The sequence below is a fragment of the Heterodontus francisci genome, chromosome 15 (assembly GCF_036365525.1).
Source record: "Heterodontus francisci isolate sHetFra1 chromosome 15, sHetFra1.hap1, whole genome shotgun sequence".
NCBI classification, from domain to species: domain Eukaryota; kingdom Metazoa; phylum Chordata; class Chondrichthyes; order Heterodontiformes; family Heterodontidae; genus Heterodontus; species Heterodontus francisci.
In genome coordinates, this window is record NC_090385.1 from 19,107,453 (window position 1) to 19,251,631 (window position 144,179).

Below are 144,179 nucleotides of genomic sequence, written 5' to 3' on the forward strand. Positions count from 1 at the left end.
AGACAGAGAAGTCGAGGAAGGGAAGGGAAGTGTCAGAGATGGACCATGTAAAGGTGAGAGAAGGGTGGAAATTGGAAGCAAAGTTGATAAAGTTTTCCAGTTCGGGGCGGGAGCCCCGAATTGTCACTGACCCGAAAGTTAACTCTCCTCTCTCCACAGATGCTGCCAGACCTGCTGAGTATTTCCAGCATTTCTTGTTTTTATTTCAGATTTCCAGCATCCGCAGTATTTTGCTTTTAACTTATTTAAAATTATGCACGTGAATTTGTGAAACTTACTGCACGAACTCATTTTCTCTGAAATCTATGCAAACAGGTCATTATTAAAATTAAATCTTATTTAAACTTTTTTTTCGCCAAGACTGGTGAGAACAGGGGCAGATTAAATCGGTATGTACATGGCGCTTAAATGTCAGCCGACACTTTTAAAATGTCAGCTGATACTGGAAAAACGCAGCAACTGAAGCAAATGGTGAGGCTTTTCAGGAAAATATAAACGGGGCGCATTCCCAAGCACTCAGCATTTAAACTGTAGGACAAACTTTTACGGAAGAGCAATATCACACAAGGACTACACACACTGCACAAACATAAATAACACGGGATCGATAAAGTAAAACTGAATATGAATAACAAAATATTAACAGAAGTATGACGGGGAAAAATACGTCCAAAATAAGATGTCTCGAGACACTGGAAAGTTTTTCTGAGACTTGTCAGTGACTTTTTGATTGAGAAAGCTATTTTCTTTTAGACTTCATTCCCCTTCTCAGAAAACAGTTATTGGATTGGGCTTCTCAGCCGTGAATGCAATAATGAAAAAAAAAAGGTGAACCCTTTCTGTTTATTGGGATATGTATTTGTGAGAAACGTAGCCCACTTAATAATAATTTACACCAAGTCAAACTCTGAAGAAGTAAGTTTATTTAACGTTCTTGCAAGATCGGGTGTCCTACAAGCAGGCACACCGATCAACATATTCAGTTCATGTTTATACAATACAAATCCATTTTTCCACGCCTTTAGTTTACATTATTGGTTATAACATATTATGACACTAACCTATCCTATAGTTGCTACAGTCTCCTCCTCTGTTTACTTCTCCCCCTACTCTAACTTTCTAGCCCCTAACTCTTGTTGTTGTTTTACCTTATTTGGCTCTCCATTGTGTGTTTTAACTTGCAGCTGTCAGCCTTCATCTTAGTGGGGCAGTTTCTTATTCACTACATCCTTTGTTCTAACTCTTGCTGTTTCTCTTTTCTCTGCCTAAGCACAATTTTTAACTGCTGTACTGTCTCAAGGTCTTTACTTACATACCCTTATTAGTTCTCTTTTTCAGTGATTTCATTATGTTGTGTAGAAATGACTTCTCGGTAATTTTCCACAAGCTGTAGAAACAACATTTCAGTATTTCTTATTCTCACAATTCCCCCTTTTCTTTTACTTAATCCTTGTTGTTTTCTACATACTGAGGAGGGGTCTCATATGTCCTCTCAAATCCTCTGAGCATTATTTCAGCCGCCTTCTCAATGTCTGTACTCCCGTTGATACTATCCATTCTGTCATTTGGTTTCGGGCCTTGAATTCATCAGGTACCCTTCTTGGGACCCCTATGGAATCCAAGTACACCTGGTCGTCAAAAGAGTTTGCTATCGCTTCCCTTTTACCCCTTTCCCTCGTTATTATCTTTTGTTTCTCAAATGCCAAGGTGAATGGTATTGCCAATTGAACAATTGCGCACGTCCCCTTCCACTGGGAGGGTAGGGTCTATCTCAGGATTTTCCCTCCGCAATACCACCATAAATCCGCTCTGGGGACATTCAATGATGATTAGTTCCCTCCCCTGACTCTTCCAGTTACGTCCTCAGTATCTATGCATGACTTCAACTCTCCCATATTTCTGGTTAGCTCCGCACCGTGTCGACTTACGCATGATGTGTGATTCACACCGGTGGCTAAAAATGAAGGGGGAGTCCTTGAATCTTTTTTCTCTAGGGGAGGGAACATTAATGACAAGGATATGCAAGTTTGAATACCCCAAGCCGTCTTATCCTGATATAGGGCTAACATGCATTCCATGCCCTTTCGGTCACGCTCCCACCCCAGCGGGAAAGGTACTACTTGAGCTATCAGTCTACCAGATGCACAAGCATAGCAATTGTTTTTGTTCAAACTTTTTACAGTATATTTTATCCATTCTACCCAGGCATTTGTGTCCCCGTAACCGGTTTCTATCTCAATTGTCTTTCTCAGGTCCTTTACCTCTATTATTTTTACTATGTTAGGACCGTTATGAGAGGTCCTTTTTAGTTTGTTAGATGGTTTACCAGTCTTATCTATTGTTACCTGAAAACAACATTTTAATTCACCTTTCTTTTTCCCTTCTCTAACTGTTACTCCAAACACCTTGTTGTCTAATTGGAAGTGGGTAGTTTTGATTTGTCGTTCTTCTGTTATTGAGCCATTCGGATGGCGTTGGGTGGATATTCCACCAGGCGTTTCTGTCCACTCGGTTCCTTTTATCGTCAAATAGGGTTGCATTCCTTATCTGGACAATCTGGGCCTGGTTTTATGGGGCTCTGGTGAATGGATATAATCGGTGGGAGTGGGTCTCCTGTTAGTAGTCCATCCCCATAATAATGGAGGGACTCCACATAATAATTTCTTTGGTTATGTATGCCCCCACATGGGATTAGGAAACATAAGTCTACTTCTACCACCTGAGGGTCCTGGCTCTTGGGGATTTCAATTCGTGTACTGTTGTCCCCGTCAGTTCCGTCCCACATTGTTATTTTTCCCATTACTGGGATGACTAATACTGCATACAAAAACATCCAACCCATTTTATTTCCTGGCTACATTTGAAGAGAAAGAGGGAAGGCACACAATATTACAGACAGTATTTCCGCGCTCGCGCCGCTATATAAAAAAAAGTTCGTTACTCAAAGTCTTTTTAGCTTTATTTTCAATGGTTCTTCTGTTAATTCAGTTGTCCAAGTTCCTTCCTCGGCCGGGGGGGATTGTACCGGCCCCTTGATTCTTGTGTAGTGTGTCCAACCTCTTTCTGCCGTTCTTATGGCTGTTTCAGAGGTCAGGAGAGTCTGGTATGGTCCTTCTCAGTTCGGTTGTAGTTTAGTCTCTTTCCACGATTTCACCAGAACCCAATCTCCTGGTTGGATCGTGTGTACTGCAAATTCGAGAGGTGGGGTCTGTGCTAACAGGCCTTGCTTCCTGAGGAATGACAATGAGGAAGACAACACCAGTATATAGTTCTTTAGAAACAAATCTTTAGTTTCTAAGGTTGGCATCTCGCCCCTGGTTCCCATATAGGGTAATCCGAATAGCATTTCATAGGGGGACAGTCCCACATCTTTTCCAGGGGCTGTCCGAATTCTGAGTATCGCTATAGGTAAACATTTTGTCCAGGGTAACCTTGTTTCAAGTACCAGTGCCATGCCTTTCTGCTCACTTCCGCATTCCCCCCTTTTATCATTCTATGATAACCTTCTCTCTACTGACCAACTTATATATGATTATATATATTCACTAGGATTATGTGGATCTATTTACTCAAATAACATTTAAACAGTATAATATAAAAGCAAATATAAAAAACTCAGCAACTGCTGAATCAGAAGGGTAGGCTGAGCCACCCTCTAACAAGGGGGTGTGTATTAGCCTGGTCGGTATGTTTTTCATTCTAACTTTTCCCTAGGATTGTCATGTCTGGGTGATAAGAAGAGTGCTGTTGAAGTACAATGTCTCTCTCTCTCTCTCGCTGTACCAGCTGCAAGGCCAAGTTGCCTCCGCAGCCCTGAAGTTATGAAGTCATTTCTGATGAGCTGTCCCTCCCTGCAGCACTGAAGCTAGCTTGTTAGCAATACATGACTGATTAATTGTTTCATCTTAAATGTTCCCATGTAATTCTGTTCTTAAAAATTCTAAAATCTAAATTCTGTTCTCACAGTCCCCCTTTTGATTCTTCAAAACATTTTTAAAAAATCAATCCTTTGATCCCACCTAGGTGCCTTTAATGGTCTCTATTTGTCTAGAAACAGCCTTCAACACCCAGAGGGGTCGCACTCAATACGCCACCTGCTTGTGCCATAAGAGGGGCCTGCGGTAACTCTGTAAAGGCATAAGTTTTGCAGGGGCTTCAACTACTTGTTTACAACATAAAAGGGTGGAACACTTGTACAATTACCATCTCATTTAAGCTTCACTGTTTTTCTCTGGCTTCATCTCTATTAACGAAAACTTTCTGCGCTTCTCAGCAGTTCGTCCAATTGTTTTTCACTCCATCCATCTATCTTTTGAATTTTCTTTTGGATGTCTGGCCATGATTTTGTTACAAAATGGACTCGAAGGAGTCCTTGGGCAACCGGGTCTTCTGGATCTAAACCTGAATATTTCCTCATTGTGTCCTGTAATCTCTGTAAGAAATTTGAGGGAGTCTCATCCTTTTCCTGTCTTACTTCGAAGGCCTTATTCAAATTTTGTGATTTCGGGACAGATTCCCTAATGCCTTTTACTATCAGATTTCTAAGGTCTTTCATCTGGCCCCTATGGCCGACGTTATTGTTCTGCCACTGCGGGTCTTGATTAGGGTATTTTTGTTCGGCTGGTTCGTTTCCCCCTACCCCGGGAGGGTTTTCTCTTTCCCAAATTTTCAGGGGTCTTCTACGAGGACTTTCATTTCCTTTTTAAATGCTCTTACCTCTCCTGACGTTAATGGTGCACTAACAAATCCAATTTCATTATTTCCTATTGGTACCTCTCTCAAGGGCATCATTGTCTTAGGAGACTCTCTGTCTCTATCGTCGTCATTATCGTCGGGTTTAGGGGTGGTCCTTCTTGCTGTCCTTAGATCATATTTGGGTCTTTTTCTCCTTGGTTTTTGACTCTAAATCCCAATACTCCAACATCCGTCCCAATGGACTTTCTGGAGGGATGTTGCCGCAGACTTTCCTTGTCTCCCATCGTCTTCCTTTTTAGACGATTTATTTCCCATGGTAAACTGAAGGGTCTTGTACCCTACGGTATTCACCTCCTAGCTGAAGGGTCTTATACCTTACGGTATTCACCTCCTAACTGAAGGGTCTTATACCCGACAGTATTCACCTCCTAACTGAAGGGTCTTGTACCCTACGGTATTCACCTCCTAGCTGAAGGGTCTTATACCTTACGGTATTCACCTCCTAACTGAAGGGTCTTATACCATACAGTACTCACCTCCTAGCTGAAGGGTCTTATACTGCCCCACAGTATTCACCTCCTAACTGAAGGGTCGTACCCTACGGTATTCACCTCCTAGCTGAAGGGTCTTATACCTTACGGTACTCACCTCCTAGCTGAAGGGTCTTATACTGCAGGACTGTAAAATTCACTCCTCAAGGACTTTTAGTACTTAGAAGGTCTTATCCTACAGTTAACCATAAGTCACCAAGATAATACTTAAAAGTCGTTTTTCTTACCTTGGTCCGTGCACGGAGTTGCCTGACTTCACGTGTGTACCTGCCGCACTAAATACTCGTTCAGAGTGACTTCCCTAGGATCGTTTTCAGTCGATTACTCGGGTCCGCTACCAACGAGAGAAACGAGACCGTTTTTAAATTAACGGGACGCGTCTTCTCGTCTGTCGTCGGCCGCGGTCCCGGCAATGATGAAGAGATCCCGGACGAGCCCCCAATTGTGAGAAACGTAGCCCACTTAATAATAATTTACACCAAGTCAAACTCTGAAGAAGTAAGTTTATTTAACGTTCTTGCAAGATCGGGTGTCCTACAAGCAGTCACACCGATCAACATATTCAGTTCATGTTTATGCAATACAAATCCATTTTTCCACGCCTTTAGTTTACATTATTGGTTATAACATATTATGACACTAACCTATCCTATAGTTGCTACAGTCTCCTCCTCTGTTTACTTCTCCCCCTACTCTAACTTTCTAGCCCCTAACTCTTGTTGTTGTTTTACCTTATTTGGCTCTCCATTGTGTGTTTTAACTTGCAGCTGTCAGCCTTTATCTTAGTGGGGCAGTTTCTTATTCACTACATCCTTTGTTCTAACTCTTGCTGTTTCTCTTTTCTCTGCCTAAGCACAATTTTTAACTGCTGTACTGTCTCAAGGTCTTTACTTACATACCCTTATTAGTTCTCTTTTTCAGTGATTTCATTATGTTGTGTAGAAATGACTTCTCGGTAATTTTCCACAAGCTGTAGATACAACATTTCAGTATTTCTTATTCTCACAGTATTTAATTTTTTTAAAATCATGATGGGCAAGTTTTACTGAACTTCGCTGCAAGGAAACTGACCCCTTTGCACATTAACGGCTGCAGTTGTGCTCCTTAGCAGTGTTATATATAGATCCTCGGCCAGTTACATTTTACTAATGCAGATGGGAATTCTGATTGACAGCAACACATTGGCTAAAGAAAAACTTCTTTCAATAATTGGAAAGCAGCAAGTTTTTTCAAGTAACAGATTGAAGGGTATAATTTCTCATTCTGTTTATCAATGGGCAAGAGTGAACGCCATAAATTACTGAGCAATCTGCTGCAGTTGGGCACTTGGAAAAAAATGTCAAAGGATATGGAGACTCCATCTTACATGAGACTTTCCTGTTGCGTCGTCCCTTCTGATGAAGCAAGTTATTTTTTGACCCTTGAGTTCAATTCCTCTTGGCAAGGTCATATCCACGCCATACATAACCGTCCTTTCACCGCTGCAAGGAACACTAAGGTATTTCATTTGATGTTCAATGGAATTTGATTTCAAAAATCCCTTATTCGTCCAGTATATTGCAACCATTCTACATTGTGGGGTTTTGGCCAATATCAGATCTTGATGTTTGGCAATGTTTCCGAACGCTTGGTAGAGAGAATACTCATTGTATTATTATGTTGGAACAAAAATTTTTTTTATGTCTTAATAAAGAGCCATGGCGATGAATTCCGAACTAGGTGGGGCAGAGGAACATCATGGGAACGACATTAAAACACCGGTAAGTCTCTTGCGTCGACCGTGGGGTGTTAATGTAACCTTTTCAATGCAAACGTTTCCTATTGTGGGAATTATGCCTCAGAGACGTAGACTTTCTAATAATTAAACGGATTGAAAGTTTAAAAAAAGTCAGGAAGGAACATATAACTCAATTTGTAATCTTCCTTGAAAACACTGATGCCTGGTTTTGAAGAATATGCTCTATTTATAAATAAAGGGAAGGATAACTTGGTTATCGTTTTAAAATAAGATAATGCTGCTTTTGAAATAGGCACTAGTGATTTTTTTGCTCTAGAATTTTTAAATAGGAAGTTGGGGCGATTGTGCATTAATACTGGGTTTGATGAGATTCTATAAATCTTATCAATCCAGTCAGTCAGTGACCACGTTGAAGCACCACAGTTCAGTTCAAAACTGAGATGCCTAGATTTCTGTCAGGCAAGGATATTGAGGGTTATGGAACCAAGGTGGGTATATGAAATTAAGATACAGTTCAGTCAAGATCTGAGTGAATGCCTCCTGTTCCTATCGTCTGTGTTCCTATGGTGGTGCATTTACATTCTAGCCATCTGGAAATCATGAATGCCCTTTTTTCCCAACAACAACAACTTGTATTTACATAGTGCTCTTAATGTAGTAAAATGTCACCCTTCATAGAGGTCGTAAGCAAAATTTGAAACCAAACCACATAAGGAGGTATTAGGGCAGATGACCAAAAGTTTTATCAAAGAGCTAGGTTTTAAGGAGCATCTCAAAGGAAGAAAGAGAGGTAGAAAGGAGGAGAGGTTTAGGGAGGGAATTCCAGAGCTCAGGGCCTCAGCAGCTGAAGGCATAGCCATCAATGGTGGACTGATTAAAATCAGGGATGCTCAAGAGGCTACCATTCCCGGTGTTGCTGCTGGGACAGAGATTTGCCAGTCCGCTGATTGGCTGGCAGCTCTTTTAGGCCAGACTTCCTATTTCAAGCGGGTGGAAGTCCCGCCTCAGACCAGTTAAAGCCCGGGGACTTGCAAAATAGGGGTCCCATCCGCCAAGGGTAAAATCTCGGCCGAAGTGTAGCTTTCAAATAAGGTGGAGTTAGAGGGCGAGGGATAATTGGTCTAGGGAGTACCAATGTAATCCAATCACTATTTTAAAGCCATGCATTCTGATCTTAATATTTATATAGTATTTTAAATACAATATGTTGACAAAATTAGAGACGTAAATTTGATTGTAGCCGAGGAGTTTCTCTGTAGAACAGTAATTACATTGTGACAAGTTTAATGTAGGCAGTTTGCATTTTAACTGTGGACAGGAATTTATAATGAAAAATGTTCATGCACGAGGTATGCATGGACGTACAATCTATAAAATATTATGTAGATATAATTTTAAAATGCTATTTGAGTGCATTCAAGCTTGCAAATCATTCATAGTTACTAGGGCCTTATTTGCCTCTCTGAAACCACCCTCTATTTTAGGATCATCCTAGAGAATGATGCAAACCTCTGACTTCTTTTCTCTCCTTCAAATGATCTCCTTAAACCACTCTGCCCTGTGCCCACATACTCACCACTAATCATATGCGTGAGAAGCTCATGGACTTCTTTGTCATCAAGATAGAGGCCATCCATTCAGATGCCTTGGCTGCTTCCACCCGACTCTCTCGCATTTTCCCCCAGTTCACCAAGCCAAGCGCCTCTCCGGACACCCCCTACCTTGACTCGGAACCCTTTCTCTAGTTTCTGAACTGTTTCCCCTAACGTCTTCTGACTCTATTCCCACTAAACTGTTGATCACCTAACCTTCATTCCTGGGCCACAGTCTAGCTGTCATTATAAGTAGTACTCTCTTCCCAGGCACTGTTCCCCTCCCCTTTAAAATCAGCATCATTGCTGCTTACTGAAAAAAAAACACCTTTGCACCCTTGTCCTTGCAAACTACCAGCCCACTGCCAAACTTGCTTTCCTCTCCAAAGTCCTCGAACTGCAAAATCCATGTTCATCTCCTCTGCAACTTGCTGTTTCTATCTCTCCAATCAGGATTCTGCTGCTCCCACAGAACTGAAATGGGTCTAACCAAAGTCACAAATGATATTCTCTATGATTGTGACCATGGTGCAATATCCCTCCTCATGAAGTGATTTATGACTTTATCCCCTTATAGGGACTAAACCAAATCAAGCATACATCCCTATGAGTCTCCTTTAATTAAGTTCAAACTAGACAAATTCTTATAGACATTTATTTGAGTCCAAAGAACTAAACTAGTCTTCCCTCAAAGAAAGAACACTAACAGAGAATATAACCATTTTTGGATAGCCTATTTTTAAAATAATTATAGCTAAGTCATAAATATCCCAGATATTATAAGGGTCGGGGAAGTCTCTTCAATGCGTATCTCCTCACATAAGAAGACACGGAGAGGGGATTCTTTTATACAGAATGCTACATGAGACGAGTTATTAACTTTTATATATTTGTTAAAGAGTTGAACATGCAATACACTTTAAGTGGCTAAGTATACTCCAATATCAAAGATTACTAAGAGATGTAACACATAATCTTATTTCTAAAATAGAATCCAAAAGTTCAACCTTGATATTGTTACAGCAAAATATCTTAGAATATCTCATCAAAATTTAAAGTAAACTATTACCTTAAATTCCCCGAGTAAGCCGTAGGTTGAGAAGCATTGATGAGGAATTCAATACTTCTGGTTTCTTGTTTCAAAACTCTCATGTTTATACTGTTTCTAGCTATCATCTGACCTTTTAGCATATAGGTGTTACCTATCTGTGTCTGTTTTTCCTGCTTTTAAGATCCATATATGATAATATCATTAGCTACCATCCCCACTTAACTTGTTTGCTGGAAATCCCCTGCTCTTGAAGTTGTGAGCTTTTATCTGGTCAAAATGTTTATAATTGGGTTTACTTGGCATTTGTTTCTGTAAGTACCATTTCATTTTATTTTATTATCTATAATTTTTTTTATGGTACCTTGTAGCATCGTTTTGAGTCAGTCTGTCTTTTTACTAACACTATCAACTAATTAAGTTTATAGCTACCTCTTACTGATGTCACACAGGATGTTTATGTGTATTTATCCTCCAAGTCCCTGGCAACAGAGACACTGAAATGGATTTCCCAACTTAAAAGGTGTTTCTGGTTCACATTCTATTGTAACAGGGACCTTGGAAGGCCTTGAAATGAATTTTTTAACTCTGCCCTTAAAGGCGAATTTCAGTGAGTCTTGAAAACTGACCATTTATTCAATCTTTAATTCTAAAAGGTATAATATATTAATTATATCTAAATTCTACTTAATTAAGCCCATTATACCTATGTTTCATCACACTCATACTCTTCAACCTGTCTGCAAATTCTGTCATGGTTGACCACATCATCTGTTGCTATTCACTCTTTTCCATTGTTCAGCTTGGTGGGATGACCCCTGCCTAGTTCCACTCATATGTATCCAGTCATGGCCAGAAAGAGAAATCATGTTTAACCAATTTATTGGAGTTCTTTGAAGAAGTAACATGTGCTGTGGATAAAGGGAACCGGTGGATGTACTAAACTTGAATTTCCAGAAGGCATTTAATAAGGTGCCTCATCAAAGGTTATTGTGGAAAATAAAAGCTCATGGTGCAGGGGGTAACAGATTGGCATGGATACAAAATTGACTGGCTAATAGGAAACAGAGTAGGCATTAATGGGTCATTTTCTGGTTGGCAAAATGTAATGAGTGATGTGCCACAGGGATCAGTGTTGGGGCCTCAATCTTTTACAATTTATATAAATGATGTGGATGAAGGGACCAAAGGTATGGTTGCTAAATTTGCTGATGACACAAAGGAAAGTAAGTTGTGAATAGGACATAAGGAGGCTACAAAGGGATTATAGATAGGTTCAGTGAGTGGGAAACATCTGGCAAATGGAGTATAATGTGGGAAAATGTGAAATTGTCCATTTTAGCAGTAAGAATAAAAAAGAAGCATATTATCTAAATGGTGAGAGATTGCAGAACTCTGAGATACAGAGGGATCTGGATGTCCTAGTGCATGAATCGCAAAAGATTAGTATGCAGGTTCAGCAAGTAATTAGGAAAGCTAATAGAATGTTATCGTGTATTGCGAGGGAAATTGAATACAAAAGTAGGGAGGTTATGCTTCAGCTATACAGGGCATTGGTGAGACCACATCTGGAGTACTGTGTATTTAAGGAAAGATGTAAATGCATTGGAAGTAGTTCAGAGAAGGTTCACTAGACTAATACCTGGAATGGGTGGGTTTTTTTTATAAGGAAAGGTTGGACAGACCAGGCTTGAATCCACTGGAGTTTAGAAGAGGAATAGGCGATTTAATTGAAACATACAAGATCCCGAAGGGTCTTGACAGGGTGGATGTGGAAAGGATGTTTCCTTTTGTGGGAGAATCTAAAACTAGGGGTCACTATTTAAAAATAAGGGGTCGCCCATTTAAGACAGAGATGAGGAGAAATTATTTCTCTCAGAGGGTCGTGAGTTTTTGGAATTCTCTTTCTCAAAAGGAAGCAGAGTCTTGAAATATTTTTAAGGCAGAGGTAGATAGATCCTTGATAAGTAAGGAGGTGAAAGGTGGTCGTGGGTAAGTGGGAACATGGAGTTGAGATTACAAACAGATCAGCCATGATCTTATTGAATAGCGGAGCAGACTGCAAAGAGATGTAGACAGGTTAAGTGAATGGGCAACAGGGTGGCAGATGAAGAATAATGTGGGGAACTGTGAGGTTATTCACTTTGGGCATAAGAACAGAAAAGCAGAACATTTTTTAAAAGGCTTGAAACTTCTAAATGTTGATGTTCAGAGAGACTTGGGTGTACTCGTACAAAGAACACAGAAAGTTAGCGTGCAGGTACAGCAGGCAATTAGGAAGCCAAATAGCATGTTGGCCTTTAATGCAAGGGGATTGGAGTATAAGAATAAGGAAGTCTTGCTACAATTGTACAGGGCTGGGGTGAGTCCACACCTGTGTGCAGTTTTTGTCTCCATATTTAAGGAAGGATATACTTGCATTGGAGGCAGTACAGTGAAGGTTCACTAGATTGGTCCCTGAGATGGGAGGGTTGTCCAACGATGAGAGGCTGCAAATATTGGGCCGATACTCTCTGGACTTTAGACGAATGAGAGGCGATCTCATTAAAACATCCAAGATTCTGAAGGGACTTCACAGGGTATATATTGAGAGTTTGTTTCCCCTGGCTGCGGATTTGAGGACATGGGGGCACAGTCTCAGGAGAAGGGGCCAATCATTTAGGACGGAAATGAGGAGAAACTTCTTTATTCAAAAGGTTGTGAATCTTTTGGAATTCTCTACCCCAGTGGGTTGTGGATGCTCCATCGTTGAGCATATTCAAGACTGAGATTGACAGATTTTTGGTCTCTCAGGGAATCAAGGGATATGGGGTGCGGGCGGGAAAGTGAAGTTGAGGCTGAGGATCAGCCATGATTGTATGGAATGGTGGAGCGGGTTCGAGGGGCTGTATGGTCGACTCCTGCGTCTGTTTCTTATGCTCTTTTGTTCTTATGTCCCATTTAATCTTTTTTGGTGTGAAATTTCAAAAATGCTGGAGGTCTGGGCATGAACACAGGTTTACCAATTTTGTTTCCTTTTGTTGAGTTATTTATATTGCCTTTGCCCAAGTGTGACCTCAAAATAAAAAAGTCCTTTTTACCAGCACTGTAATGTGTAGAAATCAGAACAAAATCTATACGACATATTTATTGAAACATATTGTAAACAGTCACCGATTTACAGAAAAAAAATGGACAGACCTCAGAACATGATCCCTAAAACACTGATCAAAAAACCTGGAAACTTCCATAATAAAAAAAATTTGGTTTCATGGTTACTGAATAAATCAATGACCGTATTATGAACAGATAGAATTGCAGTACACAATCCCCAACACACCAGTAAAATTCCAGAAACCTACGCACTAAAAATGGCATCTGATTTATTTAGTTGCTGCAAAATAGAGGTCCTGATTGTGAGGTTTCCTAAAATCAAATGTGTTCTTGTGACTTTTCTTTGTCTTGCCATTCCATTTTGTGTGGATCCTGGGTATTCTGCTTCTGATCAGACTTGTACCACCATAGCCCAAGGAATGCCTTGCATTGACATAGATATTTTGAGATAGCTCATACTGATGGCTCAATGAGTAGATAAGCTGCTTGGTGTGGGATTCAGCCATTGCACTTGGCCTTGTATCTGCAAGTGAGGGAAAAAGAGGTGAGAGCGGTATCGAGATCAGCTGTGCTGTCTTCCCCTCCCACCAGTTGGAGAGCTTTTCAACTCAGGTTGTTACCTGCTTGGTTTTTCACCAGCAGGTTGCCAGTTTTAACAGGTAATACAGTGACTATTTTTTTTAATATTGAGTGTTCACCCCTGTGCTCAGCTCCCAGTCAGGCAATGCCTCGATTTTAAAAACTCTCATCTTTGTTTTCAAATCCCTCCATGCCCCTTCCTATCTCTGTAATCTCCTGCAGCCCCACAACCCTCTGCGATATCTGCGCTCCTCTAATTCTGTCCTCTTGTGCACCTCTGATTTTAATCACTCCAACGTTGGTTGCTGTGTCTTCAGCCACCTGGGCCCTAAGCTCTGGCATTTCCTCCCTAAATCTCTCCACCTCACTTTCCTCCTTAAGATACTTCTTAAAACCTACCTCTTTGATGAAGCTTATGGTCATTTGCCCTAATGGCTCGGCATCATATTTTGTTTTATAATGCTCCTGTAAAGAGCTTTGGGATGTTTTATTACATTAAAGGTGCTATATAATTATTAGTTGCTGTTGTTGAAGCCTTCTTTAAATAATCCTATATAGAATTTTATAATTGTATAGGACTTTCAATAGCTGTATCTTCAAGTACTATATAATCATTGATGTTGTGTATATACCCTGACCCAAGAATGCATATAAATGTGCATATTACTATTCTGGAATAAGATTACTTAAAAAAAAAAGTCAACTGTCAACCACCGGCAGTAAAAGAAAAAAACAGCTGGATGGCAACTTATTGCCAGCACCAACTGGGTTCACAAATGAAGACTCAGCATTTTGAGGAAGTGCTGGAGGGCATCCAGTGTTTTAGAGTTATAACCGAGCAAGAGCCAATGTATTCAGGAGAGGACCAATGAGAGTAGAGCTGAGTGGAAAGCAAAGGGAATTGGGAATGTTTATTTTTGTTTGTCTTACTTTAATCGAAGAAATGGAAAAAATCCTGTTGTCAAACAAGAACTATTTTGACAGAGTCCCAATATTATCTCTCAATACTTTAGGCAGGACAGTGGAAACTATTTTAATTCAAACATAATACTCCTTAGTTTGGTTTAATACGCATTTGTTGCAGAGGACTGTGCTATGAACTCTAGTTCTGTTAAATTTGGCAGATTATCATGGGTATGAACTAAGTCAAAACACCCTCTATGGGTGGTGTGAGTTTACTGCTGGAGATGCACTTTAGTATGGTTGCACTAATATGCAATGGAGCAGAAGGAATCACAGCAGGATACAGCTTGTGTAATTGACACTTCTGAATGCGCTTAATTTAGTTATTATTCCATGCTGAGAAAATAGATAGAATTTTGTTTGGATTGTGAATGATATTTTGCTAAGACTATGTGCTGCAGAACAGTAGAGGATCACATAGAGTGTCTCTCTCTGATGATGTTAAAGGGCCAGCCTGCGCGATACAGACAGCAGGCAATAAATATGGTTTGGGACTTCTGATTAATAGCTGTGTACCATCAAAAGTCTCACACTATACTAATATAACTTCTTTTATAATTTTAATTAAATTAAGAATGTAAGCATGAGAAGTTAATGAATTGCTTCTAGAAGGGGCTGAAAGAAATGCAATGAAACAATGTAATGAAAATACACACAAAGCCCTACAGAATCTAAAAGAGAAACATAGATTAATCCTTTGAATTCTGAGAACAATAAACATTAATCAGTCTTTCTCCAGAAGCTGATAAAAGATCAAAGATGCTTAACTTTTTATTTCAGACATTTTCTGTACTGAAAAAAGAACAGTTTCTTATTCATTTATTTAAATAATGCACATTATTTTCTCTCTCACATTAATTCCGCTAACGAACAAATTCTCTTTTTGACCATTAAATGACTAGTCTGTCTGCATGCTATTTGAGGACTGCCTGGAACTGATAAAATCTTCTCCTTGCAGTCACTGTTGTACAAAGGAATTACTGCTAGCTGGCTCAAAAAGAGTGCTGTAGGTTATTAGTCAAACAGAATTTGGTATTGGAGTGTGCGATATAGCCTATTGTGGCAATAGTTTGAGTCTCCCAGGCACAATGAAGAAAGCTGTCGCTGTCACTGGTTATGCCTTTCCAATGCATTTGTGCAGTTCTAATGCTGTTTGTGTAAATCTATCAGTAACACAAAAGATTTTTAGGGACAGATGAATCTTAAATGATTTTACTCTAAGATTAACTCCGTAGGAATGATCTGTTCATTTCAGAGGATCCAAAATGATTCCCCTCTATTTGATGCTTCTAGGAAAATCTCTGCCCTGTTTGCACATTTGATCCACATTTGCTGCACTTCTGCTGTTGATATTCTCCATGTATAAATGATGTCGAGTTCCTACACATCAGTGTAAATTCTTACACCTCTCAATCTTGGTGAAAACTTAGTTGTAGAGTCAATGATTCACAATGAGATGGTGAAACAGCTTGATGGGAATCTTCTGTTGATTTTAACCTCAGAAACATGCAAATAGATATTCTGGGCTGATAATACCTCCCATCACATACATTGATTTGGCCAGTCCTTTCTAAATCCTGCGCAGGAGGTGGGGCTGGAGTGAAATGACAAATGTAAATTACCGTTATAGTGATGAATGGATATTATGATCAGGCCTCCTGTATGCCACATGTTATTTCCTATAGGTTCTCTATATTTGGACTATTTTTCATGAATGCACACGTGAATGCTTTTTTCTTTCTAATGAGCCCTCTTTGCTCCCCTTTAACACTCTTCACTTTTCATTTGGCATTGGGTAGACCTTGAATTTGTGCAATATTGTGAAATGGGTGATAGCGAGTTGGTGATCCGTTTTACATCTGTCAAGGTTTTTATTTCCATTGAAGTCAGTAGAACGGTAAAATTGGGCAGGATGTAAATTGGGCAGTCAGTTCGATATTGCTTATGTTACACTAATGCTCAAAGTTAACATAACCCCCAAGTAGTGCATACGCTACTACTGAAATACAGAATATACAGCCTCAAATATTTTCTAAGGAAGTCTTGAAGAATCTTAATAGCCAGTTTTGTAGTTTATTGATGACTCACAAAGTGCCCAGAGACATGCAGTTTAGGGAAATATTTCCTGCAGAATAAACATTTTTTACTTCACTTTAACAAAGTGCCCCTGCAACCTCAACAGCAGCAACAACTGGCATTTATACAGTGCCTTTAATGTAGTAAAACATCCCAGGACACTTCACAGGAGTGTAATCAAACAACATGTGACACCGAGCTACATGAGGAAAGTTTGGTCAAAGAAGCAGGTTTTAAGGAATGTCTTAAAAGATGAAAGAGAGATAGAGATGGGGGAAAGGTTTAGGGAGGAAATTTCAGAGCTTAGGACCTAGGGAGTTGAAGGCATGGCTGCCCCATGGTGGACCAATTAAAATTGAGAATGCACAAGTAGCTAGAGTTGGAGGAGCGCAGAAATCTCAGAGGGCTGTAGGGCTGGTGGAGGTTACAGACATATGGAGAAACAAGGCTATTCAGAGATTTGAAAACAAGGATGACAATTTTAAAATTGGGATGTTGCTGGACCAGGAGCCAACATAGTTCAGTGAGCACAGGGTTATTGGGTGTGTTACGACCGGGTGAGAAAGGTGTCTTGGGGTCCCTCTCAGCCTTTACCTGGTCTTACTGTAACAGGGTTTAATTTTAAACACACCGTGTTTTTAGCTTCCCCTTGGTGAATCCTTGTTCACCGCTTTCCAATTATAAGGCAAAGAAACCATCACAAATGGGTTTTCTTAGGTTTAAAGAAGAAAACTTGAAATCTATTAAACTTAAACTCCAATTCGGTTTATGCCTACGGATACACGACATGCTTATGCTAGCATGCATACGCGATACACACATGCAAATAGAGACAGAAAAGAGCAGAAGAAAAATAAAGTGGAAGAATTCGAGGCAATATCTGAAAAGTTTTTGTTATGGTTCTTCGAGTTCACTGTAGAGCCCTTGATTGTAGGTAGTTCTTGCTTTTCGTTGGGGCCCAGTATTCTTCTTAAACCTTGTTCACTGTAGGAGACTTTTCTCTCTTGGGGTTCATGTGTCTTCAGTGGATTCAGAGGCTTGTGAGAAAGAAATGGAAGCAGGCAGGAGAGATCTTCTCAGTCCAGGAGCAAACAGTCTTTTCCATTCAAACTCTCTGTGGCTAGTTCAAAAGACCCTGGAACAGCCAGTCATGTGACCAGCTGGACAAACCAGTCCTGGATTGTATCACTTTAGCAGTATCTGGAATGCTCCTGTTACACACAATACCTGGTGATCGAGGTCCATTGCGGGTTGAATGTATCAGGGAATCGTCCTTTGTCCTTCCAAGCACTGTCTGTTAGTGCAAATGTCTTTTCCAGCCACGGCTGATCTGTTTAACAAGTCATTTCCTCGCTCCAGCAACTGTTTAAAATGAATGTTCATGGTGAAATTAATGTGCCTCATTCTTGGCAGGTGGGGGCCTAGCATAACAGGTGCGTAGGACTTGGTGTGAATTAGGGTAATCTCAGAAGAGACCCCCCCCCCCCCACAAAATTGGGATTTTTTGCACTTAATTTTCTATGCCAGTCATCGTTTTTCTGAGTGAGATTGCTCATTTGTGTTGAATTGTGGGCAGTTTTGCGCCCAGGGCATTGTTCACTGAAAACTGGATTGAGATTGCCTGACTTTATTGCACATAGAATGCTGACAGACAACAGAGGGACAACTTTCATTCAATTTGATTTGCCTTTTATAACAATGGCTTCATTTTCAAAAATAAGTCATTGGGTGTGAAGCAACTTGGTATAGCCTGAGCAGGTGACAAGGCTCCAAATAAATGCAAGTTCTTTTTCTTCGTCTATCCTGGTTTCAGACTTGGGTCTCAAAATGAAAGAATAATTTCCTAATACACTAAGCTACCCAGTCATCCTAATTAAAGGTTCTTAATTGAAACCGTTTAAGAAAAACATACAGAAATATAGTACATTGTACTGATTTCCAACAACCAAAGATACCAAAGTCCACTTGGCATTTTTGAGAACAATGAATTCTAGTATTTTACTAAGTATTGCACACTCAGGTTCAAAATAGTGGGTGCATTTAAATATTTTGCAGTGTTTAATATGTCATAGGGCTGTTTTGCTTTATATGACTGTAGTAAGCAGGTTATTGAAAATTACTAAACAAAAGGTTAGGGCTATACTGCTCCTCCTTTTCCTCCAGGATCAACATATGTAGATTCATAACATGAAGCAAGAATACCTTGGCGGAATGGGGGAGGGAGATTTAAGAAGAATCTATAGTGGTGTGTGCAATGGAAATAAATACAGATCCAGCAAGTGCCATAATATTATGCTTTGCCTTAGGATGAAGGAAAATAATAAACTCTTCCCATGTCCTTGCAAATTGTTCACTCATTTTTCATTCTTGAAATAAAAGATGGATTAAAAATGGTATTCATGTTGTACAAAATGAAAATTGCAGAGAACTTCGCCCTGCCCCCTACAACTAGAAATATCACTCAGTAGAGTGAAAATCAAATTTGACAGAATAGCAATTGATTTTCCATCTTATCGAGAATTAGTCATTCACATTTATGTAAATAAAAATACTTAACCTTTCTTTAATATTAAGAATAGTCAGGGTCTGGTGTAAAACCTTGCATTTGTAGATTTTGCAGCTGACCTCAGTAATTAAGTTATTTTTGGGATACTTGGGAGTTCTGGTCGGGAAACCCAGGAGTCCCGGTTTCTCTACATGCTGTGGAGTTTTGATTCCAGAGCATGCGATTTTTTTTTTTTAAACACGGTCTCCGCCTAGAAGACAGCCTGATTGATAGGCTTGGCTGTCAGCTGAGCAGATAGTTGTCCACAGTCACAGGTAAGGAACCCTGAATTTTCCCTGAATTGGCCAATTAGTACCCAGAGGGCGCACTTGCCCTCTAAGGGAGGCAGGTGGGCTCTCAAAGCTGGAGGGCCAATGGGAGGCCCTCCAGGATGGTAGGAACTGCAGGTAAGAGAGAGGGAGAGAGGGCCCCTCCATCTTGTGGTACTCTCTCAGCACTTTTTAAACGTTTGCATTAAAAAATGGCCACAGCTGCCGGGCCACCGTTGTGGAAGGGGAACCCCCTCTATAGGATGGCCTATGGCTGCAGCTGTGCCCAGGTAGGCGGGAAGGGCTTCAAAGCATGCCTGAAGCGCTGGTCCTCTGGTCTGCTGCTTGGAGGCTGCCTCCAGTCCAGTTGGCTTCTGATAATTGGCCATTTACTTCCCTTAATTGGCTATCCATCCCCGATCCTGCCTCCAGGAAAATGGCCCAAGGGTGGGATTGTGCCGACAAACTGGCACACTGGCTGGTGGCATGAAACTACTCGCCCACCGCCTCTGCACTCGCCCCCATATTGTGGTGAAAATTCAGCCCAGTTTTGATGTGGTGGACAGGACCCTGAGCTTCCGGTTGCTTGCCATTTCAACACTCCCCCCTGTTCTCATGCTCACATCTCTGTCCTGGGATTGCTGCAGTGTTCCAGTGAACATCAACGCAAGCTCGAGGAACAGCATCTCATCTACCGATTAGGCACACTACAGCCTGCCGGACTGAACATTGAGTTCAATAATTTCAGAGCATGACAGCCCCCCATTTTACTTTCATTTTTAGTTGTTTTTTCTTCCTTTTTTTTACATTCTTTTTTACAATTTTTACAATTTTTTTTGCATTTATTTCATTTTATCTTAGTTTGTTCAGTTTGCTTACCCACTGTTTTTTTCAGGTTTGCACTTGTTGCTGTTCAATATTCAGTGTATTTACACCTAATCTGTACTAATGCTTTGTCTTTCAACACACCATTAACATATTGTTTGCCTTTGCTCCGTGACCTTTTGGTCAGCTATGTGGCCTGGTCCAATCTGCACCTTCTCCTTTGTTATCTCTTGCCCCACCCCCACCTCACTTGCTTATAATCTGTGACTTTTCTAATATTTGTCAGTTCCGAAGAAGGGTCACTGACCCGAAACGTTAACTCTGCTTCTCTTTCCACAGATGCTGCCAGACCTGCTGAGTGATTCCAGCATTTCTTGTTTTTACTTCGATGTGGTGGAATTGGTTTGAGACATTCTAGGGGGACAATTTTCTTACCATAACTAAGAGAATATTGTCACCTTTCTTGGTGCTTTGAACCCATGAAATTCTGACTCAGAGGCAAGAATGGTACCAACTGAGCCAAGACTGCCAATGAGAAAGAAAACTGGACTTGTTGTAAAGCAGCTGAAAATTTGCGATTGCCCTTTTTGCGTGACCAGCCAGGATCAATTCACCCCCAATATTTTTGGAATGCTAGTTGTTCTTATTTGCACCAGAGGGGACATTGTGACCATTTTCAACCTGTTATAACAAACACAGCTAAAAGACCCAATGGGGAAGAAATGCATTTACATAGCAGCGCTGCTGGAATTGAAGAATGCCACATGGGCTGTGCAGCTAGCAGCCTGTGGTGCTGCCTGCCCCCAGGGAATCGAGGTGAGTCTGTGCAAGGCAAATATATTTCTCTCCCAACATGTTCTCCAAGTAACCATGAGCATGGCCGTGGGAGAGTCCCCCACACAGAACAATGTTACAATCTTCAGTTTGTTTCTCTTTGAACACACACCACAGATGGCAATAATGTACAATGAATGATTTGCAACGAGAGCCGATATCAGTTTAAAGATACCTTAGGCTGCTTTTGTATAGGGGCCTGGATCTTTTTTTTAAAAAAAGGAAGGCCCCCACCTCTTTTTCTTGTACTTTGATGACTGTATCGGTGCTGTTTCCTGCCCCCACCCTGAACTAGAAAATGTTATCAACTTTGCTTCTGATTTCCACCCTTCTCTCACCTTTACGTGGTCCATCTCTGACACTTCCCTTCCCTTCCTCGACTTTTCTGTCTCCATCTCTGGGGATAGGCTGTCTACTAATATTCATTATAAGCCCACCGCCTCCCACAGCTACCTCGACTACACTTCTTCACGCTCTGCCTCCTGTAAGGACTCCATTCCATTCTCCCAGTTTCTCCGTCTCCGACGCATCTGCTCTGATGATGCTACCTTCCACGACAGTGCTTCTGATATGTCTTCCTTTTTCCTCAACCGAGGATCCCCCCCACTGTGGTTGACAGGGCCCTCAACCGTGTCTGGCCCATTTCCCGCACCTCTACCCTCACCCCTTCTTCTCCCTCCCAGAACTGCGACAGGATTCCCCTTGTCCTCACTTTCCACCTCATCAGCCTCCATATCCAAAGGATCATTCTCTGCCACTTACACCACATCCAGCGTGATGCCACTACCAAACACATCTTCCCCTGGCTTCCCCTGTGAGCATTCTGAAGGGATCGTTCCCTCCACGACACCCTGACCCACTCCTCCAGTATCCCCACCACCTCATCCCCTTCCCACGTCACCTTCCCCTGCAATCGCAGGATGTGTAATACCTGCCCATTTAACTCCTCTCTCCTCACTATTCAAGGTCCCAAACACTGCTTTCAGGGAAGCAGTGATTTACTTGTACTTCTTTCAATTTAGTATACTGTATTTGCTGCTCACAATGTGGTCTCCACTACATTGGGGAGACCAAACGCAGATTGGGTGACCACTTTGCAGAACACCACCGCTCAGTCCGTAAGCAGGACCCTGAGCTTCCTGTTGCTTGCCATTTCAACACCCTCACTCTCATGCTCACATCTCTGCCCTGGGCCTGCTGCAGTGTTCTAGTGAACATCAACGCAAGCTCGAGGATTAGCATCTCATTTACCGATTAAGCATACTACAGCCTGCTGGACTGAACATTGAGTTCACTAATTTCAGAGCATGATGGGCCCTCCTTTTTATGTTTAGTTATTTTTTCTATTTTATTTGGTTATTTTATTTTAGTTTTTTTTAGTTTGCTTAGTTTATTTCTGCTGTGCCTATCCACTGTTTCTGTTTTTTTTGTAATGTTTGTGATTGAAGTGCTTTGTGCTTTACAGTCTATTCACATCCTCTCTGTACTAACGCTTTGTCTTTCACCACACCATTAACATACCATTTGCCTTTGCTCCATGACCTTTTGGTCAGTTATTCTCTGTGACCTTGTCCTATCAACACCTTCCCTTTTGTTATCCCTTGCCCACCCCCCATTTTGCTTGCTTAAAATCTTTTACATTTTCAGTGCTGTATCTCTAATCTAATCTAATCTAATTTCTAATATCTGCCAGTTCTGATAAAGGGTCACTGACCTGAAACGTTAACTCTGCTTCTCTCTCCGCAGATGCTGCCAGACCTGCTGAGTATTTCCAGTATTTCTTGTTTTTATTTCAGATTTCCAGCATCTGCAGTATTTTACTTTTTATTATATAAGCAACGTCTCCTGTTTTCGTTTGAACCAAGGGATTGTTGGATGAAGAGACCATGGGTATGATGTGTTTTAAAGCTATGAAACTAAGCCACTTTGTATTCACAACGGAAAGCTTTTCATTTAAGCAGGTTGTAGTCTAGAAGACAGGATCTTCATACACCATACTTCAATGTCTTGTATAATTTCATTAATACTGGCATGCACTGAGCTGTCATTCTAAGTAATAAGAAGGCTTTCTGTACAGCTTCTGAGTGATTGATCAGACAATATCAAAGATTCTTGGTGGGATAATATACTGTAAGACATTCCTGAATATCTGGGACTTTTGCATGCTGTTTTAATATAACAGTGCTCTCCCACTCTGAGCTCAAACTAAACTTGCAATTGGTGTCCCACCTTTCACTGACTCAGGCAAACCTGGCTGGGGACAAAGGGGAAGATAAAGAACAAGTGGTAGCAGGAACTGAAGTGATGGTAGTCAAAAATGGCAAATCCTGGGACGAAAGAATGCAAAATTATAAAACTTTTCTATGGAACCCGGAAAAGAGAGAATTCCTGGGAAGAACATCCAGGAGTTGGTGTGAGTAAAACTAAGTGCACGTTTAATGCTGGTTTATGGTTGTAGATGTTCACAAAAAGTAGGGCCAGTGATAAGATAATCTCATACTCCGTCACATCATGTATCTATAAGAAATGGATTTTGAGCAATTTTCAGTGTCGAAAATGTGAATTTTGATTTCGAAGACTAAGACACTATTTTGATTAATAAAAAAGAAAATGAGCCAGAGAATAAAGGAGGACAATAATTATTAGAAGAGTGCTGCGTTAAATGGTGTATGCACCCAAAATACATTGGAAACTCTGATCAAGCAGCATTCAACTCTGATTCAATACATAAAATAACATTTTGGAAACAACATTGCACATTAAGTAAGACAGATTAATTCACACATCAGCTGTGTGTCTTTGTCAAACTAATAGAAGTAGGTAATTGTGATGGCCTTTGCAAATGTGTGTGTCTGTACACATGTGTAAAATGTTTTCTGGAATTCTGCATTATCATCCCAAAACAAAAAGATTAATTCATAATTCTTATACAATATAAATGTCAGCAAAAAACACATACAGGAAATGATTGTTACTTTTATGAATCTTGTCTTTTGTCTCTCAGCATCAAATCTGTTGGCTTAATAAAATTGATCTTGTTATTAGAAAAAATCCTTTATTTTATATAGTTGCATCTTGTAAGATTTGGTTGTGGAACTACATTTGAAAATTCATATCTGTTCCAACTTGTAAATCTCTTCAATAAGCAAAGGATTTGTTTGTTCCAAAGCTGTATATCTCAGAACTTTCCAGATTCTGCTAATAAAGGTAATATATGGCCTCAGCTGATGTATTAGAACAATTTTGCTAAGTTCTTTCGAGACTCTGAACTAGCACACTTCAGCCAGCAGCAGCGATTCGATTTTTTTCTGTTGGTTAAGTCAGATTGACCTCCTGAAAATTGACCAAAACATTAAATTGTAGCAACTTTTACACAAAAAGGACTGGGAATCATCAAGGAAGGAAAAATAAAAGCTCCACAATATACCCACTTTCATCTTAAAGTCTCATGTAATACAATAAGCGTTGTAGTGTCAATATCTGTACAAGTTTGAAAAGTATGTTTGAAATGTTATGTTGGCCTTCATAGCGAGAGGATTCGAGTACAGGAGCAGGGATGTCTTGCTGCAATTATACAGGGCCTTGGTGAGGCCACACCTGGAATATTATGTGCAGTTTTGGTCTCCTTGTCTGAGGAAGGACGTTCTTGCTGTAGAGGGAGTGCAGCGAAGGTTTACCAGATTGATTCCTGGGATAGCAGGACTGACGTATGAGGAGAGATTGAGTCGGTTAGGATTATATTGGCTGGAGTTCAGAAGAGTGAGGGGGGAATCTCATAGAAACCAATAAAATTCTAACAGGACTTGACAGGGTAGATGCAGGAAGGATGTTCCCGATGCTGGGGGAGCCCAGAACCAGGGGTCATAGTCTAAGGAAAGGAAGATAGGAACAGGAGTAGGCCATTCAGCCCCTCAAGCCTGTCCTGCCATTCAATGAGATCATGGCTGATCTGCGGCCTAACTCCATATACCTGCCTTTGGCCCATATCCCTTAATATCTTTGCTTAACAAAAATCTATCTATCTCGGATTTAAAATTAACAACTGTTCTAGCTTCAACTGCTGTTTGTGGGAGAGAGTTCCAAACTTCTACCACCCTTTGCATGAAGAAGTGCTTCCTAACATCTCTCCTGAACGGTCTGTTCCTAATATTTAGACTATGCCCCCTAGTTTTAGAATCTCCAACCAGTGGAAATAGTTTATCTTTATCTAGCCTGTCTTTTCCTGTTAATATCTTGAAGACTTCGATCAGATCACCCCTTAACCTTTTAAATTCTAGCGAAAACAGGCCTAATTTGTGTAATCTCTCCTCGTAACTTAACCCCTGTAGACCAGGTATCATTCTTGTAAACCTACGTTGCACTCCCTCCAAGGCCAATATATCCTTCCTAAGGTGTGGTGCCCAGAACTGCTCACAGTGCTCCAAGTGGGTCTAACCAGGGTTTTGTACAGCTGCGGCATAACCTCTGTGTCTTTATACTCCAGTCCTCTAGATACAAAGACGAGCATTCCATTAGCCTTTTTGATTATTTTCTGCACTTGCTCGTGGCATTTTAAAGATCTATGCACCTGAACCCCTAAGTCTCTTTGGACATACACTGTACTTAACCTCTTCTCATTTAGTAAGTACCCTGCTCTATCCTTTTTTAGTCCAAAATGGATAACCTCACACCTGTCCACATTGAATTCCATCTGCCACAGTTTTGCCCGTTCAACTAGTCTGTCAATATCTCCTTGCAATTTTATGCTATCATCAAGACTGTCTACAATGCCGCCTAACTTTGTATCATCAGCAAATTTGGATATATGACTTACTATGCCATCATCCAAGTTGTTAATGAATAATGTGAATAATTGAGGCCCCAACAGAGATTCCTGTGGGACACCACTAGTTACATCCTGCCAATCAGAGTACTTACAAATTATCCCCACTCTCTGTCGCCGACCACTCCACCAACTTCCTAACCATGTCAATAATTTGCCCTCAATTCCATGGGCTTCTACCTTAGTTAACAGTCTCTTCTATGGGACTTTATCAAATGCCTTCTGGAAGCCCATATAAATAACACCCATAGACATTCCCCTGTCCACTACCTTAGTCACCTCTTCAAAAATTTCAATGAGATTTGTCAGGCATGACCTTCCTGTCAGGAATCCATGCTGGCTGTCCCTGATTAACTGAAATTTTTCCAGGTGTTCAGTCACCCTATCCTTGATTATAGACTCCAGCAACTTGACCACCACAGATGTCAGACTAACAGGTCTGTAATTCCTTGGTTCCCTCTTTCACCCTTCTTAAAAAGTGGAGTGACGTGCAACTTTCCAATCCAGAGGGACCACTCCTGAATCTAGGGAACTCTGAAAGACTATAGTTAGAACATCTACAATGTGCTCGCCTACTTCCTTGAACACCCTCGGATGGAAACCGTCATGTCCTGGGGATTTCTCACTCTTTAGTTCCATTAATTTCCTTGTTACTGATGTTTTACTTACGTTAATTGTATTAAGTCCCTGTCCCCTATCAGCTATTAATTTTGTCGGGACTTCCGGCAAGTTATCCTCCTTTTCAACTGTAAATACTGAGGCAAAGTAATTGTTCAACATGTCTGCCATTTCCCCATTAACAATGACAATATCTCCATTTCCAGCTTTTAGTGGGCCTACATTGCTCTTGACCACCCGTTTTCCCTTTATGTAACTATAACATTTCTTCTTATTGATTTTGATGTCCTTGCAAGTTTCCTTTCATAATCCCTTTTAGTAGCTCTTATAAGCTGCTTTGTGACCCTTTGCCGGCCTTTGGATCTATCCCATTCGGCCGGATCTGTGCTGTGTTTTGCATTTTCATAAGCCCTTTTAGTTTTATGCTATCCCTAATCTCTTTAGTTGTCCATGGCTGTTTTTTCTGTGAAGTGGAGCTTTTTCCTGTCGGGGGTATATACTCGCTCTGTATTTCGTTAAATGTTTCTTTAAATATTCTTCAGTTGTTTGACCCATTAACAGATCTACCCAGTTTACCGTGGACAGTCTCTGTCTCATCCCGGTAAAGTCAGCCTTGCCCAAGTCTAAAATTCTAGTAGCTGATTCGTGCTTTTCACTTTCAAACGCTACCTTGAATTCGATCATGTTGTGATCACTATTTGATGAATGTTCATGCACAATTAGGCTACTAATTAAATTTGGCTCATTACTCATAACCAAATCTAATATTGCCTGTCCCCTTGTTACATCTAGGACATATTGCTGTAGGAAACTATCCCAGACACATTCCAGAAATTCACTACCTTTCTGACAGGTGCTAGTCTGCCCCTCCCGATCTATGTGTAAGTTAAAATCCCCCATCAATACTACTCTGCCTTTGTTACACACTTGTCTAATTTGTGCATTTATACAATCTAACACCTCAGAACTGCTACCAGGGGGTCTATACACAACACCTATTACAGTTCTAGATCCTTTTCTGTTCCTCAATTCCACCCATAAGGTCTCCACTGGATGTTTTCCCCTCATTATATCCTCCCTCACCAATCAGGTGATATTATTTCTAATCAGTAAGGCTACTCCACCCCCTCTGCCATTTTCCCTGTCCCTCCTGTAAACTTTATAACCAGGTATATTTAATTCCCAGTCCCAACCATCCTGCAGCCATGTCTCCACAATGGCCACCACATCATAATCTTCCATTTGGATTTGCATCTGCAGCTCATCTAGTTTATTCCTTACACTCTGTGCCTTTGTATATAGAACTCTTTTTGTGTTATACCCCCTAACCTGTCCCTCAGCACTGATGCTTTATTCGCCTGTTTATTATTTCTCTCTTCTGGTTTAACCAGTATACTTCTTACAGTTTTGCCATTACCTGCAGTTCCTGAAGTAGGGTTCCTGACTGTTTCTTTACTCTCTGCACTGTTACTTGTTTTTGAAACTGTATTGACTTCCCCTGAGGCCTCCCCCTCCCTACCACCCTCCCCCCCCATTTACGAGTTTAAAGTCCTTCTGACCACCCTATTTATCCTTTCCGCTAGGACATTGGTCCTAGATCGGTTCAGGTGGAGCCCATCCCAACGGTACAGTTCCCTCCTGTCCCAAAACTGATGCCAGTGCCCCATGAAATGGAACCCCTCTTTTCCACACTGCTCCTTTAGCCACGTGTTTACTTCCCTAATTTTCTTATCCCTATGCCAACTTGCTCATGGTTCGGGTAATAATCCAGAGATTATAACCTTTGAGGACCTGTTTTTTAATTTTGTTCCTAGTTCTTGATAATCCCCAAACATAGTCTTGCCTATGTTGTTTGTCCCAACATGGACCACAACAACTGGATCCACCCCTCCCTCTCCAATATACTTTCAAGCTGGTTACAGATGTCCCTCACCCGGACACCGGGTATGCAACATACCATGTGGGACTCTCGGTCCTGCTTACAAAGGATGCCATCAGTACCCCTAGTTATGGAATCCCCTACCACTACTTTTTTTGCTCCCCCCGCTTGAATGGCCTCCTGTACCACGGTGCAGTGGTCAGTTTGCTCATCCTCCCTACAGTCCTTTTCCTTATCCACACAGGGAGCAAGTATCTCGTACCAGTTAGACAAGGTCAAGAGCTGAGGCTCCTCCATTGCTGAATTCAGGATCCCTCTACCTGCCTCACTTGCAGTCACACCCGCCTGTCCCTGACCACGGGCCGAATTTGAGATACTTAATCTACGGGGTGTGACTGCCTTAAGCACAGTGTCCAGGAACCTCTCCCCCTCCCTGATGTGCAGCAGTATCTGAAGCTCGGACTCCAGCTCATCAACTCTGAGCCGACGTTCTTTGAGCTGCAAGCACTTGCTGCAGATGTGGTCACTGTGGCTCGCAGTGGGATCTACCAGCTCCCACATCATGCAACTATGGCACATTACCTGCCCTGCCATCTCTACTTTACTTTAATTAGTTTTCAAATTTTTCAAATCAGTTTTTCAAATTTAGTGCAGATTCCCTACCAGTTTTCCTGTGATGTCTTTTTTCAGATTTTTCTCAGTTTCAGTTGGAACATTGAAGCAGTGAAAGCAGCTCTGCCCCTCCAGGTCCGCTCTGCCCCTCCAGGTCCACTCTACCTCCGCTCCCTGGTAACTAGGCCGCAAAATCCCCGAGGTATGTTATCTATACTCACAGCTCTGATGCTTGCCGCTCCGGGTCCGCACGACCTCCACTTCCCGGTGACTAGGCCGCAAAATCCCCGAGGTAAGTTATTTATACTCACAGCTCCGATGCTCTGCCCCTCCGAGTCCGCTCTACATCCGCTCCCCGGTGACTCTCTCTCTAATTGGTGTGGTGTGTTATATACTGATTTCGTAGTTTATGGGGTAAACCTTTCAGAACTGAGATGAGGAGAAATTACTTCACCCAGAGAGTGGTGAGCCTGTGGAATTCGCTACCACAGAAAGTAGTTGAGGCCAAAACATTGTATGTTTTCAAGCAGGAGTTAGATATAGCTCTTGGGACGAAAGGGATCAAAGGATATGGGGGGAAAGCGGGAACAGGTTACTGAGTTGGATGATCAGCATGATCATAATGAATAGCGGAGCAGGCTCGAAGGGCTGAATGGCCTACTCCTGCTCCTATTTTCTATGTTTCTATGTCTAATAAAAGCTTCAGTAATGTTCTTGTCAGCCATTGACTTGGAACAAGCTGTAACTGTAAGTAGGAAATGACTCAATAACCCACTGTACAGGTACAGGCATTTGCAATGAGCAAGTTCGAACTACCTTCCACTGAAAGATTTGCAAGACTGGAGGGTGTAATAATTTGTGTTTATCTTCAAGACTTAGAGCGTAGGTGCAGTCATGTATGATAAATACCAACAGTTTATCCAAAAGTAACTTAAAATGTTGGGCCCAAATAAGTGTTTGGCTTTGAAATGTGTCTTGTTTCAAATTAACGCAATTTTATTCGCAGGTAGTTAATTAAATGTGATTGGGACTATTTGCTCATGTGCAGGGTAAATGCCAGTTGGGCCAAATGGCCTATTTCCATGTTGTAATTTCTGTATATTTCTACAGCAAGTGGTTCCTTTCTTTTACACAAAGAGGAATTTCATCCCTTTGATGTTTTACTTTTATGATCTTTTACAGAGGATTATACAAGATTTTCATCAACTAATTAACAATGGCCAGGAAATTCCTTGGAGCTGTTCCCACTCCACCAGTATCACATCACAGGAAATTTGACAGATATTCTGTTTATGCACAGGATATAGGGTTTCCACTGCACTTCGGGTGAGGTAGCACCAGTGGAGTGGGAGTAGCGACAAGCAATTTCCCAGCCTATGCCTCAAAAGAAAAATCTCCAGGAATTAAGACATACTTAAATCAAAGAGACTGAAATTCCGTTTAGCACTATTTTTAGCATCTCGGCTCATACACTTGCATACAATTTGTAAGTGCAGTATTTTAATTAAGCTGTTTAAAATGGATCACGTAGGAATTTTATGTGAGGGTATGTTTACTAATGCGCTAAAAATTTGCTTTGGAAGCAGTTCAGAGACTAGACTAAGATCTGGGATGGGCAAGTTGTCTTATGAGGAAAGGTTGGACAGGCTAGGCTTGTATCTGCTGGAGTTTTGAAGAGTAAGAGGTGACTTGATTGAAACATATAAGATCCTGAGGGGACTTGATAGGGTGGATGTGGGAAGGATGTTTCCTTTTGTAGGGGAATCTAGAACTAGGGGTCACCTATTTAAGACGGAGATGAGGAGTGTCATGTGGGAAAATGTGAAATTGTCTATTTTAGCAGGAAGAGTAAAAAAAAAAGCATATTATCTAAATGGTGAGAGATTGCAGAGCTCTGAGATGCAAAGGGATCTGGGTGTCCTAGTGCATGAATCGCAAAAGGTTAGTATGCAGGTACAGCAAGTAATTAGGAAAGCTAATAGAATGTTATCATTTATTGCAAGGGGAATTGAATACAAAAGTAGGGAGGTCATGCTTCAGTTATACAGGGCAGTGGTAAGACCACATCTGGAGTACTGTGTACAGTATTGGTCTCCTTATTTAAGGAAGGATGTAAATGTGTTGGAAGCAGTTCAGAGAAAGTTTACCAGATAAATACCTGGAATGGACGGGTTGTCTTGTGAGGAAAGGTTGGACAGGCTAGGCTTGTATCCGCTGGAATTTAGAAGAGTAAGAGGCGACATAATTGAAACATATAAGATTTTGAGAGGTCTTGACAGGGTGGAAGTGGGAAGCATGTTTCCTTTTGTAGGGGAATCTAGAACTAGAGGTCACTGTTTTAAAAATAAGGGGTCGCCTATTTAAGACAGAGATGAGGAGTAATTCTTTCTCTCAGGGTCGTGAGCCTTTGGAACTCTCTTCCTCACAAGGCGGTGGAAGCAGAGTCATTGAATATTTTTAAAGCAGAGGTAGATAGATTCTTGATTAACAAAGGGGTGAAAGGTTATCAGCGGTAGGCAGGAATGTGGAGTTGAGGTTAGTCAGATCAGCCATGATCTTGTTGAATGGTGGAACAGGCTTGAGGGGCCGAGTGGCCTACTCCTGCTCCTAATTCGTATGTTCGTATGTAAAATAGTGTTGAATGGATTTTGAACATCTGAATCCATCACTGCACTGCCCTGAGGTTGTGTTTCTCTTTTCTACATTCATGATTGCTTCACAGTTATGCTGGGAAAATATGTGTTGTTTAATATGTTTATGAATTTGCTATGTCAACTACTGAAATATGAGGTTGAAATTATGCTGTATGAACATTAAATGAAGGGTAATGCCACTTTTGAAATAACAGACCAAAAATTTCCCACAAACATGTCATGTGTTCTTTGAACAGTGTAATTGAAAATCCTGGTGTCCTAGCAACATTTTTTTGGATTATTTGTGTGTGTGAAGCAGAGGTTATATCTTGGTAGCTTTCCGAACTATCTCAGCAATACAATAATAATAGCACAGGTGGCAGAGTCTATCATCACTGTTTGTTATTGAGGTCAAAGACCCCATTTTCGTTTTTTCGCTTTCAGCGGTCACAGCCTAAAGGTTTGACAACTACCCCAGTTCTCCATTTGTGCTGCTCTGAAAGAGCAGCTGTCAGATGTATTGGATCAGCCCTCAGTTGTCATTCCCTTGCAGGGGACTACGTTGGCCTTCTTAACATTCTGTAGAAGAGAAGATAGATCAGGACTTTTAATGTAAAGCACCCCACCAGCCCCAATTAAGTAATGCTAAAAAAAAAACGTTTGCTCCTGCTCACTTACCAGATGATGCTTAACTGCTGTCAGCTATGGGGCATCTGTGAGTGTCTCTGGGGGCATTGTACAGATTGACATCTTATTCAACTTTGGATACCATTAGAAAAGTATCAGAGTAAAGAATATTCAGTGCTGGCTGATTACTGCTGCTTACTTGGTCAGTACTAGGTTCCCATGGGTTAGAATAGTCCCAGTCAGAATCCAGCACGAACATCAACGTCAATCTAAGAGACCTCCACCAGACTCGTTCATATGTTTCATCATTGGCGTTACTACAGCTGTTTCCTGCATAGAGGGGTGCCCAACAATGACATGTCATCAAAAGGAAGAAATAAAAGAATGCATCTTAGAATAACTCCATTTGAGTTTGTTTTTTGAATGATATTTGCCCGGATTTTGTGATGGTAATGATGGAAAAACTATCGTTGTCATTTCCCCACTGAAACTAACTGCAACTTTTGGAGTCTGCACGTGTGCAGAATAACACGGAAATCCAGAAGTAGTTGTCTGTGATTTTTGCTTCTCCAGAAGGTGCACTCTTGATGCACCGCCAGACTTCAATCAATTGGAAATCTTACGAATTGACAAGAATTTCCGCTCTTAGCTTCACTGTAAAAACACTTGGAAAAAGTTGCACCTTGTTGAATGGGGTGTAACAGGGTTTTTAAATGCATACTAACTTCATCATTATGATCTGCTATCCAACAGTCAGCTTTTTCTTGCATCCTATTCAGGAGTGTGAAGTCGAAGAGCTGCCCAAATATGGTAAAAGCATTCAAGTCCTGAATGTACTTGGGCTTTATGAAGAGTTAAGAATGTTTTTGACTGTGTGTGTGTGTGTAGATCTCCTGTGATGTTGCTCATGATAAGTTGGAAAATGTGCTGTTTTATAATTATACCATTTAATGTGCATTTAATTATTCTGCTGCTAAGTCGATCTGTATGTAAACTGCTTTGTCCCTTAAAGCCCAATAAAGTCTAATTACAGTAACTTGGCACATCCTGACACCAATTAGAGCAAAATTGTGTAGCTGCAGATAGGCATCTGTAACCGAGTGTCACATTTTGAAGATTGTTTTCTGAAGTATTACACCTGAAGTGTGATGAATACACTATCGGTATATGGCATATATATTATATGATAGCACATCTCCTGTGGTATAAATATGCCAAGTAGTATTAACCGGGGCAATAAAACACAATGATTGATTTATGTGCATGATACTGGCCCTAGCATCGAAGAGCACTGGGAAGGGAGGCCAGGGTCTAGAAGTACTGAGATGGGGTCCAGGGTCTTGTAATATTGTGAAGGTAGTTCCATGGTCTGGAAGTAATGGCAACATTGCAGAATGGAGGTTCTGGGAACACTGGGGTAGTTCCTGGGATCTTAGAGCATTGGGAAATAGGAACAGAAATTGACCACATAGTAGTCTTTGAGACTGTTCTACCTTTCAATGAGATCATGTCTGATCTGTGACCTAACTCAATACACCTGCCATTGCCCATATCACTTAATAACTTTGATTAACATAAATCTATCAATCTCAGATTTAAAATTTAACAATTTACCTAACATCAACTGCCACTTGTGGAAGAGAGTTCCAAAATTCTCCCAATCTTTGCATGCTGAAGAGTTTCCTAACTTCACTCCTGTAAGGTCTGGCTCTAATTTTTGAACTATGTCCCCTAGTCCTAGATTCGACAACCAGCAGAAATAGTTCCTCTCTATATCACCTGTGATGGGATGGAGAAGTTGTAACAGACAGAAAATGTGTGCTGTACATACCATTTTTATAACATTCCTGCTAAGTATTCCATGGCATTGCCCATGCTAAGTCATAATATATGCTCTATAAGGACAGGATCATTGTACCATACAATGCAGAATAGATTATTCTGCTGCTAAGGTGAAATTATTCCTTTAAGACTAAGAAAGTATTATTGGTGTAGTAAAAAATGGGTGAGGTCAAAGATTAAGTGCTGTTTGGCCTGTGGGTTAGAATGCTGGCTTTGCTTCTTTTTATGTTGTGGTCAGTTTAGGGATGAATGCCATTTTGGTTCCTCTGTCAGTTATGATATTTTCATGTACTAGGAGACCTAATACATTCCAAATGACTGCTTTTGTTTATTTATATTCTTTTTGGTCTGTGACATTGAAATATTCAGTGGAATTGTGACAGATAGGATATATATACTGTTACGATCGCGGCGGGAGTAATGCACTGTCAATTCAGTACCATTGCTCCACAGGGTGCAGCATATTATTAAAGTTTTCCCACCTAACCAGAAATCAGCCAAATTAAACGCTTTATTAACCTCCAGAATAAAATACACCAAACCAGGTATTTTTAGACAACAACAAATTAACTATTTATTAATAAACCAAATCTTAATACTATTAAGATAAACCTATGTCTAAAGACCTTATAACTTCTTATTTAACCTAAGCCCCTCCATGCACACAAACATACATTCAAAAACTAACAATGGTTAACCGGTTTTTAAAAATAATATTTCTTAGGAACAAAATAAGTATCTGGGTTGTAAGTCCTTTGAGTTACATTCCTGGTTGGTGAGGTGTCCCAGATTAGAACGATCAGATGCCACTCGAAGTCTCCAGGCGAATTCGACGAAACAGTCTTTTAATAGATAGGCATTCGAAGCACTTCAGTCGCAGCAGGCGTCACATGGTTCTTTTAACAAGGAGTATAGCCGCAGATCTATTTGGATTCTAAAATTGGTAGTTTTTCAGTAGAAACTTTACTGAGAATTTCAACAAACACAAACAAATGACAGAGTCAATCTTGAAAGCAAATTTTTTTTCCAGGGTTTTTTTCTCTCCTTAGGCAATACAGAACCTGAAGATAAATGTAGGTTTTCCTGCTGCGAGATAGACAGCTTCTTTCTTCAGAACACGCTTCGCTAGACTCTAGTTCAAACTGGTTGAAGCCTGTCTTTATCCACAGTTAAAAGTTGCAGTACACCATGTGACCTTCTGTCTCTCCTGCTGTGGCCCAGGAAACAGGTGCAGCTGCTAGCACACTGTGCTCAGAGTTAAAGGCACACTGTTTTAAACAGAGGAGAAAAAACAGCTCCATGACAATACTGAGATATAATTGTTCCTTTGGAGTTTCCTCAGATCTACTGTCACAATTACAGCAGACAATCAGGAGAATTCTAGTGGAAATTGAACCCCAACATTTTTATATATTTATAGATAAATATACAACTAAATATATGTGTGTGTATATCTAGATTGATAATCTTAATAATGATATATTTCACCATATAATAATCATAATCTCCAAAATGAAACCTGAGGCATTAATTGAGTTCTTTATCATAGAGGTTTTGATGGTTAAACTAAAACAGTTTGTACCTTCAATGCCCAGCAAAGTGAGTTCAAGATTTTACCCAGGCCTTCAGGAGGAAAAAGGCAAGGAAAGATAAATTATTTCCTACCATGTAAGGAAGCATTTCATAAAAGCATGTCAATGGGAACAACCTAAATAAAAAGCTGGCCTCCATAAAAGTGAAACAAAAACAGAAAATGCTGGAAATACTCAGCGGGTCAGGCAGCATCTGTGGAGAGAAAACCCCAGCTAACGTTTCAGGTCAATGACCTTTCATCAGAACCGATTTCCAACATCCGCAGTATTTTGCTTTTGTACTCTGTAAAAGTGACCTTGAAGCTGTTGGATTGTTATAAAAACCCAACTGGCTCACTGATGTCCTTTAGGGAATGAAATCTGCCACCTCGACCTGGTCTAGCCTGGGGCACAATTTTAAAAATAAGGGGTCTCCCATTTAAGACAGAGATGAGGAGGAATTTCTTCTCTGAGGATTGTTAATCTTTGGAATTCTCTACCCCAGAGAGCAGTGGAGACTGGGTCATATTCAAGGCTGCGTTAGACAGATTTTTGATCTACAAGGGAGCCGAGGGTTATGAGGAACAGGCAGGAAAGTGGGGTTAAGGCTGTAGTCTATCCCCACTACTGGTTCGGAGGTTTACTCTGGGCATCAATGACTCGACTACCAAATTATTGTTCACGCATAGCACGTTTATTCAGCGTTTCAAAATCTTATCTTCAACAGAGATTATACTCACGAGTCCACGTAAGCTAGCTCACTTAGGTTCTTCCAAGCGTTGGAACGGAGCAGATGATCAGTCCTCCCCTTCTGATTCTCCAAGTAGTTGATCAGACTACTTAGTCCTGAGCTAGCTAGCCAGCACTTTGGAGCATGCTTTCCTATACCCTGTTTCGTGCATGCTACCCGCATGATCAACTCGGGATGGGCTGCACCTGACTACTCGATGTACAGTGATTGGTCAGTCAGCTGTTGCTAACACCACGGGTGCTCTATGTCAGCCAGTCGGTCAACCTTTCACCAGTTTTGACATCTACTTATTTTTGGTAGCTTCATCGCTTAAGTTTTGACCACATTGCATAGCTAGTTCTCTGTTCTCCAGCCCTTGTCTGATAACAAGGCATTACTTCACTCCACCAACCCCCAGTCTCCAAGCAACCAGCTCACATCTGTTACAAATTTAGCAGTAAGTTTAGACATGCCTTAATGACCACCTTGCAGGTTTCACGACAGTCACTTCCCCTTTAACAGTTTAGTTACACCACATAGCTGTCTCAGCACATCCCTACTTCCCTGCTGTGGACTTGTTTACCACTTTTAGCTGCGCACATTACTTTCCCCACTAACCAGGTTACATACAGTTCACGGGTTGGATGGTGGTCGTCTACAAGGCCACAATCAGATCAGCCATGAACTTATTGAATGGTGGAGCAGACTTGAGGGGCTGAATAGCCTACTCCTGCTCCAATTATGATCTTATGTATGTGACTGCAGTCCCATACCAGTATGGTTGACTCATAACTGCACTCTGAAGTGAACGAGAAAACCATTCAGTTCTATCAAACCATTACATTGCAGTGGTTCAAAAAGAAGGCCCACCACCACCACCTCAGGGCAACTAGGGATGGGCAATAAATGGCCAGCCTTGCCAGGGATACCTGCACTCCAAGAATGCATTGTTATTTTAAATCATGGTTTATCCTCATTGAAATGTTCCAGCTATATTGAAAATCCACTAATAAAAGAGATAATTGCAACAACTTTGGTTATAAAGAGTGAGGACCTGGCAGTGTTGTGATGCAATGCATTGGAGCATCAATTCAGAGCTCTAGACTGGGGATGCAGCTTTGATTCCGTATCCCATTCACTCATTAAACTCAGCTATGACCTGTGGTAATGTGGTGACTAGAGCCTAGAGAATTTCCTCAAGGGAAAGGGTAAGTGTTTTCTCTGGGCTGTTTGTGCATACCACCTATCAACTGAAAAGTGGTGCAGGAAGAGGTATGGGGGCAGACTGATCACAAGAAGTGCATAATCCAAGTAGAGACCAGAAGGAGAGAATAATGGTTGGGAAAAATTGGACAATAATGTATTGTTTCCTGAAAAGGACCAATTAGTGCAAACGTTTGTTACTGACATGAATATCTTTTTGTTTACTTTGCAGCACTTATTTTATTTTTCTACCTCTGCTTGTATTCCTTTCTGGCTGGGATGTTTTCTCTGTGCTTGTATGGGATGCTAACAACAATCAGTCCATATACACCAAGATATCGCGACAGAATCAACAATCCAGGTACCTAACCAGGGCCGGAATTTTACATTGGGCGGGAGGCCCCAACCACTGGCCCAAAGGTCGGGGGCAAGCCCACCTCCACCGGGCCTAGGAGTCACGCCAGGATTATACGTGCCTCAGGCCCTTATTTGGCCTCGAGTGGGACTTCCGCCCCTCTGTGGCAGGAAGTCCCACCTCTAAGAGCTGCTGGCCAATCAGCGAGCTGGCAGTTCTCAGTCCCAGCAGCAGCCAGCCGAAACAGCAAAAGGAATGCCAGCCTGAAAACAAAGGTAAGTGTCTGGGGCCTCGCCGGGCACAATCAGCCAAGTCCTGGCATGGTAAGGGGGGGTCGTTTTGGGGGGTGGGGAGTGTAGTGCAGTGGGGGCGGTTGGGCCATGGGGGGGGCCCTCTGTGGGGCATAGGGTGCCCAAATCAGGAGGCTGCCAGGTTTTACTGTGCGGCCTCCTGGGAGACGTTAGTTGGCTCCTGGTAAATTACCACTGGCAGGGGAGGAGGCACTTAAGCAGCAGTTAATTGGCACTTAAAAGGTCTTGATAGGCCTGGGGCAGGCGGACCATTTCTTGCCACTGCCCCTCGTAAAACTGCAGTGGGACGGGAAGGCATCATGAACTGCACTCCCCACTGTCATGAGTTTCTTTGTGCTTTCTTAAGCAACACCATGAAGTATGTGGATTCCAGTTCCTTAAACTCTAGAAGGTTTATTAACAGCTAAACTAGTACAGACAATACAAAGCAAACTATATACAGAACCTTTTGTCCAGGATGTTGCCGTGCAGAGTGAGTATGGCTTCTAGTCACGTGACTAAATCCTGGTACTTAGCTCATTAGCATACTGAGTTCTTCAAGGGACATCACTCTTAAAGTGACCATACAACATCCCCTTTCTTTACAAAGATAAGTCTTGTATGCTACACGTAAAAACACAAAATTGGACAATACCAAAATTAGTTATACAGGGATAGAGATTATAGAATTTACAAGTATAAAGATAGGGATTGTGAAATTGACGAGCGCAGAAGCTTAAGAATCCATATATTGTTTCAGTGGTTTGACAACTCTTCCAGCTCTTGTTGGTAAAACCTTCTGGGGATGTGGATTTCACTCTTGGCTGTTTTTGGTTTGCAGACATGTTGTCAATATGTGTTCGTCCTGTTGTTCCGTCACTGCATGTCGGTCATGCACCACCTTCATTCTCCCTTGTGTTTCGAGCAGTGTCTCCTGCATCTCAGAGAATTTGCATCTAAGCTGTTGCTGTTTTTTCTGAAGTTTCTCCCTTTCTGCATTCAGTTTCTTTTGCTCTGCCTGCTAAGATGCTCTGTTGCTCTCCTCAGGCTGACCACTTTGAGGCCTTGTCATTCTTGGAAAGTTCAAGGACCTCATCTTGAAGAGCCATCAGACAATGCTTTAACTCATTCCTCCTCTGCCTCTTCAGGACATTTTGTGCCCTTCGCCTGTCATCATCCTCTGCATCTGAAGGCCTGGGGCTCAAAGTTGAGGACTTGTTGGGGGAGGAGTACTTGGCTTCATGGAGATACCTGTCTGTTCTGGTGCTGGCAGTTCTCTAGAGAGCAGAGGTAAGGATGAGGCACAGTTGTGCTGTTGCTGGATTTCAAGACTGCACCGTTTGATGTTGGCCAGAGTCTGCGAGCGATTTCCAGTCCTTGGAGATTTCCCCTTGGCAATGCCCATCACTGCCAGCTTTTGCTTCTCAATGGTTACAACGTCAATCTCTTCTTCTGTGTCACTTGAGCACAAAAAAACTCTGCCTGTTGACAAAGAACTTTCAGCATCTGAATTTGGATCCTCATTCTCTTGGTGTGGGGTCTCTGAGAGGGGGCTGATACGCTTCAAACCAGGACCATTGAGATCCTGGAAGAACTGTGACTCAACCTCAGGCATCAAGAGCTAGACACATGGAGTGCATCCTCAGGTGCAGTACGGCATCACTTTTGAAATCTCCCATGGTGTCAAACCTGTCCGAGTACATTTGTTGCAAGTCCTGGACTGACTCAATGCGGGTACCCTGGCGATCTCGTGGATAGTCACAATATTAAGGTCCTTACCCACTGGTAGTCCTGCTACTGCTGCTCCACTTGTATCCACCTGGTAAAATCTTTGTAGTTTCCATGCTGACTTGCCATAGCTGCATTGCATTGTTAGTGTGCCACTGAGCGGGATGGGTGTCCCATCGTATGTAGTTAACTTTGCAGTTGTCGGTTGTATCATTACCTATGACCCCGGTATATATCCTTCGGGTTTCGGATTGGTAGGATATTTGCACTTGCTCCCGTGCCAATCTTGGTCCTGAGTGTGCGTTTTCCAACTTTCTTTGGCGCATAATATTAATAGTAGCAAAAACTTCCAGTTGTTTGACTTCATCAACACAATAGGCTGCATTTTAAATGTCAGTCTCCGTAATTGGCGACGGATGTGAACTATAGCGGTCCATCCGTGTGGACCGCAAGTCGTGGAGCCGCAGCGATATTAAATGCGGCGGCTCATTTAAATGGCCGGGGTGGACTGCCTCCCCCCACCCCCCCCTCCCCCCCCCCGATGATGTGGAGGGGGCAGGCGGTCTGTCCCCGGCAATAGCGTCAGGCGCCAACGCCATTTTTAAAGGGCTTCGAGCCCTTCCATTTAATATAAATATTTAAATAAAAAGAACACTTTAAAAAATAGTTATCCCGACCCTCTCCCACCACCCAATGACCATCAAATTCATTACTTGCCCTCTTTCCCCCCCCACCCCACAAAGACACTTACCTGATGCTCCTGACCTTCCCTCCCCAAAGTTCATAAACTTTAAATTTTACCCCTTCCCACCACTCCCTAGACCAATCAGATATGTTTGACCCCTCTTTCCCCCCCAGCCCTGAAAACTTACCTGCTCCCCCCTCTCCACCGGTGTTCCGCCTCGGATCCCCAGATGGGGATCACACCAGGACTGACGGCGGAAGCTGGTAAGTAATTAATTCAAATTAATTCATTTGTTTAAATACATATTTAAATGTTGGGCCTGTTGCTGAGCGGCAGGGGGGCCAACACGAGGCCTCGCCGCCGCAGGCAATATGGGGCCGGGCCTTTCCGGCGTCGAGGCCCGTGGCGGGCTTCTCCAGGAGGCACGACCCCCGATGTCGGGGGGAGGGTGGGGGGGGGTCTATAAAATTCAGCCCAATGTGTCAAGTTCATAATGTGAAATGCCTAAGAATTGCTCCACTCTGAGTCTTGTCTTAAGTCTATTTTGCTGTGGACTTGGTGTATCTGCTTGCATTTACGCAGGTCTCTGGCGCTCTCTGTGCCGCTGTTGCACCGGTCTTCTATTTGTTTGTGTCCTATTGTGACCTCTGGCTGCGTCTTTGGAACCAGATTTCTTGCATAGGCGGGCCTTTTTGCACCGCACGCCTTGCACAGATCTTGAAATGCAGGACAACTTTGCACTGAGTGGGATAAAACACACTTGCCACACAGCTTGCTTGCTTTTTGTGACCTGGTCACCGTGCCAATACTGTGGGCTGCAACTAGTATTTGCTAATTCTGTTGTGCAGCTACAATGGCTTCCTATTTCCTGCCATCTTCAAGCAGTGCATCAATGCTGTCACCTTTCTTTTTCCCCCCCAAGTAGTCTTTTTGAAATGGGGACAATCACCAACTCCATTATTCGCTCTGACAGCTCAGTTTCTGAAAAATCACATCCGTTGCCCCTACTACGGCATCTACTGACAAATTGATCTATTGATTCGTGTGGCTGTTGTGATGCGATGAATTCTAAAATTCACTCTTACCCGAAGCTGACCTTCTAGCACTTTCATATCTTTGCGGGATCTTTCTGGTCCTCTTCAGATAAGCCAGAGGTATTGATTCTGTATAACCCCTCATTTCCAACTGCTGTCAGTATTTTCACAGCCTGCTTCTCTAATTCTGCAACCACTTGGTCTATGAAGCATAACTGCATTCTTTGTTTAAAAAATTTAAACTCGGATAGGATATCAATGGCTTTCCAGTTCATGCTGGGAAATTTTATATCCATCCTTCTGCTGTTCTTTTGGTTTCTGCTCCATATTTAACTTTGTTCAGTGCTGTGTGTGCCTTCAGCTGTGTATACTTATTATGACTTTCCTATTTGTGGTTTAAAACTTGTTTTATTAACACTGCGCTGTTCCACCTTTATGAAGTTCTTTGCTTCAGGCTAGCTGGTTTGACGGAGTGTGCTTGACAGTGTTGTCTGTTTTTTCCCTTTCAGCACATCACTTGCGTGTTTACACAGCTTTTCGATAGGCAGTTCACAGGTTTACCCCTTTGCTATTTCTTGCTAGAGTTTATTTATCTTCTTCACACTTGACTGGTTTAATGATTTTTTTCAGCTTGACTGCTTTAATGGAGACTGTTGTGTTCGGGATTTTCCTATGCTTTTTTTCACTATCAGACTTTTATTTTCAGTTTGCGCGATTTTCAGGGTTTCCCTCTTTTATCCTCTCACTTACACGAAGCCTTTAGAAAATGATTTTTTTTAAAAACTCTTCAAAGGCTTTTTTTTAAACCCAGGATTTATCAATCGTCAGCACAATGACTCACCTGATCACTTGCTTTTCAGCCATGCTTCCGTTCTATGGAGCTTTTCACAGCCCTCCAAGGTATGTAGCTTTCTTTCACTCTTTTCAGGTACTTGTTTTAATGTTTCTTTACTTGTTTGCTGTTTTACCCATGGTGTTACGATCAGGTGAGAAAGGGATCTAGGGTTCCCTCTCAGCCTTCACCTGGTCTTCCCGTAACAGGGTTTTATTTTAAACACTGTTTTTCTAGCTCCCCCTTAGTGAATCCTTGTTCACTAACTTCCAATTACAATGCAAAGAAACTAGCCAAACAGGTTGTCTTGGGTTTAAAGAAAAATGGTTGAACTTTATTAAACTTAAACTGTAATTCAGTTAATGCCTACGGATATGTGACGCGCCCACACTAGCATGCATATGCAATACACACATGCAGATAGAGACAGAAGAGGGTAGATGGTGGTGTAGTGGTAATGTCACTGGGCTAATAATCCAGGGGCAAAGGTTCAAATCCCACCATGGCAGCTGGTGGAATTTAAATTCAACTAATTAAAAATCTGGAATTGAAAGCTAGTTTCAATAATAGTGCCATGAAACTATCAATTGTCATCCATCTGGTTCACTAATGTCCTGAAGGGAAGGAAATCTGCTGTCCTTACCTGGTCTGACCTAAATGCGACTCCAGACCCACAGTAATGTGGTTGACTCAACTGCCCTCTGAAATGGCCTAGTAAGCCATTCAGTTAGGGATGGGTAACAAATTCTGGCCTTGCCAGCAACACTCACATCCCATGAAAAAAATGAAAAAAAAAATAAAGTGGAAAGGTTTGAGGCAATATCAAACCTGAAGATGGTTTTAGTTACTGCTCTTCAAGCTTCCTGTAAAGTCCTCGATTGTAGGTAGGTCTTGCTTTTCATTGTGGCTCAGTATTCTTCTTAAACCTTGTTCGGTGTAGGAGATTTTTCTCTCTTGAAGTTCATGTGTCCTCAGTGGGTCCAGATAGGAGAGGTCTTATCACTCCAGGAGAAAACAGTCTTTTTTTTCTAGTTCAAACTCTTTGTACAATTCAGAAAAACCCAGGTTGCCAAGCAGGTTAATCATGTGACTAGCTGGTCTGACCACATGTTTGTGGATTCTCTTGTCTTAGCCGACCCTGGAATGTCTCTTCTTACACACAATGCCTGGTGCTCAGAGTCCATTCTACATTAAATTGGAGCAGGGAATAGCCCCTTTGCCCCTCCAAGCGCTGTCTGTTAGTATGAAAATGTTTTTTCCAGGCATGACTGATCTGTTTAACAAGTCATTTCCTCGCTCCAGCAACAGTTTAAAATCAATGTTCATATGACAAAATTAATATGCCTCATTCTTGGCAGATGGCGGTGGGGGGGGGGGGGGGGGTGCATGACATGTGGTCTTCAAGCTTATATCTTGTCTTATCCCACCGCTGCCACCATATCATGAGTTTTTTTGTTTTATCTTAAGCAACACAATGAGGTAGGTAGATTCCAGTTCTTTGAAGATCTCTAGAAGGTTTAACATAGAACATGGAACAGTACAGCACAGTACAGGCCCTTCGGCCCACGATGTTGTGCCGAACCTTTAACCTACTCTAAGATCAAACTACCTACATACCCTTCATTCTACTATCATCCATGTCCAAGAGTCGCTTAAATGTCCCTAATGTATCTGCTTCTACTACCACCGCTGGCAATGCATTCCACGCACCCACCACTCTCTGTGTAAAGAACCTACCTCTGACATCTCCCCTAAACCTTCCTCCAATCACCTTAAAATTATGCCCCCTGGTGATAGCCCTTTCCGTCCTTGGAAAAAGTCTCTGGCTATCAACTCTATCTATGCCTCTCATCATCCTGTACCCCTCTATCAAGTCACCTCTCATCCTTCTTCGCTCCAATGAGAAAAGCCCTAGCTCCCTCAATCTTTCTTCGTAAGACATGCCCTCCAGTCCAGGCAGCATCCTGGTAAATCTCCTCTGCACCCTCTCTAAAGCTTCCACATCCTTCCTATAATGAGGCGACCAGAACTGAACACAATATTCCAAGTGTGGTCGAACCAGGGCCTTATAGAGCTGCAGCATAACCTCGTGGCTCTTAAACTCAATCCCCCTGTTAATGAAAGCCAACACACCAGACACCTTCTTAACAACCCTATCAACTTGGGTGGCAACTTTGAGGGATCTATGGACGTGGACCCCAAGATCTCTCTGTTCCTCCACACTGCCAAGAATCCTGTCTTTAAGCCTGTATTCTGCATTCAAACTCGACCTTCCAAAATGAATCACTTCACACTTTTCCAGGTTGAACTCCATCTGCCACTTCTCAGCCCAGCTCTGCATCCTGTCAATGTCCCGTTGCAACCTACAACAGCCCTCCACACTATCCACAACTCCAGCAACCGTCGTGTCATCGGCAAACTTGCTAACCCAGCCTTCCACTTCCTCATCCAAGTCATATATAAAAATCACAAAAGAGCAGAGGTCCCAGAACAGATCCCTGCGGAACACCACTGGTCACCGAGCTCCATGCTGAATACTTTCCATCGACTACCACCCTCTGTCTTCTATGGGCCAGCCAATTTTGTATCCAGACAGCCAACTTTCCCTGTATCCCATGCCTCCTCACTTTCTGAATGAGCCTACCATGGGGAACCTTATCAAACGCCTTGCTAAAATCCATATACACCACATCCACTGCTCTTCCTTCATCAATGTGTTTTATCACATCTTCAAAGAATTCAATAAGGCTGGTGAGGCATGACCTGCTCCTCACAAAGCCATGCTGACTGTCTCTAATCAAACCATGCTTTTCCAAATAATCATAAATCCTGTCTCTCAGAATCCTCTCCAATAATTTGCCCACCACCGACGTAAGACTGACTGGTCTATAATTCCCAGGGTTATCCCTATTCCCTTTCTTGAACAAGGGAACAACATTTGCCACCCTCCAATCATCCGGTACTACTCCAGTGGACAGTGAGGACGCAAAGATCATCGCCAAAGGCGCGGCAATCTCTTCCCTCGCTTCCCGTAATATCCTTGGGTATATCCCGTCTGGCCCCGGGGACATATCTGTCCTCATATCATTCAAAATTTCCAGCACATACTCCCTCTTAACCTCAACCTGTTCCATGCTGTCCTCACAAACGACAAGGTCCCTCTCACTAGTGAATACTGAAGCAAAGTATTCATTTAGGACCTCCCCTACCTCCTCCGACTCCAGGCACAAGTTCCCTCCACTATCCCTGATCGGCCCTACCCTCACTCTGGCCATCCTCTTGTTCCTCACATAAGTGTAGAACGCCTTGGGATTTTCCTTAATCCTACCCGCCAAGACTTTTTCATGTCCCCTTCCAACTCTCCTAAGTCCATTCTTCAGTACCTTCCTGGCTACCTTGTAACCCTCTAGAGCCCTGTCTGATCCTTGCTTCCTCAACCTTAAGTAAGCTTCCTTCTTCCTCTTGACTAGCTGTTCCACATCGCTTGTCATCCAAGGTTCCTTCACCCTACCATCCCTTCCTTGCCTCATCGGGACAAACCTATCCAGCAGTCGCAGCAAGTGCTCCCTAAACAACCTCCACATTTCTGTCGTGCATTTCCCTGAGAACATCTGTTTCCAATTTATGCTCCCCAGTTCCTGCCTAATAGCATTGTAATTCCCCCTCCCCCAATTAAATATTTTCCCATCCCGTCTGCTCCTGTCCCTCTCCATGACTTTAGTAAAGGTCAGGGAGTTGTGATCACTATCACTGAAATGCTCTCCCACCGAGAGATCTGCCACCTGGCCTGGTTCGTTGCCAAGCACCAAGTCCATCATAGCCTCCCCTCTAGTCGGCCTATCTACATATTGAGTCAGGAAACCTTCCTGGACACACCTGACAAAAACTGCTCCATCCAAACTAATTGCAATAAGGAGGTTCCAATCAATATTAGGGAAGTTGAAGTCACCCATGACTACAACCCTGTTACTTCTGCCCCTTTCCAAAATCTGCCTCCCAATCTGTTCCTCCGTGTCTCTGTTGCTATTGGGGGGTCTATAGAAAACTCCCAACAAAGTGACTGCTCCTTTCCTGTTTCTGACTTCCACCCATAATGACTCAGTAGACAAACCCTCCTTGACGACCTCCCTTTCTGCAGCTGTGATACTATCCCTAATTAGCAATGCCACTCCCCCACCTCTTTTCCCTCCCTCCCTATTCCTTTTGAAACATCTGAACCCCGGAACATCCAACATCCATTCCTGCCCCTGTGATATCCAAGTCTCCGTAATGGCCACAACATCGTAGCTCCAAGTACTGATCCATGCTCTAAGTTCATCACCTTTATTCCTGACACTTCTTGCGTTAAAATAGACACACTTCAACCCATCATACTGGCTGCAACTTTGTCGTGTCAATTGTCTAACCTTCCTCACAGACTCTCTGCACTCTGTATCTGCCTGTTCAACAGCTACCCCATCCACTGATCCGTAGCTCCGGTTCCCATTCCCCTGCCAAACTAGTTTTAAACCCTCCCGAGGAGCTCTAGAAAACCTCCTGCCCAGGATATTGGTGCCCCTCCAGTTCAGATGCAACCCGTTTATTAACAACTAAACTAGTACGTACAATACAGAGAAAACTATATACAGAACCTTTCATCCAGGGTTTTGCCATGCAGTGAATAGGGCTTCTAGTCACATGACTACATCCTGGTTACTTAGCTCATTCGCATACTGAGTTCTTAAAGGGACATCACTGTTAAAGTGATCATACAACACCCACCTTCCACTCAATTTTACGATCCTGCCGCCACCAGCCCCCTCTTGTGGGGGGAGGGGGTGTAAAATTCTGGGCCATGTTACTGAGCGCTGAATCATAAGGAACACAGGAGATTACAGCTACAGTAAAAGACTAGAGACTGCATTGTCCTTGTTGTTCAACCATTGACCAATCAACTTCAGGCCATTTCAAGTGCATTGCTCAAGAGCAAGCAATTATTTTCATCCAGTTACTGAAATGGTCTTAGTTTATGTATACAGATTGAATCCTAAATAAATGAATCCTTAAATTAGGTAAAGAGTAAATAAGCTACTATAAAGAGCAGTTAGAAATAATGATGGACTGCCTGTTTGATCTGACCTTGATATTAGCTGCTTGATGAAACTCTGGACTACCAATAATCTTTCCATTTTCCTAGGAGTGATGATCAGGCCAAATTTTGGTGGATTCGCGATTGCATTCAACTCATCAGAGGAGAGCACATGGTCACATTATGTGCAAAGCCTGCACCAGTTCCTTGAACGTAAGTTTCTGCATTTCTTCTTTAGGAGCAAAAGCAATAAGCAATCATCTGAATTTTAAAATTGCCAAACAATGAAACTTGTAATAATAGGTTCCAAGTTTCAACAACAACAAGAATTTATATTTATATTGCACCTTAACATAATAAAACGTCCCAAGGTGCTTCACAGAAGTTTTATAAACTAACGTATGACACAAAGTCACCAAGTCAGATAACCAAAAGCTTGGTCAAAGAGGTGGGTTTTAATGAGTGTCTTAAAGGAGGAGAGCGAGGTGGAGAGGCGGAGGGGTGTAGGGAGGGTATTCCAGAGCTTGGGGCCTAGGCAGCTGAAGGCCCGACCATCAATGGTGGAGCAATTAAAATCAGGATGCACAAGAGGCCGGAATTAGAGGAGCGCAGCTATCTTGGAGGGTTGTGGGGCTGGAGGAAATTAGAGAGAGAGGAGGGGGGAGGGGCAAGGCCATGGAGGGAGCTGAAAACTAGGATGAGAAGTTTAAAATCAAGATGTTGCTTGACCAGGAATCAATATTGGTCAGCGAGCACAGGGGTGAAAAGGGAACGGGACTTGGTGTGAGTTAAGACAGGCAGCAGAGTTTTGGATGACCTCAAGTTTACAGAGAATAAAATGTGGGAGACCAGCTAGGAGTGCATTGGAATAGCCAAGTCGAGAGGTGACAAAGGCATGAATGAGGGTTTCAGCAGTAGATGAGCTGCGACAGGGACAAAGTTGGGCGATGTTACGGAGGTAGAAATAGATGGTCTTGATGATGGCACGAATGAGGTTGGAACTCATCTGGGAGTCAAATGTGACACTGAGCGTGCAAACCGACCGCTTTAATCTCAGACTGTTGCCAGCGAGAGGTATGGAGTTGGTAGTTAGGGAACAGTGTTTCAATAGAGTATTTAGGAATATGAAAGGAAAATTGCTAATTTTGCAGAATTCTAAGGCTGAACAGAAATATTGATTATGTTAGGTCATTATTGCAGGCAGTTCTCTATACACATTGCTTGTGCATAGACTGTCTCTCTGTCCCCCTCTCCCACTCTCTCTCTCTCTAACCCCCAACTCTCTTTCTCCCTCTCTCTTTTCCCCCACACACTCTTTCCCCCTCTCTGTCCTCTCCTCCCTACCTCTACCCCGCTCTCTCCCCCACTCTCCCTCTGTAACCCCCAACCCCCACTCACTCTCTCTCCCCCTCTCACTTTCTCTCTGACCGTTGCTGAGAGTGAGAACGGCGCTTCCAAACTCCAGGCAGCTTTGTGGTTTTCCGGCGGACTTTAAAAAAAAAATCGGAACCTGCCGGAAAACCCTGAATCTGTCCAAAGTTCGGAAAGCACTGTTCTGCTTCAGCACCTGCCAGCTGTGAAACTGACACTTGCATTTTCTTTTTAAAAGACAGGCCATAGAAGCCAATAGGAAATCTCTCATCACTGAAATTACCAGTCACGGACCCCAAAATTGTTTACCACCGACACTGGTATCCACGTACAGACACATTGCCGACCTCTGTCAATTACTACACGAGGCTAGCAGTTTCTGTGACTTTCTTTTTATTCATTACAGCATACAACGACAGTATCCAGGCTATTAAGAACATCCCGTGTTCTCCTGGGCAATACTTCATGCAAGAGAAGGATGAAAGTGAAGAACGATTAGCTTGTCAGTTTAATCGGACCATGCTGAAAAACTGCTCTGGAATTGAAGATCCCACCTTTGGATACTCTGAAGGAAAACCCTGCATTCTTCTGAAGATGAACAGAGTATGTTGGCATTTAGTGAGAATACAGGGAGCCATCACTACTTTCCTAGTCAATTGATAACAAACTATCGTGGCAGCAACAATGCGGTGGTGGGTACTCGGCACACCCACTGCTCACAATGTGTCAAGTGTTAAAATGGGCCCAGTTGCTTCTATAGGTCTATAGGAAAAGTAAATCTGAATCAATACCCTGCTGATTATCTGATTGACTGATGTATTTAAATTCACACTTGCAGACACCATGGGCTGGATTTTGTGCTCCCCAGGCTTGGAGTTCTGTGGCAGGGGGGCGGGTACTGAAGACAGCTCCGGATGAGGCCCGCCATGGACCTTGATGCCGTAAGGCTGATCCTCTTGGTGGCAGTGAGGCTCCGTGGTGGCCCCACCCGCCACTGGGTGACGGGACCTCAATTAAAATATTCCAATCAATAAAATGAATACATTTAAATAGACTTACCTGTGATCTCGATGACCCGCCATTTAAATGAGCCGCGGCGTGGGAGATTGCGGTGGCTCTTTGGCGTGCAGCCCGCCATTTTCTGAGCTCGCCGCTGACATTGGTGGCGAGCTCTTAAAATCCAGCTGCCTATTTTTAGGTGTAAGAGGTCTATTTCCCATCACTGGGGAAGATAATCTGAGACAGGATTCTGGGAACAATTTTGGCCCAGGTAACTGTTCCAGTTATAAGACAAAGGAGCAGATATAATTTTACATATTTTCTGGGTTCTCAGACAAGTGTTAAAACTTAGTCCAAGCTGGTCTTAATCCTGTTCAATTGATGGTGCAGGAAATTAAGCGTAAAGGGTCATTACACCAAGTCTACCTCCAATTTATACAAGACATCCATAGCAGTGTTACATCCTCTAAGACCCATTGGGAGAGCTAATGCTTATGTGACACAGGATGTTCAGTACCACCCAGCAACAGATTCTCCACATTCTGTTTGATTTTAAACTGAGCTTCTGATCCCACAGGCTGTCTAGCACAAAGTTTGCCTGTTTTCATCTCTATAAAGTCATCTACCTCTGCCCCATTGCAGTCCATTTGCCACTGAAACCTGCAAGCATGCCTTTGCCACCTCCAGACTCCATTACTGCTGCATGATCTTGGTGAGCCTCCCATCCTCCTTAAACTTAGCTCATTCAAAACTCTGCTGTCTGTATCCTATTCTGTATCAAGTTCTGCTTGCCCGTCACTCTTTTCCTCCCTGAAATACATTGATTCCCAATGCTTAAAATTTAAAATTCTTATACTTGTGTTTAAATCTCAGTAAAACTTGCCCTCTCCCTAACTCTGTAACCTCCTACAGCCCTGCAGTCCCTGAGCTGAATTCGCCATTCCTCTGATTCCCACTTCTTGTGCCTCCTCACTCTTTCACCCTACCATTGTTGGCTATGCCTTCAATCTCAGAGGCCCTGCACTCTGAAATTCCCTCACTCAACTCCTCTGTTTCTCCACTTCCCTCTCTGCCTTTCAGATCCACCCACCTCTATGACTTTGCATCACTCCTCCTAATTTCTCCCTCTTTGGCTCGACACTTTTTTTTTCTCCTTCCTTATTTCTCCAAGAGGCACCTTGAGACATTTGTCGACATTAAAGATGCTATATAAATGCAAGAAGTTATTGTTGTAAACATTCTAGCTCTTCTCATGTAGTCAGGGTGTGCTTGGCCAGTTTTGTGTTCACAGAAGATTTGTTGATATTTGTTTGTATGTGTCAATAAATCTTGGAATGTTGATAGATTTGTGATTTCCTAGTGTCGGATATAGGAAAGTTGACTCTTTGACATACACACCATCTGCTGATTAAATTAAGAAAGAAGAATGTACATTTATATAGGGCCTTTCATATCCTGAGGATGTTCCAAACCACTTTACAGCCAATGCTTTACTTTTGATGTGTAATTGCTGTAATGTAGGCAAATTGCCCGTGGGAAGGTTTCACAAAGAGTAAATGAACAGTTAATCTGTTTTGGTCATGTTGGTTTTTAAAACATTATTTCTCAAGATGTGGGTGTCACTGGCAAGGCAGACATTTACATTTACTACCGACCCCTAGTTTCCCTTGCGAAGGCAGTGGTGAGTTCTTCTTGAACCACCGCAGTATGCATGATGAAAATGCTGTTAGGTAGGGAGTGCCAGGATTTTGACCCAATGATGATGAAGGAACTGTGATACCTATCCAAGCGAGAATGTGAGACTTGAAAGAGAATTTGGAGAGGATTGTGTCCCCATGCACCTTCTCGGTGGTGGAGGTTGTGGTTTTGGGAGGTGCTGCTGCAGAAGTCTTAGTGACTTGCTGCAGCTGAGGGATACAAATTTAGCCAGGACACTAGGAGAACTTTTCCACTTTTCTTGAAAAGGGTACATTTAATAATTTATATTCACCTAATCAGAACCCTTTCCAATCCTGAGTGGTGTGAAACAGGGCTGTGTTCTCGCACCTACACTGTTTGGGATCATCTTCTCCCTGCCGCTCTCACATGTGTTCAAGTCCTCAGAAGAAGGAATTTCCTCCACTCAAGATCAGGTGGCAGGTTGTTCAACCTTGCCCGTCTAAAAGCCAAGACCAAAGTACGAAAAGTCCTGATCAGGGAACTCCTCTTTGCTGACGATGCTGCTTTAACATCTCACACTGAAGAGTGTCGGCAGAGACTCATCAACAGGTTTGCGGCTGCCTGCAACGAATTTGGCCTAACCATCAGCCTCAAGAAAACGAACATCATGGGCCAGGACGTCAGAAATGCCCCATCTATCAATATTGGCGATCACACTCTGGAAGTGGTTCAAGAGTTCACCTACCTAGGCACAACTATCACCAGTAACCTGTCTCTCGATGCAGAAATCAACAAGCGCATGGGAAAGGCTTCCACTGCGATGTCCAGACTGGCCAAGAGAGTGTGGGAACATGGCGCACTGACACAGAACACAAAAGTCTAAGTGTATCAAGCCTGTGTCCTCAGTACCTTGATCTACGGCAGCGAGGCCTGGACAACGTAGATCAACCAAGAGCAACGTCTCAACTCATTCCATCTTCGCTGCCTCCGGAGAATCCTTGGCATCAGGTGGCAGGACCGTATCTCCAACACTGAAATCCTCGAGGTGGCCAACATCCCCAGCTTATACACCCTACTAAGCCAGCGGCGCCTGAGATGGCTTGGCCATGTGAGCCGCATGGAAGATGGCAGGATCCCCAAGGACACATTGTACAGCGAGCTCGCCACTGGTATCAGACCCACCGGCCGTCCATGTCTCCGTTTTAAAGACGTCTGCAAATGTGACATGAAGTCCTGTGACATTGATCACAAGTCGTGGGAGTCAGTTGCCAGCGATTGCCAGAGCTGGCGGGCAGCCATAAAGGCGGGGCTAAAGCGTAGCGAGTTGAAGAGACTTAGCAGTTGGCAGGAAAAAAGACAGAAGCGCAAGGGGAGAGCCAACTGTGTAACAGCCCCGACAACCAATTTTATCTGCAGCACCTGTGGAAGAGTCTGTCACTCTAGATTTGGCCTTTATAGCCACTCCAGGCGCTTACCCATTGTCTCTCGAGACAAGGAGGCCAAAGACTGCAGAATTTTGGTTTAATGTCTGCAAGAATGTAACATTTTCTGAGTAAATCACTGAATATTGGTGTAGAGAAATGTTCAGCTTCTGTAGTGGGGGCTTGAATATATGCCCTTCTGACTCAGTCAGTGTTACCGGTGAACAAAACTGCACTTTACCAATTACCAATTCGTTCTTAGAATTTGCTAAGTGTCTGTCTTATAAAAGAATAATATCCATTTTGTATTTATCAATTATTGTCAACTATCACCCCCTTCTGTGCTGGACTGATTCTACAGGCTGAACTTCACCAGTCCTCCAGAGATGGGCTGGGAAGCAGGAGGGCTTGTAAAATGGCAGCAGAAGATGTTGGGATGGAAGCCCGACATCATCCTGCTGCCACGGGATATTTCCAGAAGCGGGAATGCCAGTGGCCAATTAATTCAATTACGGGGCCAATTAATGGCTGCTTTATGCCCCCACTGGCATTTTACTGGCATCGGGATGGCCTTCTTCTGCATGGCAAAGACCATATCGAGGTGACCTCCCAGTAGCTTCCCAGTGGGGTATGGGAGGCTTCCTTTCTGGGCACTCCATTGCTCATGGAGAGGCTCCTTAGCGACTACAGCCACCACTGCGGCTCCGATGCCACTGCTGGAGGGTTCACCCCTCTGATCGCCAGGGTCTGCCTGCCTGGCCCTGGCAGATAGTTTAAAAAATCCTTACCCACCTTTCAAGGATGCCTCAACATGGACGCACCCTCTCCTCCTCCCTGCAGCCTCAGGAACGGCTACCTCTATCAGTGGTACTGCCAAGCTGCTGGTCCTCCAATCGTGCTGGCAGCTCTGAAACAAAGGTCTTCAATTGGACGGTGGTCCTGGTGGCAGCCTCTTAATTGCCACCGCCAGTAAAATAGCCCTCACGGTTCTGCCCTCTGCCTGCATGGGCTTGGGACCCGCTTTCAGTTCTGGCAATGGAACTTAGACATAGACCATAGAACAGTACAGGCCCTTCGGCCCACAATGTTGTGCCGACCCTTTAGCCTACTCTAAGATCTAACTACCTACATACCCTTCATTCTACTATCATCCATGTCCAAGAGTCGCTTAAATGTCCCTAATGTATCTGCTTCTACTACCACCGCTGGCAATGCATTCCACGCACCCACCACTCTCTGTGTAAAGAACCTACCTCTGACATCTCCCCTAAACCTTCCTCCAATCACCTTAAAATTATGCCCCCTGGTGATAGCCCTTTCCGTCCTTGGAAAAAGTCTCTGGCTATCAACTCTATCTATGCCTCTCATCATCTTGTACCCCTCTATCAAGTCACCTCTCATCCTTCTTCGCTCCAATGAGAAAAGCCCTAGCTCCCTCAATCTTTCTTCGTAAGACATGCCCTCCAGTCCAGGCAGCATCCTAGTAAATCTCCTCTGCACCCTCTCTAAAGCTTCCACATCCTTCCTATAATGAGGCGACCAGAACTGAACACAATATTCCAAGTGTGGTCTAACCAGGGCCTTATAGAGTTGCAGCATTAGCTCGCGGCTCTTAAACCCAATCCCCCTGTTAATGAAAGCCAACACCCCATACGCCTTCTTAACAACCCTATCAACTTGGGTGGCAACTTTGAGGGATCTATGGACGTGGACCCCAAGATCCCTCTGTTCCTCCACACTGCCAAGAATCCTGTCTTTAAGCCTGTATTCTGCATTCAAATTCGACCTTCCAAAATGAATCACTTCACGCCTTTCCAGCTTGAACTCCATCTGCCACTTCTCAGCCCAGCTCTGCATCCTGTCAATGTCCCGTTGCAACCTACAACAGCCCTCCACATTATCCACAACTCCAGCAACCTTTGTGACATCAGCAAACTTAGTAACCCAGCCTTCCACTTCCTCATCCAAGTCATTTATAAAAATCACAAAGAGCAGAGGTCCCAGAACAGATCCCTGCGGAACACCACTGGTCACCGTGCTCCAGGCTGAATACTTTCCATCTACTACCACCCTCTGTCTTCTATGGGCCAGCCAATTCTGTATCCAGACAGCCAACTTTCCCTGAATCCCATGCCTCCTTACTTTCTGAATGAGCCTACCATGGGGAACCTTATCAAATGCCTTGCTAAAATCCATATACACCACATCCACTGCTCTTCCTTCATCAATGTGTTTTTATCACATCCTCAAATAATTCAATAAGGTTTGTGAGGCATGACCTGCCCCTCACAAAGCCATGCTGATTATCTCTAATCAAACTATGCTTTTCCAAATAATCATAAATCCTGTCTCTCAGAATCCTCTCCAATAATTTGCCCACCACCAACGTAAGACTGACTGGTCTGTAATTCCCAGGGTTATCCCTATTCCCTTTCTTGAACAAGGGAATAACATTTGCCACCCTCCAATCATCTGGTATTACTCCAGTGGACAGTGGGGACGCAAAGATCATCGCCAAAGGCGCAGCAATCTCTTCCCTCGCTTCCCGTAATAAACTTGGGTATATCCCGTCTGGCCCCGGGGACTTATCTATCCTAATGTCTTTCAAAATTTCCAGCACATCCTCCTTCTTAACATCAACCTGTTCGAGCATATCAGCCTGTTTCACGCTGTCCTCACAAACGACAAGGTCCCTCTCACTAGTGAATACTGAAGCAAAGTATTCATTTAGGACCTCCCCTACCTCCTCCGACTCCAGGCACAAGTTCCCTCCACTATCCCTGATCGGCCCTACCCTCACTCTGGCCAACCTCTTGTTCCTCACTTAAGTGTAGAACGCCTTGGGATTTTCCTTAATCCTACCCGCCAAGACTTTTTCATATCCCCTTCTAGCTCTCCTAAGTCCATTCTTCAGTTCCTTCCTGGCTACCTTGTAACCCTCCAGAGCCCTGTCTGATCCTTGCTTCCTCAACCTTAAGTAAGCTTCCTTCTTCCTCTTGACTAGCTGTTCCACATCTCTTGTCATCCAAGGTTCCTTCACCCTACCATCCCTTCCTTGCCTCATCGGGACAAACCTATCCAGCAGTCGCAGCAAGTGCTCCCTAAACAACCTCCACATTTCTGTCGTGCATTTCCCTGAGAACATCTGTTCCCAATTTAAGCTCCCCAGTTCCTGCCTAATAGCATTGTAATTCCCCCTCCCCCAATTAAATATTTTCCCATCCCATCTGCTCCTATCCCTCTCCAGGACTATAGTAAAGGTCAGGGAATTGTGATCACTATCACCGAAATGCTCTCCCACCGAGAGATCTGCCACCAGGCCTGGTTCGTTGCCAAGCACCAAATCCAACATAGCCTCCCCTCTAGTCGGCCTATCTACATATTGAGTCAGGAAACCTTCCTGGACACACCTGACAAAATCAGCTCCATCCAAACTATTTGCACAAAGGAGGTTCCAATCAATATTAGGGAAGTTGAAGTCACCCATGACAACAACACTGTTACTTCTGCACCTTTCCAAAATCTGCCTCCCAATCTGTTCCTCCGTGTCTCTGTTGCTATTGGGGGGTCTATAGAAAACTCCCAATAAAGTGACTGCTTCTTTCCTGTTTCTGACTTCCACTCATACTGACTCAGTAGACAAACCCTCCTCGACGACCTCACTTTCCACAGCTGTGATACTATCCCCGATTAGCAATGCCACTCCCCCACCTCTTATACCTCCCCCCCCCCACCGCCTATTCCTTTTGAAACATCTAAACCCCGGAACATCCAACATCCATTCCTGCCCCTGTGATATCCAAGTCTCCGTAATGGCCACAACATCGTAGCTCCAAGTACTGATCCATGCTCTAAGTTCATCACCCTTATTCCTGACACTTCTTGCGTTAAAATAGACACACTTCAACCCATCATACTGGCTGCAACTTTGTCGTGTCAATTGTCTAACCTTCCTCGCAGACTCTCTGCACTCTATATCTGCCTGTTCAACAGCTACCCCATCTACTGATTCGTAGCTCCGGTTCCCATTCCCCTGCCAAACTAGTTTAAACCCTCCCGAAGAGCTCTAGCAAACTTCTTTGCTTCCTCTAAAATTCCAGTCTATGGCTCTATCAGTTGCCTCTGGAACTATATGATAAATGCCATATACCATTGCATTCAGTAATAGAGACTTAATATATTAATTGTATTTTTTTTTTACCTTTTATTAAATTATTTTTTTGCTCTCTTTTCAGATCATCCATCATTATTCAGGAGGATGAGGTGACCTGCTGCAGTATTTTTGGCTCTGCCACACTGTAACTGGCCACTATAGATGCAGGATATTTTTGCCAAGTCTTTGGCTAATTTCTGCCTCCCTATAAAGAAATACCTTCCCTTTGCTCAGTATCTCCATTGAGATAAGATCATTATATGAAGAATCATGGGTGAAAACCTATATCTTACTACTCTTTAGGTCCAGAGATGTGGTGTACTGATCTGAGCTAAAAAGCTTATTTAAAAAAAATCATTTTGTAGCATGAATAATTTTTTGAATTGGATCAAAGGTTTTCATGAGACTTTGATTTAGAAACATAGAAACATAGAAAATAGGAGCAGGAGTAGGACACAAAGGTTGGTGGAGTTGCGGATAATGATGAGGATTGTCAGAGGATACAGCAGGATATAGATCGGTTGGAGACTTGGGCGGAGAAATGGCAGATGGAGTTTAATCCGGATAAATGTGAGGTAATGCATTTTGGAAGATCTAATGCAGGTGGGAAGTATATAGTAAATGGCAGAACCCTTAGGAGTATTGACAGGCAGAGAGATCTGGGTGTACAGGTCCACAGGTCACTGAAAGTGGCAACACAGGTGAATAAGGTAGTCAAGAAGGCATTCGGCATGCTTGCCTTCATCGGGCGGGGCATAGAGTATAAAAATTGGCAAGTCATGTTGCAGCTGTACAGAACCTTAGTTAGGCCACACTTAGAATATTAATGGTCGCCACACTACCAGAAGGACGTGGAGGCTTTGGAGAGGGTACAGAAGAGGTTTACTAGGATGTTGCCTGGTCTGGAAGGCATTAGCTATGAGGAGAGGTTGGAAAAACTTGGATTGTTTTCACTGGAACGACGGAGGGGGGACATGATAGAGGTTTACAAAGTTATGAGCAGCATGGACAGAGTGGATAGTCAGAAGCTTTTTCCCAGGGTGGAAGAGTCAGTTACTAGGGGACATAGGTTTAAGGTGCAAGGGGCAAAGTTTAGAGGGGATGTGCGAGGCAAGTTTTTTTACACAGAGGGTGGTGAGTGCCTGGAACCTGCTGCCAGGGGAGGTGGTGGAAGCAGATACGATAGCGATGTTTAAGAGACATCTTGACAAATATATGAATAGAAAGGGAATAGAGGGATATGGGCCCCGGAAGTGCAGAAGGTGTTAGTTTCGGCAGGCATCAAGATCGGTGCAGGCTTGGAGGGCCGAATGGCCTGTTCCTGTGCTGTACTGTTCTTTGTTCTTATTCGGCCCTTTGAGCCTGCTCCGCCATTCATTATGATGGCTGATCATCCAACTCAGTAACTTGTTCCCGCTTTCGTCCCATACCCTTTGATCCCTTTAAAACCAAGAGCTATATCTAACTCCTTCTTGAAAACATACAATGTTTTGGCCTCAACTGCTTTCTGTGGTAGCGAATTCCACTGGCTCACTACTCTCTGGGTGAAGAAAATTCTCAACTCAGTCCTGAATGGTTTACCCCGTATCCTTAGACTATGACCCCTGGTTCTGGACTCCCCCACCATCGGGAACATCCTTCCTGCATCTACCCTGTCAAGTCCTGTTAGAATTTTATAGGTTTCCATGAGATCCCCCTTCACTCTTCTGAACTCCAGCCAATATAATCCTAACCGACTCAATCGCTCCTCATACGTCAGTCCCGCCATCCCAGGAATCAGTCTGGTAAACCTTTGCCGCACTCCCTCTATAGCAAGAACATCCGTCCTCAGATAAGGAGACCAAAACTGCACACAGTATTCCAGATGTGCCCTCACCAAGGACCTGTATAATTGCAGCAAGACATCCCTGCTCCTGTACTTGAATACTCTCGCTATGAAGGCCAACATACCATTTGCCTTTTTTACCGCATGTTGCACCTGCATGCTTACCTTCAGCGATTGGTGTACGAGAACACCCAGGTCTCATTGCATATTCCCCTCAGTTTATAGCTGTTCAGATAATAATTTGCCTTCCTGGTTTTGCTACCAAAGTGGATAACCTCACATTTATCCACATTATACTGCATCTGCCATGCATTTGCCCACTCACTCAACTTGTCCCTGTTACCCTGAAGCCTCTCTGCATCCTCCTCACAACTCACCCTCCCACCCAGTTTTGTGTCATCTGCAAATTTGGAGATATTACATTTAGTCCCCACATCTAAATCATTAATATATATTGTGAATAGCTGGGGTCCTAGCACCGATCCCTGCGGTAGCCCACTCGTCACTTACTGCCATTCAGAAAAAGACCCATTTATCCCTACTCTTTGTTTCCTGTCTGCCAACCAATTTTCTATCCATCGCAATACACTACCCCCACTCCCATGCGCTTTAATTTTACACACTAATCTTTTATGTGAGACTTTGTTGAAAGCCTTCTGAAAGTCCAAATAAACCACATCCACTGGCTCCCACTCATCAACTCTACTAGTTACATCCTCGAAGAATTCTAGTAGATGTCAAGCATGATTTCGCTTTCGTAAATCCATGCTGACTCTGTCCGATTCTATCACTGTTCCCTAAGTGCTCTGCTATAAAATCTTTGATAATGGACTCTAGAATTTCCCCACTACTGACTTCAGGCTGACTGGTCTATAATTCCCTGTTTTCTACTTAGTGCTTCGCATTAAAGAAGCTGTGTCCTGCAGAGGAAGTTCTGATTCTTATTATGTATATAAAATAAATATTCATGAGCATTGTGGTGATATGCGCTTCTTTTCATAGATCATTGGATACCTGCCTGGTAAAGGAATAACACCATATGTGAGCTGTGAATTCATGGTGAGTAACATCTCAGCAGTATCTGAACTAAATCTTCTATTGTGATAGTCAAACCTCGAGTTAGAATACAGTGGCCAGCTTGAAATTACATAACGATAAATGGATGCTGGTTAACACATGGTTCAATGACGCTTAAAAATATTACATGTAATGCTGCCTTAATTATTAATCTGGTGGGTTTTCCAAATACTACTGCCAGTTAATGTTGAATTGCTAAGAAATTTGTTTGTGAATCTCAGCTTTAGAAAAATTTGTACGGACTGGATAAAGACTGGCAGAACTCATTCCACATGGGACCTTTGTAGCAATCAAAGAGATAAGGAATCTTTAGCTCAACATTTTAAATCTGATTTGAACCAAGGTTCCAGCTAACCAGTACCAATGATTTGTGGAAATAAGAGCATAAATCTTTGAATATATTTTTCTGTAACTGCATTAATCCTTTGAACCAATACTACAGTGCCTATTAGTGAAAAAACTGGACATGTGATCACACTTCAAATGATCAACTCACCCAAAGAAAACTGGCTGCAAGTTCATTTGCTTTCCAAATATATGTCTCTTCTCAATCAGAGGTAGTAAGTGAACAATTTCCCTGACTTTCTGTAAAGAAAAAAATGGTTAACATTTTAGATGTAGACCCTTTACTTTGCTAACGACCTCTCGATCTTGTTCAAATATTGTACTTTTATCTATTTTACTAAACAACCAACAATCTGTTGCTCCAAAACACTTTGCCTGTGAAAGGCTGCTAGGTCCCATGCGTTGATAGGTAACTGAAGCCTAAAATACAGCATGTTGCTATTTTTAAATGGACCTACTGTTCTGAGGAAAACTTTTTTTTAAAGCTTCCCCTAACTGGGAAAAAGTCCAAGCAGTGTTCAACACTTCGATATATGGCCTGTTGACATGCTGTAGCTGGGTTTGAGTCCGTTGAGACCTTCATAAATCTTACATGTTGTGCTTTGTCTCTTTTATTGTTGCTTTAGTCGAACAAAACAATGGGAGTTTTATTTACAGTCTTTCATTCGTCCTGAGTGATGCAATAGGTTAGCACTCTGGAAACTGGGTTTGAATGCAGCATAGGCTAATTGGATGAAAACCTCTCTCTACTTCCTGTCATTGTCATGTGAGACATTAGTTTGGGCAGTCTCAACTCAGTACCAAGTTGCCATTGTCCTACAACACAAAACTCTCCAAAATAAACAACAAATCGTCAGAATAACTAGGAAGTGGCATAGGAATGGCTGTATGGTATATGGAAAAAATTCTGACCCAGTTGTGGGTGATCCAAGATTGGGTTTAAAACACATTGCTAAGGCAGTATGAAGGAAAGATTTATTCTGGATCTGGCTGTGCTATGCCTGACTGGGAATGCTTGGTAGTGATAGTAAAGTGCCCAAAATGGAAAGTTTGCAACATTTTATTGAATTTGCTAAAAACCCAAAGAAAGCTCATGGTTTCCCTGCACTGAAGGATAAGCTGGATCGGCCTCCCTCATCCGCAGGTTTCTTTTGAGATCTTTATAATACACCACAGCGAGTGAAGCTTTGAGAACTTCCTCATGAGTTGGAAAATTCTACTCAAGGATCCACAGGAACAAGCAACTCTCTCAAGTATGACAAGCTGAAATACAAAGCAACTTGCCAGTATGCAGATGATATTTGTAATCTCTGCCTCCATTGGCCTGGAAATTCTATGTGGGTTCACCCAGTGTTTTGGTGCAACTCTGCCAGGAGACTGGTGGAAACCCCCAGAGGAATAGTGTAAACAGCATTTTTATCTGGCTCTCTGCAGGTTCTGCTGAAGTTACGGCAGCAAACCAGAAAAGAACATATAGAATTTCAGGGCCATTAGCCCCAATATTCACTGCTTATTTGCCTTTTTTAATGCCTCTTCCCTTGTTTGCAGGATGGGTAGGGTGGACTGTTAATCACTTCCCAAGCCACTAAATTCATCTATCCCAGGGTTGCCTAACATTCGTCCCATGGGTCAGGATTGGGCTAACCAAAGGTTTCCATTCAGTCCGCGAATGTATTTCAGAAATGAAAAATTTGTCATTGACTTCTTCTTTCAGACCAGCTTTTAAAAAGACATTGCACTATCAGTTTGACCGCAGACAGCTGCTGCACGAGAGCGGTAATAGCGGTTTCCCAATTTCGGACAGATTTGGGGTTTTTCGACTTTTTTTAAAGTCCCGCCAGAAAACCCTGAATCTGTCCGAAGTTGGGAAACTGCTGTTACTGCTCAAAACACCGGTCAGCTGTGAAATTGACAGCGCAATGTTTTTTTTTTAAAAAGCATACAAACCACAAAGTAGCTGTACTGAGCCCTCTCACTCCCTGCAACTGTCAGTGAGAGGAGGGCAGAGAGAGAGAGAGATGGGGGCAGGGAGAGAGGGGGGGCAGAGAGAGAGGGAGCGAGGTGGGGGGGGAGACGGAGAGATGGGTAACATAGAGCAAGGACGACATGGAGGGGGGGGGGGGAACAACATAGAGGGGTGTCATGCAGGCCCCCACCTGCCAAGAATGAGGCACATCAATTTTGCCACATGAACATTGATCTTTAAACTGTTACCAGAGTGAAAAAAAAACTTGCTTTAAAAAAAAAACAGACCCTTGACTGGGAAGACAATTTACATATTTACAAACAGTGCTTAAAAGGGACAATATACCATGCCCTGACACATTCAATCCGCAATGGACTTTTGATTACCAGACATTGAGGGCAGAGGAGCTCACATTCCAGGTTGACTGCTAAGATGGCCGAATACACAAACAGACGTGGTCAGACCAGTTAGTCACATGACTGACTGGGTGTTGGAGGGATTTGTTCTGAACTTGCCACAGAGAATTTGAACTCAGAAAGCTGTTTGCTCCTAGTCTGAAAAGACCTCTCGTGGCTGGCTTGCTGCAACCTCTCCTGTCTGCTCTCATCTTTCTCACCAGCGTCGGAATCTACTGAAGACCGATGAACCCCGAGAGAGAAAAGTCTCCTACAGTGAACAAGGTTTAAGAAGAATACTGGGCCTCAACAAAAAGAAAGATCTATCTAAAAGCAAGGACTACAGCGAGCTTGAAGCACAGTAACAAAAACCCCTCTTCAGAGATTGCCTCAAACCTCCATTATTTTTCTTCTCTTTTCTGTCTCTATTTGCATGTGCGTATCGCGTATGCATGCTAGCGTGGGGCGCGACGTGTATCCATAGGCGTTAACCGAATTAGAGTTTAAGTTTTAATAAATTTCACTTTTCTTCTTTAAACCTAAGAAAGGCTGAAAGGGAACCCCCAAGACCTCTTTCTCACTTGGTCATATTAGTGGGGACACAGAGAAAGGGGGTGGGGGGGTTGGGGTGGGGGTTGGAGAGAGAGAGAGAGGCAGAGAGAGTGATCAAGATCACTCCTGAAAAATGGACATCTATCTGGAATACTCCACACCGCTAAAACAAGTATGTGGGCAAACATTGAATACTTGTGCAAGCATACAATTCCAGGTATCTCACTAAATCAATGTCCATCATAGTGATGAGAAAGTAAGTCTATAAATTAAGCTTCTCATTTAAAGCTTCTTCACAAAAATGCAATTTCTGTTGTTTTGATTAATAGTAAGATAATTTTTTAAATGCCTTTATCTTTCTAAAACTGTCTCACCAGCCCCCTATGTAAGACAAAAATTGTAATGTGGCCCTCCCCCCGCCTCCATGCGAAATGCTTGGACAACCCTGATCTATCCTAAGATGTAACCTATCCCTCAGTAGGAACTTACTTTCTGGTTAGGGTTCAACTAATAGTTTAGACAAATTAAGTTAATTTAAGTACTTCAAAAAAAAAAATCCTTGTCCAATGACAAATGTGATACCCTTATTCAAGAAAGGGTGTTGGAAAGTCCTAGCAACTACAGGCTAATTAGTTTAACATCAGTGGTGGGTAAAGTTTTAGAAACAAAATCAGGGAAATATCAACAGGTACTTGGTGAGGTTGGAGTTAATTAAGGATAGCCAGCACGAATTTATAAAAGACAGATCATGCCTGACTAATCTAATTGAATATTTTGATGAACTAACAGAGAAGGTTGATGAAGGGAATGTGGTGGATGTTGTATATATGTATTTTAAGAAGGTGTTTGATATAGTACCACATAAAAGACTGGCTAACACAATTGAAGCTCATGGAATAGGAGGGTCAGTGTCCAATTGGATAACAAATTAGTTTAAGGACAGAAAACAGTCATGGTAAATGGGTGTTTTTCAGACTGGAGGATGGTAGACAGTGGTGTTCCCTAAGGGTCAGTGCTGGGACCACTGCTTTTTTTGCTAGACATAAATGACTTGCATCGTGGAATAGTGTAGAATTTCAAAATTTGCCAATGACACCAAATTGGAGGAGTGAAACAGTGAGGATGATACAAATCGCCTGCAACGGGGCATAGGTATGCTAGCAAAATGGGCAGACAAGTGGCAGATGGAATTTAATACAGACAAGCTAGAGGTCATGCATTTTGACAGAAGGGATAAGGTGAGACAGTATGGAGTTAATGGCACAGTTCTCAAGAGTGTGCAGGAACAGAGAGACCTGGGAATGCATGTGCATCAATCTTTGAAGGTGACAGGATACATTTAGAGAGCAAAGGAGATTGAGGGGAGATTTTTTTTTTTTTTTTTAAGAACATTACAGCGCAGTACAGGCCCTTCGGCCCTCGATGTTGCGCCGACCATCTGACCTACACTATTCCATTTTCATCCATATGTCTATCCAATGACCACTTAAATGCCCTTAAAGTTGGCGAGTCTACTACTGTTGCAGGCAGAGCGTTCCGCGCCCCTACTACTCTCTGCGTAAAGAAACTACCTCTGACATCTGTCCTATATCTTTCACCCCTCAACTTAAAGCTATGTCCCCTCGTGTTTGCCATCATCATCCGAGGAAAAAGACTCTCACTATCCACCCTATCTAACCCTCTGATTATCTTATATGTCTCTATTAAGTCACCTCTCCTCCTCCTTCTCTCTAACGAAAACAACCCCAAGTCCCTCAGCCTTTCCTCGTAAGACCTTCCCTCCATACCAGGCAACATCCTAGTAAATCTCCTCTGCACCCTTTCCAAAGCTTCCACATCCTTCCTATAATGTGGTGACCAGAACTGCACGCAATACTCCAGGTGCGGCCTCACCAGAGTTTTGTACAGCTGCATCATGACCTCGTGGCTCCGAAACTCGATCCCCCTACTAATAAAAGCTAACACACCATATGCCTTCTTAACAGCCCTATTAACCTGGGTAGCAACTTTCAGGGATTTATGTACCTGGACACCAAGATCTCTCTGCTCATCTACACTACCAAGAATCTTCCCATTAGCCCAGTACTCTGCATTCCTGTTACTCCTTCCAAAGTGAATCACCTCACACTTCTCCGCATTAAACTCCATTTGCCATCTCTCAGCCCAGCTCTGCAGCCTATCTATGTCCCTCTGTACCCTACAACACCCTTCGACACTATCCACAACTCCACCGACCTTCGTGTCATCCGCAAATTTACTAACCCACCCTTCTACACCCTCATCCAGGTCATTTATAAAAATGACAAACAGCAGTGGCCCCAAAACAGAACCTTGCGGTACACCACTAGTAACTAAACTCCAGGATGAACATTTGCCATCAACCACCACCCTCTGTCTTCTTTCAGCTAGCCAATTTCTGATCCAAAGCTCTAAATCACCTTCAACCCCATACTTCCGTATTTTCTGCAATAGCCTACCGTGGGGAACCTTGTCAAATTTGGGCGGCACAGTGGCACACTGGTTAGCACCGCAGCCTCATAGCTCCAGCGACCCGGGTTCAATTCTGGGTACTGCCTGTGTGGAGTTTGCAAGTTCTCCCTGTGTCTGTGTGGGTTTTCGCCGGGTACTCCGGTTTCCTCCCACCACCAAAAGACTTGCAGGTTGATAGGTAAATTGGCCATTATAAATTGCCCCTAGTATAGGTAGGTGGTAGGAGAATATAGGGACAGGTGGGGATGTGGTAGGAATATGGGATTAGTGTAGGATTAGTATAAATGGGTGGTTGATGGTCGGCACAGACTCGGTGGGCCGAAGGGCCTGTTTCAGTGCTGTATCTCAAAAAAAAAAAAAACGCCTTACTGAAATCCATATACACCACATCCACGGCTTTACCCTCATCCACCTGTTTGGTCACCTTCTCGAAAAACTCAATAAGGTTTGTGAGGCACGACCTACCTTTCACAAAACCGTGCTGACTATCGCAAATGAACTTATTCTTTTCAAGATGATTATAAATCCTGTCTCTTCTAACCTTTTCCAACATTTTACCCACAACCGAAGTAAGGCTCACAGGTCTATAATTACCAGGGCTGTCTCTACTCCCCTTCTTGAACAAGGGGACAACATTTGCTATCCTCCAGTCTTCCGGCACTATTCCTGTCGACAATGACGACATAAAGATCAACAACAACGGCTCTGCAATCTCCTCCCTGGCTTCCCAGAGAATCCTAGGATAAATCCCATCTGGCCCAGGGGACTTATCTATTTTCACTCTTTCCAAAATTGCTAACACCTCCTCCTTGTGAATCTCAATCCCATCTAGCCTAGTAGGCTGTATCTCAGTAATCTCCTCGACAACATTTTCTTTCTCTACTGTAAATACTGACGAAAAATATTCATTTAACGCTTCCCCTATCTCCTCTGATTCCGCACACAACTTCCCACTACTATCCTTGATTGGCCCTGTTCTAACTCTTATCATTCTTTTATTCCTGATATACCTATAGAAAGCCTTAGGGTTTTCTTTGATCCTATCCGCCAATGACTTCTCGTGTCCTCTCCTTGCTCTTCTTAGCCCTCCCTTTAGATCCTTCCTGGCTAGCTTGTAACTCTCAAGCGCCCTAACTGAGCCTTCACGTCTCATCCTAACATAAGCCGCCGCCTTCCTCTTGACAAGCGCTTCAACTTCTTGAGTAAACCACGGCTCCCTCGCTCGACAACTTCCTCCCTGCCTGACAGGTACATACTTATCAAGGACACGCATTAGCTGCTCCTTGAATAAGCTCCACATTTCGTTTGTGCCCATCCCCTGCAGTTTCCTTCCCCATCCTACACATCCTAAATCTTGCCTAATCGCGTCATAATTTCCTTTCACCCGGCTATAATTCTTGCCCTGCTGTATATACCTGTCCCTGCCCATCGCTAAGGTAAACCTAACCGAATTGTGATCACTATCACCAAAGTGCTCACCTACATCTAAATCTAACACCTGGCCGGGTTCATTACCCAGTACCAAATCCAATGTGGCATCGCCCCTGGTTGGTCTGTCCACATACTGTGTCAGAAAACCCTCCTGCACACACTGGACAAAAACAGACCCATCTAAAGTACTCGAACTATAGTATTTCCAGTCAATATTTGGAAAGTTAAAGTCCCCCATAACCACTACCCTGTTACTCTCGCTCCTGTCGAGAATCATCTTCGCTATCCTTTCCTCTACATCTCTGGAACTATTCGGAGGTCTATAGAAAACTCCCAACAGGGTGACCTCTCCTCTCCTGTTTCTAACCTCGGCCCATACTACCTCAGTAGACGAGTCCTCAAACGTCCTTTCTGTCGCTGTAATACTCTCCTTGATTAACAATGCCACACACCCCCCCTCTTTTACCCTCTTCTCTGTTCTTACTGAAACATCTAAATCCCGGAACCTGCAACATCCATTCCTGCCCCTGCTCTACCCATGTCTCTGAAATGGCCACAACATCAGGATCCCAGGTACCAACCCATGCTGCAAGCTCCCCCACCTTATTCCGGATGCTCCTGGCGTTGAAGTAGACACACTTTAAACCAAGTTCTTGCTTGCTAGTGCCCTCTTGTGTCCCTGTAACCTTATCCCCTACCTCACTACTCTCAACAGCCTGTACACTGGAACTACAATTTAGGTTCCCATTCCCCTGCTGATTTAGTTTAGTTTAGATTTGATAGAGGTGTACAAGATTAGGACAGGCTTAGATAAGTTAGACAAGGAAAAACTGTTCCCATTAACTGATGGTACAAGAACTAGGGGACACAGATTGAAGATTTTGAGCAAGAGATGCAGGGGGAATTTGAGGAAGCACTTTTTTATGCAGCGAGTGATAATGACCTGAAACTTGCTGCCCATAAAGGTGGTGGAAGCCGAGGCAATTATTTCAAAAGGAAATTGGATGGACAGTTGAAGGAAATAAACTTGCAGGGCTACAGGGATCAAGCAGGGGAGTGGGACTGACTGGATTGCTCTGCGGTGAGCTAGCATGGACTCCATGGACCAAAAGGCTTCCTCTGTGCCATTAATGACTCAGTGGGCTGGATATAGTTGCACCGGTGGGACTCCTGGCACCCACCCGAAAAGGCGGTGGGAACCCTGCCTCAGCCTTGCGGAGCACCCCCCCCCCCCCCCCCCCCCCACGTCCCCAGTGTGATTTTATGGCGCTCAGTCCCCGTCCCTTTAAAAGTGGGGTCCCGCCTCCAAGAACTGCCAGCCAATTAGAGGGCCAGCAGCTCAGTAGTAGCGGCAGCGGCACTGCGAGCGGTGGCCACTGCCAGTTCTACAGGAGGCCTGGGATCCTGAGCCAGCGATGGAGACCCAGAGAAAAGGTAAGAGAAGCGGGGTCGCTGGGGCCAATCCGGCAGGCCCCTCCAATGGAGGGGGGGGTGGGCTATGAGTGCAGGGAGGGAGGGTGTATCAGGAGGTGGGTTGTTTACCGCTGGGAGCCCTCCGTGGGCTACAGATTGCCCACGGAGGTGGGCCCCTTCTCAAGCCCACAGGGAGATCGCCTCGCTTTACTGGGCAACCTCTCCGCTTGGAGGAGGCCACTCCCACTGCTGACTTAATCCCAACAGCAGTAGGAGTGCCCTGAGTGGCGAATAGGCCATTGAAGGCCTCAGTAGGCCTCTGGGCGGAAAGGCAGTCTTTGGCCTTTTCAGCCCCTGACTTAATTGCGTTGCGACCGGCCCTCCACATCCCCCCGGCCTCCCGTCGCAATTCTGTGGGGCCTGCCCCCAACCTTCTAGCCCGTCTTCGGGGAGGGTCCATTAAATCCAGCCCTATAACTCTATGACTATGATTCTTCAAGTGGTGAGTAGCCTTAATATATTTTTCTGTGTTAGTTTTTTGAGTAACTCCCCACCATCCCATAGCTAACATTAGCAAAATGGCTGCCCTTATGGATGGTTAATTTCAAAAGATATTCATCAGTTATCAATCTCAATTACAGCTCATTTCAAGCAGAAGTGAATTTGAGACTAAAAAGCCTCAATATTACAGGCCAAACGCTGAAACATATTATAGTTCTTTCTACATTGTGTAGAAAATATACATTCTAGGCAATGTCTTATGTAGTCTAACCAGAAGCAAATGTATCTATCTTGCAGTCTGGTGAGAACTGGAGAAACATAACCTTTGAAAGTCGTGGAACGTGGGAACAGGATTGGGCCATTCAGCCCCTTAAGCCTGTTACGCCATCTAATCAGATCATGGCAGGTCTATATTGTGGTGTAGTTTGAACAGCAATTGAGAAAGATAATAAAACGCCTGGTTTGAAGTTCTTCAAAGATTCTAGTCTCCCTAGCCAATAGAGAACGTAATGCTCCTAGTCCTTGGTGGTACTTTATTTCAGGATGACTACCATATTTTGTCTACACTAGACCTTCATTAAAGAAAGTCTTCTCTGTCCTTAATGTACCCTTGAAAATAGTGCTAAAATATAAATATTCCGTTGCTCTTTTCAGAAAGAAAAGAAGAACAATGCTGTAATTCACTTCTACCCAAATAGTGGAACATTTGATCTCACGTACTTTCCTTATTATGGAAAACTGACACATGTAAGTGATTTTAAATTTTTTGGTTTTTTTTTTAAATGAGGGATTTGTTATAATATTTACTGCTATATCGGTTTTCCTTCTTTCACCCAATGTTAACATTTTAGGCTTTGACAAAGAATGGTATCGTATGTTAGCCTTTATTACAAAGGGATTCAAGTACAAGAGTAAATAATTCTTACTGCAATTATATCGGGCCTTGGTGAGACCACACATGGAGTATTATGTACTAGAGGCCTGCTACCCGACCCGAACCTGATGACGTGTGTCGGGTTCCGGTCGGGTCGGGCCCCATCTTCCGGGTACGGCTTTCGGGCTTGGGTCGGGCCGAGTCTGGGTCGGGCCGGACACACAGGGTAAGTGCTCTGCTGGTAAGTATTGAAATGAAAAAACTTACCTGAGCTGGGAGATGAAACTGAGTCTGTGCAGCGAGTGAGTGACGTCACTATGATGTCATCACACATGCGCTGCAGCTTCTTGCAGGTTCAGTGTCAGGAAGGGAAGTAAAGGGATGGTCGGGTTGGGCTAGTTTGAGTAGTGGTGGGTTTGGGTTGGGTCGGGCCGGGCTCGAGGCAAAATCGGAGGGACTCGGGCCAGATTGGGCTCGGGTGCACTGTAGTTCGTTCGGGTCGGGTTCTTTTTTCCCCGACCTGAGCAAACCTCTATTATATACAGTTTTGGTCTCTGTACCTAAGGAAGGCTGTACTTGCATTAGAGGGGGTGCAACAATGGTTTACTAAATTGATTGCTGGGATAAGAGGATTGTCCTACGAGGAGAGATTCAATAGAATGGGCCTATACTCTTTGCGGTTTAAAAGAATGAAAGATGGTGATCTAATTGAGATATATAAGATTCTTCGAGGGCTTGACAGGGTAGGTGCTGAGAGGCTGCTTCCCCTGGCTGGAGAGTCTAGAACTAGGGCTTACAGTCTCAGAATAAGGGGTCAGCCATTTACGACTGAGATGAGGAGAAATCTCTTCACTGAAATTGTTGTGAATCTTTTGAATTTTCCACCCTAGAGAGCTGTGAATATTTAGTCACTGAGTATATTCAAGACAGAGGTTGATAGGTTTTTGGATAGTCAGGGAATCAGGGGATATGGGGTTAGTTGGGAAGGTAGAGTTGAGATAGAAGATCAGGCATGATCTTACAGAATGGCTTGAAGGGTCGAATGGCCTGCTCCTATTTCTTATGTTATAGCTCTTAAATAATTAGTCACTGACAGCAAAATATTATAGATACAGCCAAAGATTAGCCATATGATTGCATGATCAAACTGATTACCTAATGAAACATTAAGGGTGAAAGCAATTGCTCATAACTGGTATTTATTCTACTCCTGCACAGGCAGAATAATAGCTGTTATTTTAAAAGTGAAGGTCATTGTGGTAACAGTTTGTAACCTCATATCTTAATATCACCTTTCACAGTGGTGCTAGAAGGTAATTTAAATAGATCTTATAGTACACATGATTTAAAACTCAGAAAACAGGACATGGCTAATTTTAATAAGAGTAAATAGGGAGAAACTGTTCCCATTGATAGAAGGGTTGAGAACCAGAGGACACAGATTTAAAGCGATTGGCAAAAGACACGAGGAAAACCTTTTTTTACACGAGTGGTTAGGATCTGGGAAGCACTGTCTGAGAGTATGGTGAAGGTAGATTCAATCATGGCTTTCAAAAGGGAATTGGATAATTGAAGAGAAAAAATTTGGAGGGCTATGGGGAAAAAATGGGACTAGCTGAGTTGCTCTTGCAGAGAGTTGGCCCAGACATGATGGGCCGAATGGCCCCCTTTTGTGTTGTAACCATTCCACGATTCTTTGAAGATCTACCTTGATGAATGAATGAATTTCTATTAGTTCACGCATGTGATCCATTACCAGTATTTTAAGCCAGAGTCCAGCAATGTGGACTGGTTTCATTCATTCATTCAGAGATACAGCACTGAAACAGGCCCTTCGGCCCACCGAGTCTGTGCTGACCAACAGCCACCCATTTATACTAACCCTACAGTAATCCCATATTCCCTACCACCTACCTACACTAGGGGAAATTTACAATGGCCAATTTACCTATCACCTGCAAGTCTTTGGCTGTGGGAGGAAACCGGAGCACCCGGCGAAAACCCACGCGGTCACAGGGAGAACTTGCAAACTCCGCACAGGCAGTACCCAGAATCGAACCCAGGTCCCTGGAGCTGTGAGGCTGCAGTGCTAACCACTGTGCCACTGTGCCGCCCCAAGTAACACAAAGATTCCTCATTGTCAAGTGACACTTTTAACTCGATTTAGATTATTGCAATCTATAAATCTGACAGAAATTAAATAAAATGGCCAGCTATTTTTCATACTGTATGCAAATCATTACAGAAGTGATGATGAACAGAAATGAATGAAATGCTGCTCATACTTTAACATTTGGAATCAGAAAAGTGAAAGTGTTTAAAATGGAAATCAAATTACTCAAATCACATGATACTGATGAGCTTGGATCAAAGTCAGCTCCATGTAACTGACCTGGAGATTATACATTATGCAACTTTATATCAAAATTATTTCTAAATTTGATTTCCTATGCTTCCTCATTAATCCCAAGTGATAGGCAATGATCATCTCCAACAAGAGAGAATCTAACCACCACCCCTTGACATTCAATGGCATTAACATTGTTGAATCCCCCACTATCAACATCCTGGCGGTCATGATTGACCAGAAACTTAACTGGACCAGCCACATAAATAGTGTAGTTATAAGAGCAGGTCGGAGGCTGGGTATCCTGCAACAAGTAACTCACTACCTGATGCCGCAAAACCTGTCCATCATCTACAAGGCACAAGTCAAGAGTGTGATGGAATACTTCCCTCTTGCCTGGGTCAGTGCAGCTCCAACAACACTTTAGAAATTTAACACCATCAGGGCAAAACAGTCCACTTGATAGAGGCCCCATTCATTCATTTCCTCCACCATTGGCACACCATGGTTACAGAGTGTACCATCTACAACTCACCAAGTGTTCTTCAACAGTACCTCTCAAACCCATGACCACTACCGACTAGAAGAACAGGGGCAGCAGTCGCATTGGAACACCACCACCTGAAAGTTCCCCTCCAAGTCACATACCATCTTGACTTGGAACTATATCACCGTTCCTTCATCATTGCTGGGTCTTGCCAGCGACACCCACATACCATGAATGAACAAAAACATAAGTCCAAGATTACTTACCTACTTTATATGGTTAGACATATGGTAAATGACAAATCAGTTTTTTTTCTACATTCACCATCTTTGATAAATTCATTTCCAATATATTTTCTGATGCTCTTACTTATCCTACTACCACCATGCTAAATGGGATAGATTCAAAACAGATCTGTCATAGATGGCTGTCATAGAGTGATACAGCACTGAAACAGGCCCTTCGGCCCACCGAGTCTGTGCCGACCAACAACCACCCATTTATACTAATCCTACACTAATCCCATATTCCCTACCACATCCCCACCATTCTCCTACTACCTACCTATACTAGGGGCAATTTACAATGGCCAATTTACCTATCAACCTGCAAGTCTTTGGCTGTGGGAGGAAACCGGAGCACCCGGCGGAAACCCACGCGGTCACAGGGAGAACTTGCAAACTCCGCACAGGCAGTACCCAGAACCGAACCCGGGTCACTGGAGCTGTGAGGCTGCGGTGCTAGCCACTGCACCGCAGCTCAAAATTGGGTGTCCATGAGGCGTTGTGGACCATTAGCAGCAGTAGAATTGCATTCAACCACAACCTGTAACCTCATGACCCGGCATATCCCCCACTCTACCATCAAGTCGGGGGACCAACCCTGGTTCAAAGAAGAGTGCAGGAGAGTATGCCAGGAGAAGCACCTGGTATACCTAAAAATGAGGTGTCAACCTGGTGAAGCTACAACACAGGACTACTTGAATGCTAAACAGTGGAAGTGACATGCAACAGACAGAGCTAACTGATCCTACAACCAACAGAACAGATCAAAGCACTGCAATCCTGCCACACCCAGTCGTGAATGGTGGTGAACAATTAAACAACTAACTATGGTTCCACAAATATCCCCATCCTCAATGATGGATGAGCCCAGCACATCAATGCAAAAAAAAAGGCTTAGGCTGATAAGTGGCAAGTAACAGTCATGCCAAATAAGTGCCAGGCAATGGCAATCTCCAACAAGAAAGAATCTAACCATCTTTCCTTGACATTCAATGGCATTACCATCGCTGAATCCCTCACTATCAACATTCTGGGGGTTACCATCGACCAGAAACTGATCTGTAGCAGCCACATAAATACTGTGGTGACAAGAGCAGGTTCGAGGCTGGGAATTCTACGGCGAGTAACCCACCTCCTGACTTCCCAAAGTCTGTCCACCATCTACAAGGCACAATTCAGGAGTGTGATGGAATACTCTCCCCTCGCTTGGATGGGTGCAGCTCCAACACCACTCAGGAAGCTTGACACCATCCAGGACAAAGCAGCCCGCTTGATTGGCACCCCAACTACAAACATTCACTCCCTCCACCACCGACGCACAGTGGAAGCAATGTGTACCATATACAAGCTGCACTGCAGCAACTCACCAAGGGATCTTCAACAGCACCTTCCAAACCCATTACCTTTTCCACCAAGAAGGGCAAGGGCAGCAGACGTGTGGGAACACCACCATCTTGAAGTTCCTCTCCAAGCCACACACCATCCTGACTTAGAAATATATCGCCGTTCCTTCACTGTCGTGGGGTCAAAGTCATGGAACTCCCTCCCTAGCAGCACTGTGGGTGTACCCGCACCAGATGGACTGCAGCAGTTCAAGATGGCAGCTCACCACTACCTTCTCAAGGGCAGTTAGGGGAGGCAACAAATGCTGGCATTGCCAGCGACGCCCACATCCCATGAAAACGAATAAAAAGTGGCGAGAGAGATGAGTAGCATGTAACATGTCAAAGACAGAGGTGAAACACTAATCATTCTTGTCTTTTAATAATTCTAGGTAAATTATTCAATTCCACTGGTGGCAATGCAATATGAAAATTTGGAGAAGAACAGTCAAGTCAGCATTCAATGTAAAGTAAATGGGCCTGGCATCAAAAATGACATCTTTCAAGACCGATTTGCTGGGAGGATTTTGTTCACACTTAATATTCAAGAATAATCTGAATTGGGGGTTCCTTTGTAAAAGATAACTGACAATGGTACCATGTCTGGTGACTTGGTTTCTCCTACAGGTATCTGAAAGACTTGTATTACTAGCATGACTGTCCTATCAGTAAGGTACAAAAATTTAGCAGGTTAATCCCTCCTCTCTTAATTTACTGAATAACTAAGAGATTTATGATAAAATCTGACTTTGTTTGAATTTGGTTTTAGTACGGCATCACTTAAAAAACATAGTTCTGTAAAGTTTCCATTATATCAAATCATTATAACAAAAAAAGTCAAATTATTAAGTGTTAAACTGCACAGTTTTTAAAACCTGGATGAAATAATTAAGGGTTTGTTCTATTTAAATTTCTCAGGCATTCAATAATTATTAAACTTTTGCCAGAAATTTCTATATTCTTCATGGAGGGGGAAATAAAAGTTTTGTATTGAAATGAGTCATTTTACAAGTGTCTGTGTAACTGTCTTTTTGTGCAGTTTACATCAGTGCCTCACTGGACTAGATATCAGAAATATTATCTGACGAACAACTTGTCAGAATACCAGGACAGGGTAAGTTCCTTTGGTGTCTTCAATCTGTGCAAAAATGAAAGTCTCATACAACACAACAAATGACTGAAAATAAAAAATTATTAAGGGATTTTTTTTTGGACCCAATATCACAATTTTATTAAATTTAGAAGTGATCGAATTTCTTATTGATCAGTCAGTAAAAGTAATCATTTGCTATAAAAGCAGGATCCTACTGCCCATTCCTAATCACCACAACACCCCTTTTGACTAAAACAAAATCAAAAATCAAATCAAAAAAGGCTAAAGCACTGCAGCACACAGTCTGGAAAGTATTCCAAATGCCAGGTTTCAGAGGACACGGTTAAACTGCTCATCCTACCCTCTTGTGGCCTATTGCATTATTTCAGCTCTTGATATGTTCCAGCCTTCTAATAGACTCTATAGAAGTTACATTTTAACTGAACAACCTTATAAGAAAAGTGTATATACGAGCCAGTCGCTGCCTATTGGCTTTACTGACCCTGAATACATGGCCTCTCCTGTAGAAGGAGGAACCAGGTATTTACAAGAAGAGGCTCACTAAAATCTAGTTCTATCTCAACAGCTCATTGTCATAAACATGGCCCAAAACCCTGACTACGTGTGAGCAAGATCATGATTAATCAGTTGGATCTATCTATTTGAATTATTCCACCCCAAAGGTTCTGATGCAATAGCATCGCAGTCATTAATTGGATTGTAGAGATATCAAATATCAAGAACATGAAGCATATTCATGTATTACAAATTAAGATTCTGGTTAATGTAACCCTAATCTGTATCAATGCCAGGAACTGCACTATCACCTCCAGCAGCTAGATTCTACCAGCTGATATGAAACCAAATATAAAAACATTCTGAAATGCATTTTTAACAATTAAGAGTGGTGGCACTCCCATTGGGTCGCTGAGCATTAAACTATAATTGGTGTGTGGACACTGATGAACATAGCTTCATTGTCACTGGACCAGAGTGGCATATTAACCAGCAGTGTAATTCAGGTCTGCCTCCAGTAGTTACAATTCACACCAATAGCCCCTGCTGGTACAAGAATTGACCAAAAGCAAATTAAAAGTCATGTAAAATATAACCAGTATATTATATTAGAAAAATTATATAAGTATCCAGGGTGCGATTTTAACACAAGTCTAATTTTTGCATTTTTGGTACAGTTATAAACTCATGTTCGACAAGATATAATACTCAACAAGTTCTCTACAAATCACTCCCCACCTCACCTCTGCCTCCCCACTGTTGCCTCACTCCACCATTGGCAAATGTACCTTTAGCTATTTGGACTCTATGCTCTAGAATTCTGTCCAAAAATCCCACTGCCACTCCATCTCCCATTTCCTTAAATTTAAGACCTTCCTTAAAACCCACTGCTTTAGCCAGAGGGTCACTCCTTCCTAAAATCACTTCCTTTGGTCAGTCTCCATTTTCATCTGCTTTCACTTCTGTGAAGCAGTATGTGGCACTTTTCTAAGTTCAAGACACTGTATAAATGCAGTTATATAATAATCAGTTCTTGCATGTATATAATTTGAGAGGGCAAATCTTATTCGCACAGCTGTGTGAGTACAAAACATCTAAAATAAACATACAAAGCATACAATATACAAAAATATACATCGCAGAAAATATGCATTTCTAGAAATGAGGGGGGTAGAATCTTCACTTGTTGGCATTTCTTTCAGCTCAATTTGTCTGAAATCAACATAATCTTCGCAAAATATTGCAGAATTTTAAATACAATTTACACTCAGCTCATATTGAGTATCCACAGTCTGTTGCTAGGTACAAAAAATGTCCCCGAGATCAATTAATCACCTCCGCCATTTCCGCCACCTCCAGCGTGATGCCACTACCAAACGCATCTTCCCCTCCCTTCCCCTGTCGGCATTCCGAAGGGATCGTTCCCTCCGCGACACCCTGGTCCACTCCTCCATTACCCCCACCACCTCATCCCCATCCCATGGCACCTTCCCCTGCAATTGCAGGAGGTGTAATACCTGCCCATTTACTTCCTCTCTCCTCACTATCCCAGGCCCCAAATACTCCTTTCAGGTGAAGCAGCGATTTACTTGTACTTCTTTCAATTTAGTATACTGTATTTGCTGCTCACGATGTGGTCTCCTCTACATTGGGGAGACCAAGCGCAGACTGGGTGACCGTTTTGCGGAACACCTCCGCTCGGTCCGCAAGCAGGACCCCGAGCTTCCGGTTGCTTGTCATTTCAACACTCCCCCCTGCTCTCATGCTCACATCTCTGTCCTGGGATTGCTGCAGTGTTCCAGTGAACATCAACGCAAGCTCGAGGAACAGCACCTCATCTACCGATTAGGCACACTACAGCCTGCCGGACTGAACATTGAGTTCAATAATTTCAGAGCATGACAGCCCCTCATTTTACTTTCATTTTTAGTTGTTTTTTTCTTTTTACATTTTTTACCTTTTTTTTGCATTTATTTCATTTCATCTTAGTTTGTTCAGTTTGCTTACCCACTGTTTTTTTTCATGTTTGCACTTGCTGCTGTTCAATATTCAGTCCGTTAACACCTATTCTGTACTAATGCCTTGTCTTTCAACACACCATTAACATATTGTTTGCCTTTGCTCCATGACCTTTTGGTCAGCTATGTGGCCTTGTCCAATCTGCACCTTCTCCTTTGTTATCTCTTGCCCCACCCCCACCTCACTTGCTTATAACCTGTGACACTTTTAATATTTGTCAGTTCCGAAGAAGGGTCACTGACCCGAAACGTTAACTCTGCTTCTCTTTCCACAGATGCTGCCAGACCTTCTGAATGGTTCCAGCATTTCTTGTTTTTATTTCAGATTTCCAGCATCTGCAGTATTTTGCTTTTATAACTAGCAAATGGTTCTGTGTATATATATATATATATTTTTTTTAAAGTGTTACGACCAGGTGAGAAACAGGTCTAGGGTTCCCTTTCAGCCTTCACCTGGTCTTACTGTAACAGGGTTTTATTTTTAAACACACTATTTTAGCTTCCCCTTGGTGAACTCTTGTTCACTGCTTTCCAATTATAAGGCAAAGAAACCAACACAAACAGGCTTTCTTAGGTTTAAAGAAGAAAAGTTGAAATTTATTAAACTTAAACTCTAATGGGGTTGACGCCTACGGATACACAACGTGCCGACACTGGCATGCATACACGATACACACATGCAAATAGAGACAAAAAAAGAGAAGAAAAATAAAGTGGAAAAGTTTGAGGCATTATCTGAAGAGTTTTTGTTATGCTTCTTCGAGCTCACTGTAGAGTTATTGATTGTACGTAGATCTTACTTTTCATTGGGGCCCAGTATTCTTCTTACACCTTGTCCGCTGTAGGAGACTTTTCTCTCTTGGGGTTCATGTGTCTTCAGTGGATTCAGAGGCTTGCGAGAAAGAGATGGGAGCAGACAGGAGAGAGATCTTCTCAGTCCAGGAGCAAACAGACACTTTCTCTGAGTTCAAACTTTCAGAAAAACCCAGGTTGCCAAGCAGGTTAGTCATGTGACTAACTGGTCTGACCATGTCTTGGCTCCGTGGATGGTATCATTTTAGCAGGGCCTGGAATGCTCCTCTTACACACAATAGCTTATTATCAAGGTCCATTGTGGCTTGAATGTGTCAGGCAATGGTCCTTCGTCCTTCCAATCACTGTCTGTTAATATGCAAATGTCTTTTCCACCCATGGCTGATCTGTTTAACAAGTCCTTTCTTCACTCCAGTAACAGTTTAAAATCAATGTTCATGACAAAATTAATGTGCCTCAATCTTGGCAGGTGGGGGCCTAGCATGACAAAAGTCATATTCAGTAATTTAAAATCAGGTTAGGTACAGGTGGTGGATTGACTCTGTGACTAGGAATGCTTTTTTTGGTATTAAACCTGTTTATAGTTGTATTGATCAAACTGCACAAAGCTCCCACTCTTAATTATTGGAAGAAATATTTTATCAGGTAAAATTTTAAAATAAAATGAGGTGCCTAATTGCACTGGATCAAGGCAAATTTTACGCTTGGCAATACGCAAATACATTTGAGCAGAAACTCAAAGAAAATACATATCTCAAACTAGTGCAATTTTGGGCTGGATTCTATTTGGCCATGCTCAGTGTTACCCTGATCCCATACCATTTTGTCTGTGGTGGGCACTGTAACACGTGACGGAGGGGAAGTCCATTGGGGGCAGGGTTAGGTACCGAAGAAGGGTCACTGACCCGAAACGTTAACTCTGCTTCTCTTTCCACAGATGCTGCCAGACCTGCTGAGTGAATCCAGCATTTCTTGTTTTTGTTTCAGATTTCCAGCATCCGCAGTATTTTGCTTTTATATTAGGTACCAACATGTTGCACTATGGATATTTGACAACATTATTGACTTAGCCATGGACATGGGGCAATTAATCTGTATATAAAGTGTATAGCCAATCTAATGCCATCAAAACAGTCCAATTTGTAACACATTACTCCCTATAAATAAAGTAGCTAAGCGTACAAACATCAATGGAGAGCAGCACAACTGTATTAGCTAGCAAGCAAAATAGTATGTAATGCCAATTACTTTTGTTGACAGAATAGAGCATGTCACCACGTCATGGGGTGGTAGATGGACCTTATCCGATGATCTCTGTGGATTCACATTATGTCAGGAGTGCAAATTCAACCAATAAACCATGAAACTCAAGGAGAGGATCAATATGGTGGCTATTGAGATGAGGCATTAGAAAAGTCAGCAATAGGAAGATAGACCATTTCTCTCACTGCTATTGTCACAAGACAATTTAACCCATGATGGTCAATGTTTGTGCAACTTCTCCACCTGCTTGTAATACGTGTCTGAAGACAGGGAAGCCAACAAAAGGGCTGTGATCTCCAAATCAGGAGAATTTTATAGGTTGGAGCAGATAGTACTTCAGAAGAGTCATGGAAAACAGAAAAGCAGAGTGGGACAGGAAGGGACAGAATGATTAGCAGTAGGTAGCCAAGATTAGTTTATTCATCTTGACAGGCTGTTAAACCAGGTTCTGGATTTTAAAATACAGAAAAAGCAGCATCTCTCATGGACAAAATGTCATTTACTCACCAAAGCTAGTGACAAAATTAGATAAACACAATTACAGATAAAGAACGCCCTTCAGTCCCTCCAATAAAGTGATTCTCTTAAATTCACATGTCTATATCTCAGTCTATCACTGTCAATTCTGATTCAGCTCTGACAAAATAATTACGAACAAAAAGCTTTTCTGCAAAAGGTTGAGCACTGGTTACTGCATGTAGTATTCAGTTACAAAATGTTTAATCACTACCTGTAAGATTGTACTCCAGACTAAGCAATTTAGGTCCAAGACAAATTTCTTACCTGTTAGCAAAGGTGCACTTTTAAGGTAATATAAATATATGATACAGACGTCTTTCAAATTACATTTTCCACTCAGGTTATCTGCCCTTAAAATGATGCCAATTGCAGTTATTGATCTTTGACATACTTGTAAAACTTGTCCTTTAATTCAATTCGCAGCAAAAAAAAGTTAATGACTGTTTCTAACATGGCCATTAAAAGATAATAAATTTTTACTAAGTCTTCCCTCACTTTTTAAAACTGCAAATACAGCATGGATTTTATTAAGGAATTATAGACAGTTCATCATAGATTAAGGTTTATTAAAGCTATCAGTTAAATTGTATTTACTAATTATTGTATATGGGTCAGTAGCATCTTGTTTTTTCCAATATTATTCAGACCCATTACACTGTACTCTTGTATTCATGAGGAACTTACAGTGCTGACTTCTGGAGATTCCTTGGATTTTCTTGCCAGTTTCCATCTCAACCCAAGTTCTGGAAAAATGTGATTCCAAATGGACAGCAGCAGAATTGTGGCAGTTATATAGAAATAAACGTCCAACAATTTTCAACATGTCACTGAGCTTGTGTTCCAAGTGAAAGAAATGTGTGCCAGAGTGTAGAAAATGAGATATTCCCCAAGTGACTTTTGCTATTGAAAAAGTTTACATAACACAAGCCTTTAAACTTGTGTTTTAAAATAACCTAGATGATAGGGATGAGGGAGGTGGCAGACAGAGAGGGGCATCCAACATTTTTGCGTGGGGGGGGGCACATTACAATTTTATTCTTACATGGGGGCCGCTGAGACAATTTCGGAAAGATAAAGGCATTAAATGTTTAGATTACTATTAATCAAAACAACAAATGTGCATTTTTGTGAAGACGTTTTAAATGAAAAGACTAATTTGACTTACTTTTTCATCACTATGTTGGACAGTGATTTAATGAGATACCAAACATTTTCTCGCTTGCACAAGTAGTCAATGTCTTCCCGCACACTACTTGTAGCGATGCGGAGTATTCTGGGTAGATATTCATCTGTCTGGAGTGATCTTGATCGCTCTCTCTCCCTCCTCTCTCTGTGTCTGTCTCTTTTTCTCTGCTTCCCTGTCTCTTCTCTCCTGCCACTCTTTCCCCCCTCCCCACTCTTCCCCATCTCCCCAACTGACTGTTGTTGAGAATGGGAACAGCAGTTTCTGAACTTCAGACAGATTTGGAGTTTTCTGGTGGACTTTAAAAAAAAAAAATTGGAACCTGTCGGAAAACTCCAAAGCTGTCCGAAGTTCAGAAACTGCTGTTCCCACTCCCAGCGCCTGTCAGCCATGAAACTGACATTGTGATTTTTAAAAAAAAAGCCAGTCTGGAAGAAGCCAATGGGAAATTTCTCATCCCCGTAATTGCCAGTCATGGACCTCAAAATCTTTTACCATGGACACTGGTGTCCATGTACGAATATGTTGCTGACCCTTGACTGGGAGGCCAATTAAGCCACTTAAGTAGTCTATTAAGGTGACACCACCAGGTATGAACTAGCAGCCTCCTCTAGGGGCAATCCATGGCCCCCACGGATAGCAGCAATGACCACTGTGGCAAGACCCCCCACTACCCTCACCAGCCACCCACCACCTCTTAATCAGGCAGGCCCCAGCAACCCCGACCCACTTACCTTGGTCCCAGGACTTCCTGCAGTCCCAGCAATGGCCACTGCTTCCGGTGGCACTGCTGGGACTACTTACCTGCCAACCCTCTGATTGGCCAGCCATTCTTGGGGCGGGTTCTTGTCCCTTAAAGGGGACAGCATCCTCTATATCAGACAGTTAATTACCTGCCCTCCATTGAATTCAGCTATGGGTCCAATTAAGGGCTGAGGAGGGGTACCCCTCACCTTTTGGCCCATCACTGGAATACCCATTGCTGAAATAAAATTCAGCCCTTTGGGTGCAATTTGAACCTGGATTGCTGATCCTGCCAAAGCAGAAACTACCTTCTCTACACTCCTGACTTGTGCCTTGTAGATGATGAGGAAGGGAGTTATTCACTGCAGAATTCCCAGCCTCTGACCTGCTCTTGTAGCCACAGTATTTATAAGACTATTCCAGTTCAGTTTCTGGTCAATGGTAACCCCCAGGATGTTGTTAGTATGGGATTCGGTGATCATAATGCCATTGAACGTCAAGGGGAGACAGTTGGATTCTCTCGTTTAAGATGGTCATTGCCTGGCACTTGTGTGGAGCAAATGTTACTGGCCTCTTATCACCCCAAGCCTGGATATTGTCCAGGTCTTGCTGCATTTCAACACCGACTGCTTCAGTATCTGAGTCGTCGTGAATGGTGCTGAACATTGTGCAATTATCAGTGAACATCCCCACTTTGACCTTATAATTGAAGCAAGGCCATTGATGAAGTAGCTGAAGATGGTTGGGCCTAGGATACTATCCTGAGGAACTCCTGCAGTGATGTTCCGGAGCAGAGATGATTGACCTCCAAAACCCACAACCATCTTCCTTTGCGCTAGCTATGACTTCAACCAGTGGAGTGTTTTCCCCCGACTCGTTTTGCTAGGGCTCCTTGATGCCATACTCAGTCAAATGCTGCCTTGATGTCAAGGGCAGTTACTCTCACTTCACTTCTTGAGTTCAGATCTTTTGTCCATGTTTGAACCAAGGCTGTAATGAGGTCAGGAGCTGAGTGGCCCTGGCAGAACCCAAAATGAGCGAAACTGAGCAGGTAATTGCTAAGCAGGTCAGTTGCCAGTGATTGCCAGAGCTGGCGGACAGCCATAAAGGCGGGGCTAAAGAGTTGCAAGTCGAAGAGACTTAGCAGTTGGCAGGAAAAAAAGACAGAAGTGCAAGGAGAGCGCCAACTGTGTAACAGCCCCGACAACCAATTTTATCTGCAGCGCCTGTGGAAGAGTCTGTCACTCTATAATTGGCCATTTATAGCCACTCCAGGTGCTGCTCCACAAACCACTGACCACCTCTAGGCGCCACCATTGTCTCTCAAGACAAAGAGGCCAAAGAAAGATAAATTCATAACAATTAGTTGCAGTGCACACTTTGTTCAGTTACTTATAACTTCACTGTGATGAAACATCTTTTTCTTCTCTATTGCAAATTACAAAATGATCGAACTGTGGTCCTGATTATGTAACTTGTTGCCTGCTGTGACGTAGCTTCAAGGCCAGGATTTCACCCCGTTGAGTCATTCTTGACTCGATTTTAAAATTCTCATCCTTGTTTTCAAATCCCTCCATACCTTCACCCTCCTTATTTCCTCCAGCCCGACTAGTACCCAAGATATCTGCACTCCTCCAATTCTGGTTTTTTGCACATCCCCAATTCTAATTACTCTAACATTATAGCTATGCTTTCAGCTGCCAAGGCCCTAAGCTGTGGAATTCCCTCCCTAAACCTCTCTACCACACTCCTGTTTTTAAGATGCTCTTTAAAACCTACATCATTGACCAAGCGTTTGGCCACATGTCCTAATACCTCCTTATATATGACTTGGTATCAAACCTTCTTTGTTAAGGCTCCTTGGGATGTTTTAATACATTAAAGGTGCTATATAAATGCAAGTTTTTGCCGTTGATGGTTAGAGAGACATAGAATAGGTACTTGGCCACCAAGACGATGGGAAAATTGGCATGTGAGTCATTCAAAGGTGCTCTTGTGCTCAGCTCAAAGATGACATTGTAGAGGCATTGGATCCATGCATTGGATCTTTTAGCTAGAAAATGGCGCACAACATATGCAGACCTTCAAAAAAAGGAGCACAATTATTTAACCAAGTAAAAGCTGTAATAGGATTTTTAAAAATAAATTTGTGGTGTATATGTTCCAGTGTAGTGCAGAACGTTTTGTTTCAATGTGACAGAAACACATTTTAATATCATAAGAATAATTATCAACATCTCATTTTTCATGGGCTGCATCTAAACATGGTGACTGTCTTTTTTCCCCCTACTTACCCGCCCTATCTGAATATTCACTATTGTACTTGATATCAATTACACCATACATTACACATTGTTTTTAGCACCCTCTCAGACCTCTGATCAGTAACAATGGGCTGGATTTTACAAGAAGGCACACAGTCCTGCTGCCGGGGACAAAAGCGGAATCAAGGATGGTGGCCTGCCTCTTGGAGCTGCCAGCCCAATCAGAGGGCCAGCAGCTTGGCAGCACCACCAATTGAGGTGCCTTCTGCTTAGACTGCAGAGAGAGGAAGAGGGTGCTCCATGTTGAGGTGCCCTCAAAGGCCAGGCAAGTTTTTATTTTTACTGCGCAGGGTGCAGGCAGGCCCCAGTGACTGGAGGGGTGAACCCTCCACTGGTGGCTGCAGAGCCCAGGGGGCAGCCATTGTGGCCGGGGGCTCCTCCCTGGACCATGAAGCAGCTTTGAACGGCTTAGGGGTGGGCAATAAATGCTGGCCTAGCCAGCGATGCCCACATCCCACGAATGAATGAAAAAACGTCTCCATTTTGTAGGATGCAGAGCTAAGAGACCCATACCCTGAACAGTACTTCCAATATTCTAAAATGATGCCTGTATAGTCATTACAAGGTTGGGAATCCCTTATGTACCATTACGGTCACTGGATTACAGAAAGTGACCTGCGCTTGGGGAATATTATAGCTGCTATAGGTGCCAACTGTGGTTTGCTGAGTACGATTCTTGCCTCAGTTAGAAAGTTGTAAGTTCAAGTCGAACTCCAGACTTGAGCACAAAATCTAAGCAGACACTACAATACAGTACAGAGGGAACGTTGTAGTGTAAGAGGTGCTGTCTTTCAGACAAGATGTTAAATAGAGGTCCTGCCTGCCCGCTTAGGTGGATGCAAAAGTTCCAACGGCACTGCACTATTTCAAAGAACAAGGGAAGTTCTCCCCAGTATCCAGGCCAATATTTATCCCTCAACCAACATCACTAAAAAAAATCTGATCACTGCTGTATGCGACCTTGCTATGTGCAAATGAGCTGCCACGTTTCCTACATTATGACAGTGACTACACTTCAAAAGTACTTAAATTGGCTAGAAAACGCTTTGAGACATTATGGTTGTAAAGGCCATTGTATAAATGCAAGTCTTTGTTATGCTGGTTGCAAGAGATTGACAGGCGTGCCACTGAGGATTCTAACAGACTGAAAACTCAAGTTAACTTGAATCGCAGTGAGTAATGAGGTTTATTTCGCACCTAGTGGATACTTGTGTGCTTTCCAAACTTGGCTGTGAGGTTTAATTTATTTTGGTATCCAACTACATGACCTCTACAGCACCAGGTTTAGCAGTAGACCTCGGAATCCTGGTAATAAGCGATACTAGGTTGTGGGCAAATAAAAACAGAAAGTGCTGGAAATACTCAGCAGGTCAGGCAGCATCTGTGGAGAGAGAAGCAGAGTTAACGTTTCAGTCTGTGACCTTTCATCTCAGTTGTGGGCAGTTTGTCTTCTCCAAATCATCTGTTAACTTCAATAGGGGCAGAATTAAATAAAAAGATACACCCTGCCATTTATTTTGCTGACAATGTCTTCAAAAATTGCTGCAATCCATAATTATCAAGAAACATGTCAACTGTTCCTGCAGATAGTGGCCATGAAAACCCACCCAGTTCTGACCAGACACCACCAGCACTATGGCATCTCAACAACAAAGGCACTCTCTCAAACAAATAAACCCTGATCAGCCATTTGCATGCAACTAGTCATCATTAAAACTTCACCAACCACCCCTGTACATTTTAAAATGACAGAAAAGTATGCGCCAATTAATGTTCTTGCCATACACTTAGAACATCAGCAATTTTGACTGATTGTCCCATATTCAGTTAATTTATTCCATGATCCTGGAAGATTAGAGGGCAAATTTACAGACTTCCAATATTTTCATTGGCTTTGTTAGGTCCTACAAACTTAACCTTGGTGGAACTATTTTGCAACTGTGGAATCACAGCTTTAAAAACTAGATTACGTGCTCACTGAAGCTTTACGCATCCAACTAAATGATCACTCTTGTGGGAAATACTAGTTACCTGGTGCAAGGTGAAGCTTGCTTTTCTTCCATTTCTATGAAGATTTACAGTAAAAAAAAGGATCAGCTTTAGATGTCGAAGTATTGGACATTATTGGTGTTATTTTAGGTGTCGGAGGACCATTGTTTTTCACCATTAGCAGTGTATAATTACTGAAATTGCAATTCATGCCACCCAGTCACCTAAAGCAAAAACAATGTGGATTGCAAGCTCCTTCATTACTATCGTAACAGAAAGTTCTCCCTAGTTAGATTATAATATTTCTACTCAATATCCTAGCCAATCACATGGATGGAGTGCGTTGAGCAACAACCAGCATTCACACTCTACCAGGAAACCAATGTGGCAATATTTTTGATGAACTGTTTCTGGAGCAAAATCAAGTCAGATCCAAGGTTTCTGATGCCATGTGATGCATGGAGTTCAATTGGGTCTACACAGTTGTGCTAGCAAATGCTTTATTAGAAACAGTACTAATAAAAAGACTCTTTATGAAAGACACTGGATAATAAAACCTGCACCCACCAAACCAAAAGTAAAAACAAAGTGCTAGAAATACTCAGCAGATCTGGCAGCATTTTTGGACAGAGAAACAGAGTTAACGTTTCAGGTCGATGACCTTTCAGTGGATACCAAGACCCGCACCCACCTAACAACCTACCTTTCAATGATGCCTTCACATGGGAAGCCAAGAGGGGTTAAAAAAATTAAAAAGGTGCTGTAAGAAGACTTTTCAGACACAATGTGCTGAATTTTAATCTTGCTTTTGAATCAACTGAAATTGGAAACTGGGATTAAGTTTTGATAGGAATGCCATCACATTGCAAAGCATATCGGAATCAGGGTAGAGATTCAAACTGCAATGAAAATGCTGGGAAATACATTTAATAGCTTGCAAAGTTTAAAACAAGATAATAAATCCAATCACTGAGAAACGCAATTTATGAACTTTTTCTGCATTAAGCACTGGTAGAATTGAGTTGATGAAAAACAGCACAACACGAATGAGGCTTTGTATAAAGTGCAGGACTGGGGCAGGGGAAATTATCACAAAGGTTTGAGAAAAGAATTTAAAAATACTGTCTTGTAATTTCCCTAGATTGCATGGCAAATAATTGTTAGCATCTGACAAAAGAACGAATCACAGAACTGTTACATCAGAGACAGAGGCCATTTGGCCCATTGTGTCTGCGCTGGCTCTCTGAAAGAGCCATTTACCTAGTGCTTCCTTTTTTCCTCCAATCCAATTCCCTCAACAATGCAGCCGAGTACAAAATGTATATTTACACTGTAAAATCTTGTATCTATTCCAAAGATTTCCAGTAATCCAAAGATTTCCAGGCATCAGATGGTGCCTTGAACTAAAATGCATGTTCATTGGTCAACTGCACATCAGTAGAAGAATCCTAACACTGTCAGGAAAACTGATTTCTCTGAACCAAAGAAAATTAAAATGGATTTTTGTCTGGTTTCTCCTGATTCCATTTCTCCTCTTCCCCCACCCCCAGGCAATAAAATTAAACAAACAAAAATACAGAATAATTTAAGGGGGAAAGGGGATATCCAATACAGTGATAATCATTGACGGTCACATTAATCTTAGCAAAGTTTGAACTGTTTCAAAGATGTCCAATTATTGTTCCAAATTACTGTCTGGCAATTCTTCAAAATTCATGACAAATGAAAAAGAGTGGATAGCAAATTATGCACAAGTGCTGAAACTTCAAGCAAAATAAAAAAGCATTTCTCAACCAAGGTCAAATATAAGATTACATTTTTATTTCAAGCTTATAAATTTTAATGATAGTCATGAAACTAAAAACAACATCCTCATATGTAACAATGTAGACAGAATTATATGTTTGAATTACAGATATTAACCTGCAGCATTGAGAAATCAGGTTTTGTCTCAACATTTACAAATTCTTCCCCCAACTCTCATTTTGCAACCAAAAAAAGTTTTTAGGAATAGGGAAAGACTATCTGTAACTACATTGTTCTTAATGTGGAAAAAAGATGTTGCATCACTGAAGCACACTATTGCAACAAAATATACACCTTCGGGATTTCATAAATTTTTAAATACTGTATTTTTTTTTTAATATTGCAGATCGCTTTGCTCCAGGTGTGTTTTAGAGACTTGTCAGTCTTAAATAATTTCCATTCCAGTTATTGCCTTCTCTTTATACTCAAGATGGTCTGCAAATAGACCTAGTGTTTATAGAAAATTCTGTGAACAAGTTTCTGTAAATGTACAAAGTTCCTCAAAAAGCTGCTTCAGGAAACTTACTTAAAATCAATTTAAGAATCACGATATCGACTGTTTATTAGGTTACTACGGGGCCACAGTTCCTATGCTTTATTCAATCCAAATGCTCAAACTCAAACCTGGGAGACACACACACACGCACACACATACACTAGCTTAAGTTTCACCTCAAGTTTGAATCTTCAGCTATTTGATTTTTACTGGTAATCTTTTTTTAAAAATGCACTGCTTAGGAGGAGGATGAGTTTCACCCTTCTTGTACAATTAAGAATTGTGACGTGCATTTTGTATTGCTCCAAATAGTGAATGAAATAAACATGAAGAAAGACAACTGAACACTATGAGAAGAAAGCATTGAGTACAAAGTTGTACCTGGTATACTTTCAGGAGACAAAAGCTTGGGCCAGAAAAATGTTTTGAATAACAAAACTATACATGAAAACGCTTTTGCTTATAGTCAACAGGGCAAAAGCAATACTTCTGAGGGATTCTTCACAACTTGATTCTATTTTCTTTGCTCAAATTGTATTGAAATAAACCAAAGAAACCACGTGCTCAATGCAAAACCTTTTTGCCCCCTTTTCTCTTTCCAATTGGCTTTACAAATCCTCCGTAACCAGGAAATGCAACTGTTCCAGGTTGTAGATTTCTCCATGTTCAATACTCAAACAATTAACAGGAAGTGTGCTTCCACCAGAGAGATAGGAAATGCCAGCTTTCCACAATTGAACTCTTCAGTATCAGGAAACAATCCAGCAAACCACTTCTTCATTGATAAAAATAGATCAACTATGTAGCACAGAATGGGCAATGGCAAGTCCACTGACTCTCCGTTTAGGAAGTCAACTGTACCATCAGCCAAGCTAAAACCAGACCTACATCAGACATTTGTCCCTTAGCAAGCAAAGGTTGTTCCTGCTTGTAATCTGTAAATAAGAAATGCATTTGTATAAGTGTTTCAAATGCTCCCTCCCACAACTCCTGCCTTCCAACAGCATGTAGCACAAAGTCTGGAATTGGCCACACTGTGAAAACTGGTGCTATTACTCCAATTGCACTGGAGGATCAGAAAGCCAGGTGTCTTGAAACCACAATTGACGTTACTTAAAGGGAATTATCTGCTGCTGTACTACAAAAGCAGTTCCACTCTAAAATAAACCCGTACAGGTAGCAAGCCCAGAAATACCACAGTGTAAAATATTAAGCTTTTAGCTTAGCCGCAGAAAACCAAGCATTTGTATAAACACTGCAAAATAAGTTTTTAAGACCTATGGGTCATCAGGAAAGTCTTTTCAATTAATAATATGTTTAATAAAAACTGTTGATTCCACAACAGGCTTTGTTCAGCATTTATTTGTAGGTGGTTACAAAGATAAGATGGGTAAAAAGATCTGCATCTGTATAGTGAATACACCACTAATGTTTGAAAGGTGAAATCGGCTTTCTTTAAGAAGTACTTCATACATTACTGCTGCTCCAAGAGAATAATAAATAGAACTATATGGCATATTATGTATTTGACCTAGTACCAGAAATTCTATTAAACCAATCACAGGATTGCTTTTACGAAGTTTTCTGGCAGCAGCAAAAAGCTTTTAAATTACATCTTTTTCCAGCACTCCCATTTTTTTTTTTTTAACCCTTTTCCCCTAGTCACCCTGACTATTCATTCAAAACACGTCTTCGAGCTGAGGAGATAGAACAAATCACTGATCCATCAATGACCACTTTCAATGCTGCCTGGTGATCTAACAGGAGGTGAACTTGTAGCAGGGGAGATAACCATCTCCATTTCTTCCCCACACCCCCCAAATGGGACACAGTTGCTGTAAGGTGCTATACCAGCAGCTCAGCTGAGAACAGCAAAACTACAACATGTAAACATCAGTGCCAGGCAGCACTTGTGAAGCCAGAGATGTTATTGCGATAGTGCCCTAAAATATGGCTGAACACCCAGCTTTTATAGCTGCACTTGGTGCAGTTAGAAAACTCATTGTAGGTCCTCAACAGAGAAGCAAAAGCTTCTTTAAAAATTTCAACTGCTGTTCTTAAATTCAGAAAAGTATCTCTACAATTCTTAAATTAGAAGAGAATAGAATTAAGTTAAAACCCCTCACAAGTCAAAATAACAATTCTTAAAGTCTCTGCCTCAGAGACAATCCTTTTCAGAGATGCCATGTTAAGCAACAGAAAATAGGAAGAAATACAGAATGATCATTAATTCATTCATACTCCTCCTCATCATCATCATCGTCATCGTCATCTTCAATATAGGAGGTGGGGGTCTCCATTCTGGGATCGGAATAGTGTGTACCATTGAAACTTCCCTGTGCTCGACTGGTCACTAAGGCCACTTCGGTATCAGTTGGTAAGGCTACTATTTCATCACTGGCACCAAATGCTCTGAAAGAAATAAGTACATTTATTAAAGAAAAATGGAAAAAAGGAACTTTAAGAGAAAGAGAAAAGACTACAAGTGAAATGAAAAAGAAACAGAGGCGAGAAGAGAAAGGGAAGAGAGGGATAAGGGGATAAAATAAAAATGATTTAAAAAGTAGTAAGAGTGTAAGAGGTCAGGGGCAAGAATCTGTTTGGTCTGAGCCCAGATGAATTCACTATCTTTATTAACAGAGGGATGTTATTTCAAAGCAACAAATTCTTGTTCAAGGCTGTTACAACTGGCCCAGTCATTTTTTTCAAGATAGTGTAGAAAGCTAATTAAAATAAAACCAAAATGGCCATCATACATTAACTTTCAGTTAATAAGAGGAGTAAGCCAATGCTAGATTCAAGTAGATATTATCTCTGGTTAAAACATTATGCTTGGTATATCAAATTACAATGTTAGCTCAATATTTTGATTTTTAACTTGCTATTAGGAGCATTTTCACTCAAAAGTGTTTGGAGAAAATAAACTGAAGATGCACCACTTGAGAAAACAGGAGAAGTCATAGTACAGATAAAAATCTGGTTAAGGGCAAGACAACCAGTGGGATTTTATTAAGATTGTCGGTCTTGCACATGGTATGAGGATGATATCAAATGAAGAAGCAGAGCTACAAAATGTCAAATTTTAAGAGCACTGTATAGGAGAAGATTTTTTTAACCTTCACTGCAGTTTTTGCTTCAAAGATACAAGAGGTACTTCAATATTGTTAGCAGAATATCAAGGTAAAACCATGCAATTATGTGAAATCAGATGTGAAAGCTTAAGGGGCAGGGAAGAAAGAAGCATCTACAGACTTACCTGCTAGACTGGAAGCTTGAAGATGCAGATGCTGCTACTGAACTTGGGCCTGAGTTAACATTTTGCACTCCTTTAGCCATTTCTGTATAATATCAATGAAAATGAACACTTAATTTTTAAAAATCCATAAATACTAGGTTAGGGTATTCCAAATTAGCTGCATTTGGTTGCAGAGAATGTTTTAAATTTCTAAGTGGAGGCATATAAAGAAATTTTGATTTCAAGTAGGCATAAATTTGGGCTGAATCTAGGGAATGCTGGACCTTTAAAACCCTAGATGTAGGCCATCAGGTCCAGGGGATTCGTTGGCTTTTGGTCCCAATATTTTCTCCAGTACTAATTCTTTACAAATACTAATTTCTGCAAGTTCGTCAATCTCACTAGACCCTTGGTTCCCCATTACTTGCAGAATGTTTTTTCTGTCTTCTACCATGAAGACAGATGAGAGTATTTGTTTAATGTCCCTGCCATTTCCTTACTCCCCATTATAATTTCTCCTGCCTCTGCCTCTAAGGGACCCATGCTTATTTTTGCTAATCTCTTCCCTTTTTGTATACATCTAAAAGCTTTTATAATTTGTTTTAGTGTCTCTGGCTAGTTCACTCTCATTTTTTTTTTCTTTCTACATCAATTTCTTGGCCATCCTTTGTTAAATTCTAAAATCCTCTCAATCCTCAGGCTTACGATTATACAAGGAGCCAAACTGGAGAGGGTAGTCAAAGTGGTGACATCACCAATAAAAAGGGCCTGCTGATCCATTCTTGCAATTTGGGCTGCTCCCCTACCACCAGACTTCTACCAACAATGGCACAATCCTACAGAAAAATATATTGGGAAGCACTGACATTTGTGTACTGAAGGCAGGTGGCCAATGGCAGTCCTGGCAAGGGAAGCTGGCAGTATGCCTCAGCACCCAATCTTGTCCTGTTCACTGCTCCTAACCTGCCAGATTTTGAACAGGATTTGAGAGGAAAATCCACTCACTGAGTGTCAAAATTGTGGTGTACAGGAAAATGTTAAGTGAGAAGACCAAGACTAATGGGTACCGATATACTTATACCTGTGAAAACGTTAAACAGCAAGATGATATAAATATACATATACACAACCATTGGAGCCCATTATTAGTATACTAAGCCTTTGTTATAGTGAGAAATAAACTTTGCTGTGCTAACTAAAACAGATGCACACAAATGAAAAGGTATATTGTTTCCAGTTATATTGCATTAAAAAAGCTAAAAGGTGCAATGCCAGAAAACAAAGTTAGATTTATATAGCACCTTTATGTCCCAAAATACTTCACTGCCTTCAGAAGTAGACAAATGTAACAGTCAATTCATGCAGAATTATTGTCAATAGTATTTAAGATTTTTCAAATAAAAACTTAGATTTTTGTATTGTTGAACACTGCTCTGCACTTTCCCATCTTCATCATGCAACATGTTCCAATCAGGAAGTGGGCAGACATGCTCCGAAGACTATGTTGTTCAAACTGGCCCCTGACTTCAGATCCCTTCTAGCAAATAGCATATCCGCTAATCATCAGGGCAGGATAAGGAGCTATTTACTGTACGAAATAGGTGTTAGTTTACTGACTTCAGGGCTTCTAGTTCTATATTGCAATTGCACAATGCATTGAGAACCAACATGCAGTGCCAGAGCGTTAGTATGTGGGTTTACACACATGCTTGATTTTAGTTGCTCTGTTGCAGGGAGGCGGAGCACAATTAAATCTCTTCCCTTTTCATTCTGTATCCACACAGTCACCTTTGTCATATCCTGAGTTCCAATTCTCAGCCTCCTTCCTCTATCACTTGGATGCTACCCCTCAAACACATCATCCAAAAGCCTGCAATAAAAACAAGAAATGCTGGAAATACTCAGCAGGTCTGGTAGCATCTGTGGAGAGAGAAGCAGAGTCAATGCTTCAAGGTAGTGACCGTCATCAGAACTGACCTGAAGCGTTGACTCTGCTTCTCTCCACAGATGCAGCCAGACCTGCTGAGTATTCCCAGCATTTCTTGTTTTTACTTCAGATTTCCAGCATCTGTAGTATTTTGCTTTTACCCAAAAACCTGCAATGGGTATGACACTCGTCTTTACTCTCAGCCTCCGCCATTGATCCCAGGAGTTGTTACTTCATCTAAGTTCTCGCCCAACATTAAGATGGGATATGCTTAAACTTCCTTCAGCTACATATCAGCAAATGGACACTACCCTCTTCAGCTCCCACTAAACGCCTTCAGCATCGACTGGAATGAATTTCCTAGCTGGCCCATTAGGCTATATCTATCTGCAAGTCTAAAGCATTCTATAAACTAATTCCTCCCCCACACCTGAACTAACAAAACGACTTTTTCTACCTCCAAAACATGTCCACCTCCAAAACATATCCACCTCCACCCCATCGTTCTCCCTCAGCTGCCAAAACGTACTTTTCGTGTTTCAAAGTTTTACTGGTTGAACAACCCCTTTCCACCCTCCATCAGGTACAAGTCCCGAAAAATGCCTGCCCCAGCATTGATCGAACTTCTCAGGCTTCTCATGCCTGGAAAACTGATCAAGATTCTTGTCTTCATCTTCAAGTGCTTCCTAGGTTTCACCCTTCCTTACCTCCACTAGCCAATCGTGTGTGAACACACCCTCTACTACAAAGCCATTTTTACCTCCTGCTCTCACTGCTGAACCATTACTGACTGCTGCATCAGGTAGCGCCACCACTCTAACCTCCTCAGCACATGTACCCTAATTCCTTTCAGAAAGATCCTGAAGAGCCAGCTTTTCACTACTCCCTAAATCTACTCTTTTATTTGTCCTCTTGCTCTCTACCCACCACTTCGAGCCATATCTCTATGATGCAAATAAAAATAATAATTCTTGTAGAACAAACTCAATCTAAATTAAAATTCTGGTGAATATTTACAATTACACATAGGTTATTCATCTTCCATTAGTACTGAATGCAGTGTCCAGGAACACTATTGAGAAACACTGGCAAGCTGTTCTTTTCATTTTCAGTTACATTTCTTAAGAAATGCATACTATTTGGAAACAAGCTAAAGAACAAGCAGTTTAAACTTAAAATGATGTGATTGAAATGAATGATTTCTGTATTGAGTTCAATTATAGAATCATAGGATAGTTACAGCACAGGAGGACATTCAGCCCATCATGTCCATGCCTGTTCTCTGCAAGGGCAACTCAGCTAACTCCACTCCTCCACCCTTTTTCCGGTAGCCCTGCAAATTTTCTCTTCAGATAATTATCTAATTTCCTTTTCAAAGCTACAATTGAATCTGCCTCCACCAGTCTCAGGCAGCGCATTCCAGATCCCAATCACTTGGGGTGTAAACATGTTCTTTTATGTCGCCTTTGGTTCTTTTGCCATTCACCTTAAATCAGTGTCCTCTGGTTCTCGATCCTTCTACCATTGGGAACAGTTTCTCTCTATCTACTCTGGCTTGACCGCTCATGATTTTGAACACCTTGATCAAATCCCCCCTCAATCTTCACTTCTCTAAGGAGAACAGCTCCAGCTTCCCCAATCTATCCATGTAACTAAAGTCCCTCATCCTTGGAACCATCCTCCTATATCGTTCACATCTTTCCTAAAGTACGGTGGGCAGAATTGCACACAAGACTCCAGTTGGGGCTGAACCACTGTGTTATAAAGGTTCGTCATAACTTCCTTGCTTTTGTACATTATGCCCCTATTTATCAAGCCCAGAATCCCATGTGCCTTTTTAACAACTTTCTCAACCTGCCCTGCCATCTTGAACGATTTGTGAACATATATCCACTGGCCTCTGTTCCTGCACCCGCTTTATTTTTTTTTAAATTAACTCGTGGGACGCGAGATTCGCAGGCAAGGCCAGCATTTATTGCCCATTCTAAGTGCCCTTGAGCCCATTCCAAGTGCCCTTGAGAATGTGGTGGTGAGCCGCCTTCTTGAACCACTGCTGTCCATGTGGTGTAGGTACATCCACACTGCTATGAGGGAGTTCCAGGATATTGACCCAGCGACAGTGAAGGAGGGATGATACAGTTCTAAGTTAGGATACTGTGGGATTTGGAGGGGAGCTTGCAGGTGATGGTATAAAAAGAAAGTGCTGGAAATACTCAGGTCAGGCAGCATCTGTGGAGAGAGAAGCAGAGAGTTAATGTTTCAGGTCTGTGACCTTTCATCAGAACCAGGTCACAGACCTGAAACTTTAACTCTGTTTCTTTCTCCACAGATGCTGCCTGACCTGTTGAGTATTTCCAGCACTTTGTTTTAATTTCAGATTTCCAGCATCTGCAGTATTTTGTTTTTATTTATTGCAGGTGGTGGTGTTTGCATGCGTCTGCTGCCCTTCTTCTTCTAGTGATAGAGGTCTTAGGTTTGGAAGGTGCAGATACACACTGCTGCCACTGTGCACCAGTGGTGGAAGCAGTGAATGTTTAAGGTGGTGGATGGGATACTGATCAAGTAGACTGCTTTGTCCTGGATGATGTTGAGCTTCAAGTGTTGTTGGAGCTGCTTCAGACTGCAGTGAACCAGATGGGTTTTAATGAATGCCCTTTAGTGAAGGAAATCTATGTCCTGCCTGGTCTGGCCTACATGTAACTTCAGACCCACAGCAATGTGGCTGATTCTTAACTGCTCTCTGAAATAGCCTAGCAAGCCACTCAGTTGTATCAAACGGCTACAGAAAAGCAAAATACTGCAGATGTTAGAAATCTGAAATAAAAATAAAAGTGCTGGAAATACTCAGCAGGTCTGGCAGCATCTGTGGAGAGATACAGAGTTAACGTTTTAGGTCTGTGACCTTTCATCAGAATTCGGTTTCCAGCACTTTCTGTTTTTACTGCTACAGAAAAGTGTTATTTTATATTGCCTCTCCTCATTTTTCTTAGCAAAATATATCACTTCACACTTCTCTGAACTGAATTTCATCTGCCCCATATCTATCCATTCCATCAGACAGTTTAAGTCGTCTGGAAGACAGTCACAAACCTCCTCACAGTTCACAATACTTCTAAGTTGTGTCATCTGAAAATTTTGAAATTGTGCCCTGCACACCCAAATCTAGGTCATTAATATATATCAAGAAAAGTAGTGATCCTAGTACTGACCCAAGGAAACTCCACTGTATATATTCCTCCAGTCCAAAAAACGAATGTGCACTGCTACTTTAGGCATATAAATAGTAAAAGAAGGTGTGAGGCTGATTAGAGACCAAAAGTGGATATGCACATGGAGGCTGAGGTATTAAAATGAGTACTTTGCATCTGCCTTTACCAAGGAAAAAGATGCTACCAAAGTCAGTGAAAGAGAAGGCAATTAAGATACTGGATGGGCTAAACATTGATAAAGAGGTGGTATTAAAAAGGCTGGCTGTATTTAAAGAAGTCATCCAGGGAGCTCTGGCTTTGGTTGCTCTATCTTTCCCCCTCATGGTAACGTACCTCGACAAGCTTATTTCCTGTCATTCAGCCAACTTCATATTCATACTGCCACTTTCCCTTTTATTCCATGGACTCCAACTTTGCTGGCAAGTCGAATATGTGGTACTTTATCAAATGCCTTTTGGAAGTCCATCATATACACATCAACCCTCTGTTACCTTAACAAAAAACTCAGTCAAGCTGGCCAAAACCCCTTTAACAAACCATGCTGGTTTTCCTTAATTAATATACACTTGTCCAAGTGTTTATTAATTTTGTCTTGGATTTTTGTTTCTAGAAGCATTTCAACCACCGAGGTTAAACTGACTGGCCTGTAGTTGCTGGGTTTATGCTTGCACCGTGTTTTGAACAAGTCTCCAGTCCTCTGGCACCACCCCCATATCGAAGGAGGATCGGAGGATTAAGGCCAGCACCTCCACAATTTCCACCCTTATTACACTCAGCATTCTCAGACGCATCTCATCTGGTCCTGGTGACTTAACAAATTTAAATACAGCCAGCCTTTTTAATACCACCTCTTGATCAATGTTTAGCCCATCCAGTATCTTAACTGTCTTCTCTTTCACTGACTTTGGTAGCATCTTTTTCCTTGGTAAAGACAGATGCAAAAGTACTCAGCCTTCAAGTGCATATCCACCTTTTGGTCACTAATCGGCCTCGCCCCTCCTCTTACTATTTATATGCCTAAAGACGACTTTTGGATTCCCTTTATGCTAGCTGCCAGTCTTTTCTCATACACGCTTTTGTCTCTCATTTCGTTTTTCATTTCTCCGCTTAACTTTCTACATTCCGCCTGGTTCTCACTTGTATTATCCACCTGACAGCTGTCATACACCCCCTTTTTCTGCTTCATCTTACCCTAGATCCCTTTTGTCATCCAGGAAGCTCTAGCTTTGGTTGCCCTGCCTTTACCCATCGTGGGAATGTACCTTGACAAGCTTGTGACGAGACTACATACATTCAGTCACCTTCCTGTCATAGCACATACATAAATAATAAATGCAAGACCCCAACCTGCAACAAGATGGAAGATCCACAGTGTTTTGGTGAGTGCCATGAAATAGAATCCAATCCATTACACAAACTGCTTTAGGTGGCTTGAACTCAAAACAGAATGCACTCAGTAAATAATGTACGGTTTTGCACTCCACCCCCACAAAGAAAAGCCCCAAAAATGAGTAGCGAACCATGGTGATCTTTTCTATGTGTAACATTAAACACTGGAGCTATGGGTACACTAGGTCTCAGCATCCCTGGGCTAGATAAACAAATAAGCAGGTTCCAACACTTGATAACTACCTGGTGCTTATGAGGCAAGCTTCCAATGTCATGCTTTCCTCGCTGCAAGTAGGCTGTGCTCTTTGTTGGAAAAGGTCATTAGTAGCCAGGAACGAGTTCCCCTCCAGGCTTGCAGACAGACATGAAGTGACATACGCACAAGCAGAATTGTTTGTCTTATTGTTGTCCTCTGAATTTGGAGCATTGTATAAGATATCAGAACCAAAAAAAAAATCCTCTAGTCATATTCCACTTCTACATCATTAGACATGGCCTAGTTTTACCTCCTCAATGACATCAGCTACAAAAGTAGTTTCTGTGTTTACCTAAAAAAGGTCAATGCACTTCTAAGCAATTCATTGCAAGGTGTTTTGAGAGATGAAAAGGTGCTTTATAAATGGAATTTCTTCCTTTCTGACTAACCTACAAATACCAAAAATGCTTATTACAAACAGGTGCACGCTACAATTGGATAAATTAAGCTGATAATACATTCATCATGATTTTACACAGGGTTTAATATCCAAAAACCAAGCACATGATTGACTCCATGTATAAATTGCATCCCCCACCAACATTTTACCTATTACATATGGTTCCAGTGCGTGGGGTACGAGGCTCTTAGCCATCTTCAATTCATCAGCTGAACAGCCACCAGACTCCAATCCAAAAGCCATTCGCATTCTTTTAAGAATTTCAATGTCATCGTGGATTTCAAATGTATTATCAAAGTTAAAAAAATATTCAAACCTGCAGGACAGAAGTGAAATATTGAATTTTTACTTTTGGGAAATTTGAAGAAAAATTCTAAGAAAAAGTCCCACAAAAGCTTTTCAAATATTCCTCGCAAAATACCTCCTCCTAGAATTCTTTAAAAATTAAAAACTTGTATTTTTCTGGTCTCCAAATCAGGATCAGCAAGTGAAATTTCTAGGCCAAATGCTGAAGTAGATAATTTCATTTTGCCACTACTCTACTGAAAGCAAGAAGCAAATAGTGCTGGCGGCCATGGTCAAAATTAAGAACATCATGTTTCAGCAACCAGCTGCAGAAACCTATAACGTTATGTTCTCTTTCGTCTCCCTCAATCTCATTTTAAAAAAAATTCTAATCGCTCAAGATGGCTCAAGTTTATCTAGCAAGTAGCCAAGTTGCACAGAAAAAGATGATATGGAGTTAAATCCCCAATCTTTGGAGTCATCTGATCTCCACTTCCATGGTTAAGAAAGGGACAGGGCTTCCAGTCCTGATCCTTATTCAGGAATAAGGAGTAATCATGCATGGACAGAATGTGGCTCAGTTGCATGCCTTCACTAGCAACATGTTAGACACAGCCAACATTAACAGCCACTTGGCAAAATGATGCAGAGTCAATGGTTTCCCTTGTGTGGTACCCCAGCAAAGAGTCAACGTCTTCAGGAAAGGAGGGACGGGAAGAGAATAAAAAAATCTAAGTCAGATGGCATAAACTCAATTGGCCAAATGGCCTCCTTCTGTGCCGTAAATTAATATGACAAAGGTAGGCCTCCTCCCCCACACAAGTACTCAGATGGCCATTATTATATTAGAATATTCCTTTTATTACTATAATTAACTTTTATGGCCACGTAGTGTTCAATTTTCCACCTGACCACAGAAAGTGTATTTGTATTAAGAGTTTAGAATTAGAATTAGAACATTACAGCGCAGTACAGGCCCTTCGGCCCTCGATGTTGCGCCGACCTGTGAAACCATCTGACCTACACTATTCCATTTTCATCCATATGTCTATCCAATGACCACTTAAATGCCCTTAAAGTTGGCGAGTCTACTACTGTTGCAGGCAGGGCGTTCCACGCCCCTACTACTCTGAGTAAAGAAACTGCCTCTGACATCTGTCCTATATCTATCACCCCTCAACTTAAAGCTATGTCCCCTCGTATTTGCCATCACCATCCGAGGAAAAAGACTCTCACTATCCACCCTATCTAACCCTCTGATTATCTTGTATGTCTCTATTAAGTCACCTCTCCTCCTCCTTCTCTCTAACGAAAACAACCCCAAGTCCCTCAGCCTTTCCTCGTAAGATCTTCCCTCCATACCAGGCAACATCCTAGTAAATCTCCTCTGCACCCTTTCCAAAGCTTCCACATCCTTCCTATAATGCGGTGACCAGAACTGCACGCAACACTCAAGGTGCGGCCTCACCAGAGTTTTGTACAGCTGCATCATGACCTCGTGGCTCCGAAACTCGATCCCCCTACTAATAAAAGCTAACACACCATATGCCTTCTTAACAGCCCTATTAACCTGGGTAGCAACTTTCAGGGATTTATGTACTTGGACACCAAGATCTCTCTGCTCATCTACACTACCAAGAATCTTCCCATTAGCCCAGTACTCTGCATTGCTGTTACTCCTTCCAAAGTGAATCACCTCACACTTCTCCGCATTAAACTCCATTTGCCATCTTTCAGCCCAGCTCTGCAGCCTATCTATGTCCCTCTGTACCCTACAACACCCTTCGACACTATCCACAACTCCACCGACCTTCGTGTCATCCGCAAATTTACTAACCCACCCTTCTACACCCTCATCCAGGTCATTTATAAAAATGACAAACAGCAGTGGCCCCAAAACAGAACCTTGTGGTACACCACTAGTAACTAAACTCCAGGATGAACATTTGCCATCAACCACCACCCTCTGTCTTCTTTCAGCTAGCCAATTTCTGATCCAAAGCTCTAAATCACCTTCAACCCCATACTTCCGTATTTTCTGCAATAGCCTACCGTGGGGAACCTTATCAAACGCCTTACTGAAATCCATATACACCACATCCACGGCTTTACCCTCATCCACCTGTTTGGTCACCTTCTCGAAAAACTCAATAAGGTTTGTGAGGCACGACCTACCTTTCACAAAACCGTGCTGACTGTCGCAAATGAACTTATTCTTTTCAAGATGATTATAAATCCTATCTCTTATAACCTTTTCCAACATTTTACCCACAACCGAAGTAAGGCTCACAGGTCTATAATTACCAGGGCTGTCTCTACTCCCCTTCTTGAACAAGGGGACAACATTTGCTATCCTCCAGTCTTCCGGCACTACTCCTGTCGACAATGACGACATAAAGATCAACAACAACGGCTCTGCAATCTCCTCCCTGGCTTCCCAGAGAATCCTAGGATAAATCCCATCTGGCCCAGGGGACTTATCTATTTTCACACTTTCCAAAATTGCTAACACCTCCTCCTTGTGAATCTCAATCCCATCTAGCCTAGTAGGCTGTATCTCAGTAATCTCCTCGACAACATTTTCTTTCTCTACTGTAAATACTGACGAAAAATATTCATTTAACGCTTCCCCTATCTCCTCTGATTCCGCACACAACTTCCCACTACTATCCTTGATTGGCCCTATTCTAACTCTTATAATTCTTTTATTCCTGATATACCTATAGAAAGCCTTAGGATTTTCCCTGATCCTATCCGCCAATGACTTCTCGTGTCCTCTCCTTGCTCTTCTTAGCCCTCCCTTTAGATCCTTCCTGGCTAGCTTGTAACTCTCAAGCGCCCTAACTGAGCCTTCACGTCTCATCCTAACATAAGCCGCCTTCTTCCTCTTGACAAGCGCTTCAACTTCTTTAGTAAACCACGGCTCCATCGCTCGACAACTTCCTCCCTGCCTGACAGGTACATACTTATCAAGGACACGCATTAGCTGCTCCTTGAATAAGCTCCACATTTCGTTTGTGCCCATCCCCTGCAGTTTCCTTCCCCATCCTACACATCCTAAATCTTAGCCCCTTTGTGTTTTATTTTTCAAATAAACAGACGAGAAGTCTTGTTGTAGGTTTTTGACAACAGCAAGTCAATTGTTTATTGATTGCTATGCCTTATCCCGACATTGTCGTAACCTCAATCACTCGCATTTGCGTGTACGTGTATACACACACAGAGAAAAAAATAGAGGGGGAAAGAGGGGAGAAGGGTTATGATAAACTTGAATTCTCTCAAGACTCCAAGTCCAGATAGTTGCAGGCCCGTGGTGATTATAGATTTCTCTCTTGATTGAAGGTTCTGTTGAAGAGGTGGGTCACTCCTAGCTCTCTTTGCTGCATGATGTAGATGTCAGATATTTTCCCAGCAGGGCATGTGCTTTTTGGAATGCCAAGTTACAAGTAGTTTTATGTTCTGGCTCAGTCGCTCTCTTTTTGGCTGTCTTTTTAAAAAAAAATTACAACGGTCACTTCTCACCTCCTGTTAGGACACATTCTGATTTCTTCTCCATGGAGATCGCACAATGGCGCAGGACGTGGTGACTTCACACCTCCTTTGTTTTAGAAAATGACATTTAATTCTGGAATGTTTTTATAATAGGTGTGAGATGGATTTCATTATCACCTTTTGGCTTTGAAGATTTGTCCTTTGTCTTTGACAGACTAATTGAATATACAAAAGGTTTATCCCCTTCTCTTCGGTGGCCATTTTGGACTCCTGTTTACTTTTTAAACACAAAGTACGTCCTGACAATGCAGAGCATGCGCAGAGTGATCGCCGATGTCATCAGTGTGTCCGATCATTTGCCAGCTTGCCAGTATGAAGCTGTGCATGCGCACAATGATGTCAGATGTAATCAGTTCCGAAGAAGGGTCACTGACCCGAAACGTTAACTCTGCTTCTCTTTCCACAGATGCTGCCAGACCGGCTGAGTGGTTCCAGCATTTCTTGTTTTTATGTCAGATGTAATGACGTCCGAACGTTGCCTCACCCCTCAATGACTGCAATCACTGCCTCCATTCCCCCTCAACAGTACCCCGCTTCAGTTGCTCGCTTCCCGCCTGCCTCACCACTACCCCCCACAGCTGGCCTTGATGCCTCCCCCCTCAGCTGCTCGCTCCTGACCTCGCTGCTTCCACCCTCAGCTGTTCGCTCCCCGCCTCACTGCTTCAGCCACTCACTTGCTGCGTTCCGCTTGCCCCCCCCCACCCCGGCCAATCGCTGTCCATTGTGCCGCCTGCAGAAGCGGCGGGGAACGAGCCGCTGAGGGTGGAGAGCGGCCGAAAGGGTGAGGGGACGAGGCGGGGAACGAGCCGCTGAGGGTGGAGAGCGGCCGAGAGGGTGAGGGGACGAGGCGGGGAGCGAGCCGCCAAGATGGGAGAAGCGGCGAGACCAGGAGCGGCTGGCTGGTGTGGGGATTGGGGCGAGGGGAAAGCGAGCAGTCGAGGTGGGGAAGCGGCGAGGCAGGGAGCGAGCGGCTGAGGGGAGGAAGTGGCAAGGCAGGGAGCGAGGGGACGGGCGCGGTGCAAAGAAGCGGCGATGGCAGGAGGGAATAGGATACTGTTGGGGGTGGGATGGAGGCAGCGATCGCAGCCATTGAGGGGGTTTGGGTTTAATTTGTTTTATGTGCCAAATTAAGCAGCACCATTTTTATTACTGGCAGCTGCCTGAGACATCGCATACAGTGACATTTCAGTCGATGAGGCGTCTTTTGCGCATGTGCTACTATTGCACCACCTAGTGGTTGTGTTGTCAGCAAATTCAGCACTTAAAATAAAGGTTCCGTTTTTAAAGAGTCAGCTTTTTCATAACTCTTCAGTTACTTAGTGAACATTGTATCATCGCATCTCCGATGTGCATGACACCTCCCCCAAAAGGGGAAAAATGAAATTCCTTGGATTTCATTTTTGTGTTGTTTAGGTTTAGAAAGAGGGAAAAGATACAGTAACACAGTTTAGGGTCACATACTTTACACATTCATTTCATTCACTCCTCAGGCTTCCAGCCCCAAGTGTGGGGCGGCACAGTGGCGCAGTGGTTAGCACCGCAGCCTCCAGGGACCCGGGTTCGATTCCGGGTACTGCCTGTGTGGAGTTTGAAAGTTCTCCCTGTGTCTGCGTGGGTTTTCTCCGGGTGCTCCGGTTTCCTCCCACAAGCCAAAAGACTTGCAGGTTGATAGGTAAATTGGCCATTATAAATTGTCACTAGTATAGGTAGGTGGTTAGTCGAAGAGACTTAGTAGTTGGCAGGAAAAAAGACAGAGGCGCAAGGGGAGAGCCAACTGTGCAACAGCCCCGACAAACAAATTTCTCTGCAGCACCTGTGGAAGAGCCTGTCACTCCAGAATTGGCCTTTATAGCCACTCCAGGCGCTGCTTCACAAACCACTGACCACCTCCAGGCGCGTATCCATTGTCTCTCGAGATAAGGAGGCCCAAAAGATAGGTAGGTGGTAGGGAAATATAGGGACAGGTGGGGATGTTTGGTAGGAATATGGGATTAGTGTAGGATTAGTATAAATGGGTGGTTGATGTTCGGCACAGACTCGGTGGGCCGAAGGGCCTGTTTCAGTGCTGTATCTCTAATCTAATCTAAAAAGTCTGATATCAATTTAATTTACAGTGTTCTTTACATTCTAGACAGTGCGTCAGCTAGGACATTGTCTTTTCCTGCTTATGTGCGAAATTTTTACGTTGAATGGTTGGAGGAGTAACTCCATCAAAAAAGCCGAGCATTTTTTACTTTGGATTTTTCCAGGAAAATGAATGGATTGTGGTTCATATGAATTTGATTCTTTGTGCCCGTTATTGGCATAGACTTCGAAACGTTGAAGAGCTAAGAGGAACCGTAATACTTCCTTTTCTATAGTGGAGTATTTCTTTTGGTGTCTGTTCATTTTTTTTTGAGAAATAGCCGATTGCTCTTTCCAAACTTGAATCATCATCCTGGGGTAGGATGCGCCTACTCCAATATCACCAGTGTCAATGCCCATTTTAAAAGGTTTGTCGAAATTCAGGGCTGCCAATACTGGGTTGTTTATTAGAATTGCCTTCAACTTTTCGAATGCTAGCTGGCAAGGCTCTGACCACACCACCTATGCACTTTTCTTTAGCTGTCTGTCAGGGGAGCAGCTAAGGTGCTGAAATTGGGAACAAATTTGCAGTTGACCTGCACATTCCCAGGAAGTGCAAGATTTCCTTCTTGGTTTTTGGAATGGGGAAATCCACCAGGGCCTGCACTTGTGCTGCCCTTGACAATACTCAACCTTGGCCCACAACATGGCCTAAATGTGTGACTTTGGCAAACTTGCTTTTTGCCAAGTTGACCACGAGGTGAGCATTCTGTAGCATTTGAAGAGGGCCTGATTTAAGTGGTCATCCCAGGTGCTGATGAAAACTAGCAGGTTGTCAAGGTTAACAGCATAATTATTTAGATCAGCTATCACTTGATTACTTAACCTTTGGCATGTGGCTGGTGCATTTTTCAGACTGAAGGGCATTACTCTGCACTGAAATAAGCCAGGGGGGGCGGGGGGTGGTGACAAAGGCAGAGATTTATTTTGCCTGCCAGGTCATAGGTATTTGTCAGTATTCTTTCAATAAGTCTATTTTGCTGATGTAGATGGAATTTCCTACCTGGTCTGTGCAGTCTTCGATACGGGGGATTGGGTATGTATCTGTTTTGTAACTGCACTGACCTTGCGGTAATCAATACAGAGCCTGATGGAACCATCAGGCTTGGGAGCTAATACTCTAACTGGGTTCGATTCAATCATTTTCCAGCATGTACTGGATGCCCTGGCGGACCAGAGCTAGCTTATTTGGATTCAGTCTATAGGGGCTCTGTTTTATTGGTGGGGTCTCTCCTACCTCCACAAGGTGCACTGTTAAAGATGTGCAACTCAGTTTTGTGCCTGCAGACTTCCTTGAAACATAGCAAATAGGAGCAGGAGTAGGCCATTTCAGCCCTTTGAGCCTGCTCCGCCGTTCATTATGATCATGGCTGATCAACCAACTCAGTAGCCTGTTCCCGCTTTCGCCCCATACCCTTTGATCCCTTTAGACCCAAAGCTATATCTAACTCCTTCTTGAAAACATACAATGTTTTGGCCTCAACTGCTTTCTGTGGTAGCGAATTCCACAGACTCACCACTCTCTGGGTGAAGAAATTGCTCCTCACCTCAGTCCTGAAAGGTTAACCCCGTATGACTCCTGCTTCTAGACTCCCCCACCATCGGGAACATCCTTCCTGCATCTACCCTGTCAAGCCCTGTCAGAATTTTATAGGTTTCTAAGAGAGCCCCCTCACTCTTCAGTCTGGTAAACCTTCACTGCACTCCCTCAATAGCAAGAACATCCTTCCTCAGATAAGGAGACCAAAATTGCACACAATATTCCAGGTGTGGCCTCACCAAGGCCCTGTATAATTGCAGCAAAACATCCCTGCTCCTGTACTCGAATCCTCTCACTATGAAGGCCAACATATCATTTGCCTTTTTTACCGCCTGTTGCACCTGCCTGCTTACCTTCAGCAACTGGTGTAAGAGAACACCCAGGTCTCGTTGCATACTCCCCTCTCTCAGTTTATAGTCATTCAGATAATAATCTGCCTTCCTGTTTTTGCTAAAGAAGTGGATAACCTCACATTTATCCATATTATACTGCATCTGCCATGCATTAGCCCACTCATTCAACTTATCCAAATCACCCTGAAGCCTCTCTGCATCCTCTTCACAACTCACCTTCTCACCCAGTTTTGTGTCATTCTGCAAATTTGGAGATATTACATTTAGTTCCCTCATCTAATTCATTAATGTATATTGTGAATAGTTGGAGTCCTAGCACCGATCCCTGCGGTACCCCACTAGTCACTGCCTGTCATTCGGAAAAAGATCTATTTATCCCTACTCTTTGTTTTCTGTCTGCCAACCAATTTTCTATCCATCGCAATACACTACCCCCAATCCCATGCACTTTAATTTTACATGCTAATCTCTTATGTGGGACTTTGTCGAAAGCCTTCTGAAAGTCCAATTAAACCACATCCACTGGCTCCACCTCATCAACTCTACTTGTTACATCCTCGAAGAATTCTAGTAGATTTGTCGAGCAGGATTTCTCTTTCGTAAATCCATGCTAACTCTGCCCGATTCTACCATTATAATAAATGCAAAATACCGCAGATGCTGGAAATTTGAAATAAAAACAAGAAATGCTGGAACCACTTAGCAGGTCTGGCAGCATCTGTGGAAAGAGAAGCAGAGTTAACGTTTCGGGTCAGAGACCCTTCTTCGGAACTAGAAAATATTAGAAATGTCAAAGGTTATAAGCAAGTGAGGTGGGGGTGGGGCAAGAGATAACAAAGGAGAAGGTATAGATTGGACAAAGCCACATAGCTGACCAAAAAGTCATGGAGCAAAGGCAAACAATATGTTAATGGTGTGTTGAAAGACAAAGCATTAGTACAGATAAGGTGTTAACGGACTGAAGATTGAACAGCAGCAAGTACAAACATGAAAAAAAAAAGTGGGTAAGCAAACTGAACAAACTAAGATGAAATGAAATAAACCAAAAAAAAAATGTAAAAAAGAAAAAAACAACTAAAAATAAAAGCAAAATGGGGGGCCCATCATGCTCTGAAATTATTGAACTCAAATGTTCAGTCCGGCAGGCTGTAGAGTGCCTAATCGGAAAATGAGATGCTGTTCCTCGAGCTTGCGGTGATGTTCACTGGAACACTGCAGCAAGCCCAGGATAGAGATGTGAGCAGGGGGGAGTGTTGAAATGGCAAGCAACCGGAAGCTCAGGGTCCAGCTTGTGGACTGAGCGGAGGTGTTCCGCAATGCAATCACCCACTCTGCGTTTGGTCTCCCCAATGTCGAGGAGACCACATTGCGAGCAGCTAATACAGTATACTACATTGAAAGAAGTACTAGTAAATCGCTGCTTCACCTGAAAGGAGTGTTTGGGGCCTGGGATAGTGAGGAGAGAGGAGGTAAATGGGCAGGTATTACACCTCCTGCGATTCTACCATTGTTCTCCAAATGCTGTGCTATAAAATCTTTGATAATGGACTCTAGAATTTTTCCCACTACCGACATCAGGCTGACTGGTCTATCATTCCCTGCTTTCTCTCTACCTCCCTTTTTAAATAGTCAGGTTAGATTAGCTACCCTCCAATCTGTAGGAACTGTTCCACTATTTCTAGGGCTACTTCCTTAAGTACTCTGGGATGCATACCATTAGTCCCTGGGGATTTATTGGCCTTCAATGCCATCAATTTCCCCAACACCATTTCTCTACTAAATTTCTTTTAGTTCCTCTCTCTCACTAAGCCCTTTGTTCCCCAACATTTCTGGTGTGATATTTGTGTCCTCCTTTGTGAAGACAGAACCAAAGTATGCATTCAGGGCGGTGCAGTGGTTAGCACCGCAGACTCACAGCTCCAGGGACCCGGGTTCAATTCTGGGTACTGCCTGTGCGGAGTTTGCAAGTTCTCCCTGTGACTGCGTGGGTTTTCGCCGGGTGCTCCGGTTTCCTCCCACCGCCAAAGACTTGCAGGTGATAGGCAAATTGGCCATTGTAAATTGCCCCTAGTGTAGGTAGGTGGTAGGGAATATGGGATTACTGTAGGGTTAGTATAAATGGGTGGTTCCTGGTCGGCACAGACTCAGTGGGCCGAAGGGCCTGTTTCAGTGCTGTATCTCTAAATTTAGTTGGTCAGCCATTTCTTTATTCCCCATAATAAATTCCCCCGTTTCTGACTGTAAGGGACCTAAATGTGTCCTCACCAATCCTTTTGTCTTCACATACCCATAGAAACTTTTACAGTCAGTTTTTATGTTCCTCGCAAGCTTGCTTTCGTACTCTATTTTCCCCTTCTTAATCAATCCCTTGGTCCTCCTTTGCTGAATTCTAAACTGCTCCCAATCCTCAGGTCTGTTGTTTTTCCTGGCAGATTTATATGCCTCTTCCTTGGATCTAATGCTATCTCTAATTTCCCTTGTAAGCCATGGTTTGGCTACCTTTCCAGTTTTACTTTTGCGCCAGACAGGGATAAGCAATTGTTGCAATTCATCCCTGCGCTCTTTAAATGTTTGCCATTGCCTATCTACCGTCATCTCTTTAAATAATGTTTCCCAATCCGTCATGGCCAACTCACACCTTCGTAGTTTCCTTTACTAAGATTCAGGACCCTTGTCTCAGAATCAACGACGTCACTCTCCATCTTGATGAAAAATTCTATCATATTATGGTTGCTCGCCTCCAAGGGTCTCACACCACTAGATTGTCAATTATCTCTCTCTCATTACACAATACCCAGTCTGGGATGGCCTGTTTTCTTATTGGTTCCTCAACGTATTGGTCCAGAAAACCATCCCGTATACAGTCCAAGGATTCCTCCTCTATGGTATTGTGACTAATTTGATTTGCCCAATCTATATGCAGATTGTCACCCATAATTAGAGATGTTCCTTTATCGCATGCATCTCTAATTTCCTGTTTAATGCCATTTCCAACATCAGTTTGGGAGTCTATATACAACCTCCACTGATGTTTTTTGCCCCTTAGTATTTCTCAGCTTCACCCATACAGATTCCACACTGTCAGAGCTAATATCTTTCCTCACTATTGCTTTAATTTCCTCTTTAACCAACAATGCAACTCCACCACCTTTTGCTTTTTGTCCGTCCTTCCTAAATACTGAATATCCCTGGATGTTAATTTCCCATCCCTGGTTGAACTCCTTTAATAATGTGATTAGGTCTCATGGACAAATGTGGGTTAATTAAGGAAAGCCAGCATGGATTTCTTAAGGGAAAGTCATGTTTAATTAAATTGCTGGAGTATTTTGAGGAGGTAACAGAGGTTGATGAGGGCAATGCTGTTGATGTGGTGTACATGGACTTTCAAAAGGCATTTGATACTGTGCCACACAAGACTTGTGAGCAAACTTGTCGCTCATAGAATAAAAGGGGCGGCAGCAACATAAATACGGAATTGGCTGAGTGACAGAAAAGAAAGACTAGCAGTTAATCAATGTTTATCGGGCTGGAAGGTGGTTTGTAGTCAAGTTCCCCAGGGGCCAGTGTTGGGATCCTTGCTTTTCCTGATATTTATTTATGACCAAGGCCTTTGTGTACAGGGCATAATTTCAACGTTTGCAAACAATACGAAACTTGGAAACATTGTGAACTGTGAAGAGGATAGTGCAGAACTCCAAAAGGACATAGACAAGTTGGTGGAATGGGCAGACAGGTGGCAGATGAAGTTCATTACACAGAAATGTGAAGTGATTCATTCTGGTAGGACGAACATAGAGACACAATATAAAATAAAGGGTACAATTCTAAAGGGGTTGCAGGAGCAGAGGGACCTGGGTGTATATGTGCATAAGTCACTGAAGGCGGCAAGACAGGTTGACATAGCGGTTAATAAAGCTTCAGTATCCTGGGCTTTATTCATAGGGGCAGAGTGTACAAGAGCAAGGAAGTTATGTTGAACATGTCTAAGACACTAGTTCGGCCTCAGCTGGAGTATTGCGTCCAGTTCCTGGCACCACACTTGAGGAAAGACGTGAGGGAATTGGAGAGAGTACAGAAAAGATTCACGAGAATGATTCCAGGGATGAGGAACTTCAGTTATGAAGATAGATTGGAGAAGTTGGGACTGTTTTCCTTGAATAAAAGGCTGAGAGGTGATTTGATAAAGGTATTCAAAATCATAAGGAGACCTGACAGAGTAGATAGAAACAGTTCCCACTCATGAAAGGATTGAGAATGAGCGGGCACAGATTTAAAGTATTAGTAAGAGAAACAAAAGTGACATGAGGCAAAACTTTTTCAAGCGAGAACGATTAAGGTCTGGAATGTACTGCCTCAGAACGTGGTGGAGGCAGTTTCAAATGAAGCATTCAAAAGTGAATTAGACTGTTATACGAAAAGTAAGAATGTACAGGGTTACGGGGAGAAGGGGGGGAATGGAATTGAGTGAACTGCTCTTTCAGAGAGCTGGTGCAGACATGATGGTCTGAATGGCCTCCTTCTGCACTGTAACAATTCTGTGATTCTGTCTTGGTTTCGGGTAGTGCTCCCACGCAATTGATTAGAACTCCACTGAAACATTCTTCGAAAGCAGGAATAGGGCTCAGTGGCGCAGCTTTATTGGTAGGTTGGGGCTTCCCAATAATCTGGCTGGTATGGCGGGTCTGGCAGAATTTAACCACATCCTTGTGGAGTTGTGGCCAGTAAAAAAGTCGGCTAATTTGGGCTTAGGTCTTTTGGATATACACATGCCCAACTACAGGGATTTCATGGGTAATCCACAGAATCTCTGCGATATTTAGGCGGGGGGGCATAACTTGGTGAACTACTGTCCACTCCTCCTCTGCAGGTTGCTGTGGGGGGTGGGGGTTGGAGGTCTCCATTGCCTCATTAAAATTTCATTTTTTAAATAGTAACACTCAGGCTGCTTCTCTGTGTCTGGCTCAGAATAAGCTGCCTGTGCAATCTTTTTTAAAATCAGGGTCTGCTTTTTGGGCTTCAATTATGGAGAGTCTATCATATACTGCCCCTAAATCTCTGAAAAAAGTTTCAGCCAGCCAGACCTCAGTCATCGGGCTGATTTTCTGGTTCAGCTCTCTTGGGGAACATACTTGGCCATGGCCCTTGTTACTGCACAAGCAGGGAAGATTCCAGGGATTTCCTCCTGTAATTGCTCTGTCTCCTCGGCCTCACTGGGCTAGTCTAATATCACTGGGGCTGAGACCACCTCACCTTCAGCCAGATCACTGGTAAGTCTATGCCAGCCAGAGATAGACTGGGGACAATTCCTACAGTAACTGCTCCAGAAACCAGGTCGCACTGCAAGTGGACCCGATACAGGGGCACAGACATGTATCCTTCAATTCCTTTTACCACAACCTTTGCTTTTAGAAGGCTGTCTGGTGGAAAGGTCATTCTTTTATCCAGCATAAGGGATTGAATGGCCCGTTTCTTGAAGCAGGACAATCGGTTTACTTGCCTCACTAGAAGGGTATGGAGACACTGTTCCTTTTAAAACAAAATCCTGATATCCTCCAGAAATTTTCTCTACTTCTCCTGCACCTATGGCAGTATCCTTTGTGGAATTCTTTCCCATGGCTAGGGTTGCACTCTGATCTGCCAGGACACCATTTTCTTTGTTAACCTTGTGCAACCCTACAAGATTAATAAGGCTTCCCTTTAACTTGCAACAGTCAGCTTTGATATGCCTGGTTTTGCTGCAATGGGAACACACACGTCTGTGGTGTACATTTCTGCCCTCTGCATTTTCTTTCCTTACTGGTGGAGGGCTTCTGGTGTGCTCATCATTTGTTTCTCTGTCACTAACACTCCATCTTTCATCACTTTCCCAGCCTCTGGGTATTATCAAGAAAGGCTTCTGTGAGTAAAAAGTTTATGTGCGAGATCAAAGTCATCTGCCATGGCGGTGGCAGCTTCTCTCACCGTGAATTCTTTGTTCTTCTATGAGTGTTCTAATACTACTTGGAATGCTATTTTAAAACTCTTCCAGCAATACCACTTCTCTCAAATTTTCATATGAGGGTTCCAGCTTGACAGACCATATCCAGCAATCAAAACCATATGTTTGACTCTTTCGAATTCAAGGTAAGTCTGCGAGTCTTTTCTGGGTGTGTTGGAATTTCTGTCTATATTCTTCCAGTACCAGCTCGTATGCATTTAGAATTGCAGCTTTAGTTTGTTCATAATCAGAGGAACTTTATTCTGATAATAGGGAAAAAGCTTTTATTTTTCTATTCATTCATGGGATGTGGGCATTGCTGGTAGGCCAGCATTTATTGCCCATCCCTAATTACCCTAGAGAAGGTGGTGAGCTGCCCTCTTGAGCCGCTGCAGTCCTTTGGGTGGAGGTACAGCAACAGTTGTCACGAAAGTGCCTCTGTTTTGTTAAATATATTTTTTTGAGGATTCATTTTTGAAAGCTGGAAGAAATGTTAATCTTTGGTGTTTTCAAAGGGGGTCATGAAAAGGCCACTTGACTTTGAAAAACAGTCCCTGGAAATGTTTTTTTTTTTAAAAAAAAGAGGCACTGAAAGGTCTTGAGGAAAACAAACCTTTCCGGGAAACCACCTTCCAGCAACAACAAAAAACTTTTCCGAGAAACCACCTGACTTCCAGCTCAATAAACAGAGAATTTTGGACACCAGGAGAAATTATTTACAAAGTAGTGGCAGGTCAAGATTGATGGAGGTCAAAAGGTTGACCACCTGTTGTCAGTTTCGCTTTTAATTGTTTTGAGTAGGGGTTGAACTGTATATTCACTCCAAGGAGAGAAGAGAATTCCCAAGGAAGGAGAGAAGACCACATCCCAGCTCAGCTTTCCAGCACCTCTCTAAAAGGTCCAGAGAAGTCCATTGTGTCAACTCATCTTGTCTCCTGTTTTTGAAGAAAAACCTGCTAAATTAATTCTCAAAGCTGTCTGAAACAAACTGTTCTAAAAGATCCCAGGGATCTGTGAGAGGGGCCAGACTGTATGCCAGTTTTGGAACACAACATATCTCATCTGCTGTTTCTTTAAGAATGAGCAAGCATTCAGCTCAAGTGTTTTGCTTTTTGTCTGTAATCAAGCCGTGAAAACAAAAATCCCTTTATTTTTCCGGTTAAACGGCGTATGTGTGTGCGTGAAAGGTAAAAAGGGAACTTTTATATTTCAATCGGTGTGTTTATGCTTGACTTCATTACTGGTTAAGACTTGTTTTATAATAAACTGACAATTTTTTGTTTATTAAAGAAACCTAGTTGGTGTGTTTTATTCTGGGATAAAAATAGAGTCTATGATTGACCATATCGGTAAGCGGGAAATTTTTAAAAAATATGTTGTGACCTGTGGAGAAGTGGAACTAGAACAAACAGTGCACTCCTCCGCCTCGGTTGGATCAAATAATTGTTTTTTTTTGCGGGATAAACCCAACGCCGACAACGTACAATTGGAAGTGGGGTAATAATTGAAAAAGGAAAAATAAAAAGAACCAGGTTTCTTGTGTAATAAAGTCTACACCACCGTCTGCTCACAGTGTGGTCTCCTCTACATTGGGGAGACCAAGCGCAGACTGGGTGACCGCTTTGCGGAACATCTCCGCTCAGTTCGCAAGCAGGACCCTGAGCTTCCGGTTGCTTGCCATTTCAACACTCCCCCCTGCTCTCACGCTCACATCTCTGTCCTGGGATTGCTGCAGTGTTCCAGTGAACATCAACGCAAGCTTGAGGAACAGCATCTCATCTACCGATTAGGTACACTACAGCCTGCCGGACTGAACATTGAGTTCAATAATTTCAGAGCATGACAGCCCCCCACTTTACTTTCATTTTTAGTGATTTCTTTTTTTCTTTTTACATTCTTTTTACATTTTTTACAATCTTTTTTTTTTGCATTTATTTCATTTCATCTTAGTTTGTTCAGTTTGCTTACTCACTTTTTTTCAGGTTTGCACTTGCTGCTGTTCAATATTCAGTGTATTCACACCTAATTTGTACTAATGCTTTGTCTTTCAACACACCATTAACATATTGTTTGCCTTTGCTCCGTGACCTTTTGGTCAGCTATGTGGCCTGGTCCAATCTGCACCTTCTCCTTTGTTATCTCTTGCCCCACCCCCACCTCACTTGCTTATAACCTGTGACTTTTCTAATATTTGTCAGTTCCGATGAAGGGTCACTGACCCGAAACGTTAACTCTGCTTCTCTTTCCACAGATGCTGCCAGACCTGCTGAGTGGTTCCAGCATTTCTTGTTTTTATTATAGCTAAGAAAGTAGACATAGTTAAAATAGCACATTTGTAATTGGAAGGAAGCAAACCAGAGGGTAGTGAAGTTGAATTAGCTATAATTCAGTTACAGATGAAGCAGTTTGAGCTTGAACAGAAAAAGCAGGAAAAAAATTGAAAAAACTTGAACTAGAAAGAAAATTGGTGATGAAGAAACTTGAACCTGAGGAAAAGAAAAGAGAAAGAGAAAAAGAAAGGAATTTGAATTTAAAAAGATGGAACTAAGACAAAAGAGCAGCCTTGGCTCCAAGGAAAGTTCTTGTGAGGAAAAATCCGACTCCAGCCCAGGACCCAGGGACAGCTGTTTAAATTTGTACAAGCCCTCCCTAAGTTTGAGGAAAGGGACGTAGAGGCATTTTTCATTTCTTTTGAAAAGATAGCCAAGTAGATGAAATGGCTGAAGGAAAGCTGGACACTGCTTATGCACAGCAGGTTGATGGCAGAGCTCATGAAGTTCATGCCATGCTTTCTGAAGAGGCTTCTGTAGATTGAGATGGCAAAAAAGCTACTCGCACTGCATATGAGTTAGTCCCTGAAACTTACAGGCAGAAATTTCGGAACCTCCCGAGATGGTGTGAGCACACGTGCACAGAATTTGACAGCGTAAAACAAATTAATTTTGATCGTTGGATGTGGGCACTAAAGGTAGAGGCCACGTATGAGAACTTTCTCCTGGAAGAATTAAAAAATTCACTCCCTCCATTAGCAAGAACCATATAGAGAACTAGAAGGGCAGCAGAAATTGCTGATGATTATCAGCTTGCTTAGAAGGCCAAACGCTTAGTCCATCACAAACCCGACAACTCTGTCGGAACATTGGCAGTGGCTTTATAAGAAAGCATCCCACTCACTACCTCTTTCTCTGGACAACTGGGGTAATAAAGGTACCTTGCTGGTGTCGCCCAAATCCAGAGAATAAAAAGAAACCCTTTATATGTACAATTATTGGGAAACAACTGTTCTTTGTCCCAGGATTCCTTGCCCATACGTATATAAACGTATGAATTAAGAGCAGGAGTAGGCCTTTTGCACCACCGCACCCCCTCCCATTTGATAAGATCCTTGAGTGGCCTCAACTCCACTTTCCTTCCTGCCCCCAAAAACACGATTCCCTTGTCTATTAAGAATCTACCTAACTCAGCCTTGAATATATTCAATGATCCAGCCTCTTTTGCTCTCTGTGGAAGCAAATTCCACAGAATAACGACGCTGAGAGAAAAAAATTCTTATCTCCATCTTAAATGGGAGACCCCTTATTTTTAAACTGTGTCCACCAGTTTTCATCTCCACCCGGTCATGTCCCCTCACGATCTTAGAAGTTTCAATAAGATCGCTCATTCCTCTAAACTCCAATGGCCCAATCTGTTCAACCTTTCCTCATATAATAATCCCTTCATCCCAGGAATCAGTCGAGTTCTTTTGGGCCTCCTTATCTCGAGAGACAATGGATACGCGCCTGGAGGTGGTCAGTGGTTTGTGAAGCAGCGCCTGGAGTGGCGATAAAGGCCAATTCTGGAGTGACAGGCTCTTCCACAGGTGCTGCAGAGAAATTTGTTTGTCGGGGCTGTTGCACAGTTGGCTCTCCCCTTGCGCCTCTGTCTTTTTTCCTGCCAACTACTAAGTCTCTTCGACTCGCCACAATTTAGCCCTGTCTTTATGGCTGCCCGTCAGCTCTGGCGAATGCTGGCAACTGACTCCCACGACTTGTGATCAATGTCACACGATTTCATGTCGCGTTTGCAGACGTCTTTATAGCGGAGACATGGACGGCCGGTGGGTCTGATACCAGTGGCGAGCTCGCTGTACGATGTATCTTTGGGGATCCTGCCATCTTCCATGCGGCTCACATGGCCAAGCCATCTCAAGCGCCGCTGACTCAGTAGTGTGTACAAGCTGGGGATGTTAGCCGCTTCAAGGACTTCTGTGTTGGAGATATGGTCCTGCCACCTGATACCAAGTATTCTCCGGAGGCAGCGAAGATGGAATGAATTGAGACGTTGCTCTTGGCTGGCATACGTTGTCCAGGCCTCGCTGCCATAGAGCAAGGTACTGAGGACACAGGCCTGATACACTCGGACTTTTGTGTTTCGTGTCAGTGCGCCATTTTCCCACACTCTCTTGGCCAGTCTGGACATAGCAGTGGAAGCCTTACCCATGCGCTTGTTGATTTCTGCATCTAGAGACAGGTTACTGGTGATAGTTGAGCCTAGGTAGGTGAACTCTTGAACCACTTCCAGAGCGTGGTCGCCAATATTGATGGATGGAGCATTTCTGACGTCCTGCCCCATGATGTTCGTTTTCTTGAGGCTGATGGTTAGGCCAAATTCATTACAGGCAGCCGCAAACCTGTCGATGAGACTCTGCAGGCATTCTTCAGTGTGAGATGTTAAAGCAGCATCGTCAGCAAAGAGGAGTTCTCTGATGAGGACTTTCCGTACTTTGGACTTCGCTCTTAGACGGGCAAGGTTGAACAACCTGCCCCCTGATCTTGTGTGGAGGAAAATTCCTTCTTCAGAGGATTTGAACGCATGTGAAAGCAGCAGGGAGAAGAAAATCCCAAAAAGTGTGGGTGCGAGAACACAGCCCTGTTTCACACCACTCAGGATAGGAAAGGGCTCTGATCAGGAGCCACCATGTTGAATTGTGCCTTTCATATTGTCATGGAATGAGGTGATGATACTTAGTAGCTTTGGTGGACATCCAATCTTTTCTAGTAGTCTGAAGAGACCACGTCTGCTGACGAGGTCAAAGGCTTTGGTGAGATCAATGAAAGCAATGTAGAGGGGCATCTGTTGTTCACGGCATTTCTCCTGTATCTGACGAAGGGAGAACAGCATGTCAATGGTCGATCTCTCTGCACGAAAGCCACACTGTGCCTCAGGGTAGACGCGCTCGGCCAGCTTCTGGAGCCTGTTCAGAGCGACTCGAGCAAAGACTTTCCCCACTATGCTGAGCAGGGAGATTCCACGGTAGTTGTTGCAGTCACCGCGGTCACCTTTGTTTTTATAGAGGGTGATGATATTGGCATCGCGCATGTCCTGGGGTACTGCTCCCTCGTCCCAGCACAGGCATAGCAGTTCATGTAGTGCTGAGAGTATAGCAGGCTTGGCACTCTTGATTATTTCAGGGGTAATGCTGTCCTTCCCAGGGGCTTTTCCGCTGCCTAGAGAATCAATGGCATCACTGAGTTCCGATTTTGTTGGCTGTATGTCCAGCTCATCCATGACTGGTAGAGGCTGGGCTGCATTGTGGGCAGTCTCAGTGACAGCATTCTCCCTGGAGTACAGTCCTAGGTAGTGCTCAACCCAGCGGTCCATTTGTTTGCGTTGGTCAGTGATTATGTCCCCTGATTTAGATTTGAGCGGGGCGATCTTCTTGATGGTTGGCCCAAGGGCTCTCTTAATGCCATCATACATTCCTCTGATGTTTCCGGTGTCTGAGGCCAGCTGAATATGACTGCATAGGTGTTGCCAGTAGTCGTTTGCGCAACGCCTAGCTGTTCTTTGTGCAGTACTTCTGGCTGCTTTAAGTGCTGCGGATGTTAAATCGCTGGGGGCTTTCTTGTAGTTCAACAGTGCAATGCGCTTAGCGGCTATGACAGGTTCCAGCTCTTCATTATGAGATTGAAACCAGTCTGCATTTCTCTTCGCACGGTCAAAGCTGACTCATAGATGGCGTCTCTGATGTGGGCCCACTTGGTCTCAGCATCCCCTGTGGGAGTGTTTTGAAGGGCTGTTACAAGTGAATTTAGAAATTTTTGTAACAGCTGTGGGTGAGAAATTCTGCTCGTGTTGATGCGCGGGTGGCCCTTCTGCTTGGAATGATGCAACTTCTTTGGTCTGAGTCTAACCTTGCTGCACACCAGGGAGTGTTCGGTGTCGCAGTCCGCACTGTGGAAGCTGCGTGTGATTTGAACACTGTTTAAGGCGGCTCGCCTTGTGACAATGAGGTCTAGCTGGTGCCAACGACGCGATCTTGGGTGCCTCCATGAAACCTGGTGACAGGGTTTAGTGTGAAAGAACGAGTTGGTGATGCAGAGGTTATGATAGGTACACAACTCAAGCAGTCTCTGCCCGTTCTCATTCATCCTTCCAACACCATAGCGCCCAAGGCAGGAGGGCCATGAGTCATGGTCAGCCCCAACCCTGGCATTAAAGTCCCCCAGCAGGAATAGGTGTTCGGTGTTGGGAATGCTGCTAATGGTGTTATGGAGTTGTTCATAGAACTGGTCTTTAGCTTCAGGTGGGGAGCAGAGTGTTGGAGCATAGATGCTGAGTAGGTGTACTGGACCAGAGGTGGTGAGCAGTCGGATGGACAGTATGCGTTCCGAGCCATTTGAGGGAGGCTCTATCATGCTGAGCAAGGAGTTTCTGATGGCGAAGCCCACTCCATGCCGTCTTGGTTCTTCAGGATTCCTGCTCTGCCAGAAGAAGGTGTAGTCTTGCTCTGCTAGAGAGCCACTCGCGGGGAGGCGAGTCTCCTGAAGTGCTGCAATGTCTACATTGAGTCTACTGAGCTCGTTGTTAATGATGGCGGTCTTCCGTTGATTTGTGTAAGGTCTTCCGACAGGCCAGGACACATAGTTCTGACGTTCCAGCTTGCAAAGCGAAGGGCTGGTACCTTCTTTCCTTTTTTCATGTTGTTTGGTGCGGTGTATCAGTCCACCTTTCGGGCAATGACCCTGAGCTCCAAGCACCCATTGAAGCAGGCAGACTGTGGCGGGACAGAACCTTATTGACCGGGGGCTGCCCGGTTTGAAGTGGGCGGTAGCTGTCCAGTGAGGTGCAATGACCTCTCCCACCGACAAAGGCAACCCGTGGCGCCCAGTTTCTACGCCAATTTATCTGGACATAACCCGTAACTGCTGCCTTCCGTGTTGTGTCAGTCACTGTGAGGCAACTATGGAGTGACCTCTCCATGGCGCATGCCTGGGCAAATTTATGGAGGTTGAGAGTTGCCCAGTCGTCAAAACCCCCCTCTCGGCCTTTCTGGTGGGGTCCAAAGGAGTGCAGGACACGACGTTTGGCACCAGTATGGCTGCAGGAACTGCCGGAAACATGCCAAAGGTGACACATGACCGCCTACGGGGTTCCGCTCTGTATTATCTGTTGGGGTTTACTCCCTTAGCCTTGGTCTCTCCCGAGACGCCCACAAGGCAGTGGGGTTGTTGGGGCCTCTACACAGGTGTAGGATGGTGCCGGTGGGAGGAGGGGATGCAAGGGGGAGGGGTAGAGGGAGGGGGTGGGAGGGGGAGCAGGGAAGGGGGCTGTAGGGGGGTGGGGGGGGGGTGCAGGGGAAGGGGGTGCGGGGTGAAGATGGTGCGAGGGGGGGGGCGGGCTGGGACGGGGTTGTGAGGGGGTGAGCTGAGAGGGTGGAGCAGGGAAGGGGACTGGGGGGTGGAAGGGGGGTAAAGGGGGGGGGGGGGGGAAGCTGGTGCGGGTAATAAGCCATTTCCTCAGTGCCCACCATCGACGTCCGGAAAGCTCATCCACGTCCTTTGGGAGGTGAAGCACCTTTTGGCAGACTTAGAGGTGATTACATTTGCTATGGGGTTTCTTTTTTTGCAGTGGTTTAAATAAAGGCATGCAGCATTGCCGACAGTGCGCTGCAGATGCTCTCCGAGCCATCTCCCGCGGGCGCTTTGAAGTTGCGGCCGGGGGGGCCGTTCGTGGATTTTTTGGGTGTTCGGGGCACCTTTTCTCAAGACTTCTCTCGGGTCCCGCTGCTCCTTCTTCACCTCAATGGACTTACTGCACGCCGTGGCTGCAGACACTCTGGGCGGTGAAGACAGCAGGTGAACCTTCTCTAAACTGCTTCTAATGCAATTTTATCCTTTAAGTAAGGAGATTAAAACTGTGCACAGTACTCCAGATGTGGTCTCACTAAGGCCCTGTACAGCTGTAGCAAAACTTGCCTTTTATATTTTATTCCCCTTGCAATAAATGACAACATTCCATTTGCCTTCCTTGCTGTACCTGCATATTAACATTTTGAGATTCATGTACCCGGGCAGCCAGATCGCTTTGCATCAGAGTTCTGCAGTCTATCACCATTTAAACAATATTCTGCTTTTTCATTGTTCCTGCCAAAGTGGACAAGTTCACATCTTCCCACATTATACTCTATCTGGCAAATTCTTGCCCACTCACTTAACCTATCTATATCCCTTTGTAGGCTCTTTATGTCCTGTTGACAACTTATCTTCCTACCTATCTTTGTGTCATCTGCAAATTTAGCTACCATACATTTGGTCCCTTCATCCAAGTCATTGATCTAAATTGTAAATAGTTGAGGCCCCAGCACTGATTCCTGTGGCACTTCACTAGTCACATCCTGCCAATCCGAAATGAGCAACTTATCTCTACTCTCTGCTTGCTGTTGGTTAATCAATTCTCGATCTATGCTAATATGCTAGCCCCATACCATGAACACTTATTTAGTGTAGTAACCTTTGATGTGGAACCTTATCGAATGCCTTTTGGAAATCCAAGTACACACATCTACAGGTTTCCCTTTATCCATGTTGCTTGTTACTTCCTCAAAGTACTTTTTTTTTATTTAGAGATACAGCACTGAAACAGGCCCTTCGGCCCACCGAGTCTGTGCCGACCATCAACCACCCATTTATACTAATCCTACACTAATCCCATATTCCTAACACATCCCCACCTGTCCCTATATTCCCTTACCACCTACCTATTCTAGGGGCAATTTATAATGGCCAATTTACCTATCAACCTGCAAGTCTTTGGTGGTGGGAGGAAACCGGAGTACCCGGCGAAAACCCACGCAGACACAGGGAGAACTTGCAAACTCCACACAGGCAGTACCCAGAATTGAACCCGGGTCGCTGGAGCTGTGAGGCTGCGGTGCTAATCACTGCGCCACTGTGCCGCCCCAAAATAGGAGTATCATTGCATTGGCCAGGAATCGAACCCGGGCCTCCCGTGTGGCAGGCGAGAATTCTACCACTGAACCACCAATGCAATCACTCTAATAGTCAAACACTATTTCCCTTTCACAAAACCATGCTGACCCTGCCTGATTGTACTATGATTTTCTAAATGGCCTTCTATAACCTCCTAAGACAACTAAACTAACACTATAGTATATTAAGAGTTACTCTGAAGTTCTAAAATAATAATAATTCTAAAATTATCAATTTGCATACATGTGAAATAGACCTAGTAATCTTGGGAGGCTTTACTTCAAGTGCTGATATGATGTGTTATCCTATCAGCATTTCAAATATAACTTTCAAGAATAATTATGGTTTTAATGATAAATAAAAACAAGCAAACTTCCCCCAACCCATCCCCAAGCCATTTACCGATACTTTGATTACAAAGTGCGAATTTAAAAATCAGAAATAGCAAAATTCCAATTTAAAAAAATGTTCACGTAGAGCACAGGTTGATGCTTTCTTTTTTTAGAAGAAAATCTACGCCATCAGACTTCACTATTTATACCATATTACAAGCTACGATACACAGTATCTTGGAGTTTGTGAAGGGAGGTATTTCTAGCCGAACAGGATCTACTCTTTCATGAAACATAAAAGATGCTAAAAGAAGTTTGCTCATCATATAGAACATAGCCACCTTTACCATACTTACTTATCAGGAGAGATGCTGCAGTCTATGATTGTTTTTTTGCTGGTGTTGACTAAAATGAAGGGCAGTTGAATGGCAGTATTGGGAGGAGGAACCCTGCCAGACTGTTGTTCTACAAGGCGATTTCGCTGAACCAGATTCTTAAAGGCAATTTGCTGCAAAACACAAATTGTTCTAATTTTAACTCAGTTTTGTATTCAATAAAAGTTAAAGACTGTAATTTTATTTACATTTACTCTGCCTCTGCTCTTCTTTCTCTCTCTCAAAAGCATCCAGCTGAACAAGCCTTTCAGCAAAGGATAAACATTGATCAGGACACCAAGAGAATTCCCCATTTCTTCTTCAAATAGTGTCACAGGATCTTTTGCATCTACTCATGACCTTCTGCCTCAGATGTGAGTGCACTACCACTGAACCAAAGCAGACACCTTTCAAGATGATCTTTGACATAATGTGGAATCTTCTGTATAACTCCCATAACACTGAAACTAATCAAAAATATTAAAGAAACATTTAATCTGGCCAAGATTTCAAAAAAGGCACCCCTTTGGATGAGTATTGCCAATAAATTTACCCATCGCATGGATTTACATGACAGCAATGAAAACTGCACAATTCCACACATTTTTGTAGTTCTTTACCTGCAGCAGCAACTCTTTAAGTTGTGACTGTTTCTGTTTTATCATTTCCATTTTCTTCCGTTTCTCCATCTATTCACATAAAAATTAAACAAAAGTCCGTCACTTGCTGTAGACTAGACAGGAGCATCACTGGAGCATTATCAAACAAAATTTGACACTGAGCCACATAAGGAGGTAGGATCAGTGGTCAAAGAGGTAGGTTTTGAGTATCTTAAAAGGAGGACAGAGAGCTAAAGAGCCTTATGGAGCCTAGGGCCAAGGCAGCTGGAGTGTGCATACTATATATAAAAAATATATCTATTCCCAGGTCACTATTTTTGCTGACCTTGGCATACCCATTTGGGCTGAAGAAAGACTGACATTTCCAAACTTTCTTCAACCCAAATTGGGATCTAATGGGTATGCCAAGGTCAGCAAAAACAGTGACCTGGTACTAGGTGGCCTTCAGTCACAGCAAGGCTGGCAGATGGGAGACTGGGCAGGGTAAAACAGGCAGAAGGGAAAAGTGGAAGTATAGTGGTAACAGTATAAAAGCTACAGCAGTCTGAAAATGTAACTGAACTGTGCAAAATAATCCAGATGTTAATTGCATAGAACAGAATTGCAGAACTTGGTCCAACTGAAGAGCCTAATGCATCAGTCTTAGCACACCAAATTATCTGCATGTTTTGGATATATACTATGCTCCACAGAGGCCCAAACAGTCACTCCACTCTTACCTCTAGATTCTGGCACTCTTGAGCTGAGTTTGTGGGAAGTCCTATCCACTTGATTTCTTTCTTCTCTTTAGAAATGATATTCATTGCCATGAGCACATTCAAGGCATCATAGACACGACGCCTTATATTCTTTTGATCATATCCCTGCTGTGGATTAGAATTTGCATAAAAATATCAATTAAAATAATCTTAATTTGCTCCAGAGGGATTATTAATTTCAGTAAAAGTAATATATTGCAGATACAACTGTGCTAGTCTACCATGATCACACATGTGCTTGTTGGGAAAGGTTCCTTGTAGAAAAGCCAAGACTAGGCACTTCCACAAATGGGAGGATATGAAAGTCATGGTTGAACAGCTTGCAAGTTGGTTAACTGCCCACCCTTAGCTGCAGAACTGTGAATAGCAGGAAGGGGCCAATTTCAAAAAAGGAACAGCTGTCCAAAATCTGATTGTTTAAGGCAGGAACAGATACCCATTCTTTGTCTCTGGAGTACTGGATTGCTTCATTCCAACAAAGTCCCCTCAGCTAAAAATCAAAATTGACAAGAGAAAGGAATTTTCAAGAATATTCAATTTTTCCAAGGCCCATTAGCGATTTCATAAAAGGTTACCAGGAATTTCAATGAACATTTTGCTGCAGCACACGGGTTGCTTTTCTCCAAAATCAGATTAAAAACAACAACAAAAATTGCACACAAACAAGTAAATAGTAGGTTAAGTAGACATAAACAAATGGGGTTCCCAGGTTCTTTTAAAGAAAAAAATCCCCCTTGTCCTGAAGGGACAACCCTCCAATACCCTGCTCAAGTAGCCTCGAGTGAACATAGGCTGTGGGCACGAACTTGACCAACAGGACTTCACAGCCACTGGATACTGATCAAGAGTCAGCATCTGGGCTGAATTTCCACCTCCCACCACCACCCCCCCCCCCCAACATAACATTGTTATTAATAGACAAATAGATAGTCGTCATCTTCCCATTCATCTCACCCAATCTGAGAAATGTCCATCCGTTGCATCCTGTCCCAGAAAATCATTATACAGAGCATTGAAAAATCATATGCAAAAAATTGTCACTGGGCATTTAAGAACCTGCTCTAGATGACTGAAAATATTGATATTCAAGACAAATTGCCTGTTTTCATAGGTTAAAACACTATATTTAGGCAAAAGATAAATGTTGATGACTATACTGATGCAACATTACTAATACTCAGATTTTAAAAAGTCATAAATAAATGTTTAAAAATCCAAACTTTCTATTCAACAATTCTAAAAGGATGAATAGATAATATTTTTACACTTGACCCAAGGAGATAAAGATACTCTTCCATTTGTTTCATAACTTGGTTAGGAAATTGGTTTGAAATAGAAAGTAGGGATAATGGGCATGCACTCAAATTGGAAGAAGTTATCAGCAGTGTCCTGCAAGGATTTGTACTGGGGCATCAACTATTCACTATTTTTATTAATGACTTAGATAACAGAAAAGAGAACCATGTATCCAAGTTTGCTTGTGACACAAGATCGGCGGCATAGCAGTTAGTGTTGATGGGAACATTAAATTACAGAGAGTTGGCAAAACTATAGCAAGTGGATTTTATAGCAGCTAAGCAAAAAAGACAGATCCAAATAGTTTTTGTTTTTAATGGCAAAAATCTAGGAACAGCAGAGGTCCAAAGAGATTTAGTGGTCCATGTATATAGATCACCAAAATGTTGTGGTTAGCTACAAAAAAAAAAATCAAAAATGTTAATGGAATGTTACATACGAACTTGGAGCAGGAATAGGCCACTCGGCCCCTTGAGCCTGCTCCGCTATTCAATAAGATCATGATTGATCTGACTGTAACCTCAACGCCACTGATGCAATGTTAGTCTTTATATTTAGAGGGTTAGAATATAAAAGGGAGCAGGTTTTGCCATCATGATACAAAGCCCTGATTGAAAAAAGACTTGCTTTTCAAGACCACCAGATGTTTCAAAGTGCTATACAGCCATTTAAGTACTTTTGAAGTGCAGTCACTATTGTAGGACATGCAGCTGCTAATTTGCGGAGAGCAAACTCCTACAAACAGCAATGCGATAATGACCACATAAACTGTTTTTGTAATGTTGATTGAGGGACACCTGAGATAACTCCTCTGCTCTTTTTCAAAATTGTGCCATGGGATGTTGTACATCCACCCTAGCAGGCAGATGGGGCCTCAGTTTAACGTCTCCTCCAAAAGACGGCACCTCCAACAAGGCAGTACTCCCTCAGAGCTGCACTGGAGTGGGACTTGAAACCGGAAACCTGTAATTTTGAGGTGAGAACACAGCTGACACTTATTAGACCACATCTAGAGTAATATACTGGGTAGCACATCATAAGGCTAGATATAGATATAGATAAGGGCGGCACAGTGGCGCAGTGGTTAGCACCACAGCCTCACAGCTCCAGCGACCCGGGTTCAATTCTGGGTACTGCCTGTGTGGAGTTTGCAAGTTCTCCCTGTGTCTGCGTGGGTTTCCTCCGGGTGCTCCAGTATCCTCCCACAGCCAAAAGACTTGCAGGTTGATAGGTAAATTGGCCATTATAAATTGCCCCTAGAATAGGTAGGTGGTAGGGGAATATAGGGACAGGTGAGGATGTGGTAGGAATATAGGATTAGTGTAGGATTAGTACAAATGGGTGGTTAATGGTCGGCACAGACTCGGTGGGCTGAAGGGCCTGTTTCAGTGCTGTATCTCTAAATCTCTAAAATACTGGCCTTGGAAGGTGTGCAATGCAGATTCACCAAATTGGTACCAGGGCTCCAAGAGTTAAATTATGTGAATAGGGTTGTATTGCCTGGATTATAGAAGGATAAGGGATAATTTGATTTCAAATGATAGAGTTGATAGAAAAACATTTTCCACTGGTGGGGGAGTTCAGGGCAAGATACATAACCTTTAAATCAAAGCTAGGCCATTCTGGAGAGAAGTTAGGAAACATTTTTCACAGAAGAGTGGTAGAAGTTTGGCACACTCTTCCACAAATAGCAGCAGATACTAGTTCAATTTATAATTTTAGATCTAAGATTGATCAATTTTCGCTAGCCAAGGATGGTAAGGGATGTGGAGCCAATGCAGGGAATCGAGTTAGGATAAAGATCAGCCATGATCTCACTGAACAGCAGAACAGCTTTAAGGGGTTGAATGGCCCACTCCTGTTCCTATAATCTAGTAAATTGATCAAAGTTATAAATACAAATAATTTTAATTCCATTATCAAATTAAATTGAAATTTTAAGAAGTGAAGCTATCAAACCAGCAAAATAAATTCATCAATGGGGAGTAGGATATACAGACTATATTTGAATTGTTGAACTGTACTTGGAAAGAATTGGGAATTTGTCAAATGTATTTTTCCTTCAAACGCAGAAACTGAAGAAAAACAAAATTACTCACTTATTGCCTTCATTTGTTTTAAGGGTGCTACAGCACCAATGTTCTAATAAAATTGCAACTAAATGAAGTTTAAAGATACAAGATACGTACTGATCTGAAACACAATGAAAACTCAATGATAAAGAAAAGTTTGTGTGTATTGAAAATACCCATTTCTACCACGAGAAAACTTTTATTACATAGATTCACACAAGTCCTCTAGTGGAAGGAACTAGATGCAGCCATTTAAACTAAAAAAAAAATTAAATGTAGACACCCAAACACAATGTTCTGGGCCAGTGTGCCCATCAAGAGGAGAAAGATTCTACCATGCAATATACCTTTGTAATTCATTGTTAATTGCACACACTTAATTTGTGTTCCCTTGCAGAGGGCTCTCTTCCAGCTACGACATTGTGGACTGCATATTGCTGCCAACAATCTCACCCTGTTCAGTAGGAAGAAAAATTAAGAGTGGGTTGAGAAGGGACAAGACAGTTCTGATTTTCTTCCCATTTCCAACCCACAGGAGAAGCACCTAGCTTCCCAATCATCTATTTAACAGCCAGCATGAAAACTCATCTAGGGAACAATTCAGCAACAGATAGGAAGGTTCTCATTTTGAGCCAAGTGTCAACTATTGATGCTGCATAGTTTGTTTGCCTCAACATTGCCAGAGGCAGATTAGCAAACAAAAATAGCTACGTATAACTGATGGAAGTAATCTGTCAGAAGGGCAAAATGCACACAGTGTGTGGTCTAATGCTTGTCAGTCATAAGCAAGGCTGATATAGGTGCTAGAAAACTTCACCACCATCTCTCTTCCTCCCCCCGACTCTCTCTAAACCCATTAAACACTGTATCTCCATCTCACCTTGACCTTCGCACCTTTTCCAGCTGAGGACCCACTGCATCACCTTCCAAGGTTATCAATCACAAGGCACATTATAATATTTCCACTATAGCACAGACCTTTACTATCCACAAGTCACTCTTCATTACATCCATGTTGACACGGTACTCATTACGACACCAAATATCTATTTTGCACAACACATTCACATATGCAGCTCATGTTTCTGCACATAGCATGCAGCTCTCACCAGGACTTAAGTATACAATGGACATTAGCCTCATACACTCTCAATCTTCTCCAGAGTCGTTTTGATGGTCTGGTCCTTCCAGGTACAGCAATGCATATCCATTTTCTGTTTCCATTTCAATTTGTACACAAACTCCGTTTTCTCACTTTGTGTCTACTTTCTTCAGCTTTCCTTCCTTTATCTGAAATGTCCCTTGTATAATATTAGCCCCCGAGAAGCAGAAGTTGAGCTCCTGATTACTCTTTCCAGCAGCAACTAATGTTCAAGATAACAGCAAACAATTATCTATTCTTCATATGTTGGCTACACATTTTAAGGGTCACATTTTTACAGTTAAATACCCAACACAAATGTGTTCAATGCTATCAATGTCTTAATCATCCTCCTTCATGCAAAGATCTGGTCGGCATATCTGCATCCTCTTCTGAAACCCAATACTTCTTGAACACCGCGTTTCAACACACCAAACATGTCAATTTTTCAAGATCAGCATTTCTGCTGCCAGCTTCCAAACCACACATACTTGCCTTTCATTAGACTGGATAAATGAAAATCTTACACCACTTTTAAGCAATTCTGCAGTAATTCCGCATACTTTTAAAGATGTTCCCATCTTCATTCATCTTGCTGCCAACTCTACCTCTTGTCAATTCTCAATCACTAAAATATCCAACTCCCCAGTTAATCTATTATATTTCTGGCCTCAACTTAATAGTCTGACCATAATCAACTGCTACCACTGGTTTCTAAATTTTCTTTCCCCACCCTTTATCATGGGATCAAATTCACTAATCCATTTTAAATTCCTTAAACTCTTCTTTCACAAAACTAAACCACATGTACAGCTTTATTTTACTCCTGGACACAGCACCTGTTGCTTTTCTTTCAGTCTTTCTTCCCCACAGCCAAGTCAGTCACTAAAGTAAATTGCTTGCCAATTACCAACCTGAACTCTGTGCTTTACCAAGTTGTTCAATTCAGAAAATGGTTATGAAAGCGTACTTTAATTATGTTTCCTTCAGTCACACTCCCAATTCAGCAAGGCAATGATTAAATTCAGCTTTATCTACACCTTCTACTTTGGTGAAATGTACTCCCCACAATGTAGTCAACTAAACTTCTGACGACCCAATCTGGCGGGGTCTGGTCAGGTAGTGTTCTGACGTTAGTAAAAAGGAAGAATAAAATCCAGCCTCTTCTCATTTGTTGATAGTGAGAGGGAAGCAAATGAATTGTGTGTTGAAGAATAATATTCAAATATCCCTTATACAGTTACAAAACATTTTCACTGAGCACACAAGATCTTATTTCACAGTTCTGTTCGTTGTGGGATTGTCTGCTGCACGCAAATATAAAATGAATAAAATAATTTTTTGCATCTAGATATATTAAAAGCTCTATGAGTTATTATTTTATGTGAACCAGAAAAAATGCAGCCATCTTTGACCTACTATATATCAGTAGTTCCTTACTTCATCAGAGCCTGATTCCTGGTTGTTGGTGTTACTGAATTCTGCCACTAGCTCATCTGCCACTTCATTGTAGGTAGTTGTTCCTTTCTGCTGTACTTTCTCGCAGACCTTCATTGAGAAATGCCGCAATCCTTTGCCATTTTTTTCACCCTTTTTATTCCTTTTACTGGAAAGTAAAACAAAATTCGAACTTCAAAAATGTTTCTTTATATTCATGCAACAAATCTTGTAACCCTCCTAGAAATAAGATATTTAGATACCAATTTGCATTTACATGGCATTTTAAATATAGGAAAAGGACCCAAGGTGCTTCAAAGGAGCATTATCAAACAAAATTTGACACTGAGCCACATAGGGAGACATTAGAACAGGTGACAAATGTTAAATTCCAGAAAGCTTGTTATGGAAGGATAATGCTGGAGCATATATTTGCTCAGTTTCACATTTATTGTGCAGAATAAAAGGATTACAAAACATGTAGCTCCTCACTCAAAACCATTCTCCAGTCTCAGTGAGTGTCTGCTTATAAGTGTTCAATTAAGAACCCAATTAACACCCTTCACCTGCAAATAATCAAACGATTGACACACAATTAACAGATTAACAAAAAAAACTTGGTCAGAGAGGTAGCTTTTAAGAAGTGCCTTAAAGGAGGAAAGAGAGGTAGAGGGGTTTAGGGAGGGTGTTCCAGAGCTTAGGGCCTAGGTGGCCATGCGTTCAGCCGCCAATGGCAGAGCAACTAAAATCAGGGATGTGTAGGAGGCTATAACTGGAAGAGTGCAGAGATCTGGGAGGGTTGTAGGAGGTTACATAAGAAATAGGAGGTGTATGCCAAACAGCATCTACCCTGTTAAACACCATCAGAATTTTATACATTTCAATGAGATCACCGCTCGTTCTAGGAATCAATCTAGTTAACCTCTGCTGCACTTCCTCCAAGGCAAACATATCCTTTCTTTGGTACAGAGACCAAACTATACACAGTACTCCAGGTGTGGTCTCACCAAAGCCCTGTAACAACTGCGGCAAGACTTCCTTACTCATGGATTTCAAACCCCTTGCACTGTCATTTGCCTTCCTAATTTCTTACAGGTTAGAGAGATATGGAAGGGCAAGGCCATGTAGGGATTTGAAACCAAGGATGAGAACTTTAGAATTGAAGCACTGCATCAAAAGGAGACAAAATAAATCAGCAAGCACAGGAATTATGGTTGAATGGGACATTATAAGTTAATATATGGTCAGAGTTTTGGATGAGCTCAAGTTTATGGAGGTTGAAGATGGGGGAGGGGTGGAGGACTGGCCCAGAGAACTTTGGAATTGTAGTCTAGAGGTAACAATGGCATGGATCAGGGTATCAGCAGAAGATAAGCTGAGACAGGGTTGGAGATGGGTAGTGTAAGAGAGGTGATAAAGCAGTTATAGGATCAGAAACATATCTCTGCATCAAATAGAACGTCAAGGTTGTGAACCATCTGGTTCAATCTCGGACAGTGGCCAGGTAGATGGATGGCGTCGTGGATAAGGAACAAAGCTTCTGGCAGGGACGGAAGACAACAGCTTCCGTCTACCCAATATTTAGCAGGAAGGAAATTTCTGCTCATCCAACTCTGCAGGTCAGACAAGTGACGTGACAAATCAGAGACTTTGCAGGGGTTGAGGGAGGTGGTGAAGTGGAGCTGGGTGTTGTCAGTTTTCACATGAAACCGAATGCTGGTGTTTTCAGATTATCTCGCCGAAGGGCAGCATGTAGGTCAGAAATAGGAGGGTGCCATGGATAGGTCCTTGTAGGACTCGAGGTAACGGTGTGGGAGTGGGAAGAGAAGCTGAGAAAGAGAAACAGAGTTAACATTTCAGATCGATGACCTTTCATCAGAATGGTTCTGATGTGTTATTTTGAAAGGTCACTGACCTGACCGATTAACTTCAATTCTCTCGCTACAGATTCTGTCAGACTGGCTGTTTTTACTTTAGATTTCCAGCATCTGCAGTATTTTGCTTTTCTTTCAATGCAGCTGATTCTCTGATTATGACTAGAATGGAACCAGGCTAGGGTGCTCCCAACCAGCTGGATGATGGAGGAGGTGTTAGAAGAGGATAGTGTGGTCAACCATGTCAAAATTTGCAGACAGTTTGAGAAGGATGAACCAGTTTACAATCTCCAGAGACAAGGTTATATAGATGGTAACAAAAGTCAGTACCCCCTTCAAATCAAAATTCTGTTTCCAAATAATTTTCATTACCATAACCTGAGTGGCATTTATAAGTATAAAAATTAGTTACACAAATTACTAAAATCCTTCTCTGGACAAATCTGCACCAAGTCCAGATCATTCTAGTTTGTACAATATTAACCAAGGTTCAGGGGAAATTAACTCTGAAAACAGCCAGAGCACTTGTGCCCAAATTTATATTTGCATACTAAATAAGTTACACAAAGTTCTTACAGAATTGGAAAAAAAGGCAACAATCAAGGGATACCTCCATTACTACTTCTCATGCTTTTCCATTTGGATGAATTAACAATTTACCCTTCATTTACAGCTCTGGTTCAAATTACTGTACTGACATGTATACAAATCACATGCCAAACATATGCTTCTAGGCCACCAGCCTCCAGGAAAAAACAATGGGCCAGATTCCCCATTTAAGTGGTTTAGAACAAAGTTAAGTGCAACATTATAAGAGCCGACCATTGCTGGCCTTCCACATGAACACCTAAATTCTAGGTCTAGCCAGGAAACAGAACAGTAAAGAAGAGGTGGAATACAGATAATTTTGGAGTTTGTCAATGAGCTGACAGATGGTCAAAGCAGCAGTGGAATAAAATCCAGTCAGTCAAAAAGCTTGACTGATTTCTAAAAGGGTACCAAGCTTCTCTTCAGTTACATTCAGTTCAGTTAGTAAGAGCATCTAAGTTGGGCAAATACATAATAGTTGCAAGAGCCAATGCAAGGAGAAGGCTGAATAAAAATTCAGTTCTGAGTGGGTAAGTTACAAAGACTGTTATGCATCCATTAACGGAATACTGTAGCTTCATTTTACAAATTCCAAAGGAAACTTCTTGTACGCAAACTTAGCATAGTAAAACCCATCAAAACCATTAGACTGGATAAGGTTGGTCTATTTTGCGACAAAAGTCTATCTGTTTCACTAATCGGTTGCAGCCAGGCAATCAAACATCTGCAAGCTCATGACCAAAATAATATGACAAGGATAGCCAGAGTCTCAGCAGATACGCATGTTCATGCCAAGAAAACCAAAGCTAATATAACTAAACTGTAACCACTTGTATCAATCCCAAAGTTGTCTTGGAATACCAATAACATTTTATAGATTGTCCTGCCTGTATTATTTTCTCAGGACTGTAAGCTAAAACGGTCTTTTGCATTCAAAAGATCAGTATCTACTTAACCATCAATCCTGGGACGCACCATAGCAGTGGGAAACACTCTACCTTTCCTTTTGTCTGCACCATCTATCAACAGCAAACAAGACGACTGATTTTACAGGACAAAAACCAGTTAGTTTTCTTTGAACTTTATCCAACCTAATAAATTAAAAAGCTACTTTGTCAGTCCAAAAACAAACAGCACTAACACTTATTTCTGCAGATAGAGATTACGACCATAGAGAAGTTGGCAGGTATTTTGCTCCTTCAGGCCACATGAAGCCACCCAGAAAATAAAGATCATCTTTTCTAATGGACTTTCACAAGTAAGGCCAATAAACCCATGGCAGATTTCATTGGATAAGACCCAAAAATTATCAATTTCACCTGGGTCAGGCTCTTTTTAAAAAGAATGATCAATTGCAATTAACCATGAGTAGAAATATTACAAGTTCTTGCCATCAATTCACAGTTAGAACACGGTTGATTTGCAGAATAAAAATAGCCTCAGCAGCAGCTTAAATCGTAACAAGCTCATGTCTTAATGGCCTTAGGAAAATTCTCAAAGATTAAGATTAGAAACTCAGTTCAAGCAAGCACACTTGTGCCAGGAGGGGAACAAAGGGAGTCAGCATTTACAGGACAAGTCATTTGCGCATCAAATAGCACTCAACTAGAACATACAAGACCATTTTAGTCAATCAAGGCAGTCCCAAAGTTCAAAAACAGAATACACAGTTCATTTTTGTTTTGTTCATGGGATGCGAGCGTTGCTGGCAAGGTTATTGCTCATCCCTAATGCCCTTAAGGTGGTGGTGGTGAGCTACCTTCTTGAACTGCTGCAGTCCATATGGTGTAGTTACACCCACAGTACTGTTAGGAAGGGAACTCCAGGTTTTTGACCAGCGACGGTGAAGGAATGGCGATATATTTCCAAGTCAGGTTGGTATGTGGCTTGGAGAGAAACTTGAACATGGTGTTCCCACGTGTCTGCTTCCCTTGTCCTTCTAGGTGGTAGAGATCATAGGTTTGCAACGTACTGTCAAAATAGGCTTGTCAAGTTGTTGCAGTACATCTTGTTGATGGTACACACTGTTTCCACTGTGCACCAGCGTTCCAATCAAGTGGGCTGCTTTACCCTGGATGGTGTTGAGCTTCTTGATTATTGTTGGAGCTGTACTCATCCAGGCAAGTGAAGAGCAATCCAAAATACTCCTGACTTGTGCCTTGTAGATTGTAGACAGGCTTTGCAGAGTCAGGTGGTGAGTAATTGAAGCAGAGTTCCCAGCCTCTGACCTGCTCGTGTAGCCACAGTATTCATTTGGCTGGTCCAGTTAAGTTTCTGGTCAATGGTAACCCCCCAGGATGTTGATGGTGGGAGATGATACTGCCGCTGAACATCAAGGAGAGATGGTTAGATTTTGTTGGAGATGGTCACTGTGTGGCACTTGTGTGGCATGAACATTACTTGCCACTTTTCAGCAAAGGCTGAATGATGCCCAGATCTTGCTGCACGTGGACACAGACTGCTTCAGTATCTGACAAGTTATGAATGGTACTGAACACTGTGCAATCATCAGTGAACATCCCCACTTTTGAACTTACGTTGGAGAAAAGGTCATAGATACTGTCATTCATTCCCGGCCAGGGAATGAAGTTTGGGTGGTTGATGGTCGGCACAGACACAGTGGGCTGAAGGGCCTGTTTCAGTGCTGTATCTCTCTATGACTCTATAACCTGAAGATGGTACGGCCTAGGACATTACCCTGAGGAACTCTTGCAGCACTGTCCTGGGGATGAGATGACTGGCCTCCAACAGCCACATCTTTTGTGCTAGGTATGACTCCAACCAGTAGAGAGCCCCTCCTGTGCACCACCACCAACCACCCCCCTCCAAACTCCCACTGACTTCAATTTTGCTAGGGCTCTTTGATGGCACACTCAGTCAAATGCTGCCTGGATGTCAGGGCAGTCATTCTCACTTCAACTCTTGAAATCAGCTCTTTTGTCCCCATCTATATCCTTCAATTGATTTTAATGCCAAATACCTATCCAACTCCATCTTAAAATTAATGATGCCATCCATTTTGATCATCTCTCTGGAAAACCTATTCCAAAAATTCACCCATCTACCTCTGAAATATTTATATCTTCTGTAAATTCACATTCCCTCTTCTGAATTTCATTCCACTCCCATTCGGTCATACTCTGGCTGCGCTAAACAGTTTTTCCTCAGTGCAGTATTGACTGCTCAGTCTGCTCTGAAGTGTAAATGAACTCAGCTTCCTTGTAGCTTGGGTACTGGATACTTCACTTCTTCCAGCAACACAACATTCTTCCTGTAATATGGTGACTTGAACTCGAGCACTGTCTGCTGGAGGTGAAATCCTACAACTAGGTTAAAAATACAAATCCCAGTTCACTATTTAGTAACAAGGCACAATACTAGATAATATAAAAATCACAAATTCTTACATGGCTGTTCTCATCCCCTGCTATTGAACTAATCACCCTGTCAACCACAGATGATGTCATACATTATGTTTCCTGTTGATTATTCTAAAATCTAAATCTGCAATTCCAGATGCTTCAAGGAGTTTATTCAGTCACTGCTCAAAGATCTATAATACAATTAGCAGCAAGGTGGATTTAGTGTGCACTGGGGTGTGTGTGTGTGCGCGGGGGGGGCGGGCATAGTGAGTGTGCGAGAAGCACCCCTCATACACAGGAGCAATTACGCAGTTTCCCATTTCCAATCTTACACAAGCATTTCAGTATATCTGGATAGGTAAGTTAAAAGGTGCATCTCTACACTACATTCAGTAACAATATACTAATTATTTGGGGTCAGTATGTTATTCACATGCAACTTGTCAGAAAGTTCTTAATTTCTAAACTTTTGATCTCAAAGTGCATTTTTCTAATTCGGTATGAGGAACTTCCACATCTAAGTATGACTTGCAAGCTGCAACATGTTGGGCAATTTTCACCTCATCTTACAGGAAAAAAAATTGAGTCTTCCTTCATGTTGGAGATTCAAGAGGTCCGTTGCATTCAATATCCAACTGTCTCTTCTCTCTACTCCCATTCTTGAATACTTCTAATGGGTTTCCAGTAACTTTGTTAGACTTTTCAATACTCTAGATGCAGGCTTCAAAGAAATTCAGTACCTTTCCTGTTTTAACCTTCTAGACTTAATTCTTGTCTCATGGCAAGATACAAACAGCAGTGATGGAACTGGACAATTCACCATAGGAAATGGCTTACTGGCATGAAAACAAACCATATTCTTCACTGCATTTAGGCAAGGTATTTTGAACCATATGCCACCAGTTAAGCCCTTCTATATCCCCATACAGGGGAATTCCACTTACATTTGGAACTCCAGCAGACTACTGAAGTCTGCATTGATTTTTTTGAGTCAAGAGTAGTATTTAAAGACAGCAATAGCAGAGCCCGACAGATGGTGCATAATATTGCAAGAAACTAGATTTTTTTTAAAAAACAAGCTTCTGATAGATTTAGTACTAGATTGAGGGATTCAAACATGGAGTTCCTAGAAAGGTGGGCACATATTTTAGAGGCAACAACAGACTCAATGCCTTGAGGGGAAAGGGAGATTCGAGATGGGTGGGCAGTTTGCAAGGATAAAGGGGTCAAGGATTGTTTTCTTGAAAAGAGGGGTGACGAATCCAAACTTGGAGAGGGGGGGAAACAGTATTTGAATACAGAGAACCATTAATAACAGGAAGGGAATTTGCGTGGGCAGCAGTTTAATGGAAATAGGGTGGAGGGACTAGGAGGTAGGTATCATTGATAAGATGAGCTTGGAGAGGACATGAGGGGAGATAGGAGAACAACTCGGGACAGATGGGAATTCATGATTAGGGCAAAGGGAAACCTCAATGGAAGTTATGCCAGTGGGCTACAAGGGAGGGAAGCAGCAGAGGCAGTTGATCAGATGGTTTCAATCTTTGTAACAAAAATGTCCATGAGCTCATTGCACTTATTGTTGGAGGTGAGGGTGTTTTCAGAAGACGGTTAGTGGAGAAGAGAAGCCAGCTATTATCTTTGCCTTCCTGGATGATCTTTGAATAGTGGGCAGTTTTAGTGATGGAGTGCATAGCTTGATAATGCTATGAGGTCTAGTCAGATCTGGTAATAAATGGCTAAACAATTGAACATTTAAAATTTTTCACTACTGGTTAAATGCTCTTCCTTCACCAGATAGAGGATTCAAGTACGCTGGGATTTAGATCAGCAAAATATGAAAATCCAACTTTTTGCAGATAAACACATTTGATTAAGCTTTGAGCATGACTGCTTTAAAAGCCTGAAACACTTAGCTTCAAAGCTTCATAGCCCATAAAATCTTTATAAATGTAATCTAGGGAGGGGCTTTCAAACTGTAACTCAAAGTAGAAATGAACTTCAACAAAACCAGACTATACAGAAGACATCTGGAGTATATGAACTGATATACTGTTTAATTTTACAAACGTAGGTGCAAAAAAATCCATATTCCTTAAAGTACAATCTGAAGTGAGTTTTCTTTACCCTGTACTCCAAGGAGAAGAGTCCGATGCCTCACCCTGAGTTAACATCTGTATATTAGGACCATGGGGGCTTCCCACTAAAACAGTAGGTGTTGCCGGTGTTCGTTGAGGTGTACTAATTACCTAAACAGGAAGCAGAAGAAACAGAAAAGGATTAAAAATCAGGTTAAATTGTTCAAATGCACAGGACAGTTTAAAATTGAATGGCAACAGCTTGGACCTTCCCAGACAGAATTTCAGGAATGCCATCTCAAACTAATAATGAGCCTCAACAAGATTATACTAGTTTAAAAGCTTTTTTTTATTATTTCATGGGGATGTGGTCATCACTCCTTAAAGAAAAAGTAGAAAGTATAGTTCGATCGTGAAGCATTAAGCTCCAAGAACAATGGGAATTACCTGGTTTTGCTGTGAGCAAGACAATCGCAGCACTAAGACACATGTCGTAACTTCTCATTTTCATAGCTCAAATATTGCCTCATGAACTCCTGCTCCTGTACAGTTATGCAAGTATATAGATATATAATTGTACGGTACTTTGGAAATGCAACATGCTGTATTACCATGGCAGGATCAGGTTTGTGCCTCTGATTTCTCCATGATGACAAATAAGGAGAAATTGCTTTAAATAAAGGATTGTTACAGCAGAGAATGTTTGAGGCAGAGACTGTTACAATTTAAGGCAAAATTGGATAAGTATTTGAAGTAGGGGAAGATAAATGACCATAGTTGGAAAACAAGGCAGGGCAGTTGGACTAACTTTGATTGTTCTAGCGAATAGCCTTCTCCTACACTGCTAGGTTTTATGCTATCAAAGGCTGTAAAGAAAAACCCAGCCACTCATTCAACTGCATGGATAGAAGGGCCAAAAATTTGTAAATATGAATTTTTTCTTTCCCAAGTTCCACCCCCACATGCCTTTTTAGGCAGAAAGTATTTTTCTTCCCCATTCCCAATTAGGTCCCCTGGCACTACATGCAATCCCAGAAATGAAAAGCGACTTCCTCCCAGGTCTCTGCCAATGCTGATTTGAAGCTAGCCATCAGGAGGTACACAAGATCAGTTTAGGAAAACTCTCAGGAAGGAGCCAGTAGGTTAACACCTCTTCAGAATTTTAAAAAAAGCTACTGCTCTGTTTATGGTTGGTGTTAAAAGTACTGGATAAATCAATTTTAGCCCCCTCTCCCCCAACAACTTCGCCCCATCCCCAATTATCTTCCCTCCCTTTTTCTAGATATGGTCATTCTCTGCTGGAGTACAATATCATTAATATAAAAAACCATCAACAAGTTGTAAATGAAGGCATCGAGTGCTGGTAGCCTATTCAATTGTGTGCGTATTGGGGCGGACTTGAGTGGTGATGAGTGAAAAGAGGGAAGAAGCTGATGGCTAAGCTTAATGCATACAGAAAATATGATGGAATTAGCCAATGGCGAAGTTGAAAAAATCTAGAAATGTTGAGTCACACTGTAACATGTCCAGTTACTGTTGAACAACAAACAAAACAAACAGAACCCTAACCCACGTTGCTAAGTCAGGAGAGTATGAGGTAGTATAATATAGTTCTAGTCACCGCAATTTAGGAAGGATGTGAGGGTCCATGAGAAGGTGCAGAGGAGATTTACCAGAATGGTTCCAGGGATGGGGTATTTTAGTTAAGAGATTAGGCTGGAAAAACTGGAGTTGGTCTCCTTACGACAAAGACGATTAAGGGGAGATTTAATAGAAGTGTACAAGATTATGACAGTCTTAGATAAGATAAGGGAAAATAGTTCCCATTAACAAATGGTACAAGGAGTAGGGGACACATTCAAGGTTTCAAGGGGGAATACGAGGAAGAACTTTTTTACGCAACGGGTGATAATGAACTGGAACTCGCTGTCTACAGGGTGGTGAAAGCAGAGACAATCAATGACTTCAAGGGGAAATTGGATGGCCACTTGAAGGGCTACAGGGATCGAACAGGGGAATAGGACTGACTGAGTAGCTCTGCAGAGAGCCGGCATGGACTTGATGGGCCGAATGGCCTCCTTCTGCGCCGTAAATGACTGACTCTAAGTCAGAATTTACCATACTGAAATGGAAACTGTACAGGTCTGATCAGATCGCAACTGAAGTTGTGTGTCTAGTTTTAATTTCTAAGACATGAGAAACATTCAACCTTTGGAGATAGTATAGAGAAAAAGCACAAGGTAAATCTTTGTGTTCAGAATTAAGTTGAGGAAAGATTGGAGATTCTGGGGTCTTCTGCCCTGAAAGTAGGATAATGAAGGGAGATATTATAAAAATATAAGATATTGAGATATAGAAAAGTAATTCCAGTTCACTATTCCAAGGAGATGCTTCAAGAGTCAAAGGGCATAGATTCAAACTGACGAAAGGCAAATTTAAGAGTAATGTCAGAACGTTCTTCACGAAAAATCAACAACTGGAATGGACTTGCAAATACAGAAGAGCAAACGCATGCACTTATTTTGGAGACTGTTAAATGCTGTGATATGGCACTGTAAAATGGTTAAGACAAAATGGGCAGAATGACCTTTCTCATTCCTAATTATCTGTGAACTTGTCCTCACTTATTAGTGGGGGTAATCTTCTAGCTGAGCTCACTGAATAGTGAATAGGAATCCAACCATCTCCTCTCTCCTATGTATTTGCATATTAGTGTGAGGAATTGGGTTCAGCTGTAATATCCTCCTCATTACCGCTAATCAAATCTCAACAGCCAGGCTCATATCAAGTGTGCCTATTTGGGTAAGGTATCAGAGAGCTACCAACACTCAGAACCTTCAGAAGAGGCGAGATAATGGGAAAGAAATGTTATCATACTGCAACAATCAACATTTGGTGTTTGAAAGCAGCATCCTTACCATCTGAGGAGCGTTACTAACATTTGATAGCCCCAGTGTTTTTGGCAAAATTTGTTTCCCTGGGGTGGTGAGATGCGAAGATGCTACTGTCACTAATGCAACTGTAAAGAGAAAGAGAGAGGTTGCAGGCACCAGCACCATCTTCTGGTATTCACATTAGCAATGGAAACATTTGGTAGTTCAAGACGCTCTAGCATCTGTATACTTGTCAATTACAAGAAACAAAGTAGGATACAAGATACAGGCAAACAAGTTTCATCATTTTGTTACAACAAATACAACTTGTTTGTATAACTGTGTTTTTTTTAATTCATGAAGCCAATGGATGCCAACAGTATCCAAAACAACAAATAAAATACTTTTGAAATTTTAGTCTTGAATCAAATGCTTTTTTGACAGAAGCCAATAGCTGGAAGCAACCATAGCACTATACTTGTTTTGCTGGATAACCTTGCTTTTAACTTTAATGCTCAGTCTTGTGTTTTAGTCAAAAAGAAATACTGCTCAGCAGGCAAGATTGAGACTATTACCCCCTGATGGAGTGGTGCACTTGAGACCAATGTCAGGAAACTTTTCACATAAAATGCGAACAATTAGACTGAATCTCGAGGTGTGGTAATATAGCCGTATAGGCCAGACAGAAGATCAAACAGATTTTTCTTCTGTTGAGTGCGATGATCTCAATCAGGAGCACTTCATCTTGCCTCTCCACTACTGGAATGAAGTGGGGGACAAAATTGGCTAGAGTTCCAGTTCAATATCCAGTGATCCCTTCTGGAAAGTACACATGTCAGGAGAGAAGAGGACTGGGCTCACCTGTAATACACCCCCCCCAACACTCATTGTCTAGGCTCACTTCAAGAATAGTCACTTCGGTGAGCTGCTGCTGGCACCTGTGAAATATTATATTATGGATTGGAAGAGGAACTTCTGAGTCAACAAGATTCTTTTGTAAAGAAGGGAAAATGTTGCTCTTAATGGAACCTGACAATGCAAAATATTGATAACTTGCATATAGAAGATTCACTTACATAAAAGTATTGATTACACAACTTTGTTCTGTCTATGACAATTTATGCAATCTGAAATTATGAACAATTTAAATATTTCATTTTGATATGGGTTACGAAACTAACAGCATCATCCTTGAAGCTAGGTAATGTTATGTCAACCACCACTCCAGATGAAATCCTAATGGCTTGCTCTTAACTCTCAGCTTGGAGACAGCCAGAGCACAACACAGATGGATTACCTCCATAGAAACAGCTGTTGATACCCTCTTGACCTAGGCGAGATCAGGGACAACTATATCCATCCCTCTCTCTATTATATATAAAATGGGGTGAAGATCCACATCCTTTCCGTTAATTGCACAGTTATCAGCACATCATGGTAGTGCATCACCTGACTGCCAAGTCTATGCTACATTCAGTTAAGCATTAAATAATTCAGGCAGCATGGTACAATAAAGTGCCAAAAAGCTGCACCACAAGTTGATGGGACATGGCTTTGCTCAAGTGAAGTTCCTAATCACAGTCATATTGTCCTTGCTTGATATTTGCATGACAAGAATGGAGGGAAGTCATGCCATGCCATGCTCTCACATCTTCCAATGAGTACAATCAGCAGAGGTCTGGTAGCACATTATCTGCTTGTTGAACAGAAATAGAGAAAACGCAACCAGACTTTACATTCTATTACCAACTTGCAGATTGTGCTAGAGAGCTCCATTTTTGAATTTTTTTCTTCTGAATAAAATTCTTCATGCCCCCATCCTATTTCTATCGAACAGTTAGTAACCAGCTAATGAACTGTGCCACTACCATTTTGTTCTAAAAGCAAATTATGTTTGCAGAACTTATCTGTAAAAAGACAGCTCATTCCATCCTCCCAATAGAAGAGGAAAAGATAGTCACTTCCCCCACCACTCCATTTTAGTAAGTGAAATACATATGAAATATCAAATTATGGAAAACTACTAAAATAATCATTGATACTTACTTTTCGCTGGACTAACATTCTGATCTGTAAAAACTTTGATCTCGCCGTTACTTTCTACTATTCCAATCTATGAAAAAGAACACAAGCACAATAAATACTAATTTTAGTTGAATATGGTTTAATGAACAGTGAATTGATAAGTTTGAACAATTCACTTTAGCACTATTTTTGTTATTTTTCTTCATTCTTTTCAGTGTCAATTTCTAACCAAGGAAACAGACAGGAAACAAGCAATTTGCTCCTAGGTCTCTACTAATCTTATTTGTAGGCAGCCATTAGGAATCTAATTCAACTCATTTTTTTCCTCCCAGCTTTGAGAATTGTAGCCATCACCTTTTTCTTAGCAATATAGGCATGATCAAGAACTCAATCTGCAGGGAATGGTCAGTGCTAACCCAAGTCATGCCACAAAATTGCACCAGAATCTCACTGCATGCTCATACACATGTGTTATACATCATATAAAGCATGATATCCCTGAAGATAGGGTACAAAGACCAACATACCAATAAACTGCAGATAGGTGTCTTTACATTATTTATGGCTATGTAGCCATTCAGATAAATGGACTTACTCATTAATACTGCACTGTCAGTACAACTATCTGCACATTTCAATTCACTCTTCAAAGCAAAGATTTTAGATCAGTCTGCAATAAGAACTTGCATGTTTAGAGTGACTTTAGCAAAATGTCCCAAGGTGCTTTACAGGAATGTTATTAAACAAAATTTAACACAGCCACATAATGCTCTGTGAT

General features: G+C 42.5%; 2 protein-coding genes and 1 non-coding gene across 5 annotated transcripts in view; 1 reads left to right on the plus strand and 2 right to left on the minus strand.

The window, feature by feature from the left end:
* The first annotated feature begins 6,922 nt into the window (after positions 1-6,922).
* On the plus strand, positions 6,923-74,869 carry atp1b4 (ATPase Na+/K+ transporting subunit beta 4). The gene is made up of 8 exons (XM_068047918.1): positions 6,923-7,006; positions 23,053-23,221; positions 37,578-37,706; positions 47,446-47,550; positions 49,115-49,311; positions 59,768-59,824; positions 69,590-69,682; positions 74,702-74,869. The coding sequence occupies exons 1-8, from the start codon at positions 6,944-6,946 to the stop codon at positions 74,861-74,863; spliced, it is 975 nt and encodes a 324-aa protein (XP_067904019.1). The 5' UTR covers positions 6,923-6,943; the 3' UTR covers positions 74,864-74,869.
* A 13,701-nt stretch (positions 74,870-88,570) lies between these two features.
* LOC137377521 (transcription factor Dp-1-like) overlaps positions 88,571-144,179 on the minus strand; it is a 68,887-nt gene continuing 13,278 nt past the window's right edge. For 2 of the 3 annotated variants that reach the window (XM_068047204.1, XM_068047205.1), the window contains exons 3-12: positions 143,423-143,489; positions 141,422-141,522; positions 138,553-138,674; positions 130,605-130,770; positions 124,617-124,763; positions 123,898-123,966; positions 123,260-123,411; positions 99,639-99,805; positions 92,330-92,411; positions 88,571-91,485 (exon numbers count right to left, since the gene is read on the minus strand). In XM_068047204.1, the coding sequence (XP_067903305.1) occupies positions 91,305-91,485; positions 92,330-92,411; positions 99,639-99,805; positions 123,260-123,411; positions 123,898-123,966; positions 124,617-124,763; positions 130,605-130,770; positions 138,553-138,674; positions 141,422-141,522; positions 143,423-143,489 (1,254 nt within the window). In that variant the 3' untranslated portion in view covers positions 88,571-91,304. The remainder of the gene's footprint in view (positions 91,486-92,329; positions 92,412-99,638; positions 99,806-123,259; positions 123,412-123,897; positions 123,967-124,616; positions 124,764-130,604; positions 130,771-138,552; positions 138,675-141,421; positions 141,523-143,422; positions 143,490-144,179) is intronic. The other variant, XM_068047206.1, reaches the window with a different exon arrangement.
* On the minus strand, positions 122,559-122,629 carry trnag-gcc (transfer RNA glycine (anticodon GCC)). Its single transcript has one exon. It is a non-coding gene; the product is annotated as a tRNA-Gly (tRNA).

What these genes read in the sequence shown, in the direction of transcription:
- atp1b4 (XM_068047918.1), top strand. Translation starts at nt 6,944, where the DNA reads ATGGCGATGAATTCCGAACTAGGTGGGGCAGAGGAACATCATGGGAAC. An exon ending in GGAACGACATTAAAACACCG is followed by an intron (nt 7,007 to 23,052) that starts GTAAGTCTCTTG and finishes TCACTGACTCAG; the next exon opens with GCAAACCTGGCTGGGGACAA. An exon ending in TTCTTCTGAAGATGAACAGA is followed by an intron (nt 49,312 to 59,767) that starts GTATGTTGGCAT and finishes TTCTTTTCATAG; the next exon opens with ATCATTGGATACCTGCCTGG.